At 38.6% G+C, this 109465-nt stretch overlaps 4 protein-coding genes across 9 annotated transcripts; 1 reads left to right on the forward strand and 3 right to left on the reverse strand.

Moving 5' to 3' along the window:
• Positions 1-1054: 1054 nt before the first annotated feature.
• On the reverse strand, positions 1055-84522 carry LOC129730880 (uncharacterized). 4 transcript variants are annotated; one of them, XM_055690474.1, is made up of 6 exons: positions 83413-84522; positions 71980-72119; positions 53346-53925; positions 4484-5060; positions 3564-4258; positions 1055-3502 (listed from the first exon to the last, which is right to left on the reverse strand). In XM_055690474.1, exons 3-6 carry the CDS (start codon positions 53634-53636, stop codon positions 1763-1765), a joined length of 3303 nt encoding a protein of 1100 aa, XP_055546449.1. In that variant the 5' UTR covers positions 53637-53925; positions 71980-72119; positions 83413-84522; the 3' UTR covers positions 1055-1762. The 4 variants fall into 4 exon arrangements, with proteins under 4 accessions (XP_055546449.1, XP_055546448.1, XP_055546451.1 ...); XM_055690473.1 differs by lacking the exon at positions 71980-72119; XM_055690476.1 differs by lacking the exons at positions 71980-72119; positions 83413-84522 and adding an exon at positions 18226-18394 and having other exon boundaries at positions 53346-53463.
• A 12095-nt stretch (positions 84523-96617) lies between these two features.
• Positions 96618-102610, reverse strand: LOC129729688 (zinc finger protein 600). 3 transcript variants are annotated; one of them, XM_055688446.1, is made up of 8 exons: positions 102351-102610; positions 99182-99607; positions 98636-99125; positions 98287-98551; positions 98039-98224; positions 97890-97980; positions 97595-97829; positions 96618-97531 (listed from the first exon to the last, which is right to left on the reverse strand). In XM_055688446.1, the coding sequence occupies exons 2-8, from the start codon at positions 99530-99532 to the stop codon at positions 97434-97436; spliced, it is 1716 nt and encodes a 571-aa protein (XP_055544421.1). In that variant the 5' UTR covers positions 99533-99607; positions 102351-102610; the 3' UTR covers positions 96618-97433. The 3 variants fall into 3 exon arrangements, with proteins under 3 accessions (XP_055544421.1, XP_055544419.1, XP_055544420.1); XM_055688444.1 differs by having other exon boundaries at positions 98287-98575; positions 102351-102608; XM_055688445.1 differs by lacking the exon at positions 102351-102610 and adding an exon at positions 100020-100447 and having other exon boundaries at positions 98287-98575.
• Positions 102611-103165: 555 nt separating this feature from the next.
• LOC129729691 (deoxynucleotidyltransferase terminal-interacting protein 2) lies at positions 103166-104665 on the forward strand. Its single transcript, XM_055688449.1, has 4 exons — positions 103166-103467; positions 103520-103782; positions 104218-104382; positions 104441-104665. Exons 1-4 carry the CDS (start codon positions 103287-103289, stop codon positions 104651-104653), a joined length of 822 nt encoding a protein of 273 aa, XP_055544424.1. The 5' UTR covers positions 103166-103286; the 3' UTR covers positions 104654-104665.
• On the reverse strand, positions 104651-105792 carry LOC129729690 (iron-sulfur protein NUBPL). The gene is made up of 3 exons (XM_055688448.1): positions 105617-105792; positions 105256-105557; positions 104651-105199 (listed from the first exon to the last, which is right to left on the reverse strand). Exons 1-3 carry the CDS (start codon positions 105674-105676, stop codon positions 104662-104664), a joined length of 900 nt encoding a protein of 299 aa, XP_055544423.1. The 5' UTR covers positions 105677-105792; the 3' UTR covers positions 104651-104661.
• Positions 105793-109465: the final 3673 nt, after the last annotated feature.

The raw sequence follows: 109465 nt of genomic DNA on the forward strand, positions 1-109465 counted from the left end.
CTCACAGAAAAAAAGATAAAATACCACTTGTTCTAGAGGTAAACTCACCTGTTGTTTAGGCCGCTTGTAGATCAGGCTGATTTCCTTATCTGCGGGAACAACAATTAGCGGTATGCTGGATAATTGTCGGTTTTGATAGCACAGTTACCGTATCAATATCAGTTTCATCAGATTCAGTTCTAAAGTTGACACCGATTCGAAAAATAACTTTCTATGAATTTATACGTATCATGTTAAGTACGGATCAAAAAACAGATCAAACTTTTTTCTACTATGCCGTACTTTTCGTTGATCATTTTTCTGCTGCCGCAAATAATCGGAAACATCAACAGAAACGATCACTTTTTGATAAAATTGAATTACTTCTACCGCATCATAATCCATGTTCGTCGATTTGCACTCGACCACCACACGTCTGCTTACTAGAAATATTTAAAAAACGCGAAAATACTTCTTACAAAATAATTTTCAAGGTGATTACAAAATGTAAACAGTCAAGTTTTATTGCATCATGCAGGCCCATGACGCTCTTATGTTTTTGCATCGGAGTTTGTAAATTTGGTTCCAATTACATATTTCGCCAAACAAATTTTATTTATAAAAGGAAAATTTTAAGTAACCGCGATTATCTTGTGTTGTAGGCATACGTTTACTATAAATGTTTCTCAAAAAAGACCATTTTATTATGCAAATTATAATAAAAACATATTTCATTTTCATTCAGTAATAAAACTGTTTGCCGTCAGGAACCTCGCTCAATCGGCTTGACACACTTGACATTTCTCACCTGACGTTTAAACCTTTTCTAACCCTTAAGTCTAGACATCAACCATTTTTGCATAGACATCCACCTTTTTCGTATACGTATCGCATTCGTATGCGATACGAATGGATTCGTATGGCCTTTGTACGTAAACAAGAATGGCATTTTCGAACTCATTCGAATCCATACATTCGTACGAATGTTGGATACGAACGTAAACAAGAATGAAGGTGGTTAACTTTTCCCGATACGCACAGATAATCAATATTTTTCGGAAAATTGAAAAACGAATTTAGAATAAATATTGATTCTGTATACAATCATTTATTTTTGTGTTTCATAGAATCATATAAACAACTCGATTCCTTTGTACAGAGCTAGAAACTATACACGTTTACATTTCATTTTATATTTGTTGCATCGTTGAATATAATATCGTTATCAATGTTCGTTTTACTAACATAATTATATTTAGGTATTACTATATCTCTTACGAAAAAAAAACTACTAATTACATTTAAATTAGGATGTACTATATACTTCGTTGTTTACAGGCGCTTTCCGTAGTGTTCAATGTTCAGAATAGTGTTTTTCGTTACTATACATAGGTAATCAACAGAGATATAACTAAAAGAATGGAGAAGACTTCATATGCCGCGTTATCATTCGAATTGAATTCTCTTTAACATTAACTCAACCAAAAATGCATGTATTAATTGCAATTTTGGCTCTACAGAAGTTCTGGACTCAACAATATTACATGTTGAAAATCAATCTCGCTTGGAAGGGTAGAGCACTTTTGATATCATCAAGAACTTGTACAAATGTCACAATTTAATAGAATCTACCCACAAAGATCTACAATCCAGAAACCGTGAATTCAAAATACTAAAGCACGAATGATTGCAATTATTGAACTTGCATTACACTCGTCAGAACGTTGAATTGACGTAGCATTTATGTCAAATCCAAAAAAAAAATCCTCCAAGTATTCGTTCCCTAAACAAACGGCCCCGAATAGTAGACCCTCTTTTTCCGCGGCAAAATTATAGGTTTCGAGCAAAGCCCCGAATCGTCTAGGAAGTGTTCGTAGTTCCCGTTCACCGCCTCCGTCACCGATGGTTTACTCTTCTCGATTTTAGGTGTTTCATTCAACGTCATCAGCTCCTTAAAAGATATGCTATTGTACGGGATTTTCCCATTCCGCGGGGTCATCGGGTTCTTCTGGATAATGTCCGGTGGTGGCACAATCGGGGTGATTGTTTTGTACGCCTCGTCCAGATTGTATTCCACGTTCTCCAGATCACTTCCGCTTGCTTCCGAACTGTGTCCATTGGCGGAGCGACTGTCGTTTGGCTGTTTCTCCTCCCCCTGCTCGGGAACAGTCCCGGGATCTGACTCTACGATGATGTCCGGTTGATTTGGTTTCCCATACTCAGCGTCCAAATTGTACCAATCGAATTCCGCCTGGATTGGCAACTTACTGTCTTCGGTTATGATTAAGGAGGCTTGTTTCTTCGAAGGAGAAGTTTTCGGTGAATTGTTTTTCTGTGAATTTGGCGAGTTTGGAGACTTTAAGTTTGATTGAAATGTAGCAGATTTGGTGGGACTTGTTGGAATTAAATTGCCAGATGAATTCAGGTTGGTGCATAGAGATCTAACTGACGGGCTAGATTTGAATGCCAAGGGTCTGGCAGGTCTTGGCAGTGAACCATTTAGTTTGGCGCTTATGTTGAGATTTGTTGAAGAGCCAGAGTTCATTTTGCTAAGAAAACTCAACTTATCTACTGGTTTGAGCTTTGACTGCAACGCAAGAGTTGGAATATTACTGGTACCCCGGAGTCCCACCTCTTTCACAGGAACGTGTTTCTTGGAGGCGTTCCTGATCGCCGGCGATTGCTTATTAATTTCTGCTATGATTTCTGACAATTGCTCTCGGAACTCGCCTTCCTTTTTAGCGGGTGTGCTTTGCTTGGGAGTCCCATTGTGCGATTTTGTTATGTAATTATCTTGACTGATGAACTTGGTCAACGATTCTTTTTTTGGAGGAATTATTTCCGCAACATTCGGAAGCTTCGGAACATCGGCGAAAGATTCCTCCGGATCAGTACTCTTCTTGCTTTCGGTTTCCTCTTGCTCCTCTTCAACAACCGAGTAATCGTCTTCGCAAGATTCTTTATGAATTTCGGCCACTATTTGAACACATTTTACCGAATCTTGGATTTCACTGATGGAACAGTAATCTGGCTCAGATTCGGCTATGTCGCTATTACCGGAGGAACTTTTCGCTTTGATTTGAACCATTCGTTGTTTCGATATCTGTTGCAGCTTAAGAAGGTTTGCCGGTTTGGGTGGTAGAGCGGGTGGAATTTTACGCTTTTCAGCTGCCGCGATTTCCCGCTCCCGATCTTCCGATCCAAGTTTGGACTCCATATCTACGTAATAATTCGAGTATGAATTCTGCTCTGATCCAATCGGTTCGTACTCATTACTATAGATGCTTTGTATTTCATAGGTCGGAGAAGATTTGTCATCCTTCCGATTAGTGGCTGGCGTAGGTTCTGATATAATACGTGGCACTTGAACCATACTGTTTTGGGTGGAAAAGTGTACTCTTTTCGAGCGCACTTGAGAAGGTTCCTTCGGTGGTTCCTGAGCCTTTATGTACAGCTCTTCATCGTTTGCACTGGGCGTTTCTTTGTTCTCTCCAAAGCCGTCCATCGATTGTTGAAGTAGTATCTAAAATTCGAAAAAGTCGCGTGAGCACTTTAGATGGTTATTTTCTTCAGGCAATACTTACTTGGTTAACACACTCCAAAACGGGATTAACAGCCGCATTGCTGTAGGGTTTTCCCAGCACCGAATCCGAATCCTCCATATCGCTGGCACTTGCGTACCAATCGTCACTGGTTTCGATGGTCTGCTTCATTTCCATTCCTTCCGTGTACTTTTGCTGATTGTTGGCATTCTTTGTGCTCTGTTGTTCCTCGTAAAGGATACTCTCTTCGTCAGTCTCGCGGTGAACACCCATTTTCGAAGATCGAACGTCCTCGTCGTTCCTCAAACCACATCTAATTCCATGCATTGAGTCTATCCGGTTCGAGTAGGATGGCTCTACAACGTCGTAATTATTTGCATCCTGTCCCTTGAATTCATCCTTATTTTCCTTATCGCTCTCATAATTCTCATAAATCACAATTTTAGGCACATTCTTATTTGGTTCGATGTTTTCGTAAGTTTCGTTGCCGTTCTCAACCCCGTTCAGACCGCAAACATTGCTGCTGAGTCCCGGCAGTTTGCCGCCGTTAATACTGCTGCTGGTGGTACTCTTGAAGCTGCTCTGTCTCGATGGCCGCTGGTAGCTCTGGTACGACCGCTTGCTGGTGTACTTGCGGCTCCGCCGGGCATCCTTAAACGAATTGGCACGTACGTACAGCGACGAGTCCTGCTCCTCGCTTGACGAGGCATACTCTACGCTGTTCAGCGAGAGTATCTCTGGAAGGAAAAGTGGAACGGTACAAATTAGAGCTTGACGTATCAAGTACTTTTATGCGACTGAAATTTCTCGGCAAAATAAAATAGATGAAAGGATCACTTGAAGTTGAACACGGCATTAAGTTAATTAGTTCTATAATAGCGTTGAAGAAAACTTCAAAAGTACTCATAAAAGAGATTCTTCTATAATAATATTATATTTAATGCATAATATAACACACATACCCGTATTTACACTCTCCCCACCGTCATCCCTGTAGTCGCCAGTTTGTGTCCCACTGCACCGGAATTCCATCCCGTAGTAGCTGCGACGGCATTTCAGGCAATACTGCGCCACCTCGGGCAGGTCAATATCCGGCTCAGCATCTTCGCCCAGCTTTCGCTTCATGCGGTTGATCGCACAGTTCTGCCGATTGATCACGTCGTCCTTTTCATTCAGCTGCTGCCGGATAAGTTTGTGTTCACTTTGGAGCCGCGCTTCGAAATAGATCAACGCTTTCAGTAGCCTTGAAAGCTGGTCATCGCGAAACTTGCGCTCCCATTCCAACTCCTTACTGACTAGTTTCAGGTGGTGCTTAGTGCTAATAACTCCTTCCAGGGTTGAAGCAGACCGTCGCTTCTTACTTCCGCCGTTGCTCGCCGTCGGTTTGCTTCCGGAACTGGCAGGAGCCATTTGCAGTGGCGAAGTTGCTCCTGCGATAACACTCCGATCGTCACCATCGGAGCTGCCTTCCGCGTTGCGGAACTCCGTCGTCGTAGAGCAGCTATCGTCGTTCATGGTATCGTAAGTACCGTTCGTCACCTGTTGGCAAATGGAAAACAAAAGTTGATTACTTTCAAGGTGAACTACATAACAAACCAATATGGAAGATAACAGTTTGTGAACATAGCGAATACTGAAACACTCAAGTTTTATTTATCGGCACGCGATTATATCCGTCTACATGAATGATAACCAGTAAGTATATTGTAGAATATTAATTTACTAGTCACTCATAATTTTTCTGTACTTTTTAACACATTAGTACTCATATTGAGTAAACGTACAACGTTGGCAGTTACCAACTTTGATCATGGTGAGAGCTTTCGCCTAAATTTTACAAGCGAAATTATGTGTTAAAATGCAAATCGGATTGAGTACATAACTGCAAGGATGACACGTTTCATGCAAATTACGAAATTAAATATGCCCAACCACTGCTTAAATTATATTGGTGAAGTCCTTCACATTTTCCCACCTCATCCTGCAAACTAGTTCAATGTATGCATAAATGTACACTCCAAAGCCAATGGAACCAAAAAGGCATTATGTCAGAATCCTATTAACAGCTTCTCGCTGTAATGGAGTTATAATTTATACAGCATATTGTTTTGTGACTGTAATCAACCACACTTGCTCGTAGTACATATTTATTTATAGTTTCCGACTGCTTTATATACTAAATTTATTATTGAAGTGTTCAATAGAAGGACAATAAACGATCAATTAATAACAATTTTATGTACCGGCATCGTTGTTCTGGCGCTAGCCCGTACCACTTGAATTTACTTACCATTACAAAATATCGCGATTCAAACTTTGAAAGTTAAAGTCAAATCGACAACTTGAAAAGGATAAGTCACATGATGTGCACTTCCGTTTCCCTTCGGTATGAGTAAAATTGTCACCCCCAACAAACAATTCTCCAAAATGTCACAAAATAGCACAACAGTCGCATTAAACTGCGATAGAATCCGCTTGCTGTAGTGCAAAGTCTACAGTCCCTGCAACTATAAACTACAGAGGAAAGCACACACTCGATATAGACTCATCATGAACTTCAGGGCCCTACCTACAATACGCACCAGCATACGTCATTACTGTTGTCACTTTCCGCCGCCAGCCAACCACCGCCGGAGCATTGTGAGAACGAGATCAGCTTTTATCACGCGAACTGCACACGCGAATGTTGCGTTCGACTGCAAACACCGGTCGGTCGGTTGGTTAGTATGCACAATTTATAATGCCACGCTGTGAAAGCCATTTTCCTCATTTTACAGCCTTTGTGTTGTTGCGTATCGGGGTGGATGGTGTAGAGATGAGTTTTCGCGAAAGCCGCGCACAGAGTTTCGAAAAACCCACTTTACGAACGCAGTACCGCACACACATATTGGTTAGTATGATTACCACCCGCACTTGAGCAGATGGGTAAACATGTGTTACTACCCGGTCGGATGGTGAATTTCGCTTCCGGATGTGGGTGTTAATTTAAAAGGTTTCAACTGGCTTTTATGGGCTCTGTTGGATGATGTTCACTAATCTGCTTATGCTGTTGTACGCGACGGATTGTACAGTTTCGTCGAGAAAAATAGCAACTGCAGATTGCTAAAACTCCACTGTTCAGAGCACTTTTGGAATTGAATCACAATTCCAAGAATCTAACGAAGAATAGATTAGTAGTCATTTTAGGTGCAATATTTTTGGAACTTCTGACTCATCTGGGATACAGAAAAAAACATTATTTTCTCCACAAATTAAGATTGTTTGAATTTTTAGGTGTGAGTTGGGAAAATAATGAAAGTCATACGTAGATAAGCAACTATCAATAGGATTTAAATTTTAATTTGGACTTTGAAGCTCTATTTAAAACTTTTAACATCAGATTTTCTCAAGGTTAAAAAGCGACAGAGAGAAATAATCTCTTGCATTTATTTAACAGTGAGTTTGACCCAATGAATTGGCCTGCATGAATCACCCCCCAGCCAGTTCAAGTTTAATTATTTTCAATTTATATATCACCGAAACTAATTTCCAATCAAAAACTAACTTCCAAGCTGAAACCAAAATTTTAATTCGCGTTAAAAAAATCAAAATTTGTCAAAAAAATCAAATTTCAATACCAACAATGAAAAACAAATTTAAGATTTGTATTTAGATCGGGATTGGAATTAGGATTGAGACTAGAACTAACATTAGGACAGGGATTGCATTTGGAATTTTAATAAGGTTTTTTTGTGGACAGGAATTAGGATTGAAAGTGGGTTAGGATTGGGATTTGGATGCAGTTTTGATTTGGGAATGGAGTTAGGATTCGGTTTCGGATAGAGTTGAGATTGGAATTGCGATTAGGTTTTGTATTTGAATAAAGACGTTCTATTTGTGTTTAAATTCTGATATATATTCCAGAATTCGAATTTATTTGTATTTTGATTTTGATTTGGTATCATAATTTTGATATATGAATTCAAATTTCGATGTGGATTCGAACTTTGGAATTTTATCTTAATACGGATTTCGAAAATCAGAGTTGAGATTAGAATTTAATTTTTTTCATTAGAATTGGGACTAGGACTAATACTTAAACTGATATTGGGTTTGGGATTAAAAAGAGGATTCGGATTTGGACTGGGACAAGACCGAATTTAGGAGCTGGGGGCCCGGGCAGAAATTTTCGTGGAGCCCTCTTTTTTTGAAAAATGTAGATGTAAGAAAATTTCAAATTTTGAAATGACTCAACGCTTCGCTGGAAGGTGACGAGCAAAACAAAAGGTCTCCATTTGTTTTCACGTCTGGCCTAGGACTAGCCCCCCTCGTGTCAGGCCCGGGGCGTTCGCCTCCTTTGCCCCCCGCCCTAAATTCAGGCCTGGACTGGGATTAAGATTAATGTTGAATAAGAATTGGGATTATGATCAAGATTATGATTCCGATACGGATTCGGATGCGGTTTGAGATTAGAATTGGGATTTGAATTCGGATACGGTATTGAATTGAATTGGAATTACGATTATGATTTGTATTTGTATGAGGGCGTGCTGTTTGTATTTGAGTCCTCCAATATATTTCAAATTTCTTTGTATTTTGATTTGGATTTTAGGTTTGAATTTTGATATTGGAATTCAAATTGTAATTGGGTTCGAATCACAGGGTAGGACTTTGGAATTTCATCCTAATGCGAAGTTTGAAATTCGTCAATAATTTTATTGTGCTTTCAATTCACAATGGGTTATCGATTGAAATTTGATTTACAATAAATCCCAATTTGAGGTAGAAAAAAAACTTTGATGATCTTCAATTAGGTAATTAATTTCAATAAACAATATAAACTGTATTTAAGCTTTGATTCAAATTTGTAGTCAAACTTGAAGATTTGATTATAATCTGAATTTGGGAATGGGGTATGCGATTGTCTCAAATTCAGATATAAGTTTGAATTATAATTTATAAAAATATTCTTAGTAAGAAAAAGCCTTGGGACTGGGGAATTTAAATTCTAATCGAATGTTCTCTGTTTCATAATCTATATTCCATTCGTTTCCAACAAATTCTAAATCCAATACTAACAATTTTAAACATTATTGCGATTAGATTCAGGATTGAACTAGAGTTGGACTTGAATTTGTATTAGGGCTGGGATTATTCTTAATAATATTATTTTTATTTTAATTATAATCCAAAATAAAATCCAAAGCTGTATTTAGGATAATTGCATTTTTTTTTAAACAATGTTATACGTTTATTTTTCCCATCACCATAATTACATGTCTTGTTTTTCGTATTGATCTTGTGTCTAAATAAGGGTCCCGAAGGTGACGACTTCCAATACATTTCATACCCAAGTTAAGATTTAGTCAAATTTTAAAGTTCAAATGCAAATTTATAGCCAAACCTAAATACAGTTTGAATTGTATTTCAAAAATACACATTGTGGAAAAACAATAGGATTCGGATGAAGATTAAGATTGGGGTTGAAATTTGAAATGCGATTGTGCTTTGGGGTCATCCACATACCCCGTGGACAGCTTTGGGGGGGGGGGTATGTGTTATGTCCACGGTCCATATAAAATTTTTAGAATTTATATGAGCAGTTGTCCACGGAGGGGGGGGGAGGTCAAAATCGTTTAAAATCTGTCCACGTGGTATGTGGATGGCCCCTTTTGAGATTGAGATTAAGTTTGGATTTGAGATTGGAACTGGGAATGGGGTTGGTATCGAGATTCAGATTGGGATTGGAATTGAACTTGAGAATGGGCTTGGTATTGGAGATGGGATTGGAATTGGAATTGAAGATGGTATTTGGATTGCTATTGGGATTGGAAAAACGTGGTTCTCGATGTAAACAGCTCGGTATATGAAGTTATTCGGACAATAATCAACAAACGGCAATCTTGATCTATTCTTATTGGCAAATGATCATGATATTTTCCTTTATATAAGAGAGTAAATGACAGTCATTCTCTCCTACTCTAACTTAACACATCATGAGATTGTGTTATACTCGTCTCATTTTCTATCACTTTTAGGATTAAGATTGGGATGGGACTGGAATTGGGATTGGGAATGAAACTTAGATTAAGATTGCTAAGGAATTAGGATTAGAATTGGGATTGAGATTGGAATTGGGATTGTGATTGGGATTGGGAATGGAGTTGGAATTGGGTTTGACAGGGTGTCGAAAACCTGAAAAATCTGGAAAATCAGGGAATGTCAGGGAAAACTGGAAAATATTCAGACAAAACTTTTTACCCAAAACGCGATTATTTTTAAACGACTCTCTAGCGCAAAAACTGATTTTTTTAGCATAAAAGGCTAATTCGGGACCTCTACGTTTCGGTTTCATATCCGATTGAATACTTTTTCCACTGGGATTTTAGAGTTGCTTTGATCTATGTTGCACTTTTTTGTGTGTTATATTTCAGGGAATATCAGAGAATTCAGTTTTTAAAACTTTTCCGCCGCCCTGGATTTGGATTGTGATTAAGAATTTGGATTAAGATTAGGATTAGGATAAGAATTAGGATTGGAATTGGGATTGGGATTGAGATTGGGATTGGGATTGGGATTAGAATAGGGATTGGAATTGGGATTGGGATTGGGATTGGGATTAGGATTAGGATTGGGATTGGGATTGGGATTGGGATTGGGATTGGGATTGGGATTGGGATTGGGATTGGGATTGTGATTGGGATTGGGATTGTGATGGGGATTGGGATTGGGGTGGTGATGGTATTAGGATTGGGGTGGTGATGGTATTAGGATTGGGGTGGTGATGGTATTAGGATTGGAGTGGTGATGGTTCTGGGATTGGGATTGGGATTGGAATTAGAACTGGGATTGGGATTAGGATTGGGATGGGGATAGAGATTGGGATTTGGATTGGTATTAAATTGGGGATGGAATTTGGAGTGAAATTTCTATTGGGATTTGGGGTTACGATAAGTATTAGGATAAGGATTGGAATTGGGATTGGGATTGGGACTGGTATTGGGAATGGAATCGGGAATGGAATTAGTATTAGGATTTAGATTGGGATTGAGATAAGAATTAGGATTATGATGTGGATTGGGATTGGGATTGGGATCGGCATTGGGATTAGGATTGGGATTGAGATGGTCATGGTATTGTAATTATAATTAGGATTGGGATTGGGAATTGGGTTGAGATTAGGATTGAGATTTGGGTTGGGATTGAGATTGGGATTGGGATTGGAATTAGAATTGGGGATGGAATTGGGAGTGAAATTTGTATTGGGATTTGGGGTTGCGATAAGAATTAGGATAAGGATTGAAATTAGGATTGGAATTGGTATTGGGAATAGAACTTGGATTGTGATTAGGATTAGGATTATAATTGAGAATGAAATTAATAATGAGATTAAGATAAGAATTAGGATTATGATGTGGATTAGGATTGGAATTGAGATTGGAATTGGAATTGGAATTGGGATTTCATCATACATCTATTTATTCAACCCGCGCTGTTCAGACTTCGTAGACAACTCAATATTGTTGCAAGATAAGATCACATTCATTTTACACGTGATGCGTTGGATAAGTATCGACATTCACAATATCAACTTGACGTTATTAATATATTCCTGAAATACAGACCACTGACAAACAGGGCTGTCATTCGCACACTCATTGCGCTCAGTGTGTTAATTTTACGGCAAGGCACAACGAGAACGGTACCTACACATTTTGACAACCAACAGGCACAAAGAGAAAAAGCGAAAACGAAATGACTATGGGATATCACCAAGTGAGAAATATTTCAAGAGAGGGAGAACGGAACAACACTTTGTGCTGCTTTTTGTGATACATTGCGTAAGAAAAAAGAGCTTCAGTTTGAGCAGTTTGCGTTGCGTTGCGGGTGGAAAAAATAGCAGAGAAAAGGAACCAAGAAAGGACCATATACAGTTTTGAGAATTCATTTCAACACGATTATCAATGGCGTGGACGTGTTTCTTAGGACATATTACGCACGTCCGGATATGTTTCAGTCCCGGTATTCATATACAATCGCTACATGCATTCACTACTGATACCGTTCATTAGGGTGGTAATGACGCATTAAGAAGTTCGTTCAGTCGAAAAGTGAAACTTTAATCGATCGATATTTTCATTTTTTGTTTTTGGATAACACCAGATCTCGATGTTTCATGCATTTTTAAGACATTTGGCATCAGAATTTTTTAATATTCAAAAATTATGAACTACCTGTGCATTTTTTTCATTGGTCACAAAATAATGCTTTCGTGTTCCCGAAGTCAGATTAAGCTGAAGTTTAGTATGGGATCTTTTTTCAAAGACAAACTATTGAGCCCTACTTCTAAACGAAATTCGAAAAGTTGATTTCTATTGCCACCCTACTGTTCATGTATGAGACATATTGCGGCTATCTCCGGGAAGAAACCATTTTTAGTTTTTAAACAAAACCCATTGAGCAGCACTGCAAATTAGCTCCTAAATTATTTCAGTAGGAGTCAAATGAAGTGCAAAACCAAAAAAAAAAAATAATACTATAATCGTTCGTTCGTCAAATCCGATAATCATTGCCCCAAGCAACACACAAAGTAAGACACAATGTGTGTGGCAAATGCACAAAGTGTACTCAGTTGCAATTTTTCGGTGCGAAAGAAATATAAAAGAGCGAATGGGGAGAAGAGATCACTAACGAAATATCGGGAGTGGCACGCACGGTTTGATGGTTAATGTGTTGTGAACAAATTTGTGTGGTTCTGTCTGCACTGAGGTGAATTCCAGCCCTGCTGACAAACACGTAAAAAATAAAAAGTAAGTTATATGCTGTTTTCCAATGAAAAATATTTGTTGCAACCAAAATTTGTGCAATTTCGAATGAATTAAAGGTCTTCAAGAAAACAACATTAATGCAAACCAAGGTTCTGGCAGCACCTTTTATCAGCTGTTATTTGAGTTTTCTTCATTCGTGCTTTGAACGTAATCTTGTGAATTAAACTAGAACTTCACGAAAACACAAAAATGCTTTTCTTTTGCATTGTATTTAGTGGACAACACTGGTTGACAAAAGCTCAAAAAAGTTGCCTTGAAAAGGTTTTAAAGGTAAATGTTTGTGCCCCTAGTGAATGCAGAAGTGCGTCAAAAGATCGCAGGGTAATTGCTCACCGGGTTCGTCGCTTTTACGATTGCTTGCAGGAAAACTCATTCAAGTCAAAATTAATAGGAAAGATTAAAAAGCTATAATCCTTCAATTTTCCCAGTTTAAACTCTAGGGCAAAACATGTGTTTACGAGTGTAATATTTCTGAAGTTGGAGATAATCGACTAGCTTCACTCAAATTTCTGTAACAAATTGTCAATAATAATATCTCGAGTGATTTTAAGGAAATTCGTCAAGACATAGGCGTGCGGAACTTTAACGAGAGGTTGCTAAGCGTAAACTTAAATTTTTGGATGATGCAGTACAAAACGAAATGTTTGAATCTTTGAGCATGAATGCAGAAAATTTATCGAGTAGGACTAGCAGCTTCAAAAATCGGATATATTATAATCAAAGGAGGCTTAAATATTCCAGACTGTTTTTCATGTCATTTTCTGCATTTTAAAATTATATTACTAGCTTGCTTGAAAATAATTTGACAACTATTTATTGGATTACAATACTTTTCTCACAAAACTAGTTTTTCCCAAAGGTAGCTTCGTCAAATGACTTTCCAGCAATAAAACAACAGGAAGAAGAAAATATAGGACTGACCTTTGTTGCACCTTAAATGACACCTTGTTGCACCTCGCTCGTGAGATAAGGTTAAAGACACTTTAGAGGGAATTCAATGTCCAATTAATATTTAAATGTTGGAAAATGTTCCATTATTGACACTGTTCCATTTTTGGCAGCCGAAAATCGAGGAGCGTATTTTCCAAAACGGAACTTAACTAAATAAACAGAAAGAATAATTTCAAACCTGGAAGAAATTGCGTTATAGCTAAGACACTTACGGTAGTTGTTTGAAGAAAAAACTCGCGAGAAAATCTATGAGTCTATCAATTTCCGAGTTTATCAATGGAACCTTTCTCTTCGCACTCCACTTCTTTGTTGTTGTCACTAGCAATCGTTCCGCATTCTAAGACAAGAGGTATCTTATCACTCAATTCGAACTTTCAGAAAAATGTTACCTTTGTCAAGATAAAAACATTGTGTAAAGTGGATGAAATCGACAGGTTGGAACACAGTTTGTCAACTCAATAGGGGTTCTCTATCTTTTCCAGAGTATATAGCCAGTATCTGTCCGGAAAACAGTGAGCAAAAGCAATATGTAACATCAACGACTGCACGGATGCGGGCCTATTCTATTGAAAACTGATAAGGCCAAGATATACGTTTGTCTAGTTTTTTGCCGACCCCGAAACGGCCGGGAATATTGAAACATAGCAGAGACAGCCATAACCTTGACATCGTTTGACACGATTTGTGCTGCAACCTTTTAATACGCCAGGTAGGTTGCCATTTTGGAGCGCACATATGGGAGAATGTCGAAACCAAACGACATAAACGAATCGCTTACGGTTTGCCAATTTGATTTGATTTGAAACCATATTAACGTTTAAGAACCGTTACAGGGATAAGTATTTCTATTATCTAGTTTGTGAATTCTAAAAGTAAATTAAACCATTTCTTTTAACGTTTTAAATAAGTGAAGTACCCTACAACTTGAATATAGTACTGTTTTGAAATGAAGCAACTTGCATTCCAGCCTACCGAATGGCATTACTCCGAAAGCAACCCTAAAACTTTACTGTTAGTCGATGCTCAATAGCAGCTCCAGTAAATGTAAAATGTCACATCGCAATTCACTGCCAAGAAAACGTGCTTTCCAGTGATGCCCTTTCAATTCCAACTGATTTGGCCGTATAATGCCGTGCCACGTTAGGCTGTCCCTTCAAATCTCCGAACAGATAGGCAACATACCAAACTAACAGTTAGTCACGACATCTGCCTCGACATTTGCCGTTGAAGAAAGCCACACGTATTTAACGGTGCCCTTATTTTGGATCATCATCGCGAGAATCGTGCCGTCGCTGATTCTTTCCCACATTGTCTCGAAACCGACAACCGTCGTCGGATTACTATTTGGAGAAACAACCATGAAACTGCTGGAAACGTTAAAAAGTCACGGTCAGATTAGGTTCGACTTGCGATTTAATCTTCAGGTAAGACCGTACAGATGTTGCTGTCGAGTCCGGGTGGTAGGCATTTTATCTACCCCAGTAAGCACACACAGATGCCAACGACAGCGACAGACTGCTTTGACAATGTAATAGTCAGTGCATTAAGGATTGTACTCGGAATCCGTCAATCTGTCTGCCATCTGTGTAGAGAAGAGGTTGCTTCAACTTTATGGGACCATTTTATTGCCACGTTCTGGCAATTACATTGTGCAATGACAATCTATTTCAGTTAAATGTGGTTTAACGATTTCCGCAAATAAATAGCCTGAAGTCCAAAAATAATCCCAATTTAAAGGATTGCGTAAAACACAACTTGAATCTGAAAGTTTTACGCCTTCACCGCCTTGAAGTGGTTTTACTATGCTCGAAAACCAGTCGATCGACATTCTCAATCCGCGTACTTATATTTTGCGTACATTTTTTTCTCCCATGCGAATGGATTTCTCCCCACACGGCGAAGTGTGTGTGCGTGTGTAAACTACGCCGGACAGTGCCCCATTAGAGACAGCAAATATTACGGTAGCTGGAGTAGCGCTGTCCCGCGTCGGATTCCTCCGCTCCGCACCGATCAACCAACGCAAAGTTAGCTCAGTTCAAATCTTCGCTAGACCGTATACCCTGTATCGACGTGCGTTCAAGTTCAAAGTCAAACAATATCCGCAGCATGTTTGATTTGTTCCTAGACGAACGCACACCCAGACAACATCTGGTCTCGGATTTCCGAGACTAGTGGCCAGCTACGGCACGCCCCCGGGGCTCGAGAAATTCATTACAACCATCGGAACATGCGAGTGTGTACAGACACAGGGAGAAAAAGAGAGTGCGCGAGGCAATTGGCATGTTTTACCAGATTGGTCAGCTTTACGCGCGGCTGCTGTAGTCCGGACTCTTGTCGGATAAATATAGGTGGTAGAGAGAAAAGGCTAATTATTAATCACGCGACCAAACCGCAAAACGCTGCGAAGAGCAAGGAGAGAGCTGCGCCTGACAGACTGGTCTGCGAATTAGCTACTTGACCAGGTTCGCATCCTGCACTGCAGAAACCGCAAAGTCAACCAACATCAAACAGTCATTAAAAGGCATGTACGAGTTAACTATTTTTGGGTGTACATAATATGTGCGTTCAGCTGATTTAATTGAACAAGTGTTGTCTTCAGTTCACCTTCGCGTGGTCAATGATTGCAGAAATGCAGTATTATGATTATGAATGATTAACAAAGGACAGATGTTCGGGGCTTAATGATCTCCTCGAGCTGATCGTTTTGTATTCTTATAATGAGTGAATACGCCCCGAAAGGGTAGGGTTCTTGGCTAAAAAATAAAAAAATTTCAGAATTTCTCACCTTGGATATATATTTTCAAACTTTATCTGTTATCAGAAAAATCATTATTTGAAATTGAATACTTGAAAGTAATTTACGATAGAAGAATACAAGCAAAGTGCATTGAATATATGAGATGTTTATATGCTCACATTAGTAGAAATTCTAGAAAACTTTCGACAAAAATTGTTGCAATCTTCAATTGCTACGATAAGCTGTCTTTATAGCCAATAAGTTGAGAATTAAGTTAGTTATGAGATTATTCAAATTTTCTTGATATTAAGGTTCAAATGTCAGCGAATGTCTAAACAGAATAAATAAAATATGATTCACAGAATTTTTCAAGCTACGCAGCATTAAATTTAAAAAAGTCAAAGACATGTTCGAACAATTAACTTTGTATCTCAATGAAAACCCCAGCGTTTGCGTGTTCAATGAATTATGGCATCCATCTTGATAGGAAAAAAAGTCAAATTCTTCTTTTAGAATATAGATTCGAATGAATAGCACGATTCTACATAACTACGTGATTCAAACATTCAGATGAAAAACAAATGTAAACCGAACTCGAATTTACCGGATTTTATCGGTGCTTATTACGGGAATCACTTCACGGTGAAATATATTTCACTCTCACGCTCACTTCACTTTTTTAGACCTATTCCCGATTCCACCTCAAGTGAGGTGACAAAAATCACCTCCGTGGGGTGAGATTGACAGTGAAGTGAAATGGAGAATAGGACAAGTGAAATGAGATTGTTTCCCAGCTCAAAAATCTTTAAGTCCCAGAAAGTCGTTTTTTTTAGATAACACCAGATCTTGACGTGTTTTGCGTTTCTAAGACATTCGGCATCAAAAAATAATGTTTTTTTGGTATCGAAAATTTCTGAACTAGTTTGCATTTTTTTCATCAGGCAAAAAAATGAAAATTTTACCGCTTTAAGGCACGGATCAAATTCGGATTCGTTTCGTTACTGAAGAATAAATCCAATATTTACCATTAGATTACAAATCAATCATCTTTAAGACTTATGGCATCTTCGTGGAATCATTTCACCGTTCAAAATGGTCGTGAAATAATTCCACGCGAAACGTCGCTTTTTCCGTTCTCACTTCAATGATATGACACTCATAATAACCCAGATTCCACGAAAGATGTCACTTTGCGACGTTTTTCTCACTTACGTGAGTCCCGTAATAGGACTTTATTCACTTCACTCTGATTTCACCGTGAAGTGACTCCCGTAATAAGCACCATCATTAATCGAAAACTGTCTTGTTTTTTTTTTTGTATTTTGAGTTTCAATATAACTCTGTAACCACACATCGCGGTATCCGGTTGTTTTGTCGAAAAGTATACAGCAATTCCATGCCGAAAGGGCTATCGGAATTAACTGTGCTCCGATCACACTCCAAATCGCTTTAGCTGTTCGTTATCGAAAAAATTTAGATCCGACTTTTTATTGGGTCCTTAGGGTGACACTTTCTGTCGTAGAATTGTCTAAAAAAACAACGTTTTCAAAATGTTTAAAAATTTGTAACTCTTAAGTCGATTAGCTGATAACAAATCGTTGACAATTGGAGGAATTGAGGGCTCTTTCAAGAAAAAAATACCAAAACGTACTTTAAACAAAAATAGTAATACGAAAGCCTCCCCAGCTGGTCTCGATGAACGATAACTAACAAGCCAGTCGTCGTAGGTTCGAGTCTTGACTCGGGAGAGACTGTTAGTGTCAGTAGGATCGTAGCCCCGCAATTGTCCTGTACAATTAACGGTTGGCTGCGAAGTCTGTGTATAGTAAACAGAAGGTCAAGTTCCGAATGGGAATGTAGCACCAAGGCTTTGCTTTGCTTAAGTCATGCGAAAATTATTATGCTAACGGTTGTTTGCTGTTTTGAAGGGTTTGAGACCCAGGAGAACCTACCGTTGGATTCCTTAAAAAATTTTAAATGATATATCGAATTTTCACGGGAAATATATTTTATTTTAGAGATAGAGTTCTTTTAATCTTTCATATCCACTACAGCCACCATGCGTCTCCATTAAAAAAAGTTGATATTTTTGCACTGCAGTAGCTTTTTCCAATGGAGACGCATGATGGTTATAGTGTGGTTCAAAATCGGGAAAAGTTACAAATTGTTGAAACTAAAAATTTCTGAAAAAGTTGAGTTTATGGGTTACCCTTAGTGACAAACAATAAAAATTAGGAACCGTATTTTTCCGATAAGGGGCCGTCCACATTCCATGTGGACAACTTAGAGTGGAAGGAGTAGGGTACATAATTGTTTCCCCCTGCACCACGGTAGGAGTGAGGAAGTAATGACAATGTCCACGGGACATGATATTTTTTCTGAAAATAAAAGAAAGAAGATAAAATATTGGCTTGTAATAAAATCCTATAGCTATTGTGGTTTTAGAGTCGTTGTTAGCTATGTTTAGGAAAAAAAATTGACTCTTGTTTTTTAACTAAGGTTGAGCGCATAGGTACTATGAACATGAATTTTCTGCATTCGAGTTTTTTTCAGGTTAATTTAAAATTATTTTTCATTAACTTTGTTTTAACTCCTTAAGACACTTTCAACTAAGCTCAATTTGTAATCAATTTTGTCTTCAGTTTCATCCATCTATAGATCTACAATTAGCCAAATTTGGAATCTATTTCTGCTTCGATTTTTTTTATTAACAAGATCATGTTCTTAATTTTTGTTTTTCTGGATCCTAGGAGCGTTCCCAAGCATTTTGAGTTTGTTTTTTTTAGAGAAATTTTTAACATAGTTTTGAACAATTTTTTTTCTGTTATTTCCTTAATGATGTATTTTTGGAATTTTTTAGCTAATTTATTTTATTCAAATCTATTCTGTCTAATTAAAGCGTCTTCAACCATTATTTCCATTGTTGGCTTTTCTAGCCTTCAGAAACGTTTTCCAACAATTTTGAGCTGATTTTTTTTTCTTTTTTATTTGAATGAAGTGTTTTTATATGGTTCAAGCTAAATCCAATACGAACGGGCAAGATTTTGTTACTTTATAGCAATATTTTATTACCTATTGTGTCTAAAGACCGCGCGTTAGACGAAAAAGGTAAAAAAACTAAAAGCAATAAAATGAAAGACAGCCACACGCTTGTATGTGTTGTTGCAGTGGAATATACAACCAAGAGCCTCACTGCATGTGTAGCGATCATCTGTTTCATTTCAGTGTAGCTTCCCCGTATAAAATTTCTAATAAGAAACATCACTGTTTGGTTCCCCACTCTGTACTTCGAAAAGAAAACATGTAATACCGTGTGACCAGAGTTGCCGAAGATGTGAAAATGGATTTTCTACCTACATGGGCACGAGTTTTGTTTAATCAAACAAGTTCAAATGAGTTTTCATGTAACGAGGAGTGTGTTTTCAAAATGACTTGCGTATTCGCTAACGCAGTTAACAGATTGTGATGTGATTTTGAGAAGTATACGAAAAAGTCTTTGTAATTATCAACGTTGTATGAAGAGGGAAAAGAAGACCTGGCAGCTCTTGTCATATTTTTCCTCTACTCCGAACGTGTATGACAAACAAACTAATACACGCACACCGGGTAATTTGGCAATGAAAAAAACTAGCAACATGTGCAAAATATGCAACAGTATGTGTTGTTTGTAGACTGGAGATGAATTTTATTACTTTTTAAGTAATGAATTCATTATAAAAGGGAACCTATTTTTGTCATTGCTTCAAAAAAAAACGAGTCAAAACTTTGCGCGTGGTTGTACGGTCATACTCGTGATCTCGTAACATATGCAAAACACATGACTGAATATGTTGTTACTTGACTGAAGAAGAATGTTGTTACTTTTCCAGTAACAAATCTAATACAAAAGGCAGAATTTTTAGTTATTGCTTTTAAAGTAACAAAAAAAAGTTTTGCGTGTACATATACTAAATTAAACTTGATATATTTTTTTCTTGAGCTTGGCGTTTTTCGTTGTTTTTTTGTATGTTATGATACTAATTTGAGTACAATTTTCAAACTGTTTTACTGGTGGTAAGAGTTTTCTGCTCATTCGGACAGTTTTCTTTTCGATTTGGAATTTCTGTTGTGGTCTTTCCGCTGTTTTACGTGAATGAAAATTTTTGTGTCCACGTGGAATGTGGACGGCTTCTTAATAAAAGTTATAATGATTTTGAGTATAATCGGAAGAAACAAAATCGGATAAGATTTCTTGCAAAGAATTACTGCATAAATGGATACGATGCCGATGCCATAATGAATACGAAACAAAACGTTTCATATATGTTCCCCAGCGTTGCCACTTTTTTTTTGTTAGGGAATTAGAATTACGTTGTCCATTGATGTGAACTTTTGTAATATATATCCCAGTCAATTGCTATACGTGTCCTCTTGCAAAATACAATGACCACTATTGTTGAGTGATCAGGTACCTGCACCGACACGCTCCCAGTCAGGTGAAATATGGTTTATGAAGCCAATCACCTTCCCAGGATACAAAGACCAAATCTCTTTGGGCTGTAAACAGCCACTGCCAAGAAACCTTGATCTGCGTTTAAATAATGCACCACAACTGCACAGCAGATGTTCCGATGTCTCGCTTTCCATATTACAAAAGCGACAGATATCATCCTGAAACCGGCCTATGTTCTTTAAATGATATCTACTCGGACAGTGCCCCGTTACTAGGCCGACGTATGTACAAAGAGCTCTTTTGTTGAGCTCTAGGAGCTTTTTCGAATGATTCTCGTTTGGTGTGATAAACTTTTAGATTGGGAACACATTTTGACATCAAACCAATTGGTTATCACCTTTTGTTCCTCCCAGCGTTTAAGCTCCATTTTCACTGCACAGTTTGATATACCGCAGAAAGGTTCTGGGCCGATAAACTGTGAGTTAGATCCTTGTTTTGCAAGTTCGTCTGCCTTTTCATTCCCACCAATGCCACAATGTCCTGGAACCCAATACTAATTTACTTAGTTTGTTTGACATAGCTGTCGCAATGTGAGAATACATTCCCAGACAATCTTGGATGTACATTTATAAGCATCAAGTGCATTCAGTGCTGCTTGACTGTCAGAGAAAATACAAATATTTGCATGTATGTATTTCCTAGTCAGACATACATTCGCACATTCAAGAATTGCAAAAATCTCTGCTTGAAACACTGTTGGCCAGTGTCCCATTGCCACTGAAATATTAATTCCAGGGCCAAAGATTCCTGCACCAGTTTTGGTAACTATTTTTGAGCCATCTGTGAAAAATATCGTTGAACCGGGACGGACATCAGGAACTCCGACTTCCCAGTCTGCACGCGACGTTTCGCATACCTTGTAGGGAATATCATGGATATCCTGAGGTGCCATCCAGTCTCTATTCATACTCATCACTGGCCCTCTTTTGAAAATGTCCAGTATTGTCAGGTGACCCACAAGATCACCTGACAAGATAGTTTTTGTTCTTTTTAGCTTCAAGGCACTCTTTTCTGCTTCTAGTTGCACGTATTCGTACAACGGCAGCAGATGAAGAATTGCATCAAGAGCTCTTGACGGGGTGCTTTTCATTGCTCCTGTTATAGCAATGCACGCAAGCCGTTGAACTTTATCTAGCTTTGTTCTAGCGGTGGACTCTTTGGTTTTTGGCCACCACACTAACGCAGCGTAGGTCAGTTTTGGACGTATAATAGATGTGAATATCCACATCACCATTCTCGGTCCCAAGCCCCACTTTCTCCCAACGGTTTTGGAGCACAACCATAATGCACTGACCGCCCTGTTGATTGCATAGTCAAGATGTGCATTCCAGTTTAGCTTGGCATCAAGGATAACTCCTAAGTATTTAACCTGTTCACTGAATGGAATTTCTACTCCTCCAAGCTTGAGAGTTTTTAGATTGAATTTTCTCTTTCTAGTGAAAGGTACGATTACAGCTTTTGTCGGATTAATGCTGAGACCCTCCTTTATACACCAAGACTGGGTATACTCCAGAGCCTCCTGCATTCTTTCCGAAACTATGTTGTCGAACTTTCCTCTTACTAAGATGACTATGTCATCTGCAAAGCCCACAACTTCGAAACCTTTTGCTTCTAAGCTTTTGAGAAGATCGTCCACCACCAAAGACCACATAAGTGGCGTTGCCACTTAGTTTTCAATAAAATCTGGGAAAACGAAAATAAAAAGTCTGGCACTCATTGTCAGGTAAAATTTCCGACAAAATTAAAAGTGAAGACCTTTTTTTTGCTCTCGCCTGGTGTGGGTAGGTAAGGGCCGACCATGGCCTGTCTCGCAATGATGAAATCTGGCAAAAATCTGTCTCAGTTCCAAATATCTGGCAAATTCTGAGGTTTATCTGTTTGTCTGGGGCGCAAATTTATCTGGCATACTGGCAACGTTGATGTTCCCATTGTTGATATTATTCCTCACGTGCGAAAAAACGTTGCACAGCTTTCAGTGTAGCATCGGCCTTACTTTCGTGAATCATAACCACTTGACATCCCGCTCGGATTCGTGCCGAAGGATGTCGGGCAGTAAAAGCTGTTATTAGCGACAGCTTGGAAGAACCAACAGACATAAGAAGATGGAAAATAACAGCCCGTGCTATCGACAGTGGCTGTCGGGCTGTGTGTACCGAACGAATGGGAAGCTGTGCAATACAATGCGAGCCAAATTTAGTATAAAATTTACTGTCACGTAAAGCCAGTCATTTTCAGAAGCCTGTCCTGCTATTATAGACAAAAAAAAAACCCACAGACAGTGCTTTTGGATCGTAAAATATTTTTGAGTTCTAAAATTTGTTTATTTATTTACGATATGTTAGAAACTCGAATAAACAATTTTCCTTTGATTCTGGAAACACGGATATATGATTATTATGCTTGGCCCAAGAAAACTCAACTATCATATCACAGTGCAAAAAAATTGGCTTTTTTTCTGCCTTGGTTTCAATATATAATTTTTTTGTGTATTGTGATGCAAAACCTAATTTCCCCGAGTTTGACCATATTTCAACCGAAGGGGAAACAATGGCGCCATTTTGAATTTTTGAGAAATCGGGAATTTTCGATGTTTTTTCAGCGTCACTGTGTTTTAAAGCCAAATATCAAAATTCTAAGAGTTTGTCCACATATTAGCATCTTCTTACCCATCTTTTAAAAAAACAGATCTTAAATCGGACAAAAAATGAGCTCAAAACGATGATTCTACGAAAACGGTTTTGGCATGGTTTCAGTATATTTCACAAAGCAAAATAATATCGAGTATGTCTGAGCATTAATGGTAATGCGATAATATCTAAGAGTGGTAGTCAAATTATGTCTTATATTGAGTAAAAAAGTCTCATAAATCGATTGGTGGGCGTCTGATCCACGTAAAATATCAATAACATGTCGATTTTGACCCAATTCCCCCACAATACTAAAAAATAGGTTTATCTCGATGTTAGATTAGCGTATTTGAAATCTGTTTAATGTAATATCAAGAGTGTAAGCGATACTCAAAGATACAATAACAATTTTTGTTTACATGATCCTCCTTCTTTTGCGGGGAGGGGGTTTTGAATTTTGATATTTGGCTTTAAAACAAAATTGCGTCGAAAAAACATCGAAAATTTCCGATTTCTCAAAAATTCAAAATTGCGCCATTCCCTAGTAACAATATTGGTTTTATCAAAGTTTTATAGCGCCTAGTACAGCCAAAACAGCGCTATAAACCTTCGATAAATCCAGTTTTGCTACTTGGGTTGTTCCCCTTAAGTTGAAATATGTTCAAACTCGGGTAAATTTGGTTTTGCATCAAACCTAATCAAAAAATCATGCATAGAAGCCAAGGCAAAAAAATTGTTGCACTGTGTATTCATCTGATTTGAGTCTCTTTTTCGTACGTCTTCTTAATGATCAGTATATAAAATATCTGAATTATTTAATACCTTCAGTGCAGTTACTCAAAAAAAACCTAAATTAATCCACCTAGCGGTCAGACCCAGCCTTTCTCATTCAAACTTTTATTTGTAAAAATAGATTTACATGAACGCTTCAAACCAATAAATGTACATTCACTCCTTAGGTTCTAAAATATTGATGTTGTAATCTATACATATAAAAATGCAGTCCAGTCTGTCTGTAGAGCTTTTAAATATAACGTCTTTATTCGTCAGTGGTCTTTTATCGAATGGCTTTTACAATTTTATCTCTATCCGTCAACCTATGTCAACGCCTACCTAAGTTAACTTATATTTACTACACTGTCTGTCTGTCTGTCTGATCCATTTAGACTCGAAAACTACCGCACCGATCGACGTGAAAATTTGTTTGTAGGGGTTTTTGGTGCCGATTAAGGTTCCTATGATTGTTTGAGACACCTCCCTCTTCTGGAAGGGAGGGGTCCCATACAAATAAAACACAAATTTCTGCACTACTCAAGAACAAACCAAGCAAATTAAACCGAATTTGGCATGTGGATGTTATAAGAGGTAACAAATATGTCCATAATAGATGGACGCCCCTCCCTTTTCTGAAAAGGAGGGGTTTCATACAAATGAAACACAAATTTTTGCACATCTCGAGAACTAACCGAGTAAATGGAACCAAATTTAGCATGTGGATGTTTTAAGAGGTAACAAATATGTTCCATGATCGACCTTAGGCAACATTTTAGATTGTAAGATGGTAACTTCCGGTTTCTGGAAATCAGCCAAAAATGGCCGATTTCCACCCAATATAATAATATACGGATCTAGAATGATACACAGGAGCTAAAATCGACCACAGATACCATTTTGAATTCTAAGATGACGACTTCCGGTATTGGGTGTTATTCGATCATTTTCGGCTGTTTCCCAGGAATATGTGCTTCTAGAAGAGGGAGGGGCGTCGAACCATTATAGACATATTTGTTACCTCGAAAAACATTCAACCAGAATGACGCTCAGAGGCCAGAAATTATCTTTAATACCATTTTGAAATCCATAACCAAATACCATCCAATATTAGTATTTCTGGAACCAGAATGATGCAATGAGCTAACAATTGACCTCAGGCACCATTTTGAATTGCTAAAGGGTAACTTCTACGAAACAGTCGAAACTGACCGAATAATACTCTATATGGATATTTCCGTAATCGAGATGATGCATAGAAACCAAACATTGACCCTGGTCACCATTTGAATTTAAAGACGACCACTTTTAGTTTCTGGAAAACAACCAAAACAATAAAATTCCTCCCAATATGGGTATTTTCGGTGTCAGATTGATATATTCAAAATTAAAGCGATGTAGAGAAGTCAAAAGTCAAGGATGTTGTCATTTCGATAAAACCAATCATTTTAAACTATTTGTTATTTGACTTTGATCATATCCTATGGCCGATTCGTCGGGCATTTGCAGACTTTAAACACATCGCAAGGAATCAATGAGTTTGGAACGTTCAAATAGTGCGATACCACATTTAAAATCTGTTGAGATCACATATATCGATCAAAGCAGGTGTAGTTTTAAATAGTCTTTGAATTTCTTTTCTTTCCATAACTTTTGAGCCACATATCAAATTGTTATTTGTAAGTTCGAGAGATGACTCGTTCGTATGACACTAGTTATGTTCACATAAGTTATGTAATCTTTGAGATAATAGACTTTCGTTGTTTTATTAACAATAATACATAACGGTTGCTTTAGTTCGATTATAATCAAATGAAATGGGAACGTATAGGGCACCCAAACTTTGAAACCATGTGTTCAATCATAATTCATCAGTTAACCCTTAACTAGCCCGCTCATCTGATAATGATATTGATCAAATCGGTTGTGTAGTTTCTGAAATAATGAAGTTTCGTTTCGAAGATACAATACGTGATCACATTGCGGTACATTACTGACGAAGTTACAGTTCGATTACAGTCAAATTCAATAGGGTGTTATGAGGCAGCTAGACTTATTAATTGACACTAATTTTGTGAAAATCGGGTCAGCCATCTCTGGGCAAAGTGAGTGAGTTCAAGTAGTCTTCGGAATATGTTCCTATGAAAAGCTGGATTTCACATTTTTAAACATAACAGTCAAAGTAATAGTCCGATCGCAAAACAAATCAATAGGGTCTTATAGGGCAACTAGACCTTCCATATGACACTGATTTTATGAAAATTGGTCCAGCCATCTCTGAGAAACATGAGTGAGATTAAACAGTTCTCAGAACACGTTTCTTTTCATAACTTTTGAACCACAAGTTCAATCTTTATGAAATTCAAAACTTAAAGGTTTTTTAGATAGCCCGTTCTTTTGAGACCAATCTTGTTCAAATCGGTTGTGTAGTTTCTTAGATATTGATGTTTCATGATTTTCACATTTTTAAACATAACCTCTAAACTAAAAATCCGATTACAATAAAATTCAATAGGGTCTTATGGGGAAACAAGACCTTTCATTTGCAATTAATTTCATGAAAATCGGTCCAGCCATCTCTGAGAAAAGTGAGTGAGAATAAAAATCTGCACATACACACACACACACACACACACACATACAGAAAATGCTCAGCTCGTCGAGCTGAGTCGAGTGATATATGCCATTCGGCCCTTTGGAGCACTTTTATACTTTCGGTTTTGCAAGTGATTGCTATACCTTTCTAGGAGAAAGGCAAAAACAGTAAAAATCTATCTTTGGGTAGCTATGAATTCTGAAATATTCAAAAAAAAATTTTTTTTAATTTCTTATCACACAACACAACATCGCTATACATGATTGAAATGTTACATATAAAACGTTTCACTAGATGCGAGAGAAATCTCAAAATGGACCTACGTCTCAATATGGTTTTGAATCAGTTTCCATTTTTCCACGGAAAGGGAATCTTCTGGATGCCTTGTAAATTACATTATATTGCAAAAGTTTCTTAATATTAAGATACCGGTTAAAATCGTAACGCACATTGAAGCTTGTGACAGTGAAAGATTCGTAAAAATGTGATTATTTCAATTTTTGGTAGATGTTCATCTTAACCCCAAACTCGAAAGTTTTTTTTTCCTCAGTGATCAGCACTTTCTAAAATTTTGTATTACTGACTCCTAGACAAATTACAATTTCCGCTTGGTAGTACTCTGTTAACCTAAGATTTAAATTTTTTCTAATTTAAACTCATTTATGTTCATATCTACAAAGAAACAGGAAATATTTAACAGATTTTCAACAAGTTTCAATTTAAATCTCAATACTCCGTAAATGTTCGATGGAAATGTTTGATGATAAGACTCTTAGGATGTATACGGTGAGATGAAGAAATATGATCCAAGTGAAAGTTTTTAGTTTTGATATTCTGTCTAAGAATAATTAATCAAAAAGTTCATAAATTCTATTTTAAGTCTTTTTTATTGAAAATTTTCTCGAACCATTTGCTTCCAAATTTTTTGATAGTATTCGAAAAAACCAAAATTGAACTAAAGATAAGGCGAGATAAATATTTTTTGCTGTGGTATTTTTCGAAGTATATTTTCGCTTTAAAATTGAATAAGGTACGGTTAGGTTAGCAAACTTAGTGTTCAGCAAAAAACACTGGCTCGCAACAGATCGTGGCACTGTTAAGACAAGCTTAAAATCACATAATTCTTATATATTCCACTCAGACGACAACAGAGCAAATGTAACCCTTATAAACATAACCACATTATCTATGGGAAATATTTTTCATATTTAGATTCCAAATATTATTTCATTTACCGTGTTGAAAAGTTTTTCATCATCAAAAATCAGAACATCGCAATTATTGTCATTTGCGTTGGCACGACCTATAATGGATGACATTTTTTCTCGAATTTTTTTATCATAAAACTATCATAAAATTAAAATTCGAGCTTGCTAGATAAGACTCCTGGTACACCTATCTCCATCATTGAACCGCAGGTTCGATTCATGACCTTTACATCGCAGGTCAAGATGTCTTCACACGTTGATCGTGTTATTCACATCCGCTTCTGAAAGCTACACATTACCATAGTTTCACTCCGTTTACCCTGCAAGGCGAATCACTCTCGCCCACCGCTAGGCTGCGCAGGTCTGCAGCGGACAGCTTATCGGTCGCATTCCTTCCCTTCCCGCCTAGTTTCTCGAATGGTATGTCTGCACGCGGTCAGGCTAGGTGTTGAACGCCGTCAACACGTCAGACAACCAGCTGAGCTCCCCCAAATGGTCGGCATCCGCGTAATCACATAACAACCTCCGTATCTTTCATCTCGCTTTCCGTTTCTCGGATCAGCGGGAAAAGCTTCCTCGATCAAACGCACCCGAACGATGTACAGCCACGCAGTGAACCCGATAGCAGGCCAGTAGCTAATCATTGGGATTTCTAATTTGCTGATAAATGCTTCATTTATATAAAAAAACGTTTATATATTTACTCCGCCGCCCTTTATCAAGCCAGACTCAGAGAAAAACAAAAGCAAACAACGATCCAGTGTCGGTTATCCCACAGTTCTATGCATACACTCAAATATTGTACTCATTTCGAAACAGACCAAGGTGGAAACACGATATATAGAAGAAACTTTTGGGTGTAAATTGGCAGAAGCTCTACGAGTTCAGATGAACGAGCGAGTAAAGCTGGCACCGATCTCAACATCCCACAGTTTTATCCGGTGCAATCTGCGATACGAACATTATTCAAATTGGAGTGAGTTAACTTATGCAACGAACTCAACTAAAAGTGCTATTTTACCTCCTCCTTGTTTTTTTTTTGTTTGAAAGAAAACATTTCAAATGTTTTTTTTTTGTTTGATTCATTTCGCTATTCATTGTTAAATAAAACCTTGAACTTCCATTCAAACCAATCTCTTTCACTCTGCCTGAACTTCCCAAATTGTACGTCAAGATTGCAATAAAGATCTCCACTGCTTGATTGCAGGGTTTCTCTTCAATTTGATAGAGATAAACTGGCTGCCACTCGCCCGTAGACCACGAGAATGAAAATAAATAAACATAAAAATACCTCTCGTGATTACTGACTCCGGCCACTCAAAGAAGCACCTTTCTGCAGTGATTACGTCTAACTGCCAGCCGTCGCTGTTATGTCCTGTACCGATTTAGGAAAATTAGTAACCATTAGACTGTTCGTTTAATAGGTGCTACGGATAACTGGTTTCCTATCCGGATGCTAAAGCATAGTGAATTGACCCCGCAGGTTTGTGGTAGGTTTACAATTTGAAGAAGGGTTATGTGCAAACAGATGTTTTTTTGCAACAATTTCTTTTTAGCAAAGTCATATAAAGGGTGATTCAATTAATTAGGTCAAGCGAAAAATTGCATAAATTATGTCTAAGCCTCATCAAGTAAAAATTGCTTGTTTGCAAAACAAGCTGAAATGAGTATCGACCCTTAACGAAGATGTGCAACAACAAGGCAATTATTGCGCTTAAATCTTTCAACCCCAAAACAGCAACTGCAGCCTCAATGCGAGTTCTCATGTATGAGTTTATCTCTGCGTACCGCCTCGTGTGCAGTTTATAATTAGACACCGTCGCCGTCGTCTTACATTGTTGTCTGAAAGCTCAAAGTAGAACAGCGCGTCATCCCAATGGTTTGCCTGTTTACTAGACCCGTAGGGCTTTCATTTTTCACACGGTAAGATCAATACAACACCCGTCACTTGTCGGGTGTCTACTGTCAAGAAGACAATCGCCTCTCGAAATTCGTTCCACCGCATTACAGGCACGCAATGTTTTGCCACATGACACAAGTTTGTGCTCCCCCAACAAACACAGTGCGCCAAACGTAGCCGTGAGAAAACTCATCTACATCAGATAAAGGTGGAAAATTTATCAAGAGCTCAGCTACATTGTTCCATTCGCGGAAATTTCATCTTCATTTATCGTTGCCGCTCTAAGCTCCAATTTCATCACGCCTTAAAAGCGCTGCCGGTCACTCTTTGCCGCCAGTTAATCCGTAGTTTCCACCGCCCAAGATTGCTGCCAGCGTCCGAATGGTCAATACACTTAATTCAAATGTTAGGAACGGATGAAAAAATCATATCACGCTTTCTTATCAACAAAAAAAAATCGTTTGTTGCTCGGGGAAGATTTGCTGATGTAATGCATTTTTTCTGCAAACAACGATGTATAACAGGAGTTCATTGCTACTTGCGAATGATGATATTTAACAAATTCAAGGATTGTTCACTTTATGAAGTAAACAATTGTTTGTTGTTGTATACGCGTCAAAACTTACATATCAAACAACGTTTTTTTTAACACGCTTTTCAAATTAGTTGTTTCGGGAGCAAGCCAACATACAGGTTAATTTTGCACAAATGTATAGTGAACTTTGTTATGAGTTGGCAAATATTGCCTTGTTGTAATCTTTTTGATGATTAAACATACGTTCGGATCAATACGAACTTTCATAACATTGCGCTGTGAAAATGGAGAAATTCGGCGCCAAAGGCCTACCCAAGTAACAATCCAAAGATGATTTAGTTTCATTTATATTTTATAGAAGTTTTATCAAAACATTACTAAAAACATCGAGTTTTATCATAAATTTATTTAAGTACTTGTGTTTTTTATTTATCATCAGTTCCCAAGAGTATTTTAAGAACACTTGAAGAGTCCTCCATAAAACTGCTTCATTAATAACTGTAATTAGCCTGAAGAGCGGTTTTAAAACGCACTCAATACCCTTTTAAAAATACCTATGAGAAACTTCCATAAAATTTTATTAGAGTTTTACGATAGTTTTATGGTACTTATCTTCAGGATGAATCTATCTTGAAAATGTGCCCATAAAATTTTCTTAAACCCATTTCGTCTCATGAAAGATAAAACATTCATGAAAGAAAAGGATCTAAAATAAACAAAAATTTTAGCTCATTCAAGCAACTAACTCATACTAAATCAAGTCAACCTAAGTCATTCTAAATCAAGTCATTTAAGGGTATATTACTTTTGGTGTTAAAAAGAGTAAAAACTCAATACTCACTAACGGACAGGAAATATAATATGGTAGAAATTCCAATACAGGTCGGTCTCGATTACCAAAACATTTTTTATTCCGGATAATCGAGTTTTCCGGATAATCGAATCAAAGAAATATATTGAAATTTGCGATTAACGAACATAAAATAAATAGGTATTTTCTTTTTTTTTAATTTTACTTGTATGATGCAGTGGCGTACCCAGAAATTATTTCTGAGGCGAAAAAGGGTTTGGTATTGAGAAGCAAAAAAAAATAAATTGGACATTGATTACTTTTAGTTGAATCGAACATGTTCCAAACATGCGGGAAATGACGTAAATGGTAACAAATATGCCAGAAGGGGTGGTAAAGGCAAAATTTCGGAATAAAGATTAAAACGAACACCGAAAAAATGAAATTCCGGATAATCGAATCTAAAATTCCGGATAATCGAGTCCGACTTGTACCTGAGAATGTTCATGCAATATTATAAAATACACCGGATGTTTATTCTAAACCATTTATTGTTAAAATCGCTACAAGTAACACTTTTCCAACAACAATAATCACAAAAATGGTGCTTGACTGTTAACAAACAGTTGTCAAACGGGAGAGGGGGCTATCTCAGATAGAATTTGTTTGTCTTGAAAAGTTCAAGCAAGTTTTATTCAAGCCCAAGTATTCTTCTCCGTGAATGCAACAAGTAAATGCCAACTTGTAGAGATATTAAAAAAATCTTATTAGTCTTGCTCAAGAAGTTATAGTTAGAAGCCGTCTTATGAGGGATTAAAATAAAACCAACGACAAATATGGCGAACAGACTGTGATTAACTACGTCAAAATGATAGCCATTTGTAATTAAACGGTAATAGAAGGCCGAGATTCTTAATGCTACTAATAATTCTGGCAGTTCAGTAGTGAATGCTGACCATGCTGAACACAAAGTTTAGTAAAATGTTCTATAGTCCAGGAAACCCGAACTTAACGAAAATTCAGATATATTTTTTATTTTCTAAATAAATTACTGATTTTCCAGTAATATCATGGCGCGTTTAAAATTACAAACTTTTTTGTCATATAACGTATAAACCTAACGTGGAAATTAAAAATTTAAAAATATGAACTTGAAAATACATGTAGATATATCTACCTATTTTATTCAACGACTGCGATGACATTCATTTTGGAGAAAGAGTAGATCGATGGGGTTTGTTTCCTAAATTGATCTCTGTAAATAAAAAATTAATTCTGTTCATAGCGGAATAAGCTAGAAAAAAGAGTTGCGAACCGGATTTATAAAACTCTCGAAATTTGTAGTTTTTTCATGGTTGTGAGCAACTCCTGAATGTCATCATGAGTGCATATCGATAAAAATATAGAGCTTTAAGCAAACTTTAGGAACTATTCTTGAGAACCTTCTCTAGCATGGGCCTCCTTGATCTTATGGGGATTTTTCGGCTGGTTTGTAGCAGTTTGTGAAAATAATAAGATTTATGCACTGTTTCAAAGAACAAGCAATCAAAACTTTTTCAAGTACATCGTAAAACTGATATTGTTACTTGGGTAGTGTGGAATGTATATTTATCATAGAACTAATAAATTTGCTGATGAAGAATGTTTATTCACTTTTCACGATAATAATCATTGCTAAACGTATTGTTCATCGATAGTTTAGTTCAAAAATAACTTACAAAAATGTGTTATACACCAAAATCAATAAATTCAACTAATTTTCTCATTCCCATGTGTGATATCAAAGTTACAAGACCAATTATTTTATTTTGAGCTGGATGAGGCAAAAATTTGATCAGTAGTTGAACATACGTTGTTCAAGCTACTTCAGTGTAGTCTAATCTGCCTTTAGCTAAACAATACTCCTCTCATTGACCTGGAAAACAAACTAGTTTTGAGCTGGGATTTCGGGCTATCAGAAGATTTAAAAAATTAACAAAAACATGAAGCGATTCATAAATAATGTGGCTTCAGAATTTATTGCGAACGTTTTTAAAAATTTGCATAAAGATTTGAGGGGGTAATGTCCACGGTCCATACAATTTTTTTATAATTTTTATGGACAGTTGTCCACGGAGGGGGAGGGGGGGGTCAAAATCGTTAAAAATCTGTCCATGGGTATGTGGATGGCCCCTAAGGCACTATGGAATGAAGTTTCATGTTTTGCCTTGTTTTTCAGAGACAGTTACATAAAAAAAAATCTGCAAAATATTAATATGTAATATGGTTATTGCTGAAAAACAGATTAAACCTCAAAAGCTTTGCAGAACAGTTAGGGATTAAATTCGAAGCAGATGAGCAAATGCTCAATTTGAGCTTAAGAATCGCGTCCAGGGTTTCTGACTAACGTTAACATTCGTTAAGAAAGATTAAGGTAATGGCAAATCAATGTGAGCGGTTTGCATGCAACATACAGTATCCTCAGGCTTGTGTGCAATCAGCTACGATGTGTTTTCAACAAACGTCAACTATTTCGTCTTGAACTATAACCGATCTACCAAGTGGAACTCGCACAAGCTCAAAAATTACACACAAATAACCATGTTTACGTGTAATAATAGAATACTACCAGACACAGCGCAGCGAAATAAAATAAATAAATATAATAAAGTGAACGAATTTTTATAGCATCACTACAGTATTTAATAAACCTTGATCACATTTTCATAGCAGTGAATAGTTTCAAAATTTTTGACGTAAAACTACGTCTCTCAGGAAGTTCGGTTGCATGGGGATGTAAAATTGAAATCTAAAAACGAAAAACGAAAAAGAGAAAAATATTTCTCATTTCAACTGTTTATCACTCAATGGATTTCCTTAGTTCTTGCAACAATCGATAGTAGAATCATCTCCAAATGTAGAAAATTGTAATTTGATTATTCGAACCACCGTAATATTGGAAATGGTCGAGCTTTGTTGAAACGCAGATTCCGACCTCTGACTAACCGTTTATTGCTTGCTTTCCCTAGCACGTACAACAGAATTATACATCTAGTTAGCCGAAAATGCTCTTTCTGGGCTATATAAGAGCCTGTCTCTGCCCAAACACATCATTCTACGAGTAGCTGGCGACTAGGACGGTTCTTACTAATTAGTTGCGGGCAGTAGCAGTAGCGGCACCGGATAGAAGCGGCACTTGAAAAGCTTCTGTATTTTGACTGACTCAATCAAAATCTGTTGGTCATCAAATTCTCAGTGTGAAAACGGCTTTTCACTGTGTTTTCAGAAGAATGCATTATTTCCACTGTCAGAAATAGTACATATCAAATATTAAATTGAACAACATATTGTCCTTTTGAGGGCGAATTGAATACTTAATTGAAGAGGTAATTTATTGATTACGCTTCATTCAAAATGTTGGGACGTCTTTAAAAAGACGGTTGTGAGTTCGACTTTATATACATAGTAAAAAAAAATTACATTACTTCAAATGCACATAAATGGAGCATTGGAAACCACGTAATATTCCGTGTGGTATTATATTCACATGCGAAGTAAATGAATATATTGTGAATTTGCATACATATTTATATTCGAAGCTTTAAGTTTATATCAATTAACGTACAAATTTACATGGTTTAAAACGATTCTGTATTGTGCATTATTAACGGTGTGAAATTGTATATGTTTTTCACTTTATGTGCTATAAACCGTTATGTGCTTTCATTTGTATTAGTTGTAAATTTCATTTTTTGGTACTGTGTATGCTACATAAAGGTGGGAAAAATTGTTCACTACAGTGAGGTGAACTAGTTCTTTTTAACAGCTCACTCGCTCTATTCGTACTACATAACTTCTTTCGATCAGTATAGTTAATTATCAGACACCGCAAGCGATTTTGACAAGTAGGTTTAAATCCTTAGAATAATAAGTCCTAATTGGGACAGCAACTAAATCCTAAAAATTAAAACCACACATTTCTAACAGTGTTGAGAAGTCGCTATTTGTGATTGGCCACACAAACTCATAATTTTTGCTAATATTTATCATAAATACCTAAGCTACTAACAAGCCCCTCTTATAAAAAATAGACACCGCAAGCGAGAGCCATGTGATAGCTCTACACCCAGCTTGCCAAGCGCAAAGCTGCAATAGAACGCCCAGCAACTAACTGCCACCGGCTGTCTGCTCCGTTATGCATAACTCATCTGAGCATAACTCAGCCAACCGCGAGAGTGAGCAAAAAATTAATTTGACACAGTTCACACACAGGCACAGGGGCTGGCTAACGCCGAGTACGCACACGAATGGATGGCAGCCAAAAGTGGAACAAAAAGAGCGGAAGAACCTGTTCACTAATCTTCTGAACCTATACAGATACAGGCAATCCGCTCGCGAGCTGATCAGAAGAGTCAGTTCTTCGAAAGAGCAATGCATTACAACACCACTCAACAACAGCAATAGTTCCGTAGCTTAGTGCGGCATCTTGAAAATTTTCAAGTCTTAAATACAGTCAGATTTTTTATGCGGACATGCGTTCCAAATTTATATGGAACCGCGTGAAAGAGACTAAATTGAGTTCCCAAAACGTTTGAACGTTGACTGAATAATGAAAATTTTCATTCCTGGTAATCGAATCACAAAAAAACTATTAAAATTTGCGAATACCGAACATCAAATAAATATTTCTTTCTTTTTATTTTACTTGTATGGTGCAGTGGCGTAACTAGAAATTATTTCTGAGGCGAAAAGGGGTAAAATCTTGAGAAGCAAAAAAAATTAATAGGGCATTGATTATTTTCACTTGATTCGAACATGTCCAAAACATGCCGAAAGTGACATGAATGGTAAAAAATATGCCAAATGGGATGGTAAAAGCAAAATTTCGGAATAAAAATTATAAACGAACACCAAAAAAAATAAAAATGCCGAATAATCAAGTCAAAAATTCCGGATAATTAAGTCCGACCTGTATTATGAATGTTCAGTATTTTCACCAAAAATTGTGATTTTTTCACAATTCTAACACGTTCGACAGAATATTATACCTAGTAAACCATAAATGCACGATTTGGTTCAAACTCGGCAGCAGCGGATAGCAGCAGTAGTGACAGCGGGTACTAGCAGCAGTAGGGGTAGCAGCGTCAGTGGTACTTCCTTTGATAAAATATACCTTTGTGCGGTAGCGGCAGCATCAGTACATGCACATTAGGGTGGGACAGTAATAAATGTTAGTTCCCATGCACTTTTCGTGTTCCTTATGGGTCCCATAACAACTGTCTAACTTTTCAGATCGATCGGTTGAACGCCCGATTTGCGCCCGATTTTCAAAGTTTCCATACGATTTTATATGGAAAAATCCACTTTTTCAATACTTATTCTCTAGAGGTGTCCAGTTGGCTCTTAAAAATATATCAATACATGATATTTGTAGGAAATTTTCTTAGGAAAAACTCTTTTGAAAACCGTAAGGCGCTACGATGCTTGCAGAAACAGCTGTTCACCCCAAACTGATTGAATGTCTGACGGGCGGCTCACCATTAAAATTTTCCAGCAACACTGCTACAGCATGCTGCTAAGGCAAACTTGCTTAAGTATTAGAAATCATTTCGCGTGGAATTAATTTTCAAAGTGAGATTTTTGCTCATAGTATCTTCGGGGAAACCTCCAAGATAAATTTAAGCGATATCATTTCTTATCACATGGTTGAATTTGCAACAGCAGCATGCTACAGCAGTATTGCTAGTAAAATTCAAAGGTGAGCCGTTCGTCAGATATTCAATCAGTCTGGGGTAAATATCTTTTTTCACAAGCAAAGTAGCGCCTTGAGGTCTTCAGAAGAGTTTTTCAGAGGAAAATTTCCTATAAATATCATGTATTGATATATTTTGAGGAGTCAACTGGAAATTTCTAGAGAATAAGTTTTGAAAAAGTGGATTTTCCCATATAAAATCGTATGGAAACTTTAAAAGTCGAGCGCGAATCGGGCGTTTCACCGATCGATCTGAAAAGTTACACAGTTGTTATGGGACCCATAAGGAACACGAAAAGTGCATGGGAGGGAAAAAATAACACCATCGCTTTTTTTTTTCATATAACCGTGTCCCAGTCTAATGCACATGCATGGGCCGGCACTTCTTTCAGTGAAAAACTCTGCCGTATATTGGTTACACACAAACGTCATTGGGATTCTGGCAATCATAATCTGCCAGCTGTGTCAAGATTTCAGTGTGAAAACAGTCTGCCACTTTGTTATGAGAATGTCTCACTGAGATTCGGTAACATTATTTGAACCAAATATTTACAAGATTTCAAAATATTTTGCTTTCCTCCATGCAATTAAACAGATAATTCGATACCTGCGTTTTGAGCAATTCCCGCTGTCTCAGTATCATATCCGACTTTTAATTGAGCAACAAATTATTATTTTTTGGATAACCAAATGAAGAATTGAGAATTCAACAGTTTTTGGTTTGACATTAGAATTTGTAACCTCCTTTGTAGATCACAATGCACTTGAATTACTTTTCTTTAATTACTTTCGAAATATTAGAAGTATTTACCATTAGGCTCACAAATCAGTAATTTAATTTTTTCATTATATTTTTCTTATAAGTCTATAAATTAAAATGTAAATACTATTTATAAAAATTATCGTTCAAAAATCTATAATTAAATATACGATTGAAGTTGATTTAAAGACATCTCACAAAAAACTCACTCCTAAAACCCCTTCCCAACCACTCCGACAGTAACCGTAAACATTGGACAGCCTGCAACCCGCTACATTTGACGTAACTGTCATCTGTCAGATGAGTCAGCAGTTCTCGTCGGCAAAATTGCTAGCGTATAAATACGCTGGAAAACCCATAGAGGTTCTTCTTTTTGGTAACAGACATCCAACTTAGTAGTCGTATAATATAAAGTGATTTTTTATTAATTATAAAAAGGTGGCGAAAAAGCGCAGAGGAGTTTTAGACTTCGGGCGGCTCGCTCGATAAAGTACAAGACAGAACCAGTGATAGTGCTGCAGAGGAGTTTGGACTTCGGGCGGCTCGCTCGATAAAGTGATTGAAAGGACCAGGGATCGCGCTGAAGCGGAGTGTTGGACTACCCGCGGACAACTGCATGTAGCACGTTCGATTGCCAGCGGCATTGACCCGGAGACCCCACCTTCCCCTGGATGATTGTCGTCGAGAACGCACCCGTGACGCCACCTTCGATATCCAGCCCGGCGGCTGATAACCGTCTGAGGATCTTCCTAACCAACGCCATCTACGAGTAATTGCATCTGCAGCAGAATCGTTAATTCGACCACGAGGTGGCATTAAGAGAAGCCTGCCGGATCCACCCACGCTAGACGAGGTGTAGGGTGATGCACCCCAACTGCAACCATCAGGTACACGGTTTACTTTTCCTTTTTCCTTTTCCCCTTTTTGCAAATCGTAATGTATAAAGATTGTAATAAAATTAGTATTCATTGGATAGAATATTCTTTTGTTTAAGGTGAAACTCCGTGCTCGAATTTTGTTCAAATTTTAGAAGGTAATTTTCTCGAAAATCATTAAGATTACAAGTGTAAAACTTTCATCGGTTGTTTGCACTACCGACGCATGCATAGAGTAGCAATTCGAGCCCTATTTACTAAATGCAAACTGAAATTTTTACGCTCGAAATCGTCAAGTGAAATGAAACCTAACCTGAAAATTGTACAAAATAAAGCCACCGTCCCGTTTCATCTTAGAAGCCCCGTAGCCCTAGAAAGGTAATCTTTTGTCCACGTGCTTTTGTTCCTCCTCGGATTGACCTTCTGTCCGCCCTGAGAGGCCGGAAATACTACAAAAAAGTTACAAATTAAAAGTGAAATGTTATTTTAAACTGAATGCACTCTGACTGTTGAAACGTGTCAGCGCTACATAGTGTTTGTTGAAGATTTTTTTTGACAGCCATTCATTGATACTTTCTAAAAAATCCATTAGAAAAATTAGACAGAAGGGCTTTTGGTTTTTAGTTTAGTAGATTGCTCTTGATCTTTGTTAAAATAGTCTAGCACATACACATCAATGTTGATAAGAATGCTTAAAAGTCCCATGATCTCTGTGGAAGTAAATTTTAGCCCTAAATAATCTTATTAATCATGAAGAATCAGGATTATCTTATAAAGGATTGAATGAATTTGTAAAAATCACACTGTTAAAATTTTCGAAGCTTTGTTCGGCCTTTTGAACCTTATTATACCCATGCTACAGGAGAGGTAAAAAGGAAGAATGAAAGCCAAACCTTTGATTTTCGCATACTAAAACACAATTTAACCCTGACTGATATTCTCTTAGTGCACTGAGTGCTCCACGCTCTTATATAAGTGTTTATGCTTTCGTACTGTTAAAGCCTAGTTATCTTTCTATTGGAAGCCGCTTTGACACGTTAGTAAAATCATTGTTGCTTCATATTTTTTTAGTTAAGGAAGTGTTATTTTCCTATTCCAATTGAAAGAGACAGCAGCTGGAGCGCATCGAGAGTTAAAAAAGTTTAAAGAAGGCTACTTTAAGTAATTGGTTTCGTGACTTAAAAGATGGTAATTTCGGTGCTGACGACTGTTTGTGTGAAAAAAGGCATTGGAGGAACTGTTCGATTCAGTTCCTTGTGATTTGAAGCCAAGGGACGTTGAGCGTCGTATTTTTGCTTGTGAACAACTGCTTTGGCGGCAAAAAACAAGAGTGTTCTCCATCGCATCGTGACGAATGGTTAAAAATAAAATCATTGCGTTAACCCAAAGAAATGAATATTGAATGAATGTAACCAAACGAAACCATCACTGGGCAATGATGTTGATTTTAGTTAATGCGATTAAGCCGCGCGCTGCGAGGTAAACGGCCACAAAAGTAACAGAGCCACGAAAAAGTGATTCTACTGTATGACAACGCTCGGCCTCGTACTGCCAAAGTCGTTGAAACTTACAGAGAAACACTCAAATGGAAGGCTCTACAACACCCACCAAATCCCCCAGATATATTTGGCCGTCCGATTAATACTTGTTTCAATCTAACGGTGTTTTGACCAATTGGTAATTCGGTTTAATGATGGCAATTTTGGTCACGGGTTGCTTTCAAACACGTTTATTTTTAGTCCAGGCCAACGTTTCGAAGATATATTTCCGCGTCCAGGGCAACTACGGTTTTCAGTGCACAGTTCACAATAGAGTGTACCAGAGACTGTGGTAGTCACCTGTTTAGCGTGTGAGAGACCGTAGCATACTGTGTAAGTTCTGAGGCTCATCCGTTGATTCAATTTTGAAAAGTTTGAATAAATAAGTTGCTCTTTGTACATCCACAGTGTAGTTCAGTATATCTTTTTGATAAAAAATATCCACCACCACTTGACGAAAACGAGCTTTTGTTGTTTGTTAGTGTTTGTATATTGAAATAATTCATGTAATTAATTATTGTGAACTGTACACTGTAAACCGTAGTTGTCTTGATAACGAGAAAATATGTCTTCGAAACGTTGGCCTAGACTAAAAATAACGTGTTTGAAAGCAACCCGTGACCAAAATTGCCATCATTAAACCGAATTACTTGTTTCGTTCGATGGCACATCGACTTAATGATCAGTAGTCCTGCTTATAAGAAGACATCGAAAAATGGCTTGACTCGTAAATATCCCCAAGGGATGAAACCTTGTTCGTTAGATAAAATGGAACAAATTTGTAGTTAGCAATACTTTGAGTGATTTATAATAAGCTAGTTTATTTTAAGAAAAATTGCATTTTTCTTTTAAAAAACAGCGAGATCTTAGTTGTGAACCCAAAAGTTGAAAATATTGTTTGTCTTTTAAATTTTTACGATATTTTGATTTCTAAATATTTGGAATAGAATATTAAGATGAATCTCAAATCAATCTTATTACCTAAATAACTAGCGAACTACTGAGCATCACAATGAGGTACTTACGTTCACCAATTCATAGAATTCAGGTCATCCAGCGGAACGTTCGTGATCAGAATCAACGAAATCGCTTCACTCCAAGTGGGTTAATTCGATCCACACACCATTCGACTGCCAACAAGTGATCAATCATGAATGCTGTGTACCGCGGCGAGTTTATTTAGTAAACAATTTGATGCGCTCATAAAACACTACCGTCTCGATTTCAAAAGTCACATTCAGCATATATCCATAAATCTTGCATGTTATTGCACCAGCTCTACCTCAACCAGTAAGAGTGCATTAAAGTGTAACCGCACACTGTTTGCAAATTGAGTGAATTTGAAATTTATGCTGATTGTCACCGCGAGTTGCAAAACTTGCTGGTGCACTACCGTAACCGCAGCACACGGCTGAAATAACGATGCAACATTGAATAAGGATACCGGAAAAAGAATCAGTTGGATCATTAGTTTTCGAGTGGATGCCATTAGAGGGATAAGAGATTGAATTCCGGCAGCAGTCGAAGCCAGATGCCATCATCGTGTCCAACACTATGTAACAATGTTACCATCACCCGGTAGGCATCCACTAAGTAGTATAACAACCGACCTGGCACCATCCACAACATCTCATTAATCAGTAAGTATGCCATAGTCCCTTAAGACCTCAACGCCGTCCCTTCCGCAGTCACTCACAAGCCGTCGCTATTTGCACAAACATGTGCTACAAAGCGCATCGCTGCTGGTAAATTTTCCAACGTTTCTATCATTACATTACTATCAACCTGACAGAAAACCGGCATAAAAGTTGTTTACATAATTTCTCCTCGTTTGTTGGCACCATCAGTAGTGTGGTGCGTCTCTCCGGTTTCAGCTCTAGCGGCCACCCTCAACATGGGGAGATAAACAATGCTCCATCATTAGGCCCAAAAGCACACTCACTAGCAGCTGTCTGTGGCGCGGAATGGTCTCTTGCCCAGATACGTATCCTACATTCGTAGGTGGGTAGGTACTTAGGTAGAGCGTTTCGCAACACGGCGCCCGCGCAAATTACGACCGAGAGAGATAAGACCGAACACTCCGACAACAGCTGGACAGGCCGATTGTCACTCAAATAATGAGCTGGTTTTCTCGTGTTTCTGTATTCTCAGCAACAATGGGAAACTATTTTCATAAATATTTGTAAAGGTACGTAGTCTAAGGCTAATTATAATTTTCATTCACGCATATTTTTTGACTAATAAGGGGAAAAACTTGGATGTTTGAAAGTAATGACCGACATCGGAATGAAAGGTTAAGACCGGTTCCTATGTAGCTATAAATGGGAACGAACTTTAGAGTTCATTTGCCTTATTTGACATGTAGGTAGCGCTGCATTTGTTTGAATTGTTAAGGATTAGAGCGGCAAAAGTTTCTCAACAGAGCACGAATATATTTGAAAAGTGATTTTAACATATTATAAACAGATATTTTCATTTCAAATCTAAACTAAAATAAGCGAAAAAAAAGTTAAACTTCATTAGACCTTATCTAGGCCATCGCAAAAAAAAACAAAAACAAAAATTTTGCAGTGGTATTCAGTGCAGCCCGACTGTGACGCGGTAACGCACACAAGTTACGAAACACTAACAAGAAAAAAAAACGCAAGGTAAACTCGAAACAATAAACTTAATTGCCGGCTTTTTTACTTGCCGTTTGTTTTTAGCATTGTTTTTCCGACTACGTCCGAGCAGTTTATGGCCACCTCAACTCGGAGAAGCAAGAAAGAAAAATTAAAAACAAAGGCAGTTTCATGTTCCACTCACTCACTTACCGAATGAGCCGCTTTTCTAGTTTTCACGCATCGGACGTTTTGAGTGGCCAACGTGGTTCCGCCTCATGGCCGGGAAGCTGATCAAACTGGCTCTCGTGCATTACCGAATCGCCGCGCCGGCATCAGATTGTGTGGTAAGAAGTGTGAAATGCCAGAGAAATAAATCACGAATGGAAACTTGGTGCTAGCATAAATCATATTGAACAATAAAAGAAGCGGAAACATTAAATCGACCCATTGGATTTGCGTTGTAGGCAATTTCTCCGGGTAGTATAATGTAATTCCATGTGTAAGTGCAAAATGTCTATTTCATAATTGAATATCCTCCAAGTTAGTGTTCTGGAAACTGAATTAAAACCACGCCATTCGAGGGGATAAGCGGTTGTAAAACAACAACCAACGAACAATCGAAAACCAAACTCTAAACCGTATTATAAGTCGACTGCCGAAGTTACAATACCTTCATGAAATATTAATAAATACCAGCTGCTCACTCCGCTGTAGTGCGCTAGTTCTAGGTCAAACAGTGATATATTAATAGGTCCACCACACAATGCAAACATACTTCGCGGGTACTCGACGGTAAAGGTCACCCCATAAGTTCAACTTCATTACCCCTGCTCAATAATTCAGCGATGGTATATACTAGGTGGCATTCATAACTAGCTTTGTTGGAAGTGAAAATGTGAAAGGTTGCACCATTTATTAGGTTTAAATATTTCAAAGCACTCGAGCCGAAATAATAAGCCTATTTATATTTATTGAAAATAGTAAACGCTGAGGGCTTACAATAATATTTATCCTCAATCAATCTGGCAGAGGACGCGCAACGTCAGCACTGCACAGCCAGCACCAGTAGTAAACCCGATCTCTCCGCCCGATGCAGGCGAAACAGAAAACCACCGCAACGTAGACGGTTGAATCGGAACAAACTACGATCGTGTGTCACCTTGCACACTAATTGCCGCGTGATTTTAGAGGTAGGTAGCGCTTTTGTTGTTTGGACACAATTTCGATGCCTCACGATCAAATTTTTCACCGCCGCAAAAATGTAACACAATCCGGGCTGCCACAAAGCCTCACTCTGGTGTCTCGCCGAAACTATTTGTTTCAGCAAATTAAAATGATTAACATAATAAAGCAATTAGTGCACGGTACCTGAACGCACGCAGCTGAAGTCACTTTTGGTGGACGGAAAAAACGTGTACCTTTTGTATTCCACTCCTACGGTGCAGCACTATTTTTATTTTTCAACTGCTGCCGACTTTGCGCTCACTAGGAAATGAAGCTCAAATGCTTCAAATACAATCTATTAAGTTCCAGTAACATCATACCAAAAGCAACAAGAAAGAACACGTTTTTGCTTGAAACGGCAACCTCCAGTAATATGTATTTTTACTCTTGCCGGTTTTAATCTACATTTTAATGTCGTTCCACGTAGGGGTTTTCACTTAATTTGAACAAACAATAACGGTATTACGACTCGGCTTCTGCCTACCCACATAAAAACAAGTGCATCTTCCCCCTCCTCCTATCTCCCTCTATCCATTCAATGTGCTTCAGACCGAAACTATTTCAGAAAAAGAATAGTGTTCTAAACGGGTACACACCAGAGAGGATTTCGAACAAACCCGGCGCACTCTACTGGGCACGGTAGGTGAACTCACTATTTGTTTTATTCTATCATGTTCCGAATACTGCACACAGAACAGGTTTTGGTGTTCTATCTATATGTTAAAGGTTTTTACGTGGAACAAGGTTACCAAAGTGAAATTATTATATATAAAAAAGGTATAAATTATATCAGGAATCTCTAAAGAAACAAGAAAGTTGAGTTGATATTCATCATTACACCGGTCAACAAAAGCAAAAAATGCTGCCCCAAAGCTCAAAATAGTTGCTCTAGAAATATTATAGCTTTTCAAACATTCTTTTGAAATTTGGTGCCCCTAGCCAAGGTAGAAATGTGTCAAGTTACGTCAAAATGTTGCATAGTAATTACTCGCCGGGTTCGTCGCTTCAACGCAACGTAACGTTTACAAGAAAACTCATTTAAGTCTCTGAAAAAATGTTAGTGGCCACGGGCACATAAATTCACAGGAATGATTAAAAAGCTATAATCTTTTTTTTTATCAGTTGAAGCTTTAGGGCCACAGCTGTGTTGACTAGTGTTATTCACACAACATTAACATGTTTCTAACGCAGACATCAATTAAATAGATGAAGTAATCTCGAAAATATGATCCTTATTTTAAACGTCAAAGAATATCTTGCCATCGTCAAAGCGTAGATTCTACCCGAAAATTCTATTTTCATGCTTCGTAGTTATGGAGAGATGCTCTCAACTCTATCAACAGTCCTTTTTTAACAACATTCTATATCACCTTTAGTAATCGTATGTCATATAACGGATGTTCCATTTAATTCTATATGATACAGATATGTTTGTGGGTTTCAAGTCCCAACAATAATCACATCGCTTTATTATTAGCATTGCAATCAGATGTGATGTGTCGAACTTCTGCTCTTTCGGTTTTGAGGACTAACATGAAAAAACTAATGCTAGAGAAGCGATCTATGGTCGTGGGAGAAAGGTTGTTATTCCCAATAAATTTCAACTGCAGATGTTCTAGAAAATTACCTCTGCAATCGTCAGATGACGATTCCTATTGTTTTTTTTTTTTTTTTTTTTTTTTAAAGATTGGAAATAGTATCAACTATTTCCAATCACCTCAATCCTACGACGGAACTTGCAAAAAGAACATTATTTGGCGCTTTGACTCACAAGCTTCCTATCCTCCATTCAAGACTGCTTTTCGGGGAACAAACAAAAGATAGTTAAATAGTCGAATATTCAACAGGCTTCCACATTTTCCACTGTAGAAATTTGCGGAACTGCTGTTGAAATATGTAACATTTCACGTTGCGTAATCTTGAGTCACTTGTGGGTACAGTTCACCTCCAAATATTATGCAGTTTTGAGGAAAACAAAACAAACCATAAAAATTTCATTTTGCCTGAAAGAAAATTTTTGTGGATAATATAAAGAAAAAAATTCTGAAGAATCCGCCTCCCGTACACATTGTTGACTACTTACCATGATTGCGGTTTAACGCAGGTATAATATAATCTTTCAACCAAAACTCCGGAATACCAGAACCAATCACCACTAAAAATTGACAGGATTGAAACATAAAGTATGCCAAATCTGCTCAAAGCCAGGACGCATTGACCATTGTAGTGAGTTTCGTTTTTTTTTTTTTTACTTTTTTACTCTCTCAGATGCTCTACTTTTTATACGAAATACAATAAACTTTGATAAACTACAAAGAAACCTCCACCACGAAAACAACGGAAATGAAATCAAATTTATATGACTGAGTAAAAATCAAAAATAGACGTAACTTTTTCTGAGTGATGATATTTCACCGGAAAAAGACGTTTATTTCATTAACATTGCGAAAGCAGCAGTGATTTGTTTCGTGAAAGTTTGATGTGTGTTTGAAGATTTGTTGGGCGACAGTGAATGAAGGAATCAACTAAATAAAAACTGAACACGGACAATCGGACTGGAGTTTAATAATATGTCATGCTTGCTTGACTATCTCGTTTAAAACCAGCGCGTGATACATGGTCGCGAATAGTGGAGATTGTTTTCAACATCAAGGCTATAAAGTGCCAAAAGTTTAGATATGTTATCTGGATGTATACTGGGGGTTAACCGAGCGTTGCACTCACTTATGCTGCAACTTTATCTGCACTTCATTTGGTAATTAGTAGCAGTTAAGAAAATTTTCCGAACCGATTCTGATGGCATGAATAAAAAAACGCGTCAACAATACCGAAAAGATACTTATTATTATCAATAATACAACAAAAAGAGGATAATTTATCGTGAAATATGAATATAAGTCCATAAACAGTGCATGTATCAATATATTTATGGCTTATTGTTAATAAAAGTACGCCAGTACGTTTTTGAACAGACATTCTAGGCATGGATCATTACTGTCACTTTCCATATCCTATATCTATATGAATTAAACTCAGAAAACAACAAATAGATGCAGATAGAGTTTTTCATAAACAGTTGAAAAGGTTTTTTATGAAACACTGCCGCGAGTTTGCTGAATACTGCGATGTTCTATCTGTACGTTGGACACGACGAAATAGAGTTTTTTATGGAACACCCCACCTTAAAATCAGTTTTTTGTCTACTTTGTTTGTGATTGTCAAATTCAATATAGAGATGACGAGGAAATAGGGGAAAATAAAACATATATCAGTTGAAGTCTGCGATAAAAAAAAATAACACTAAGAATAAAAGTGAGATCTAAAATATAGGCTTTTTGCGTAGCTTTCCGTTTTTTTTTATTTTGGCGAGTAGTGGTAGAAATATAACAACTGCTCAAATTGCATGATTTTTGAGCACTAAAAAGTGCCATTGGTATTTCACAGAAGTGACGTCTGCAAGTATGTTTAATTTATCGTCATTGTAGATTGCCATTTGCCGATGACACGGGATGATTCTTACTTTTATACTATTTTTTCTCACACATTGCAAGTAAGCAAATGTTACAACACAGGCTACCACAGGCACGGACAACTAATTATTAGCAGAGACAGTGAACAAGAGAACACGCCAGATCCGGTTAGAATCACGTACATGTCCGGACATATTCAGCAGCGCTAAAGATATGTCTTTATGACGACGCTTCCCACACAGACGAGAAAACCAAAGGTTTTAGGAAGGTGAGAGCTATACGCCGGTTGTTAGTCCGACCGCTATGAAAGACCGCGATATACCTGAAATCGCCGGCTCGGCCTGCCGCTTATTGCTGGTCCAGTAAATCAACCTTTGTTACATTGCTCGGATAGCCAGTGAAGACTAAATACGTGACTACTAAGAGTCATACCATTTGCATTAAAAAAATCACGCACTGATTAAACTATTCATGCAGCATCAATCATAGTAACCCATGAGGCCGCAGGAAAAAATTGGCAGCTCAATCAGTCGAACTCTAACCGTGATGACGAAAACAGTGAAACTACTCCGTTCAGCAGTGTGCTCGTTCAAAGAACGGTAGCCCGCCACGTCGAAAACGGCACTTCGTGGACGCCGAAACGCCCGTTCCGGCAACTACAACATCATGTCACTATTGGACAATAATCAAAGCTTCGAAAGAAAGCCTGTTCCTGACGGCCGACGACCGTGAACAAAACGAAGCTCCAAAGGATGCAGAAGAAGAAGACCGAGGGAAAAGTGGCTACATCGCTGCGTGCGCTTGGCCAGGAGGTCCGTGCAACCGGCCAAACAGTGACAAAATACCTGGCGAACGTGCATGGACTGCGAGACCTATCTCACCCTGGCTGGCAACGACTGGTGGGGCACTTTGTATTTTACTTCCCTGACGAAAGAAGTGAGCTCCAGGGTGAAATTCTTTTCACACACCAAGATCCCCAAAGTAGGTTAGGGAACATATTTTAAGCAGCTTTACAAGCCGCAAGTGCATTAAGACGAAATACTTGAAATCTGTAAGGTGAAATACAAACATGAGTATATCGATTTGTTCTCTATCTTGTTCTCTGTCAGCACTTGTTTTCAGATTCTAAAACCGATTTAGCAAACTTTAACAATAATCAATTAAAGTTCCCTATCGAAGGTAGCTATTCCAATCACCCCGAACCTTTTAAGCAGTTTGCATCTGTTTTTCAGGGGATTTATTTCAGCACCCAAATAGCGCCTGAATAGCTGCAACATTTTTCGTTTGATGTTTTTTCAAAGTTTTTTCCGTGTCGAACGGAATTTTATGTATTCGTAAGACAGCTAGTCAATCAGAGTTTTCGTTTTAACCCTCTAGTTCCCAAAATAATTTGTAAACGGACTTCGGTAAAATCACTTTAAAGCATTATAAACCCTTTTTAAGTATTCATTGAAGCTTTTCGGAACTTCGACTGAAGCCCGCCAAATGGTGGCATTGGGCACTAGAGGGTTAATCATTGAAATTGTAGATATTGTCAAAATTCAGGAGATAGAGGCCCGTTTAATTCGACTGATTAGAATAGTCGCCGCTGCTTAGGCCGTTCCTTACCCTACTCTTTTCTTCTTCAAATGGCGACTTTTTCCTGTAATTTAGCATCAAATCAGCCAACTAATTCGGCAGTCCTATAACCGTTTTGTACTTTTTCAATTAATCGATGTAGATCACACCGTGTGAATCCTAGAAAACGGAGCCCATCACTTTGCTGGTCTATGGGACAGTTTCGACTGTTCCTGGTAGGAGCAAAAGCGGCATCTATCGCACCGACAGAGAAAGCTCAAAACTTCATGCGGTTTTCCGAAATTTTTGGTGGTCTCAGTTATCTCAACCAGCGGTCTGCCAAAAAAAAAAACAAACAATTTACTAAAGGGCATAAAACAAAGAAAACATATAAAAATGCGATCGCACGAGATACCTAAAAGCATAGATCTATTCCTAAAACGTATTCTTTAAACAGGATTAAGAAAAGTTATATACTAGCTAGTCAACACAGAGGGTTTTCATTATTGCACCGCTCTTAGTCATTTAACCCTCTAGTGCCCAATGCCGCCATTTGGCGGGCTTCAGTCGAAGTTCCAAAAAGCTTTAATAAATACTTAAAAAGTGTTTATAATGGTTTATAATGATTCTATCGAAGTCCGTTTAAAAATTCATTTGGGCACTAGAGGGTTAATGATAGAAACTTTATTCTCTCGTTTGACAATCAATTCAAACATAATTTTCATATTTTCACTTATTATTTACTCTATCGTTTGGACTCTTGCGATGTTGACCAGTACAATAAATACTAGAGCTTCTAAGGATTATGTTGGAAAATAGTTCGAACAAGTTTCTACGCGAGAATAGGCAAAAAAACGAAAGATTACAAGTGATGTTCCAAACTGAACCTAAATCAAATTAGTTGTGCAAATCATCAAAATAAATTGGTATTATATTTACAAAATTTGTCGTAATATAAACCCTGAGTGGTGATATTTGGTATGCTATGGCTAAAACAAGAGCTCAAAGAAGTTTCAAAGTTTGCAAAATGTGAATACAAAATAGCTTTTCCTCATTCACACTTATTTTACACGATCATCCAATTTCAAATTACACTTTTCGCAATCCATTTTATTTTATTTTATCTGCGTTCACACTATAAAAATAAACGAATGCATCACAATTCAAGATGAAATAGCGAAGCAGTGAAAATAAACAAACCAAAGCTGATCCATTTTTATCACACAGATATAAGCAGAAAAAGACACAAAAAATCCCACCCTCTAGCGTAACCATTCAATTGCACAGTTCGCCAAAAGCAGTCATCACTGCTTCCTATCATTTCAATAATTTATTATATTTTCGAAAGACTGCTGAAAAAAAAACTACTAAGGCACGCTCACCATTGCGCGATCTTGAACTAGATATCGTTGACCGCTGCGGCCACCATCGAGATCCGTTGTATGAAGGGGCTACAGCTTCTTGTTTTATTTTTTTGCAATCATTGAAGTCTCCGTCTCACTTGAGGTGAGCTTGCTGTGCTACAGAAAGAAGAGGCACGTTTTCGATGGCCTCTGCTTCCGGTCGCCCGACTTTGGCTGCACTTGGAGTTCATTCAGTCATGCCACGAGTTTCGACGAATCATTTTTGCAGTTCTCTATCTTTGGCTAAGTATTTAACCGTACTGCAGCAACTAGGCGAACAAAACTAATTTCATTACGCTGAACCCAGACTGGCAGTCAGCAGCGCCCAAGCACCACTCACAAAATCACGGAGTGGCAATCTTTAGAAGAGTAACACATCGGTCGCAGTCTTGGTTGGCGCACGGGATACTTGGAACCGGTTTAAGTTCAAGTCGCGCGGCGCGCTTTGCAGTCTTTGAGCAGAAATTGAAAGTTCACTTTCATAAGTCAGGTCTATTGAAGTCATTGACGCGTTAATTTTCTATTCGCGCTACGCAGAAATAGACGCACGTTGGCGAGAGAGAGAATTCGATTCTTTACAAGGTGCAAAAATGGAATAATTTTTACGTTAATATCAGTGAATCTTTTTTTTTGGCTAGTGGAGTTCTGAAAGCAAATTATACAGCGTGTATTCAAAAGCGGAAAGTTAGCCACTTGGTTGATGGGGCTGAATTAACGTTTCATTTCGTCGATTGCAACCCATTCTACATATGGTGTCTAATTTTTCAGAGGTGCCTTATGTCTTTTTGTGCCCCGTTCAGGTTGGCCGATTTGGTGCTGGTCTCGAGGGTAACTGAAGGAGAAAGAATGATTTAAATTGCATAGAGAATATGCTAATCGGAATTCGTTATAACAGCAGCTGGTGTATGGCAGTTAGCGTTCTTTTTAGTTTGAACAACTTTCGTGGGGGATATATACTTGAGACCAAAAAGTGATATGGCATTAGCCAATATAAGAATCCTGCTTAATCCAAACGTCAGACAAATGAATGCAACATCACGCGACCAACCAAAAAGTCAGCCACCAATCAAATCGCTCGGTATGCGAAACGTTTATTAGCCATATAATAGCCAGAATTATTTCGAAAAAATATCTGTTTCTTTGAATTGTTCATTTCCCGCTGCAGCTCTTTAGAAGTTGCAAAACCTCCCCGGGTGGAGGCGTCTCGAGTCTCGACTCTCTGGTTACACTACACAAGCTCAAACTATAGATATGTTGCACTAATGAAAACTAATTGGCGCCCGTCGAAACGAAACGCGTTGTGTTGGAGGATGCCCCGATCAAGATGGTACGCGATGCGGAGGCTATCGTTTTGGAAATTAACAGAGGGTGGAAGTGAAAATTGCCACACTCGGGCCCTGGGCAGAGAGGTAAAAAACCGCGAGCTGCAAGCGAAGAGCGTTTACATATTTGAATCTAAATGCGGTGGCGTTCGTTCTCTGACATCTGTGAATAATTGCGCAACTATCCATTTAGGCGGCTGTCTATCATTAGCGTCAAGTCGATTTGTAATTATGGCTTTTTTTTAATATTACATATACCGTTTGGGCGATTTTCAAAGCTTGCACTGTTCTGTACCTATAGATATTGAGATATCATTCACGAGCTTTTTATAAAACATTGATGGCATTGCAAAAGTAAAATTTACGTAAAAACAGCCAATGTAATCGAACAATGAAGAATGAGATTCCCTCAGTGCCATCGATTTGCTCTGGTGCTACACAACGGACATCAACCGCGCTATCGGCACGAAAATCTATGCTTGCAAACAATACATAGAGTGAAGCGCATTGTGTCAGACACTACAAGATATAGATTAATCATATTTCATGGCTAAGACTTGAGCTAGCATTGCAAATAAGATGCGAAAGTCTGACAATCAGTTATTGTTTAAAAAGGTGCATGAAACAGTTTTTTGCTGCAAAAAATATACGACCCTTTCATTGTGCCTTTTTGCGTATTTATTCTCTAGACCCTTACGAGGGCAACACAAAGTTATTCTGTGTGTATAACACGGCAATTGTCATGTAACCTAAAAAATGTATAAATTTTGTTTTGTCTTAAATCTGAATAATATCAAATATGTTAACATTACGAAAAGCGATAGAACTGTCAAAATGACAAAAATGATCAAAATGACAGAAAAATCTTAAATTGGATTATACATTTAAACGATATTCCAACTACCAAATAAATTCACCAGTTTTTCGGTATATACTTATGAACTTTGATTAATTAAGGTAATTGGAAGTAATTAATTAATTATTTAAATTATTATCTCATGTCAAGATAAATCGAATCGAATCTGTGCCAGGCAAAAAATGACGAGTTTAAATTTGCAAATAAGGGAAACTTTTCCTAGTGACATATTTTGTAGTGAAAGAAATCTCATATTACAACAATAAGTGAATGATTTTGACACTGGCCCCAAACAGAACAATCGACAAACAGGGCTTCGACCTTCCCGCTTGTCTACTAATCTTGAGAAAATCTGTTCTATTTCTATTCTTCGAGCATTAAATATAACTCAAGTTGACACCAATATTCGACGCCTGACAACCGGTCACTTTGAACAAGCCGATTTCCGTCACTTCTTGCTCTCTGGGATCTAAGTAAGGCAGCGTCTACATGTCAACTCATGGCCAAATGTTAGAGCTCAAAACAAGAAATAAAAAACAATCGAATTAAAGTACGTGCTGCTACCTTGTACTCGCACCTTGAAATGTCATGTTTTTCTTGCAATTTCCGTCCCATAATGGCTGGTAACCTTAGACTAATGTATCGCGTCTCGTCTCTGCTCGGTTACCGTTGAAAATCTCTTGGTTATCGACACTCTGCGCGGTCAACCGGCAGGCGTACCATAATTTAACGAATTTCTAATTTCACACGCATAGACCTGATCGGTGACTGGCGATTAGGTGCGCTTTTTAAACACTCGCATTTTTGTGATACGCGTCTCGTTTCGCCGGTGACTTATATCCTCACGGTATGTCGTACGAGCAACCAACCGCTGCTGACTCGGCCGTCCGGTCGATTTCGTTTACCCTAAGGCAAGTAATGTGCTGTATGAATGATGGCACTTTTTCATTTTTAACCGGATGGGTGCTGGAATGAGTTGTTTTTTTTTATACCTTCTACCCCAAGCTGTTTTCGCTTAACATAACTATTCATATCAAAAAAAGCGGTAAACAGATGTATAAGAATTCTTACCTTCACGTCAACGTCAGCCGGCGATAAGCTTTTACGATCGCTCGCACTGCTGAGGCTAGAGTTGGAACTGTTCCATTTCATGCTGGCTCCGTTCCCGCCACCGCTAGCGCTACCAACCTCGTTAGCTGGTGGTGGTGGGCTTTGATGTGGAACGCTACTGCCCGAACTGGTCGTCGGCTTCATTGCCACAGAAGAATCCTGCTTGGTGCTAATGCAGTTATTGCTTCGGCCGTAACTGCCATTGACGTAGCTAGCAAACGGCACAGTCTGTACGCTGGACGCACTAAACATGGTTGTTCGTTGTTTCGTAAAGGACTATCGAAACGTAACCGCATTTCGTTTTGTTCGATTAAGCACACTTTATATTCATATCACATAATGTTGCAAAACTTTTGCTTTCGTTGCTTCATCGATTGTATGGTTTTTTTTTTTTTTTTGTAGGCTGCAGTATTGTTCTTCAACTTAGTGCAGCTTACCATGCACACATTGACGCAAAGTTCCACTCACATCACATCACTTTGCACACAGACACGGTAGAACACCCCTTTCTCATAGAGAAACCGGAACAGTGACGTACAATCTGAAAATGAATAGAAAAACAGAGGAAATGAGCATAAATCAATAACCTTTCAGTTTCTTATAAGACATTCTCCGTTTCCTTTCCGTACCCAAGGTAGATGAAAGCTCCAAGACGGGTCGTTTTGTATTATTTTTTTCTTCCAAAGCCAATTATCTGGGCATCGTTAAAATAAATGCGCTCATATTTCAAATGATTGGTTGTATCCACCTAGCAGAAGCGAAAAGAATTTCCCCGCATCACTGAGTTTATTTCGTAGTTCATCAATTCATCAATTTGAAAAATTTGGTCCTGGTGTTATTTTTTTTTACTTTTTGTTTTTTCATTAAAAAAGTCCAGAAAGTAGGTGGCGACTGTGTCGTTTTTAAACTTAGAACACTAAATTTTTTATTTATTTATACTTAGCTACATCCAAACAAAGATTCAGTAAGCATTAAACTCAAAGTTTTTTATTATCTAAATCATCAATCGCATCAATCAGATAAGTTAACCATTAGATGAAAACCTTTTTTTATATGTTTATAATTTGCATTTGTTTTGAACACAAAAATATTAAAGTATCAAAATTTTTAAAATTATAAAAAATATTTCGAGGAAGAATAGAATAGAAAGTATTACGAGGTTTTCAACATTTTTTGCTTCCTCTTGACTCGGAAGAGTAATTATTATCATACAGACCTGTTTAAACTATTCGTGGTGCCGTATCTTATCACTGAACCGTTTAATGATTACGAATTGATAATCGATCTTCTTTCAAAATATATTTTATAGCGCTTTTACTTATGGTTGATAAATATATCATTACATAAACGTACATTTCGCCCAATCTTTCTACATATGTTTGCCTCTTTCTTCCCTCTAACTGCGATGCGTCTTTTTCCCTAGTTAGGGGCGGCTCATGACAGCGTCTAACCCGAAGCGGGTGGCTAAATTAAACAACTTGTTGTCTCGAACGCAATAGCCAAGATGGCAGTTCCATCACCAGACTCGGGAGCATGGCCCTAGTAGGACAACCTATCTAAAAAATTACAATTACAATGAAAACAAATATAACTCGGACTCGATACCTGGAATTACAGGCGCAAAATTTTGTAAGCAGAGACAGATGCTCGAGCAGCTAGATCTGCACTCACTATTCGCTACAGGACATCAAGAACATTATTGTATATGAGCACCCAGGCCAGTAGAGGAGTGATGTATAGACCGACACTAACAGTAAGGCCCCACAGCTTACACACCGACACTAACAGTAACGGCTAACGATGCATCAGTGGAAGGTAATGAAAAAGCCGATACGTTAGCCAGATAGGAATTATGTTCCGATTTCTTAGGCCCAAAACCGTTCTGTGCGGTGTCATCAAGCACCTTGAAAACAAAATTGAAAACTTAGGCACATCGTCAATCGAAACGCTTTATAACACCAAACGTGAAAAAAGCCAGTAGCTGCTTATTTGTAACAAAAAAGAATCAAGAACAATAACAGGTCTGTTTAGGGAACATACATAAATGACGTAGCATTTTTATCATGATTTTCAAACCCCCCTCCCCCTCGTAGCATTTGGTCACAAAACTTTAAACCCTCTCTTGAAAAAAACGTAGCATTCGACAACCCCTTTCCCCCCTCCGGGATTTGAGAAAAACGTACAAAAATGCAAGTGGTAACATATATCCAACAAAAAAAATAACTTGAAAAAAATAACCAGTCTAATTCAATTTATTTAGCACTCATACACTCGTGGCTGCATTTCATATGATGTTAACTTCGCTCTGGATTAATGTCTTTTGCTTCAAAGGGTTTGTATTTTGGTACGAGAAGGAAAGATGTTTATACAACTTCACGTGATCTATGTTTGTAGAATACACAGAAAATGTTCCGGAATTCGCAAAAAAACTAATCCCTGCACTTAAGAGCTCTGAAAAGAAACGAGTATCTTGTAATTTTCACTTCAGCTTTTCACAGCTTTCAGATGATTTCAGAATGCTACAGATAAAAAAATTTCGACAGCCCTTGCTGCAAAACCTTGTGCAATGTTTTAGTGTATTTTTAATAAAAATCGGTCTTTAAAAATAAATGCTAAGTCAATTTCAATCCAACACCTTCCCTCCGCCTGTCACAGCTTGTCACAAAACGATGATATCCCCCCTCCCTTCATGAATGCTACGTCATTTAAGTATGGTCCCTTACCGGACGGGGTGAGTCGTGTGACTAAACGTTACTATAAAACCCTGAGCATCCAATGGAAGGAGAAATGCGGTCATAATGGATGTTCTATTAGTGATCAGAATCACAAGCGTGTTGTGCATGCGTTTACGCGGAATCTCAACCCAATGCTTCAATTAGAGATATGACCAAAAAATGAATCTGTCCAAATATTTTGTTCAGAGAGCCAAGGACTGGGAGAGACCGCATGTGTACAAAGAGCTGAAGGCTACAAATCGTGACGAACCGTAAAATACGGTACACGCCACGGGCCCGGAAACTGTACACGAAGATGCTGACGAAGCCTCATTGTCTCATCCAGGCTTCGAAATGGTCACGGTAGAACCACTTTTCACTGCGATAATCGTCTTCTTCTTTCTCTGACGCTACCAAGGAAGGCTCGCTGTTTGAATACACTCTAAAAAATAGGCACGTAAAATCCACCTGAAAAATCACGCAAGTGACTGACCTTCAGAAAATTCTGCCAGTTTACGTGACATTGGTAACTTTCACCTAAATTTCACGTACGATTCACTGTCAATCAGGCTTCTTCCGTTCTCTTGATTTTTGCTCAAATTTCCTTTTCTACCTGCCAAACCCCTTGGAGAACTAGACTTTCTCTCACACAGAGTGAGTAATTATCCACATTTAGGCGTAGAGTATTTCAGTCGCAGAGTTCCTTTTCACTCTTTATCATCACGTGTTAGGGATAAACATTTATTTGCTCTCTCAGTTTAAGAGGGAGTAGTCTTCGTTAGCTTCTCCTTTACTAGAAGAGAAGTTGGCCAAATATCAAAACATTTAGGTTCACATTGAAGTCTTATCCTAACCGTTTTCGAATTCAATATTATAGGAAGATTCACAACTCACCACGGGTGCGTATTCTGCAGAAAGTTCGATTTTATACTGTTTTTGCCGCCCCCCAGAGCGATGAGAACGGTAACGCAATGCTCAGTTGGTCTCCGAGCAATTTATTTCATTCTTCTTGCGTGCGCGGATGAGCAATTTACAAGAGTTTCCCTGGATTTTGGCTCTGTCAAATTAGGAGCGTTTTTTCGTCAGAGAAACTATTACTCTGCGCTCTCTCTACAGCAGATGGTGTGATGCACATTGAATGTAAGCTCGCAGTTGTTAAGAGGAAAGAAAACTCTTTCTCTTTAAGATGAAGATGAGCAAAACAAAGCCTGCTGTCAATTCACGTAAATCGGTCAAATTATAATGTAAATAGTTTGAGCGCGTTGGTATTTGTGTGTTTTGACTTTGTTAGTGTTAGTGCGACTGTGGTGTGACGTTTCCGACAGCGGAATTTACGTGAGTTTTTAGTATGCAAACAAAGATTAATATGGCGTACAAAGAACTCGTTAGCTGCTTCAGCTAATTCTATATTGGAAAACACGCAGTGTAAGTAGCCAGAATAATATTTAGATTAACAGAAAAAACATATACATTTTCCAAACTTTCAGTTGGTGAATTCTTTCCGGACGATTGGAATCGTCAACGATCATTTTCGAGCGGAACACCTCCTGCCGATTGAACGGTCGACATCTTTCCGGTCGTTCCTATTTTTTTCCTGTCGGAAATTTGATGATTTTAAACAAGTAATTATATTTTAGTATTTGAAAATAAATTATATCTTTTATATGTGCTGTCTAGTTTATTTACTTAAAATTCACGTAGATTCCATCTGAATAACACGTAAAAAGTACGTGAAAATCATGTGGGGCTTATGCGCTCTGTTTATGGTTACACCTAAATATCACGTAAAAAAGTACGTGAAAATCAGGTTATAATCACCTGACCAACACGTAGACGATTGACACTGAAGTTGACACTAACACACTAACACATGAACGGCTTTCGATAAATCGGCAAAAGTTACGAGAAAAGAAGGTGGACGAGAATCAGTCACTTTTCCCGGTAAATTTTACGTGCATTTTTTTCAGAGTGTACATTAATGAACAAAAAACACAAATGAACGAAGTATACAGAAATAGGCCACAATAACATCGCTAAACGATTGACAGTGTGCATCTCTTTGATACGCGAGCTTTGTTTGACTATCTGTTCTTTCTGTGAGCTGAGCGGCGATGGTTTGGTTGTTTTATGTTTACGAGCGAAAGCCGACTGTGACGCACGCTTAGGAAGCGAGATCAAATGAAAATGGTGACCGCTTACAAGCCTGCTCATCATGGATAATGAGACTTACGTCAAGGTGGATTTTCGGCAGCTTCTGGGGCTACTGTTCTTCACTGCCTAGCAGTTTGATGTTCCGGATGAAGTAAGGAAGCTGAAACTGTCAAAGTTTACTAAAAAATACCTGGTTTTGCAAGTGATCTGCTCATGTCGCAATAGGAGTGCGCTATTCGTGACTACCGGGACTGTAAACGGTAAAGATCTACCTCAAGAAATGTCTACAGAAGCGTCTACTTCGCAGCCAACTGTTAAGTGTGCCGGACAATTGCAGGGCTAACGCTACGATCCTCCTGACACACATAGTCTCTCCCGAGGCGAGACTCGAACCTACGACGACTGGTTTGTTAGGCCAGCATCGTTTGATTTATTTTTGTTCTCAAGATTGAAAAGGGTCGGTCAACTAGATAACTTGCTAAAGTGTTTTTTCCCGTGATGCAATTTATATTGGACACCCTTTACATAACAGAGTACATTGCAGTGCTTTTACCGTGTGTTTCATAAGTACCGTAAAACGGGGTAACATTGATCATTTTTTCACTTTTTCGTGGGTATTTATATATTTAACAACTGAAATTACAGGTTTCATATTTTTAAAACCAGTACTGGCATCCATAGAACTTGAGATGTTAGTTTCCAAAGCCCTTCGCAAATCCTGAACATTAAAAACATTTATTTTTCGTCGTTGTTTCAATTTTCCTAATTTGGGGTAACTTTGATCAGTTTCAATTTTGAATAGTTTTGAAACCTTTTTGAACTAAAAATGTTAGATAATGCTTTGATAACATGTTTTTGTGTTCAGAAAACGTATGTTGATCTTATATGCAAGGCCTTTCCAACAACGGAAGTATCAATAGGCCAGCTCTAGCCTCTTACGTTCTATGCTCTAGCCAAGACAACATCCTGGCGTAGGGCAGGATGTTGTTTTGGCTAGAGCATAAAACTGGACTTTCTTAACAAATATAAACTAATTAACATTGAATGTAATAAATTTGACTAAAATTTTTTCTGGTTGATTGAGAAAATTTAATGACGAATTCGGAAAACATGTCAATGAATACGAAATGTTCAATATTCGACTAGTATAAAGTGCTTTTTCTGGCACTTACTGAGAGTAAGAAATATAACGATCGATTTAATTTTGAAGTTTGTTCCTCAAAACTATAAAAAATTTCAACCAATACAATATTGTACCCTCGAATGACACAAGACTAAGATGTTATACTCAATTTTAGCAAAAGTAATCACGGCGCAGTTTTATTTCAACTATTCATGAGAAGGGTAAAACTGATCAATGATACCCCGCTGATCAATGATACACCGTTTTACGGTATATGTCGAACGAGAGGAGCATCTAGGTGGGACACTAAATTGCGTTGTTTGTTTTGCATTTCGCAATGGAAATAAGTAAATCCTGTCGCCCTTGCGCTTGATTGCTCTTCGAATGCTATTGAATTTATCCCAGTAGTATGCTCCGAGGCGTACTTTTGTATATTCTCACTAGAGTGATTAACCACTCTTGTTTCGTTCAGCTGTGATTTCAGCAGCAAGTGTATTAATTATTCTGCGAGCAGCAGAAACACAGCACAAAGCAGAAAATAAGTGTGATGTAAAAAAATTGCTACATGCAACGCTCATGCTGGACAAAAATGAGCGGTGAATTTTCACTCTGCTTGGTCAATTGTAATCAGATATCGGTTTTCCAAAAAAAATCACAATTTTTGGTGTAAATACAGAAAATTCAAACATTGCGTATAGGCCTTTAGATTGATCACTATCATAGTTGAACAAGGTTCAAACATTTTACGACGGGTTACTTCGTTAAATTTTCTGGACAAAAAAATTTCTTTACCTGGTCCCATACAACTTTGGAACGCATCCGTCGCATGAAATAAAACTGTCAGAAAAACTGATAAGCAATTTCAAACACCATAGGACAATTTACATTTTTATTATTATTTTTGGCTTAAACATTGCATTGATTTTCCTAGGAGCAAAAAATGCCATTTGGTGCTATAACTATTTGTTTTTGAATCACGACTTATTTCTGAGAAGGGCTTGTGTAAAAAAGGTATCGATAATTATAAATATTTTTTGAGCTAAAACGGTTTGTTCAATCGATGTAACGTTTTCGGCAAAGTTGTAGCCAATAGTTTTGTCTTTCCGAAAAAATATACACCGCAAAAAAAAATTGACATCTCTATCCCATCTCAACAACTGTGCAAAGTTTCAGCCAGATCCAAAATGGTCTACTAAAATCGCTGACATTGGTCTGATGGCAAAATAAGAAAAGAATCTCGGTTGTCGATTTTTTCACGTCAGGACACGTAACAATAAAATTATCTTGTAATCTTGTAAACGTATCAATTTTATTTATACTTTAAACACCTGGGGAAGAGATAGACCAGCGTAAATATTGTACTCGAAAAAAAAATCAACTCTTTCACTTGTGTATGATTGTTATATCATGAGTAAAAATTGATAAAATTTTTGGGTAAAACTAGTTTAGAATGTAATGTTTCATTCGCAAAATTAGTCACAATTTGTCAAGTGATTATCGATATGGCTTGCAAGCATAAAATACGCAAGGCAACCTCTGGAAAACAAGAAAGTTGACGACCAGAATTTGAAGAAAGAGCGGATGAAAATGTGTAAAAAAGATGGCGCAAGTATTGCAGCGATGGGTAGCGTTAAGTCCATGGTGCGGGCATTTAGCCTACATAAAATGATTTGTTGGTTATCGTTCTACTCTGCTGCACCTTTTTTGAGTACGGTCTTCACACTTCACAGTGAAACACAAAAATGACCTAAAATATATTCCAAAGATTTCGGGGAAGGAAGTTTGGCCGCCGGTAGTCCTGACTTTGATCTACTGGTTTATTTCCTGTATAGCATCATTAAATAGAATATCAATAGAGCAACAGTCACTCCACTTAGTTCCAAAATCTCAGAGATGATGACTTCATTATGGAGCATGCATGAATGACGTGTTTCTTTAGGTTTTTTGAGCATCCCCAACCGACAAATTACGCCATAAAGTCAGAAACCTTTTGAGATGATTGCGTAGCTTTTTAACAACCACCTCCCGTCCCCCCTCAAAAGCTACGTCGTTAATGGATGTTTCCTTAGACCGCACATATTGAACGAATTTGCGGCAGTTTTCAAAAGCCGTCACAAAACAAGCAAGTTTTTTGAGTTAAACCATCTGGGTTCTTTAAGGAAATGCTTTTTAAAAATTATTTTAACAGCATGATGATTAAGTCCAGGAATACCGTACGCACTCTGTAAATGACTGAAAGCAGAAAGAAATGATAATTTTGTAGAGACATTTTCATAAATTAGAAATAATTAAAATCTAAAACACCAAGCTATTTATTGTACATGACAGAAAAGTGCTTTAAAAAGGACATACTGGAATAGGATATGCTGTTGACTACGACAGCCCTGGGGTGACCTATAATTTGTGATTATTTCCCTTGGTATTTCTCGAGACCCAAAATAGTCCGTTTATTCAAAATTTTGAACAGAAAAATGCACGTGCATGAACAGGCATTCTAAAAATGGATCGTCGGATGAATGCTAGTGCTTTCAGCCTCCATTTCCGGGGCTAAAAATGTTTGCCTCATACACAAAAGTCTAGGTAGGTACTTATATTAGTTGAAATTCTATCCAAGCAAACGAAGGCAAATAATCCTTTTTTCATAAGAGCACTGCCGGTTAGTGGGTGAAGATTTTTTATATTAACACACAAAGCTTCATTGACTCTGCTTGTTGATTTTGCCAAACGTAAATACTGTTGAGAGACCAAACCAAACCTTTTTCGGTCTCGTCTCAAACGGGAATAGTTAGTACGAAAATCTCTATTTTAGTGCAGGTCGAACTCGATTATCCGAAGTTTTCAAATATTTCCACTCCGTATAACCGTATCCTTTGGATAATCGATCCATTAATTTATTTTAAGTTTTTTTAAGGTGAGATAAAGCATTTTTCAGAAAATATTAAACGAGATTTGATTTACACCACAACCACACTCTTCATTTTTAACCAAAGAATTCACAGCCATTCCTCGCACGTATAAGAACAGAAAAATTCCCCTCTAATAGGATTATAAACCATAATGCGGATGGGTACGAGCACACTTTCCATGTGCCAATACATTTTTGCTCCATTTTCGGAATCCCAACTTTCACAGACCCGATGTATTTCGACCAACTTCCGGCTAAGTTTACCACCGCTTACATACGAGCTCGCGCGTTCCCGAGCCAAAAAAAAACTCGCTAGGTCATCCGCGGAAGCTTTGAAGTCTGATTTGTTTTGTTTGTGCTGCTCATCTTCGGCTGCAATTTTTACCGCCCGCTCGCCGTCAATTATTACTCATTGTGTGTGCGTGTGTTTGCTTTCCATCCATTAGACTGCGCGCTGCCGGCGATTCTCCGACTACCGAAGTGAGAGCACTACTCGTGTTGAAATTCGTTGCCCTCCCATAATGGACACTCATTGCCAAAGTTTGAGGGCCCCCATTTACCGACCGTCGCGTCGTCACGCCTTTCACGCCCGCCCGGTGTCGGTATGACCCGTGAGTGCACAAATGAGAAAGGTCAAACGGATTGGGTGAAGAAAAAAAATATTCAAACCATTCAATTAACTCGTTCACGATTCCAATTAGCCGTGTGTGCAGCCCTCTACCACGTGATGGGTTCGCTAACTGTAACGAGGAATGCGTACAGTGATGTAATCACGCCTGAGATATCCTTGATCATACGGTAAACTTCACACTGTGTTCCGGTTTAGTGTCAGAGCTTGCATAAACACCGCAGAGAAGAAAGTACCTACAATATTTTGGTTTATTATTTCACTTGTAAAATAGGTTGGAAAGTAAATGCACCCAAATGTAGACTTGACGCTGACGGTGTTCTGTTAGCGAACGCATTATGCAACAAGGCACTACATAAAATTTGTTCGTACTAGAGCTATTAATGCATTTTCAGTCCTTGAATTCGCTGCAATTATGGTAATACGATACGAGGGTGTCGACATCGTTGCCTCGAAAAAATCACATTCAGTTATACAAACATTAAGCAACACCCTGAACCACCTGTTGGGCTACCACTAGCGGCAGGTCGGTACGAGTCAGTGAGAGAGAGACCGAAAGGGAGAAATGAAACCGATCGGGATATGTTTTATGTATTTCATTATTATCACACTTCGTTTCGAAAAATTTCACCTTTCGTGACCGCTCAACGCTGCAGCCAGTCACGTCTAGCCAGCGCATACGTTGCAATTCTCCACAACCGTGCCAGTCTCTTCGACCTTTATTACCACCGGCTGCGATTCATATTAAAAATTTTTATGGTTGCCTCTCAACGTGCCATTTCGCCCGACTTCCCCACAAGATACCTGCTAGTAACGAGTCCGAATTTTCCCGCAGCGCGTAGTCACGTTGATTTATGGCTCATTTTCACAGCCTTTCATCTTAATATACATATAATTGAACCGGATCTAGCGCACCAGTGCACCAGTGCAGACCAAGTCTTGGTGGGGAGCAGAAATTGCAAAATAATAACGATACATATCTGCTCCAAATAGAAAAGTAAAATGTGCGATGTGGGAGTCAATCAAGAGGTCATAAGTTCTAGTGGAAATAAAATTCATAATGTTCGGTTTGGTTATATAGTTTTGAATTTGTTTCTTAACACCAGAACAATACTTACAGTTTTAAAAACGCGCATTACTGTAGGCCGAAAGAATTATTCACGAATTTTAGACAACTAAAGCCAGGAACTAACCACGATTTTTTTTTCTTGAATTTAGTACATACGTCCGCTTATCTCACGGCTTTGCAAAAGTCTAACAACACCCGCACGGAATCTACCGTCCTCCTGCTAGCCACATTGCCCGAGAGTATTGTTAACATTACTGGCGTTGACTGTACTAGCAGTGCCTCTGTATGTATGCATGAATCACGCGACCCAGAGCCTCGCCGTAGCTAAACTGGAACGAACTCAATGCAGATTTGTTTGCCGACCGTCGCCATTCAAGGACTTTCTCAGTCGGGTTCGTTTCAAGACCTCTTTAAACTTTTAGCTGTGGCGCACGAGTTCTGTACCGACGTATCTGTTTAGCAGTAACAGATCCGTCTACTACGAGACAGATTGCGGGGCTGCTGAGAAACGGCAGGCTCGGTGCACAATAGTGTTTTTTTCCCGAGTAAATGAATTCATTACTGATTTTTTTACTCGTACTTAAATAGAACAATGCACCTCGAATAGACCTACTACAATGAGTGGAAAATAAAAGCGTTTACCTAGTGAATGTGATTTGCTTTACAAAGGAGCCAAGGGAATAAGTCAATTATCTATGCTGATATATTAATGGCTTCAGTTCCACCAAAGGTGATTTTTTTTCATAACGCTAACACGATAGAAATCGTACTAAAACAGTTTCGCTGTGCTTGCTTGAGTTTATTGATTCACATTAGTTTTGGGTAGCTAAAGAGCTTCCATACTTTGTTATTCGCAGCTATGCCACTTCCATAAATATCAGAGCCACCAATAACTGAAACATGCAACTGTTCCGAACGTGATGCGGTTTAGTCCACAAATCTAAAAGACCATGAACGATAGGTAAACTGGAGTATCGTATCGGTGAGCCAGGAGCAAATATTTTCCTTTGTTATTATTCTGTAAATTTAATCGAAAAATACCCCTCTACTCTCCTACGTGATATGGTAGAGCTACGATGCACAAAATTATTCGATAAATATTGCAGGCTGCTTGCAATTTATTTATTCGGCGAAAACAGCACGATGTTCGATTATTATCAACACAACCTGCTTCAGTTGGCACCACCCTAGCGGACATACGTTCCGTATTTCCCAGTTTGTGTGCTACTTCCTCTAAGACAATCACCGCCCGGTAAATACGTCGATTTACCAAATAGTGCTGAACGATATAACCCTATATAGGCATGCATCCGTTGCGGAAAACTGAATAGATTTAGATACAGTGAGATCCATTTCGCAACACAACTTAGATAACCCGAAAATAGAGCCGATATGTTTCGATAACGAACAATAGCACTCGGCTAGAAAAATGCACAAGATTTGAAATATTCAAATTGCAAAACACCGGCTCCACACAGCAAGAGCACATTGAGGTGTGCACCTTGGTTATGGCATGAACATCATAGATCCAAGGATAAGTGGACTGTTACTATACATTAGCATTATGAGTTCATGTGGATGGTTGTGGAATTTCATATCATAGATAAATTTGTGTGATAGGGAGATGTATTGGACCAATTATGGCTATTGTTAAGGAGTATCGAAATTCATGACACATTTTCGCTTTTAGCATAGCATGTAGAGGCATGGAAATCATATCCATCAGAAAAACATACCTTATAATATTGATGGTATATTCGTCATGAATTTATTAAAATACACTAAGGTCGCTTTTAAGCGGTTTTTTTACGCGGATTCCGGAATTTACGCGTTTTTTTACGCGGATTCCGGAATTTACGCGGTTTTTTTTTACGCGGAATCCGTAATTAACGCAGGTTTTTTTACGTGAATTCCGGAATTTACGCGGTTTTTCTTTACGCGGATTCCGGAATTTGCGCGGTGTTTTTACGCGGTTTTTTTACGCGGCACGTATCCCCCGCGTAAAAAGCGACTTTGGTGTATACCATTTTTCCTGATTGTGTAATTTGTATCAAAGTTGGACCAATGTTAATCATGATTTGAACCAGAAATGTATTTACTTTTAAAACTTCACTTCTCAACCTTTTTACTTTCGAGACTTTCGAGACGTGCTCTGTTTGCCATAATCGGTGTCAAAATATTGCACCTAGAAAACACATCTACACAAATTATAAAGTTTAAAAAAGAGAATCTCTCAATATTTTAGAAATTTGACTTTAATAGTGGACAGCTACATATTTTTGAAGCAAATTGGGGTATGATTCACCTTATTTCTACAGTTGTCACATACAGAAATATTTTAATGAGTACGCTTTAAATAGATTATGGCAATTTTACTGTCGGGATCGTAGTTCCAGTCAACCAAAAAAAAATTATACCAAGGAAAAAATGCGGGTGTCTATTCGGTATTCGATAAACTTAGCAGTAGTCAGATGTGACTTTGTTTGAATGAAATCCGAATATTTCTACCGTTTCTAGCACGAAAATATATACTCTGCTTTGTGGCGCTACACTTACTCTTTTGATACAGCTGAATTTCCTCTGCAATAGCTATACACAAGGTAAGTCCTTATCTTCTCAATAAGTACAGGTCGGTCCCGAATATATATGATTCGATTAAATACGATTTTGGGACGGTAGCCTTTTTACTTTTAATATAAAATATGACTTATCTGAGAGAAGGGAGGGAAGCTGTCCGACGAAGCGTTAAGACCCATATGGAGAATTTTAAAGATTTATACAAAGGGAGAGGGAGTCTAGAATATTTATTTTCACGCTACGTAATTAAGGGACGGTCCCTAATTATTCATAAAACAAAAAAAAATAAAAACAATAAAAAATAAAAAACAAATACAATAAAAAAACTTAATTGGACGAAAGTTTTTTGACTCGCAGAAAGTCTATTTGAAATAAAAATTTAGAAACAACACCAAACCTCAACGATTCATTTCTAAGACATTCGGCATCCATAAATTTTTTCGATATCGAACATTTTAAGCTTTTATCATTGGTCTTAAACGCGAATCTTTACCCGCTTTGGGATACGTATTTTGGAAGTTCGATTCCAAAAGCTAAGTTAATCTTTCAGACCTTTGCCAGGGACATTTGATACATAAGTTGCCGAACGTTTGGAAAAAAATAACGACAGCCCGGATTAAGTCAATTGCTAGCTTGATTTGATTAGGTGAATTTAAACATAACTTACTGCAACTCAAGACAGAACTCTTCCTTTATGCAGGTTTTTTTCCTATCCTTTCCTAGCTTTTCAATTCTTGGCTTTGTCTCTGTCGCCTATAGTTGCTAATAAAGGAAAACTTTATCGCTGCTCTTTTTTTGTTACATACTTATTTCAGTGGCTGCCGTCATTGTTCCTTCGATGAGAAGGAATATCGAGACTATGACTATTTCGGACTGTGCAACAAAAGGTTGCATCGATTGTCTGTCTCTCTATAGGACTGGGTTTTTCTCCACAACAAACACTATTACTATTTGGGCAGATAGTACTCCCAAGAAAGCTCACCGAGCAAGAGACCGTAGATCTTGGATCACCGGGTCGGCTTGCTGCGGGGTAATCGGAGAGGCTTCGCGCGGGAAAGTTGTGCAAGAAACTATTGGATTCCTAGGAGGTTTCGTTTTCCTTAGATAAAAAAAACTGGGAATTCAATTTCTGGTTTTTTAATTGAGTATCTAAGGGGTGTGCGTGTGGGTGTGTGTGGGGTGGGCGCTAGCGGATCAATTTTCTTTTCACGGTACGTACCGGCTACTTCGATGCGATGCTGCGTTGCTGGTTGCGGGGGAGGGGGAAAACTCGTTGCTGTTCTGCGCTGCTCTGGTATGATGACCAAAGTTGCAATGGCGGATGTGTGGTTTGGTGGGAATGCGGATACTTCGGCGTCTTCCTTCCTTGGCGCGATCGATGGGCCACGGACGATACCGTATTGGCTTCACCGAGAAGGGTCCTCTTTTACGGTTAGGGCCGGTCGCCCGAAGGTTAAGCGGGCTCGTCGCTGCCCGGACCTCCTTTACGTTTAGGCGTAGGCGGATTTCACCACCTAGGCCGACTCGTATGAAGTGAGGAAACGACGATCGAATATAAATTCGATTACAATAGCAATGAAGAAAAGGTCCTGAATGGACAAGATTTATTAGCAAGTGGCAACTAAGGCGGTGGGTGGGCTGCTTTGTACCCAAAATACGCAACCCAACAAGTCTACCTCTGTGTCGTCCAACCGAAGATTTCTTTGGGATTTTGAGTTCCTAGGTGTACCAAAAGAACTGAAGAATAACGAACTGTAAATAATTGATTGGTAGAATCAAGTGATGCTTTTGATGAGTCGAAGTAAAGGCAGCTCTTGTTCCGGTATCATAAGATTTATTATTTCTGTTTTCGAAAGGTAAAGGTATCTTCATGAGAAATGAAACAATTTTTCTCTAAATACATATATCTTCTTTCGACTGCAGTAGATAAAATTCCAAAATTCTAGTAGTCACCAGTTATACCCGTTTCTAAGAATAGAAGGATTTTTGCATAGGGAGTTTTCTCGAGAAGACGAAGCTTTTGAAACCTCTCGCTAAACGAAGTTTAAAAAATTGATTAACATTGGTACTCTACTTTTTATGACATGCGATAGTCAGCAATTCGAATGTTGTTCTCAATTTGACCATTGACGGAACTACGCAACGGTTTACCGCGTTGCACGGTAAGCGGTATCACTAAAGATAGTAGGAAAACACTTCATCTTTTACGTTCCCTGCTGTTCTATCTCTTCTATATTCTCCCGCACTTATATCCCTGCGACAACGCAACTTTCAGGGTTCATTTTTTTTGTGTTCTACAAGTCATTACTAGAAAGTCTTTCTATTCAAGCAAAGGTTTTTGGGCTACAATGCTTTATATAAAATGAAGTTAACGCTAATTTTCTCCACCTACGGAAAATACCCAATTTGCAAATCCTAATAAATTTTAAATTTTAAATTTTAAATTTAAATTTTAAATTTTAAATAAATCAAGAAAAGTCGATTAAATTTAAAAGTTTACTATGTTTTTTTTTCAGAACATTCTGAATACACAACTATAGTATTTATTGTCCCGGCGATTAATTTGCGAAATGGCGTCGAAGCAAGAGAAGCAACGCATCAAAATTTTGCTCGCGCGTCGCAAAAATCCGAATTATTCACACGCAAAATTGTTGAATGTGGCCAAATCAACAGTCACCAACGTAATAAAAGTGTTTGGAGAACGTTTGTCGACTGCCAAGAAGGCAGGATCAGTGGGAAATCGGAATCCGAAGGCTGTTAAACCACGCAAACAGTGGCCATCAGTTTCAAGCGAAATCCCAACCTTTTCTTCCGAGACAACGATCGCGAAAACTTTACGTGAAGATGCTGACGAAGTTTGTTTGCGTGGCACAGGGTGCTGTTTGAACATTGAGCTGTCGAATTTTACAAATAAATCCTGTTCCTGTGGTTTGAAGAACAACTCTTTTATCGCGAAAGGTTCCGTCAACAAGGAAATTTATGTGCAGGAGTGTCTGAAAAGTCGTCTCTAGCTTTTGTGACCTGTAGCTTTTGTGCTGTTATGACCGGATTTGGCATCTTGCCATTACAGAAAAAGGCCATGGAGGGGCATGCCGCGAACAACGTCCAGGTGGAGCCAAAAGACATGATCCCTCCCAAAACACCAGAGCCCCACCATATAGAAAAATATTGGGCTATCGTCAAGCGGAACTTCAAGACGACACGAGGATAGTTTTTAACGAGATGCAGTTCAAGGCTAACTGGCGTTCTGCGGCGAACAAAGTGAGATACAAGGCTGTACAAAACTTGGTGAAAGGTGTCAAGGGAAAGTTCCGGCAATTCGCATGCGCATTCGCATGATTTGATTTTTTGATAAAAAAAGACCAATTAACACACACTTTTGTTTGACCAATTTTTGACCGTAACACCCTTTATTCTGTGGGGGGTTACGAAGTATGGCTTTATTGAACCCAATCCTCGTTACTTTTTACTTTGTTAATTACACTAAGGTCACTTTTTACGCGGTTTTAGGCGTTTTTTTTACGCGGCTTTTTTACGCGGATTCCGGAATTTACGGGGGTTTTTTTACGCGGATTCCGGAATTTACGCGGTTTTTTTACGCGGATTCCGAAATTTACGCGGTATTTTTTTTTGCCCGGATTTTGGTTTCCCCTCAACTGGGAATGCAAAATTAACGATGGTTTTTTTTTACGTGGATTCCGGAATTTACGCATTTTTTTTACGCGGCACGTATCCCCCGCGTAGTCAAAAGATCTTAAATCACACGTCAATAACAATAACATAAGCATATTTTCTAAAACCATGTTTGGATGCGAATTCATGAAGAAATAATTCAACTAATTTTTTTTTTAGTTTTGTAAGTTTTTGTTTGTATTTTGATTTTTTTAATCTTACGTAAGATTTTTTCGAATCCCCCCCTCTCCCTAAACCCTTACATAATTTTTGGATGACCCCGAAAGAGAACGATGAACAAATGAAAAGGACGTATTTTTAGTTAAAAGCATCAATAACTTTAAATAAGTTCGAGAAATTTGCGATATCAGCATAGAAAAATATCTGTCTTAAAAGTCTCAAAAATCATCCGAAGACAATTTTGATGTGAAAATAAAAATAAAAAAGTTTGAGCAGAAAAGGTGTTCTTCAATTTAAATCGGTTATTTTCAAAGAAAGGAAAACACTCCATATCAAAAAGTTGCTTGAAAGTATCAGGGTTGCATCATTATAGGGCAATCTTTATCATTATCAAAATAAGCGTTTTATAAAATTTAACAACTTTGTAGAAGAAAATTTTTCTCTGAATATTGCTATCGAGCTCTACATCTAAATTTCATCCTAAATTCAAATTCTGAACCATTGCGGATTGTTACACTATCATTCCTTCCCTGGTCTACCTTAAGGACGCAACCGGCGCTGTTATCGATCTATACAAAACCAGAGGCTACTGAATTTTTTGTACAAATAGCCTTCGAGATAGTTCTTTGTAGGATAAGAGCTACTACAAGAATAGTTACACGAAAGTATCGGCATAGAAATATATGAATATGCCTGATTCAATAAGTCGATCTGGGTATTATAAAAAAAAATTGTTAATTTTTTACTGATTTGACAGTATTTTATATATAGCTAAAAAGTAGAGTTGTGAACTAAAAAGTAGAGTATGATTTCATATTGTATGATTTAAATTATCAAATTCACGCAACGCGCTAAATTGTTCGTTGAGAAGTTTGCTATAAGCCATCGAGAAACTAAACAACTTCCCAGCGACATGCACCAGCTCGCAGCAGCATAGCGCCACCTTCGCCACCGCCGCCGCCCCCACGAAGGTGGGGTTTGTGTAGTTGAGTCACTGACTGTTTTGTTGTTCTCACACAGGACTGCAACGTGATTCGGGCCTATAGGCGCATAGCATAAAGCGTGTCTGCCTGCCGAGTAAAGGTTTGATGACGCGTTTTTACTAGAGCACAAACTAGTTTTTCCTTTTTCAGCTTCAGCAATTCTGTTCCTTCTCAGTTGCGAGTTGTTGTTGTTTTTTTTTCTTTATTTTGTACAAGCGCAGCCGTTTTGCTTGGTCTTGCAGCAAGGCTGTCATTAGGCGTCAGGGTTTAACGTTTCACACAGGTGTGCATTGAAAGTAAGAGAACAATGCGAAAGTACAAACGGTTTAGTATAAAATGCTGAAAACAGTTTAAAATTCAGTTTGGTGCTACCTTTTTTTATTTTATTCGATGTAAACAGATTCATGTCGTCTAAGGGTACATTTGCAATATTTTAGGAAGAATGGTGATCATTGTCTGTATCAACATAATTTAACTATGTTTGTTCCCAGAGTTTTTTTTTAATTTGTAAAAAACAGACACAAAGGTCCCAAACTGAGTATTTATTTTCCCAACAGCCTAGTGTTGATTTTATGCTCTTATACTATACTCACTGAAGGGTGGTATAGGTGAATAAACCAGTTTTCGGACCTCTCAGCAGGACGGTTCAGAGGAATCGAAACAATCGCAGCCAAAACAACGGTGTTGCGTGATGTGGCTGTCGCACGACATTGATTTGGTAGTCATGGTAGAACTGCAATTACACGGAAAAAGTTCTATTAAACCTCGCTTGAACGCGATCCTATGTATGCTAGATATACAATAAATTGCCATTAATTAGTATAATCTAGTCACTAGCAAACTTACGACTAAACCAGTCGGCGAGTCCATTAATTGCTGAACTGAAAAATAAACATTCCGTACTTTTTAAGAGTATTCATTGCCTATAGACTCACTTGACCTTTTAAATCAATTGATTGTAGAAAATATACAGAATAATTAGGTACCTGTTCGATTCGTCAGTATTTTATCGCTTAAGAAAACTGTTAAATACAAGTTATTGGCAGTAATAACAGCATAGTAAAACTTTAAATTTCTTAGCTAACCTGATATACATTGCATTAGTGCAAAATCACATTATAGGTGGGTGATTTCAAGTTGGCGAAAGTTTGCAATGAGTGATTGACTATCAAGTAAAAAGTTCAAACGTGAGCGGCCTAGTTACTGACATAATTGGTTCACGTTGCAATGCTTCGTCCATCGTACCATCACCATTATTATCTCCTGCATTTTTTTTTTGCATCTAAAACATGAAACATTGCAACATTCCGAATGTAATATTTTTTGGCATAGAACAACCTCTCTGTAACCATTGTCAAACGGAATAACATCGCGAAGTAGGTTCTGCAATTGACCTAAACCCATAACATAAACTTGTGCGGTATAAAATACCCACTCGCTTCACGGTTCAGATTCGCGAATGTGTCATTGCAATCGTTTTTGTTCAAATTTCCGCTCGAGAAAAACCACCACAGCGCATCCCACCAAACCCTCTCGTCAACGTCGTTGCGAGCATTTATCCGCTAGGTAACCACAAAGTGAATACCCTACAGTTAATCTTCCTGAAATCCTAGAGGCACTTAACGAGCACCCTCGTCTCGTCAGTCAGTCAGTCTGTCTGAATCGTCTGCCTGATGCTGAAGAAATGCCAAGTGGTGGCATATTGCGAACATCTTACACTCACACCTCATACGGCTGTCTCGCGTGGCGATGCGCTGTTCGCTGGCGAGATTTGGGTGCACAACACGAATGGAATGTTGTTTAAGGTAAAAGAGGAATGTTTTTGTGTTTGCAGAATAATTTTTCTAGACACTTTCAATGGTACCTCTGGTCAGCAGCAACCTGTTACGGGAAAGGCGGCTTAACGAAGAAGTGCCAGTGTTAAATGTATAGTTATATTTTTAGGGAACTGAAACAGAACCAGCTGCTAGTTGCATTACTGTTTTTTTTTCGCTGAACGGGTGCCATGGCCGGCCGCCACTGACTTGGCGGAATTTACCGGGTGGAACGGAATGCAACTCGTTGTTTTTTGTCCATATGGCATTGTCGTGAGGTCAGTGAAACTCGATACTTTTAGAATGAAAAAAATCAGAACACAGTCATTCTTGCTTGTATTGTTTATCTTGATGTTATCAGTTTCATCAATGGAAGCGTTTTTTAACAAAATGCAAAAATAAGTTCACCGCCCATCGCTAGCTGACTAAGTGGCCGTTCACATTCCACATGGACAGACGAATTGTCATTTTAGAACCCCCGTCCTCCCAGAGGACAATCGTGGTGACCTTCCTACCAGCCCAAAAACAAAACGGTCAGGATTCAACTCGAAATACTCGAAAATCATTGCATTAGAACCATTAAACCAAAGCAGAAATGGAGTACATCAGCTGAAACTGGAAACGGAAGTAACCAAAAACCTGCAGAAATTATTGAAAAGCGGACAACAGTAAGCTAAAAGATAATTTTATATAAATCTCAATAAATTTCATAACACCTATGTAAACAAGAAAAGTCTTAGAAATTGTCTAAAGTTACTGAAGCGCTATTAAAAAAAAATTAAGAGTGGGATTTTCGAGATCTTTTGCTAGGCGAAGCAAATTTTCAAGCCAAAATATATGGTGGAGCTCCTAAATCTAAAAAAAAGAGGAAGTTTTTCGTATTGGTTCGACACAACGAGGGGACTAGTTGGACACCACCGATTCGATTGCAGCTGCTATCGAGATATAACACTCCTCAATTAATTTAAATAAGATTCTCTGCATTCTGTTACATATATTGAGGCACTTGCATTATGTCTTTGTAGCAAAGTAAGGAAACTGCTCCATTATTCATCTCATTAAGCCAATATTCACGAAGAATGCACGGATTAAACACCAAATTTTCACGAAATCATTGAACAAATAAACTAAATATGCTTACGTGCTCTTATGGAATCGTTCAGCATTGTATGTTTGGTAAAATTAGCTAAATTAGCTAACAAGCCAGTCGTCATAGGTTCGAATCTCGGCTCGGGAGAGACTGTTAGTAGGATCGTAGCGCTAGCTCCGCAATTGTCCTGTACACTCAACAGTTGGCTGCGAAGTCTGTGTACAATAAACAGAAGGTCGAGTTCCGATACGGAATGTAGCACCAAGGTTCCGCTTTGCTTTGCTTAGCGAAATTTATCCTGAATTTTGTAAAACAAACCATTTTTCACAACGCTTCCATATCCATCTCAAAACTTGAATCACTGCTCAACTATTCATCTCATGACACCCCTATATTCATCACACTGTTAATCATGAATGAATCACATTATCATGAATGAACGTAGCCGCAGCCCATCGTAGTAGGTTACCTAGATATCCGCTGTAGTTGTTTACGTGCAAAATTGGTAACCTAGGTGCTGTAGATTTATGTCAATTGATTCAGTATGATTTTTTCGTATTAACAGAAACTGATTTGGCATCTTTTGGTTTTCTTCAAAGCAGTGAAAACAGATGAAAATACATACAGTTGAAATTTAGGAATTGTAGAAATTCATCTCGTATATTTCTGCTAATTCAAGCTTGTTTTTGAAAATTTGAGGTGAACATTTCAAAGATTGAAGTATTCTTAGTGTAGTGAGTGACTTTGTTTAGTGATTGAAATAAAAAGTGGTCCGCTAGTGATGACACGACCGCATAAATGACGTAGAACTACGTACACTATTAACATTGCATTGAGTGTTTCATTACCCTAGTAACACAACTGGTTTTATCAAAGTTCCATAGCGCTTTTTCGGCTTCATTGAGCGCTATAAAACTTTGATAAAACCAATATTTTTACTTGGGTAATGAGTTATAATGTCTACTAATGAAGGGTTGTGAATTTCATGAACCGGATTCAGCAGCTAGCAGAACGTGCCGAGTTGAAAACCATACACAGCACACACACACACACAAATCATACCATATCATCATACCACACACACATCATACCATATCATACACACATACACACATCACACCATATCATACACACATCATACCATATCATACACACATAGCAAACAAGCGACCAATCAGAGGACGTTATTTTTATTTCAACAAGGCTTGACAATTTTTTAATAGTGCAATAGTTCGTAGATTCAAACAACAGTTTTCTGCATTTGGGCAGATGCGTGTATAATTTTCCAATCGATTGCTGCAAGAATGAAGGAAATCGGTTGAAAACCAACCGACCTATAAGCATTTGAAGAGGAACAAATTTCGTCCCAGTTTTTCAGTTTGCATCCCTGTGTGGTATGCTAAAGTAAAACGTAGTTCTACGTCAAAAAACTTTGGGTGGCTGCTGAACGAGTTCCGTTGTAGCCGTATTGACCAATGCGCGGATTTTGTTTTCTGAGGTAGGTGATTGAATTAAATGAGTTTTCGAGTGCAGATGCCCGACTATAATATCAAATTTAGTACTTTTAAGTGAGTTTTTGAGGATTATACTTTATGATGAATCTAAAGTGAACTAAGAAGAATCCATTCCATGGATTAGCAGATTGGTTCAAGAAGAAAATATGCGTTTTTTCCTGTTTTCAATTGTGTTTTAATGTTGTACGAGATGAATATATGGGTTGAGATGAATAATGGAGCAGTTTCCCTACCAATACGGTTTCTTGGAAGAGCGATCTACCAACGGACCAATTGTTCTCCTTGACAAGTTCAGAAAAGTTAACTGTTTTTAAATTTCAAGGCGACATACGATTCAGTTAAACGCAACGAGCTATGGCCAGTGTTACCAAATTCTCATCTGTACTGGAAGGGTTAAAATCTTTTTTATCTGTTCTTTTTTTCTGTACCTGTTAAATTTATGTTGCTAAGAAGGATCACTTTTGTTCACAGAAAATTACATGCCCATTTTTATGGAATTTGGAATTTGTTTTCAAGTTATCCGAGAAAGGAAGCGGGACTACAGCAAAACCTTGCATGAAAACACGAGTTGGTCGTTCACATTGAGCTTTTGCGAAATGTTTTGTTTCGTTTTCATGTTATACCAAGGGATGCAGATTAAAAAATCACAAGGGTTGTATGCCAAACCCCGACCGCAAGGTTGACGTAGAACTACAAAAAGTTTTTTGGTACATAACTTGTATTGAAGTCAAATTTATAACTTTTCTATCATTTAAAGGTATAATTAAATTAAGAGAAAACATTAACTCTTCAACTAGGCATTTATCATTTATCCTGAAAAGGATAATTTGCCGTTTATTTCAATATCGGATAAGGTGCTGATCACATATTTGCGTTATCACTGACAGTGCGAATAGGTAAATAGGAATGTGATAGAAAACACAGTAAAGAGCTGTTTTAACACTCAATATTAGACAGCACATGTATTTTGAACGCCAGCTTTCCAGAATGTAAGTGTGTTGTCAAAATAAGGCTACTTTTTATTGGATCCATCTACTACTGACGCTGCCCGCTACCGCCCAAAGGTAGCATTTTACTAAAGGAAGTGCCGCTGTGGCGATGCTGATACCCGCTGCAACTGCTATCCATTGCCACAGCTGCTGCTTCTATTCGCTGCACTGTTGCTACTACTGCTAAGGGCTCATTCACAAATTTGTAAGGGTTTAGGGGGAGAGGGGGGTATCCAAATTTCTTACGAATGCTTACGAAGGGAGAGAGGGGGATTCAAGAGAATCGTACGTAAGATTGAAAAATTAAAAAAAAAAAAACAACTAAAAAAAAAGGTTACAAAACTAAGAAAAATAAAATTAGTTGAGTTATTTATCCCTGCGATCTTACCAGTTGAACCTTGGGTAAGCAGTAAATTCGCCGTAGCTGGGCGATTGCGTGCTTTACTTCATTTCCACTTAATTTTGAATTTTGTTTACTTCAACATAGTAACAACTGTATTAACTTGTTTTGTTTTATCCTCTACGAATACGCTATGTGTAAAAATATGTTTTACCTTCGAAAATATTTTTTTTCCCAAAAAAAAACAATCTTACTTAAGATTCGTGGGGGGGAGAGTGGTAATGCAAAATCCTACTAAGGCTTATTATGGGGGAGGGGGGGTCGAAAATTTCGAAAAAAGTTCTTACATAATTAATGGATGACGCCTAAGTGAGGACTGCTGTTGTCGCTGTCTAGAACTAATATTTGCAGTTTCGGCTAAAGCAAGCTCTTATATAGGTCAAATAGTACATTCTGAATAACCAGGTCTATAATTCTTTCGATCGTGCTTAAGAAAGCTATCATATAACGACCGTTATATGAGAGCTCATGTATTTTGAACGCCTGCTTTCCAGAACGTTGGTGTGTTCTCAAAATGAGGCAACTTTTTTTAGGTAATGCATTTACTACTGCCCGCTTTCGCACAGAGACATCATTTCACTAACGGAAGTGCCGCTGCATCAGCTGGCCCTACTATCTACTATCGATGCTGATACCCGCTGAAACTGCTGCGCTATCCATTGCCATGCCACAGCTGTGTCCGCTATCCGCTGCACTGCTGCTGCTGCTAAGGGAGGATTGCTATTGTCACTGTCTAGAACTAATATGAGCAGTTTCGGCTAAAATAGGCTCTTATATAGACCAAATAGCACATTTCAAATTAGGGGCCATCCACATTCCACGTGAACAGATTTTAAACGATTTTGACCACACCCCCCCACTGCCCATATAAATTCTAAAAAAATTGAATGGATCGTGGACATTGGATATTGTCATCGTCGATAACAACCGCAGAGGCATTTGAGCTTTTAAAAAGGGAAGCAGCAAGAATTAGACTTATTATCAACTCTGCCACAACATATTTAACGGCTGGTAGGTAGCCTGGAAATTCATCGAGTCTTGGTACTGAAATTGTGATAGATGGGGGTACTCTAGTGACGTGTAACAACGGTGTTTGCTGACGAATAGCAGCCACAGACAGCACTTTTTGTGGTCACGTAGAGAGCTGAAATCCCGCAGAATGCCTGTCCGCACGATATTCGCTCTCTGTGTTGATCGATGAAGGAGGCCGACCGGTGAGCACTCGGAACGTAAGATTCTGCAATAAGGCGACTGCCTTCTGCAGCAGTCGCATAAACCCCGAGCAGGCTTGTCTTTTCTCCTCAAAAAAAAAAACTACCGTGTGGGAGATTATCTTTCACTACGAAAACAACAGCTCTACCACTGGTGGGCAAAGCAACATACTTGCTTGAAGAGAAGAGTGAATCGTGTGTATCTGAAGAGCAAAAACTGTACTATTTGACAAAAACACCGCGGTGGAATCTGAAATATCTCTCCAGAGAGACAATAAATTGAGATGAACTTTCTCAACCGAAAGGACATTACCCTCAAAAGCTACACAACAGTGTGTCTCTTTGGCATACATAAAATAAGGAGAGTATCTAGGTTGAAAAATGAATTGCGTTGTTTGCTTTGCATCTCGAAACCAGGTTTCTTCCGTTCTCTTGATTTTTGCTCAAATTTCCTTTTCTACATGCCAAACCCTTTGGAGAACTAGACTTTCTCTCACACAGAGTGAGTAATCCACATTTAGGCGTAGAGTATTTCAGTTGCAGAGGTCCTTCTCACTCTTAATCATCGCGTGTTAGGAGTAAGCATTTGTTTGCTCTCTCAGTTCAAAAGGGAAAAGTTTTCGTTAGCTTCTCCTTTACTAGAAGAGAAATTGGCCAAATATCAAAACATTTAACTTCACATTGAAGCCACATCCTTACCGTTTTCGAATTCAATATTATAGGAGGACTCACAACCCACCATGGGTGCGTATTCTGCAGAAAGTTCGATTTTGTACTGTTTTTGCCGCACCCAGAGCGATGAGAACGGTAACGCAATGCTCAGTTGATCGCCGAGCAATTTTTTTTACTTTTCTTGCGTGCGCGGATGAGCAATTTACAAGAGTTTCACTAGGTTTTTGCTCTGTCAAATTAGGAGCGTTTTTTCGTCAGAGAAATTATCACTCTGCGCTCTCTCTACAGCAGATGGTGTGATACACATTGAATGTAAGCTCACAGTTGTTAAGAGGGGAGAAAACTGTTTTCTCTTTAAGACGAAGATGAGCAAAACAAAGCCTGCTCGAAACTGAAAAAAAAATCCAGCCGCCCGTCATGCATGTTTGCTTTTTGAATGCTATCGACAGAGTCTGACACAGTCATTTTCAATTGACAATTATCAGGTTATAGTGGTGCTGTGACATATCGTTTTCAATTGACAACATTTGTTTCATTTTCGAGCACTCTGTGAGTCAAATGAAAACTACTCGCACTCTTTTGCTTTGATTTTGACAGCTGAAGGGCTCGAAAAGGAAAGAAATCTCGCGTCACTTTTCAAAAAGACCTAAGTAACAATGAGAGACTCTCTCCGCTCTCGCTTTATCTCGATAACTAATATATTTAACTACAGTGTCATTATAAAAGTTTCCAACGATTTCTTGCCAAAAAAACGAAATATTATAATAATTCTTAGCTTACTATGGAAAAAGTATCATGACAAATGTGAAAATAACTTAGTTATTGATCAAAGAGAAAGTAAACAAAGAGAGTCTCTCAATGTTACTTAGGTCTTATTGAAAAGTGACGCGAGAAATGAATTTCAATTGAAAGCGAAGATTAAAAGCGTCACTTCACCTGACGATTCTCAATTGAAAATGACAATGAATGCATATACTGAATGGCTTACATACGTACTTCACGTATGTGGAGGGAAGAGGAAAAAAAATAATCGTGGCTCGATGACGAGCAGAATGAGCGGGCGAGTTGTCTTGGTTAAAGAGCATTTTTCTGCCATATGCGCGCATATCAGACCTAGAATCAGGAGTGTAGGGTTGGATCCATGTTACATCTATTGTCACGAAACACAGCTGAAGTTCTCACCTATTGGGAGTAATGCTAGACTGCCCCTGTTTGCATGGTTGACGTAACAACCAACACCATCATTTTGAGAAAACCGCATTTTTGTTATTTTAACCCAAATAATCATATTGAAAGGCAATTTTAACAAAATGGTCATTCAATTTTATTAAGATTGATGTTAGAATGAAGGCCTCATGGATTATACGTGTAACTTGATCCACAAAAACCATTACGCCAGCTTATGCGAATAAACATGCACTTTGCTCGCAAATTGTTCGCATAGCTTGGCGTAAAAACCCGGCCGCTACCTACTCTGCAACGCAGTCGATTCAGCATTAATAATCGTGAATTGGTCAAACGTCAATTCCCGTCCACCGGTAGTTTCAATGACACACACAAATACACACATACATAAATACACATACATATACGTGCAAACGCATATACATACACAACCAAAGACTCACATATACGCTAAGGTATATGACAAAATTAAACCTTGACGGCATCGAATTGTTTACCTAATGATACGATTTTATCATAAACAATCACATCTTGTATGGAGTGACGCCAGTTTTGCAACCAGCTGGCAGTTACGCCAAAACGTTCTCCCAATGTTTCCCAAAAGTTTCTGAACAAAACAGTGTTTTTTCGTTTGCAGAGTATGTATCTTAGAACAAGGAAATTGAATCAACAAAAAAGTGCATTCTGGTCATGTTGGCTCTTACGTCAACTATGTTAACTATTCTGCGTCGAAAGTTTGAAATGTTGGTCGTTTTGATCAATTGTTATGAAATGCGGTACCCATTGCGCCCACAGCTCCCTTATGTGTAAACATTCATGAATGGTATGACCAATGCATCCCTCTGAAATTGCTATGGTCTTAACTAGCTTCCTCTTTCGCTATCGTTTAGCACGATTGCATGATTTTTTGAATATTTTCCGGCGTAACTGTTTCATCTAGCTTTCCTGAGCGAGGTGCAATGATTGCAGAGGTACGGACACGACGAAATTGAACAAACCAATACTTTACGGTTGAATTAGCTGAAGGAGATGTTCCATAACACTTATCAATCTCCAGTTTGACTTGAACAGCAATGCTTGATCATAACAGGAAGATCAATTTTTTTCATGGTAACCGAAATATTATGACAGAAATAACTTAAGAACGAGTTAATAACCTTTCACGAAATTTTGACTGCATTCTAGCTAAGGCTAGGACAATCGAGCAATCTCAAAGCTTTCTGATTCGCAACACCAGGCCAAAAACTTTTCCACCAGGTCAAAGCTTGTATAGCAAACATCATTTCATTCATCTTGAATCATCTATTTAAATAAAAATATTTTTTTATTACCATATTTTTAAAACTTTTCTTTTGAATCATTGACGCCGGAATTGATTTCTTGTCTTCTATGATAATTAAACTTTTGCCAATTTCTATGCACAAAATCAGCGAACTATTTAAGGTGCTCATTATACCCCCAATATCCCAAAATTAAAAACAGTTATTCCAGTTGATAACTGTAATCGTCATTCATTCGTTCTACCGCATACTGGATGACAACCAAAATAGTTACGCATCCAAATTGTTTTTGTAATAACAACATCGTCAGGAAAAATACGTCCTCACTGGATAGTTATTTTACTGAAAGACGTCCTAAAGTTGAAAAAAAAGAGACTGAAAAGTTGTGTGAACAGACAGGAAACTTTGACCAACAAACTCGAGCACAAAGAAATTACTTTATGTGAATAAGTACACTTGGAAGCACCTGGGTACTTCGGCGAACGACTTGCCAGCTCTTGTCGTACACACTTTCGGCTGTACTGTAAGTAGAGTCTCGTGCCACTTGCCGAGCAGATTAGTGTGGTGCAAATTCATATTCTTTCGTAGCAGCTTCAGCGTCTTGGGCGTATGGAAAATATCAATGTAAAAGTCTTAGCATCTGTTTTTACGCAAGAAATCATTCGTTACCCTGCCCATCATGAACCAGCCTAATGGCAAGCGTAAAACTAAACTAAAGATACGCACATCAACAAGCAGCCAGCCTGCAATGCACTAAGTACCGTGGGGGTACCTATCGAGAATATGTTAAATCATCGTCGTTATACCATGGCCCGGTAACTGACCGTAATAGTAGTTATTAAACGATCTAAGGCCTATCCAGGGTCGAGCCCGCATTTCATGGCACGCGATTATTCGTAAAGGTGAGCCATTTCCATTGGCAATGCGGCGCAAAAGGTGTGATCACTTTTAAAGTCACACAGAACGCTACTGGAGAAAGCTCTGCTCAATCTTCAAATTTATGGTTATCGCCGGTTTTATTCTCCTGTAATAATTCACAGTACAATAAATAGCATGACGAAATATTATGCCGAACGAAAATACTCTGCAGCATGCTTTCTGGATTTTATGAGTCTTTCTAGAAACTCTGCAATGAGATGTATTACTGATATTAGATTTAACTACAACGAGAAATAGTGCATCATTTAGAATGTGTCACAAGCGGCGTTGCCAGGGCGATTGCGTCGATTTCTAGAAAAATCAAAACGAAAATTTGGTAGCCATTTCCTGGGACAAAAGGTTATTTTTTCAAACAAAATTCTTGAAGTACGTAACATTCAAAATGACAAAACTGCGAAGTTTTTGGCAAGATTTGAAGTGATGACCTTTTTGCGAAATAAAGAAAATCTGAAGTGACATTTTCAAAAATCTGTACAATCCAAAAAAAAACTTTCGATTTTTCTAACGCCTATAAATTTCATGCAAAAGGTGCGAAAATAAAAATTCATACACAATCGAAGAAAAATCATTTCAATGAACGCAACAGTGCCTAATAATGATTCTTTTTTATTAAACTAACCAAAGAAAAGATTCTTATTTCAAAGAATTCCAAGCATAAAACAGTTCGAAGTTTGAATGAAAACGGTGTATCACGTTGATATCTTGTCTAAAATGAATTAGTCATGGTTTCTTTCATCTGCTGTTAAAATGATTATGGTGGAGAAAATAATCGTTTAATAATTAGATAAAGGGTAGTAATTTGTGCCTTTTATTATAAAATCCATTAAACAATAGACAAATTTGATAAAAAGTTATTGTCTAAATACACCAAGTAAAAAATACTAATTAAGTTTTCTCTATTATTGAACAAAATTTCATAAAATTTTGCTTACTTTTATCTCGTACGATTCCCGGTTGTTCATCCCTTCGCATACGTGTTATGTTTGCGCAGAAATCGTCGTTTCCAGCGTTGAAGTTACTCTCCGTACATACACGATCAGACAAAAGCATTGATGCCCACGGTGCAGGTTTAACTTGAGGTCTACAACAGTCTTGTTATTTGAATCTCCATCGTCCTCAACAAGGCACGGTACCAGCGAATGAAGCACATTTATTCACTTTTGCGCTGTAGACGGGAACCATCCAACCAAGACCACTAACTGACCCGGCCCGATCATACGCGGCTGTATGTAAGATCACTGCACTGCACTCGTAGGCTGCTGCTGCTGCTGCTGTTGCATTCTCGTTTCCGAGTGAACCATGCACTCTAGACGATCCCGTACGGATTGCATAAAACTAAACCACAAGCAAACTCTACTGCTCGTGCGTATCCAGAAAATTCAAAATGAGTAAATACCGCTTCTGTCCTCATACTTTCGGTTGATTTTAGGCAATTTTGTTCCAACCGTCTATTTTTTCATTCACGATCATTTGAAAGTCTCGCAAACAAACACTTTCCGTTAACCTCTAGACGCCAACAAAAAAAAACACTCAACCAGACACTTTCACACTGCGAAAAATAACAGCGATCTTTGTTCTGTTACACGCTGCAGAAATTACACAAGCGATCGCAACTTCCAACTGTTTTCTTGCAAACAACAGTGCACACAAATTGCGTTATCGATTCTCAATCAGTGAGCAATAAAAAAGCAAAAATCAACACCCACGACAATAGACACTTTCCCAATAACCATAGGAGGAGAGCCTCGACGAAGCCCGACACGACGCGGAGACACCTCTTACACGGTTCCGCACAAAACTTCGAATGAAATCGTAAATTCAGTTTCTTCTTTTCCCTGGCCTGCATTCCACAGCAATAGGGCGCTTTCTGTTTGGTTCGCTCGCTCCTACTGCTACATGTACGCGTGTAACCGGACCACAGCAGTGGCAGCTCTGGTGTTTGTACAATCGATCGCCGACTTTACTTACTCAGGTGTTTATATCGTTATTATGCTTGCCAACACGCTCACCTGGAGAGTCCGTATGCATACAGTGTGGCAGCAGAAGCAGCAGCAACACGACGAAAGTTTCGGGCAGGTTCCCGCAAGAAACTTGGAAAGCCTACAACGGCTGTCATTCAAGTTTAACGGTACACGCTCGTAAATAATAACTCATGAACTAAGCAACTCTGACTCAGTTTAGAACGATGTTCGTAGACGTCAAAAAATGAGTAGAAGTCCTTTTTGATTTTGAGTAACTTTGACTCACTTTTTGGGTTCCCTTCATATAACTTCTTTCTGAGTAACGTCGCATATAACGACGTCCATTTTGAAAGATGATTACGATGTGCTTCAGTTTGTGACATATGTTTTTTAATTGTGTGCGCCTCAGAAGGCATTATAACTGTTTACTTTTATTACAAGGTAATTATTGATGAACATGTGGTGTCGTTTTTGGCCGTGGCGGATTTCTAGCCAATCATGAAACTGAACTGTACCCAAAAAATGAGTAATGTCGTACTCAAATTTTGAGTAATAATGACTTATTTTGAAGACGCCTAGTGTCACTCAGTTTTGAGTATTTGTGGAGTTACTCAATTTAAGAGTTTTTCCACTTTTTACGAAAATGCGTCAAATGTTACTCATTTTAGAGTTATTATTTACGAGCGTGTAGTGTGTGGTATGCGTCCAGAGATGCCAGATATACAGACAAATCTGTATTATACAGACTTTCTGTGTTGCGATACAGACACGCGTAAGCCTACAGATTTTATACAGACATTTAGTATAATACAGATATTACACAGATATCTGATATTCTACATAATGGTTTTACCAGTATACACAAAAAAACGAACACAAAAACCAAAAGTCACTGTAGCCGTTGCTGGAAAAAGTGAACTAGAAACTGAACACTTTGCTGAACATATTAATCTTGCGTTTTTGAGAGTGAAATCATGACAACGGGAATCGAGTCAGGCTATCGGGGTTTTTATCGGCCCCGTGGGCACTAATCTGCCTGTTTCGCCCCCAGTAACAAACAGCTGATTGTCTCGATCGATTGCCATGCAGGTTATATTGGTGAAAAGACCGTTTGTTCTATTCGGAGCAATATCCAACGTTGAAGAAATGCTTAAAATGTCCCAAACCTTGAAGGTACTATTTTGATAACCGCGAGGCTTCTGCCATCATGTATCAGTTTAGCTACATTACGACGAACGACGATTTTTATCACGGGAAAGACTCTTACTTCTATGTGTTACTTAGATTTAAAAGATAAATTAGCTATCGATTAATCGACCAACTATGATAGACTCGAAAAAGAACAATCAAAACAAGCAATAAAACAAAACAATCTGACAGGTCGACAAATAATTAGGTATCAATGTATCGGTAACTTTTTTTCGCAGCGGTATACAGACTTATACAGACATTTTTATGGATTATACAGACTTGCCAAAAAAAAGTCTGGCATCTCTGTATGCGTCCGAGAGGCGATCGAGCAGTGTTGCATGCAAGTGCTGCATTTGGGTAGCCAGGTCGTTTTTTTTTTCGTCTGCAGTTTACTGCCTTATTTTGTGAAGTAAAAGTGTAATTCCGTGAAGTTTATTTGTTTGACACATAGTTATAAAACAGGGTATGTATGTATCTTCAATTATTTATCAATTAATATTTATGGTATTTTATCAATTTTTGTTAGGCTAAGTCAGCGGTTCTCAACCTGGGGTACCTAGGGGTACGCGAGAGCCTTTAGGGGGTACACGAAAGAAAAATTAGTAATGGCGGACAAAGTAATTTTTTTATAATACTTTATTTGTTGTTCAAACTTGCTCCTAAAACATGACTGTAGCAATCAACAAATCACAGTTCAATTTGAAACCTAAACTAGACTACCACAACGTGATCTACCACTACTCTCTCTCACTCTGCGAGAACATTCCAAGCCAAGGGGTACAATTGATTTGGGAAATATCGCCAAGGGGTACGCGGATAAAAAAAGGTTGAGAACCGCTGGGCTAAGTAAATGCTACGTTTTAAATTGATAGCATCCGTTAGTTGATGGGTTTTCAAAACAATAATTCCAATCAATGGTTACGGACAATCTACTAGCCTCAGTAATGGATTTTCAAAACATTACTAATTTTATAAATCAAAGGTTACGGGTAATCCGCAGAAATTTTTAAATCTGCGTAAAACAACTCCACTCTCATAAGTTTTTAAACATGTTTGCTAAATACTTGTAAAAAGACCAAACAGCACTGGTAATTTTAGCTGCAAATCAAGCTAAAAATCAAACAAAAATTAAAATGCCAGTGGAATCACTGAATATTCAGGTAAAAACATTTTGAAATTCAACTGACACTCTAAATAACGATATGAAAATGAAACCCCAATGAAACCGACTTTTCTGAATAGCCTGCGTATAAAAAACGCCCTAATTGAAATGTCGTGTAAAAAATCACGAATTTTCCTAAATTCACTTGAAAAAAACATGTAAACTCACCTCACTTTACTTTGTTCGTCGACGTACCGTTCACCAATCTAAAGCCGAACGAATTAGAGATGGCCACCCTCCTCTGTCTTGGGCAGCCGCTCTCCAGACACTTCGTACACCAGCAGATCGTGCATCCTCTTCCACCGCGCACATCCACCGAGTGCGAGGCCTGCCACGGAGTCGACGACCTATTCCTGGTTCTCTGCTGAAGTTAGCTTTGGCAGCTCTCTTGTCAAGCATTCTGGCTACATGTTCAGCCCAACTCTGCCCCGCTGTATTACCTTTACTATATCAGTAAGTTTGTAGACCTTGTGCAACTCGTGATTAATGCGTCTGCGTCATACTCACTCTTCCAATTTACCGCCAAGCAAAACTTTACGCTTATATCCGTAAAGGGCCACCGGAATGACCAGCGTCATATGCAGCGTTAGTTTTGTGCAAGTTTGCAAACTACAGGACTCGAATATTCAATCCAACCTCCAGGTATATTTCCGAATATTCAGTCCAATGCATGGGCGTAGCCAGAATTTCGATTAGGGAGGGGGGCAAGTTCTTTAAAATTTTAGAAGTAAAAAACGGTATTTTGAAAAATAGAAATGAATACACTGAGGTCGCTTTTACGCGGCTTTTCACGCAGTTTCTGGAATTTATGCGGTTTTTGTACGCGGATTCCGTAGTTTATGCACGGATTATGGTTTCTTTTCACTCGGAATGCAGAATTTACAAGGTTCTTTTTACGCGGCACGTATCCCCCGCGTAAAAAGCGACTTTAGTGTGTGTTTAGTGATTGTTAAAGAAGCGTAGCTAGGGGGGTGGGGTGCGGTTGGTGCGGTCCGCACCAGGCCCACCACTCAAGGGGGCCCCAAAATCTTGCGAACACCGAACCGGTCTAACTGCCCATCTGAACTTAACCTCATGCTGGGTGCTTCGGTCGATGATTCGGCACGCGAAGAATGAAGAATACCACCACAGAGCGGATATCTCTTCGTTGGTGTTTTTCCAAAGTTACATAGAGCGCACGGTGTAGCCCCGAATCATTTTGCTTACTTTTTTGCTTCGTGGCATTTCCGTCTTCTTGTACTCTGCTTCTCTTTGCTATGTATATTACACGTTACAGCTAGTGCAGAGGGTGAGCGCTGACGACGTATGCGGGTGAGTGGGTGACTATATATTTGTGTGTTTTTTTTAACTTAAATGTCATGAATTCAATGAAATGAAATTTAATGTAATGAAGCAGCAAAATAATGTTCTGTTTAATAGTTTCAAAGTTGCAATTACTTGGATTTGTTTGTTTCGTTTAAAGAAAGCATGCGTTTCGGTAAATATTTCCTGTAATATGAGGTTTGAATTGCTTTATATTTTTGAGTCTTCAGCCAGAAAATACAGTGGAATATAATCAAGACACTATTTTGATACTTTCCGTCGTTTCAGGAAGCATACACATCAATCTTTATTAAAAAACGAGTTTATATTAAAAAATATATAAAATTCTTAATTAAACTTGGTACGCACAGCATCTCAAGCAGAGCTTGATTGTATCTCTAGCTCCATAACCCACACGCACTCGGGCTAGGTGATTTGGTCTTCAGCTTGGTGCGCAACAAATTAAGAAAAGCATCACACAGCAAATATCTCTTCACAGATCAAAACAAATCGAAAAAGAAAAAAACGCTCAACGTGCCTACAGGTGACTACGAACACAAGATTATCGCATTGCATTCGTAGCTATTCTAGCTCTTGCGCCGAGCTGGTGCTTGCTACAAATGTCACATAAGACGATAATACGCTCGTGGTGCTTGGTGTCTATAATTTGGCGGTGTCACCGAGCGGCTCGGAGCGGTGCTTTTACCAAGTCTGGAAAACGCTGTCTATCTGTGTTGCTGTATGGCTAACGAAAACATGGAACAGAGCGAGGGAAATAATCTGCGTTCACGCGAGACTTTATGCACCCGAAAACAGTTGGCTCTAAGTTGAAGTTGTTCAAGTTTCTCTAAGTTAAAGTTATTCAAGAACTATGTGAGGTCAACGATGAGTCATTTTCATTGAGGGCCCACATTTTTGTTACCGCACCAGGCCCATCAAACCATAACTACGCCACTGGATTGTTACATCAAGGCAACCAGTCAAAAGTTGTCCTTGACATCAGAGTGGAAAATTTGAATATTCTTAGTCCAACCTCGAATATAAATAGATGTTCTGTAGTAAAAACTCTTTAGTTAATTTAAACCGTTGGACATATCATTTTGGCGACGAGGATCTCAAGAATCCACGAACATGGCAGAAAATAGAGTTGATCAGTAGCCGCAACCGGGAATTCAAGATATGATTCTCAAGTTAGCCCAAATTTTTCAGCAGATGGCGGCCCAGCAGCAGCGGCCCTTAGTATCTAACCCCAGAGCAGATTTTGGAGTCCCTCTCATCGAACATCACCGAGTTTGTTTTCGACTGAGAAAACGAAATTACGTTCGAAAGCTGGTTTAACCGCCACCAGGATCCTTCGAGAACGATGCAGGCCGGCTGAATGATGCGCCAAAGGTACGTCTACTTCTCCGGAAGCTGCACACCCATTCGCACAGCCGCTATCTCAACTATATCCTGTGAAAGCTTCCCAAGGACGTGAAGTTTGAAGGCACAGTCAAGATTCTCAATAAAATCTTCGGGCATCAACCGTCAACGTTCCGAAAGCGGTTCATGTGTCTTCACGATTGTTGTTAACCATCTGCCGATGAACACTCAGCAAGCAGAGAGCACTCAACCGCTGTTCAACCATTGTTGACCTCAGCCAGGTTTTCACCCGGCGTAATGTACTGAACGAGCTTTCGGCTAGCAGGTTTATAAGATCCAGCTCTTCCAAGTTCTTAAGCCTGTATCAGACTAACCGTTGTAGCAGTTGACCGCTACCGTTCCGTTCTTTTTCGACCAATCAGAGCACAGCGGTCGACCGTCGCTTGTTGTTGTTGCAAAAAATAAAATCTTTTCTATTTTTGCCGCCGACCGTTCCCAACGGTTGCCGGCTGCTGTCATTGACATGGCGAAGGCAAACGAATCTCTTCACACCTACACAAGATCACATACAGAGACTTGACAAATGAAAATGTGTGCTTCTCTTTTTGGCACACACGACAGCCAGTCAAAACATTTATAGCACCGGTAACGTGCCCTGTCTAAAATGAAACCATCGCCAATCAATTTATTGACCAATTTTACATAAGAAATGCTATATTGAAGGTATCCAGCCCAGCGGCTTTTAATTAGTGGAAATTTGGATTCATTTTTGCCAGTGTGCGTTGGTCGAAAATTGACATCGCCAACCAGCGTTGCCGGTGCTATCAATGTTTTGACTGGCTGTCGTGTGTGCCAAAAAGAGAAGCACACATTTTCATTTGTCAAGTCTCTGTATGTGATCTTGTGTAGGTGTGAAGAGATTCGTTTGCCTTCGCCATGTCAACGACAGCAGTCGCCAACCGTCGGGAACGGTTGGCGGCAAAAATAGAAATAATTCTATTTTTTACAACAACAACAAGCGACGGTCGACCGCTGTGCTCTGATTGGTCGAAAAGGAACGGAACGGTAACGGTCAACCGCTACAACGGTTAGTCTGATACAGGCCTTACGGTCTGCCCTCATGCTGCTGCAATGTTGATACAAAAGTTCCATCTCTCCAACAAAATTGCCAACTTCGTAAGAAATTTCGAAACTTTCGTTTCGGGATGCAGCAAGGACAACGCGTAGGCAGGTACACTATCTTTACCGAACTGTGTTTCCAGTGAGGTTACAAGAGAATCAAGATAAGGAATTGTCATAGCTCGGTTCCAATACTTCAATACTAGTTGACGCAGGCGGATTTGCCCGGTACTTTTGGTGGATCAACTGAAAAACCTGTGCAATTCCACGCAACATAGGGCAAGCATTTCTATCAACTATTTTTGATCTGGCTCATACTATACACAGATGTTTCTTTGGGCTAAAGATGTCGTTTTGTGCTATTAGAGTTATTGAAAACAAAATTCTGCACCAATGTCAACAACTATGGGGGGGCAACGCCCCCCCCCCCCTGCCCCCCTCTGACTACGCCTATGGTCCAATGAGCGGATAAAAGAATTCTTTCTTTTAACCTGTGTGTTCGCATCTCCTCTGACGACTTTTACGTCGTGTTTTGGGCACTCGTCATAGGTTCGTTGTAATTTGTCGGTGCGTAGGTGTAGATTAAACTGTAGTTGAAGAATTTGCTCTTAATCCTCAATACGTATAAACGGTCATCTACGGGCCTTAACCGGATGCGTCTAGTTTTCTGATTACTCAGCACTACGAAAACAACGCCCCGTTCACTGCTTTGCCGTCACTGTAGTAGATGTTGTATTTGAAAGAGGTGTGTGCAGGGCCGAATTTAGGATTGTGGGGGCCTGTAGGCCAAATACCTTGTGGTGACCTTCTCTTCAGATGTCAAAATTTTAATGAAGGTATATGTCATACAAAAAAGTAAATGAAGGAAAGCTATAGAAAGACTAAGTTAATTTTATTAAAGTTTTAATTTTTTGTTTTTGTTTCTTCAATGTCACTTTTTTTTGAATTTTCAATTTTTTGTATTTTGTATTTGTGGCGCCCCCAAAGTGTGAGGGTACGGGGGCCATGGCCCCTGGACCCCCTACTTAATCCGGCTATGGGTGTGTGCAATAGAGTCTATTGCACAGATTTTTTTCTCCGGAATTCGGCCATCGAACTATCGTTGTTCGTGGTTAGAAAAGGTTTCGGTACGCTATCCTACCAGAGTCGCGATACCTACACATGATGTGGCTGCTATCTTTGGTGTAATTGGCGGGAAACAACATTTCAATGATTCAGCCACCCGCTCCGGGTCAGACGCTGTTGTACGCCGCTCCTATCATGAGGACACAGGCTCGTAAGAGGGGTCCCTTCCCAATCATCATATAGACCGTTCCGATAATTATAAATACACTTACGATCAACCGCCATTTCAAATAACGTGCAGTATTCAACCAAACGTTGGCTGCGTCCTGTTGTTTACATCCAAAAGAAACAGATGCTGTCATTTTTTCTAACATTTAGTGCGAAATTTCGAAAATGCGTGGCCTTTCTCCCGAGCAAAGAAAGCGAATTGTGCACAAATGGGGCACCGTGAGTGGTCTTTCTATAAGAAAATTAGCCAGAGCAAAAGGTATAAGTGTTGGAGCAGTTCAAACCGCATTGCGGAAGTATTGTGAAGAGTGCACATTGACTGATGCCCCAAGACGTGGTAGAAAACCCGGGCCTGTTGATCCCACAATGGACAAAAAGGTTAAGGAATACTACAAGCGGCATCCTTCAGTATCAGTGAGAGATGTGGCGAGAAAGCTTGGAACCTCGGCGAGTAACGTTATGCGTGCCAAGGGAAGAATGGATCTGCAGACCCGTCGGAAGCAGAAGCAGCCAAAACGAAATCCAAAACAAGCTGAATCTGTGAAACTGAGAGCTCGGAAGCTTTATGACAATCTTCTGACCAAAAAAATGGGGTGTGTTATCATGGATGACGAAATCTACATAAAACTGGACTATAAGACTCTGCCAGGACCGCAATTTTATACATAACCGAAGGGAAAGGATGTCCCTGGACCAGTGAAAGCCATTTACACCGAAAAATTCGGCAAGAAGGTAATGGTTTGGCAGGCCGTTTGTGAATGTGGGAAAATATCTCGTCCATTCATTACGAATGACACAATGAATGGTAAAATTTTCGTGAAAGAGTGTTTGCAGAAAAGGTTGTTACCCATGATTAAGCAGCATAACAATCCTCCAATCTTTTGGCCCGATCTTGCTTCGAAAAATAATCCCAACTTGATTGAAACTGGAAAGAAAACACTTATTATCTATATTTCAGAATAAAATGACTCGAAAAATCCTGTATTTTTTGTTTTATTCAAGAAAGAAGATGTATTTATAATTTTCGGAACAGTCTATACGACCAAAGTTTTCAACGGGGGTGGGTCACCCGAACTCCACAAAGGTTATTCGTATTCTAGTCGGCATTTCGTGGAGGTTGGGATAGGAGTTGCCGGACAGAAGCGAATGATCATTAGGGTCTCAAGTTACACGTGTCCATACACACTTATTTCCGTCTTAATTGTTTGGTAATTTTTATTACGGCCACGTTCAGTAAACTTGAAACTTTTCCGATCATTAAAAAAATACCGAACGCGCGTCAAGCAAATGAATTACTGAACAGATTACTGAGGGCTGTTAAAAACTCAGTAAAAAGTTTGCTGAGTTCGGTAAAAGAAACTAAATGTGTACACATGTCTATACAGCCTTTATTCCGTTATTTTCGTAGCAAAAGTTCAAGTAGTTATGGACTTTTCCATGAAAAATATATCTTAAAGTACAGCAACTCAAGAATATTTTCCCGTATTTTAGAGTTTTGACCAATAGGAAGGAAATTAGCGCGGATTGCAGCGCACCTTGTCGCAGCCCAATAAGTTCAATTTAAAATTTTATGTGCGATTATCTCATAGTTTCGAGCCAGCACTATATTTTTCAATAGTACAATAGTTAGCATCAAAACATCACAATTTTTCTCATATTGTAAATGTTTCAAAGTTTTGCAAGAAAAATTTTTTGATAATTTGGTGTGCAGTAATTTCCGGAACCGTCCATCAACAGTCATTGAAGAGAGTCAATTTTTGAATGAAATGTTACTAAAGAATGGTTGATAGAATAGGAAAATAGAAAAAGAATAGGGGAGATCGGGTCACCAACCCCCGGTGGAAACTATGGTCGTAGGCTGACTGGGAAGGGGGATCGTACGCGGCTGTTCCCCCATGTTAGGGGCGGCGTACAACAGCGTCTGACCTGGAGCAGGCGGCTGAATTACGAAACGCAATGCCTCGCTAGCTATATCTAATACGGCAACCCCGTCGCGAGATTAGGTATCGCAGCCCTAGTAAGGCAACATACCGGGGGTAAAATTCTATGAACAATCCAGATATAAATACGAAACGGAATGATCGGCATGGACCTAGGCGTACGAAAAAGGACAACGATTATTGGAAACTCGGTACTTGGAATGAAAGGATTCTACTCGAACCGGCACGTGCAGGTATCCTGGCTAGAGAGCTGCAAAAGGTGAATGCCGAGGTTGCTGTCATACAGGAGGTGAGGTGACCGAAAACGGGAGAACGCTAATTCCGGGTAGTAGATCCTATTGCGGGAACTTCATTCAAGTACCACACTTACTACAGTGGCGGCGTGAAAGCAGAAAGGGGAGTCGGTTTCGTGCTCATAGGGAAACAGATGAAGCGTGTCATTAGATGGAGGCCGATCAGTGACCGTATATGCGTGTTGAGAATTAAGGGCAAATTTTTCAACCACAGCCTGATAAATGTATACGCACCGACCATCGATAAACCCGATGGAGAGAGGGAGGAGCTCTATGAGCTCCTGGAAAAAACGTATAATGAGTGCCCAGGACACGACATCAAAATCGTCATCGGGATTTGGAAAATCTATACTGAGCGTCTTAGCAGAGTGATTTGAGAAAAAAAAATTATCGATTTTCGTTAGACTCTGCTAGAAACTTTTTGGCCCCGTGATTGGTAGCGAAAGCCTCCACTCTACTACGAACGACAACGGCCTGAGGCTTGTCAATTTCGCTGCAGCCAAAGGAATGGCAATCTGTAGCACTTATTTTGCACGCCGGAATATACGTAAGCACACCTGGAGGTACCCAAACGGAGAGGCCTGCTCTCAGATCAGATGTTCTGATTGATGGTCGGCACTTTTCATTCGTTACAGACGTGAGGTCGTTTAGAGGACCAAACGTTGACTCGGATCATTATCTCGTGGTATCCAAGATTCGCGCCCGGTTGTTCAACATATTAAAATCCAGGACGACAAGGAGAATACTGTTGAACATCCAGCGACTATCAACTGGAGAAGTGGCTACAGAGTACCTGCGGAAGTTTGATGAACAAATCGAGGATCAAGTTGGAGGTAGCTTGAATGAACAGTGAAGGCATATCCACAGTATAATCAGCACCACAGCGGGAGAAGTGATGGGTACATCTGCGACAACTTCGTCCAATGAATGGTTTGACGCTGAGTGCCAGCGAGCGACGGATAAAAATACCGCGCCAGAGTTCACATGTTAGCTACGGCTGTGACTCTTCAGAGCGTAGGAAGATACCGGAAAAAAACGACAGCATTGGGAGCGGATTCTTGCGGAGGCGGAAGGTTGCTTCTCCAGGGGCGATGCGAGAAGCTTCTACAAGAAGATAAATGGAATCAGGAACCGAAACGCGTCAGTCCCTGTCATGTGCAACGATAGGGAGGGGAACCTGATTACCGATAGAACAGAGGTGGCCAGGCGTTTGAAGGAACACTTGAGTGTGCTGTTGAATGGTGAAGAAAACAGCATAGTCGAAAGGAGCAGGATGGTGATTGAGGATGATGGCAAAGCTGTTGACCCACCATCCATGAACGAGGTTAAGAAAGCAGTGAAAGAGCTGAAGAACTGCAAGGCAGCTGGTCGGGAGCGAACAGCTGTTTCGTGCTTTACGCCGAATCATGCTGAGAGTGTGGTCCGATGAAGAATTGCCCTCGGACTGGTTGGAGGGTCTCATATGTCCGATCTACAAGAAAGTTGTAATTTACCGGGGCATATCCCTTCTCAACACCGTTTATAAGATTCTCTCCAGTATTCTGTTCCATAGACTGAGGCCTTTGTCGGAGACCTTTGCTGGCGATTACCAATGAGGTTTTCAGGGGGGACGCTCCATTACGGACTAAATGTTAAATTTCGAGAGTTCAACCTGCAGACGCACCATCTGTTCATTGACTTTAGGACAGCGTACGACACTGTTAGCAGAAATTATTTATGGCGAATTATGCTCGAACATGGTTTCCAACAAATCTAATAAGGCTGATACGTGCCACCCTTGAAGGCTCTACATCATGCGTCAGGATAGCCGATGAGATATCGGACTCCTTTGTGACGTTAGATGATTTGAAGCAGGGAGACGGACTGTCAAATTTATTGTTCAACATCGCATTGGAAGGTGCTATACGGAGGGCTGGCGTGCAAAGAAGCGGCACCATCACTACGAAGTCTTACATGCTTCTAGGTTTTACGAACGATATTGACATCATTGGTATTAACTGTAGAGCAGTGGAAGAGGCCTTCGGGCCTCTCAGGAGGGAAGCTGCGAAAATAGGGCTCATGATTAGCTCTGCCAAAACGAAATACATGGTGGCTGGTAGAAAACGTGGTAGTCCGATGGATGTTGGTGCTGAGGTGGTGTTAGATGGGGAAACTTTTGAAGTAGTCGACGAATTTATTTACCTGGTTAAATTAATGACATGTGACAACGAGGTTATTCGTGAGATAAAAAGGCGGATAGCAGCTGCGAACAGGGTCTTCTACGGATTAGAGGCGATTGGAGAAGACTAGCCCAAGATCGAGTGTTATGAGACGTACTCTGGATTCGGAAGTGGATCGTTGACGACTTGTTGCCATAAAAGGAAGTAAAGTAAGTAGTTAAGCAAACGAGAAGGTAAAAACACACGTTCCGACATGCATCGGTTGACGGAGCATAGTTTTCTCAAAATGGATTAATATATTTTAGCATCGTAAAAAAAAAAACAAAAGTATAAACACTATCACATAAAGACGAAGTTTAATTTTTCGCTGCAATATTTATTGTAAAAACTTATTGCCACTTACACATTTGTTTTGATCAACAAGATGAACAGACGCTATTTTATTTACAGACAGAAATCGTATAGGATTGTTTTTTTTTTTATTCAGTTTATTTTTTCATAACTAATTTGTACGCTAACGAATTATTATTAACTTACGAAATAGGCCAAGAATGCCGCCTAGAATTATGTAAAGCAAAAACAAAAGTGACGAATTAAGGACAAAAAAAGTATTGTGACACCTTTACTATTGAAATTATTCATAAAACGTGGTTTAATATACAGTTTTTCTTATATTATTTCATATTGACGTCTTTTATATTATAAATCTTTTCTTTTCTTAAGATTGGTTCTAATCTTTATACATAGCTTTACAGCGTTAGATGAAATGTGCTCACAATAACCGCCGAACGTCAGTTGCTCTATCTCTAGAAGATCTGTAATAAAACTACATTGATATTTTCTCAAAAATCCCCGTAAGTTTTCTCTTTTATTTCTTTAAAAGTCATTTATCACTATTATCGAAGGTGAATATTAAAATGAACAATTACAAAAAATGGTAGCAATATGGCTTCGAAACAATGTAACTACTTTTCGAATATGAACTACACAATCGAGTTCACTGATGCTGAGGGAACAGAATAAAATTAATCTAGAATCTGACTAAATCTGTCCAATGATTAGTACCATAAAACAAACCGACTTGAATCGGTTGACGGAGCAAAGCTGCGTCTGCAGCTTGTGCTTATAGGAAAAAAAACAAGTACATACATACTAAATTTCGATGGCAGTTTTACATCGTGCCGATTACTACCTCTCCGGACCTTTCGTCCATTTCGATTATTTCCTCCTTGTGAACTATCTGGTTCTGGTGGAGTGGCGCTGTTTGGCCTGCAAAAAAAAGAGAATTTTTCGTCAGGCTTCATAGAACATCACTTAATTTCTTTAGCTTACCATATTTCTCATGAATGCCGCGATGTCGCTTCAGGGCGAACCGATCGGCAAATGCTGCTGAACATATGTCACATTTGAACGGTTTCAATCCAGAGTGAACCTTCTCGTGATTCTTCAGATGAGCAGCCTGGCTGAAAGCTGACTGACAGCGGTTGCACTTGTACGGTTTCTCGCCAGTGTGAATGCGCCGGTGATTCCAGAGGGTGGCGTGTCGCGCGAATCCTTTATCGCATACCTGTCGTTAAAATGTTAGAGATTTAGCTCATAATACTCCAGGAACAACGGAAAAACCTACCTCGCAAACGTACGGTTTCTCTCCACTGTGTGTTCTCTCGTGATTCTTCAAGTGCGGTGATTGTGAAAATTGCATACCACAGGTTCCGCATCTGTAAGTAATTCCGATGGTATAGGAAGGTGGAGATTGCATGGTAGCGGGCTACTTACTTGTACGGCTTTTCGCCAGTGTGTATCCTCGTATGGTTTTTCAAGTAAACTGCTTTTGCAAATGCTATTCCACATATGCCACATTTGTAGTTCTTTTCGCCGGAGTGTAACTTTTTGTGGGACCACAAGCTGGAGTACCGGGAGAACCTTCCGCCGCAGGTATTACACGTGAACGGTTTTTCTTGTCTGCAATGTAAAATTATAAATTAGACCATCGCTTTTATTTAACGATTGACTAATACACCCACGTTTGATGCTGATGGACCGTATTCGGTGCTTGCTGCAAATGCTTTTTCTGACCTCCAACTATGATTACACCCGAACCGTTGCACTTGTTACACTTGGTAACCGTGGCCATATTTCGTTTTTTCACCGGGTGGGCCTGCACGGGCGCCGGTGGTGCGTTGTGTTCCGTCTTGATGGTGGTGATCTGGGCCGGCATCAACGACTCCATCGAAGAACTACTGCTGGAGGTGTTGGGAATTTCGCCGATTTCGAACTTTATATCGCCATCTGGAGCCACAAAAATTTGCGTCGCTGGTGGGAAATTGAATTACTGGTTGGCATATAAAAGAATGGAATAGCGAAAAAACTTACGTCTAGTCACGTTGTGGGCATTATCATTGCTGATACAAGTCTCACAGCGGATCAATTTGGGTCCTTTGCGCTTCGGATTGTTCTGAATTGGACCCCCGCATGTAATGCATTTCTGGACCTTTTCCTGTTTCATATGTGTAACGTGAACAACTTGTTGATGCTGTTGCTGTTGTTGATGTTGGTGTTGTTGCTGCTGCTGCTGTTGTTGTTGCTGCTGCTGCTGTTGCTCTAGCTGCTGCTGAACTGCTTGTTGCGGTGCCGGATCCAGTGCTTCGGTGGCAACAATTTGAATTTGGCCCAAGTTTTGGCCGGTTTCCGAAATAATGTTTTGCGCTTGTACTAGATTCTGAGGTTGGGTGACCACAGTGATGGCATCCGAAGTTGACTCTCCATCCTGATTGTGCGTGCGTTTGTGATGGTTCAACAAAGTTAAATGGTTGAACATCAGACCACACACGTCACATTTGAAGCTGATGTTGGAAATTGTGTTCTGGAATATGGTCAGGTTAGAACTATCTTTATTTCTGTTAGAAATACAATACTTACTGCGATAGGTTTATTGACGACCAGTTGCCGGCCATCGACGGTAATCCCTGTGACCCCATTCGGTATCTGCATTTGATTGACAAGAGCGCAATTTGCATAGCTAAACGGTTGCAAATACTGTACGGTCTTGGTGTCATCGGCCAGCTGAGCAAGATTAACGGTACTCAAAGCCTGCGACGTCGGGGTTAGTTTCTGGATCATGTTGACATTGGCGTAAAAAGTTGAAAACTCTGGCGTCTGCTGGTTCGTCTTTTGGCCGTCTATTTTCACCTGTTTATTCACATCAGCCGTTGTCGTTTGGTACTGTATCCCGACCGGTGTACCGGCCTGGATGTTGTTTGTAGTGAACATGATAGGTCCGGTGAATGCTCCCGTGGTCTCAATTTTTAAGCCTTTTTAATTAACTGGTCAGCCGAAGAGAATAAGCTGGTAATAAAAATAAACAAATTTCAATAACAGTCACCCAACTAAATTCACAATCTATCTCAAAAACAAAGCGTTAGAAAGCCCCACTACTGTTGCCCCGCTATGCCTTAGAAATGACCAACCAACATTCGTTTAGAGGGTATAACTTGTTTCAATAGTGCATACAGTTTAACGACACAAGCAACCGTTTCACCTTGTGGCGGCGCACCTTGTTGCCACTTCATATTCGTTACACAGCTCAAATCGAGGGCGCGAAACTTATCCTTTCGCGGTCCGATCTGGTCACAGTAACGCAAACGGCAAATAGCGTACTATGAAAAGTTTATGAATGGAAGACAGTAATAAAAATAAAATAGAGGGAATAACCGTCACCCGCCAACCCATTTCCCAACACACATTCCATCTCACTTACGACTAGGAGAAAGAGAAAGGATGCAGATGCGACACGAAAAGGAAACTCTCTATGAAGATTGCGACATCTCAGCTTGCTGCTTTCCCTTCCTCGCACCCAACTGGTGCATACACTAATCCGCTTATGCTTTCAACACCCGCCGACGGAGCAAAAAGATATGATACTATGGCCGAGTTAAAGTAGCGAATAAAATACTACAGGGATTGGCTGCTCACTCTCGATAGATAAAAAAATGAAAGAAAAAATAGCGAGAGAAAAAGATGAGAATATTAAACGGTGGTGATGCTCTCTTTTCTAAAAATACATTCCGGTGTGTTAGTACGAGCACATAAACGTACTTCAGAAATGGAACACACAAGAAAGGGATAACACCAATCCATATGCAATTTTCGTTATCCAGGTGAGAAAAAGTCCATGTAGTGTACGAACTTGAACAAATGTGTCAAAAGGCGTATGCGGAAAAGTTATTTCAATTGAAATTTTTTTAATTTTTAAAAATTTAGTTGAAGCTAATTAATAATGTTCAAAGCGCGGTATGCAGTTAAAAGAAATATCTCAATCCCGTAGAAAATTCAGGCAATAAAATTTCTTCGTATGAACGGTACGCAGCTGAAAAGATATCAGAAACCGAAAGTGACAATAAATTTTTCTTGGTGTGAATACTGCTGTGAAGCAAAATGTCACTTTTTGGAACAGAATAATGAGCAGTGGTATTATTCAGGTGCAGAATGAATCAGATATTAATTGATAACTCATCTGATCGTCTCTAAGTCCCAAGATTTATTGATTTACGAAAAAATGAGGAGCAACCAAGTAGAACCGAGCTTACTGACGACAGAAAACCTTACCGTGAAGCATTCTCAACTGTCAAAATTCCGTTTGATATAAAGGGCAAAATTTCTTGACCCCCTTTTTCACAACTGCATGCCAAGCTTAACACAAATAGGTATACAACATGTAGGAAATTTCATTAAAAATATTCACAGAAATTTTTTAATGCATTTTATCTTTTCAAGTAACTGAGGTAATGGACTTCTTTATCGCTTTTGATGTACGAATGTTTCGTTCATTTAATTTATTGAAAAGAGAAGCGTTCTTGAAATTTTGCTCATTGTTTCAAGGAACCTGAAATTTTTCTTGTTTTTTTAGTGTACAATGTATTAAAATGCAATAACGAATATAAAACATATTGTAAATACCGAAAAATGTTCCACAAAAGAGGAAATTCGCCTGTTGAGAGAAATATGTTAATTTAAGTTGGATTTTGTTGATAGTTAAACCCTTTTCTAATATTGCTCTAAAAATACATAACCGCAAGCAAAGACGTGAATTGGGTTGTTTAGCTATTAACGAATTTCCGATTTTTATATATCATCTGGAAGAATGTAATTTTCTAAGCAAAACCTGGTTTTTTAAAACTTTATATCATCCTTATGTTTTTAAATGAAGAATAAAAAATCGCTCTAAATCGCTACAATGACAGTTGGTACATGGGCGAACTGTCATTGTAGCGATTTCGAGCAGTTTTGAATCGTGATTTAAAAAGCGAAGGACGATAGAAACTTTTTTTAAATCACGTTTTACTTAGAAAATGCAGATCTTTCAGATGATATAAAAAACTGATATTGCTAAACAACCCAATTGTTTTAATTTTCATATTTTCTCAGAAATATTAAAAATCACGTTTCAAATAAATGCAAGTTTCTTAAAAACCTCAGAGTTGCACTTCTACTTGAATTTCGAGGTTTATTCGTTTTTACCACAATCTTTCAGAATGTATTAAGTTTTACAATTAACGATCCAGTGAAAATAAAAACGAAAATCAATTTTCCAACGTTAGGATTAGGCGATACTCCACCGATAGTATCGATATTCTATCATCTTTTTTTATTATTCCAAATTTTCTCTTCCGATACCAAAAACGTTTTCCGAGTGAGCAGAAAGAAAAACAACTCTAAGAAATAAAAAATATAAATGCAATTGTTGTCAAAATACATACAAATTTTTCTGAGTGTATAACATAAAACTAGTAGTACGATAGTCCCTTTGGAAGCGTTTGTTAGCTAAGACGCACATACACACCGAAGTGCCAATAGGTTATCGAAATTTTTCGAGAAAAAATGCATTCCAGGAATCCAATTGTTCGACTTTTCTTCAACAGGTATAATGGAAATTCAGCACATTGACTGAAGAATACAGAAATACACTCAAATTTCTCGATGAAGTGATGTTTTGTATCACACAGAAAAAAAGTAACGCAGCAGGCAGGCAACCGCAGAAGGCCCCCAATTTGAGACGCGTAAGACAGCTCCACTAAAATTGAATTTTCACCTGGAAAACCAGCACGGAACGGACCCAAACAGGTCGCAAACGATTCCCAAAGATAGTGGCCACAAACGGTGCCTGCTTTAGACGGTCGCCAACCTCGTAAAATCCGACTTTTCTTCGATTCACTTTTGTACCACGCACTGAGAAATAGCACTTCACAATCTTTTGTCTCGCTTTAATGGCGATCAAAACGTAGCTGAGATGGAAGAAAAAAATCCTCGTTTGCCAACCATCAGCTTTTCGCTTCTCTGGCCATCGCAGGCCGATTATGCGAGAGCAGGCAGACCAGAAAATATCGTACACACGCACACTACTGCAGCAGCAGCAAGGCGCTCTCTACTTCTCTCGCTTTCGTACTTGCTGTGATGGCGAAATCGCGTTTGATTACTCACACTTGAGCCGTTGAATAGAAGATACGCGCTAGTGTTGGTAATGAGAATGATAGCAAAAATATAAATATGGCAGTTTCGCTTTCATTCGCTTGCTCTCGTTTGATTCGTTCTGCCTTCTTTATCGACACCCAGTCATGTCTCAAGCAGCGTTGCCAGGTATCCAGATTCAGCTGGATTATCCAGATTTTTGAACATGTATACAGGTAAACAGCTTTGATGTCCAATTATCCAGATTTTTCATGGATGATCCAGATTTTATCCAGATTTTATTTTCACTGTTCCGCAAAGAGGTCATCACTTCAATTTTTGCGCGAAATTTTGCAATTTTTTTACCTCAAATTTTGCGTACCTTTAATTATCCTTTCACTCCACGAAATGACTGCCAGATGTTTATTTTGCCTTTTCCAGATTTTTTAAAAAATGACCTGGCAACGCTGGTCTCAAGTGTCATCTGCGGTATCGTCGTCGTCGCCATCGTAGTTGGAAGGTAAACAAAAAACGCATGTTTGGTTAACAAATACCCAGCTCAACACACCGGAAAATTCCGATGGATCTTTTCACCATCGATACTGTTGGTGCAAGTGGGAGTGCGACCGAACGTCCTAAAAGGCAGTTATTACCTTCTTATGGAAAGGTTTCCAAATTAGTCCAAGTTCCTTCGTCTTCTAAAACGCCTGTAAAGCAGAGTGTTTTGGAAGAATCAAATGACAGTGATGAAGACTATGGAGGTAAGTGCTAGCACCCACAATTCAGTACAATTTTATCACCTTCTATTTGCAGGACTTCCTCCGCCAAGCAAAAACATTTCCCAAATTCTTCAACATGATAAACCAGTCACCAATAAGCGTATCAAATCGAAGAAAATCTTCGAAGACTTTGGCTCAACGGAACTAGAACAGGATAAGTTTTCCGGGCTGAAAAAATTGGCAGAAACCGACGTGAATGAACAGTTGAAATCAGCCGTTATAACAGCAGCAACAGAGAAGCAGGAAAGTCTGGCGCTACTTTCGATGAGTGATCGGCAGATTAAAGAATTAAACAGAGTAAGTTTGAATAACTATCGCTTAGAATACAACATCCTTCACTATGATGATATATTCGACTACTGAAATCGACCACCAACCGCATTCAACTTGTCCTGACGACTCCACCCGTCTCTTCCTCCCGTAGTAATCTTAATGGTCAACATAGAGATTTCGTTTTCCATTGTAAGGCCTGCGGGACAGCGAATTGTAATCTGTTTTTAAAGAACAAATGCATTGAAATAAGACATGCTCGCAAGGTCGTGATTGTAAAGTTTTAATCTCGTCCATTTTTCTTATTTCACAAATTTTCATAAAAAAAGGAATTTTAAGTCAGGTGCAGAACAAGTTGGCGGTTAGGTCATGTGATGTCTCTTTAGTAATCTGATTCACGCCTGAATTTACATATTATTATCAACTACGGTGCAGACGAAATAATTCAACCCTTTTTTTCAGAAAGAGCGTGCCAAAACGAAAGGAGATAAATGGTTTAATTTACCTGCCCAGGAAATGACCGAAGAAGTAAAGAACCAACTGGAACTCATTCGAATGCGTTCGGTTCTGGACCCGAAACATTTCTACAAACGTAGTGAAATGAAAACATTGCCCAAATATTTCCAGGTATACTAACAGAGAACTTTCATTTTGAATTATGTAAATAAAATTATTCGGTTTGTAGATTGGAAAAGTCATGGAATCCCCACTGGATTATTACAACGAACGAGGCACAAAAAAGAGCAAAGCTAAGACTCTCGTCGACGAACTGCTAGAGGATGCTCAGTTCCAGAAGTACAACAAGAAAAAGTATGCCGAAGCTCTGGAAAAGCGAAAAAAGAAAGCATACCACAAAGTGGCCATGAAAATGAAAAAGCTGAAGAAAAAGAAAAAATAACTTACACACTAACCTGCCGGTTGTTTATTTTCTAAAAAATATATAACTTTTTCTGCCAAATTCCGGTAGGCATCGGCAAACTTCGAGGATGGGTATTTGAGAAAGTGTGGCGTTCCAGAATCTCCGTTTTGCATTACTTCTTTTTCCATTGGAATACTTTCAAGCACTTCCAGGCCAAGTTCGCTGGCAAACTGTGCAGTGCAATTCCTCGCTAGGTTGATACGGTTGTCGCATTTGTCACAAACAACGTGACTCATGTTCTCTACCAACCCGATCAGTGGTACCTTCAGAGTCTTGTACATTTCAGCACCCTTTTTAGTGACTTGTAGCGCAGCAAGCTGCGGACTACTCACTAACAAAACGCCCGATATCGGAACATTTTGACTCAGCGAGAGATGTACATCACCTGTCCCGGGAGGTGTATCTACCACTAGTATATCTAGCGGTCCCCAAACGGCTCCTTTCAGTAGCCGCTGTATGGCAGACATTACTAGTGGACCTCGCCATACAACTGGACCGGTGCTTACCAGCAAACCCATGGATAAACTGAAACATTCTGTTACGTAAATTCTCATTTCATGATTTGTACCTAGTCATAATACCACTTCACCCCGTAGTTCACCAGTGGAAGCATCAGGTTTTGGTCGTTAATTAGGGGTTGTTCCGTTAGATTCATCATCAGCGGGACCGACGGTCCAAATATGTCCCCATCTAGAATACCAACCGTTTTGCCATTGCCGGCTAGAGCTACCGCTAAATTAACTGCCGTTGTGGTTTTGCCTACTCCTCCTTTGCCGGAGGACACCACCACGATGTCGCGAACACCGTCCAGCGGTAGTCGTTTCGGGAGGCTTCGTGCCATAAGCTCTGCTTGCCGCGAATCGGGTTGCGGTGAAAAGACATTCTACGAACGTTTCGATGGTACATTTATTGAAAATGCAAAAAACGGGTCAATTTACTTACTCTACTCGTAGTCAACCCTCGAGATAGAATTGAAACTATTGCTGGTTTTAAAACAACCATCGAAGATTTGATGTAACAGCAGGTTTCAAATTTAATTAAATGTATTCAAAATACTGATTTACTTTGAACCATTTTGGGAACCATTCGCTTTTCAGTAATGAACTCAAAACAATTTGTGACAGTTCAATTCATTTTCGTAAGTAGCAGTAGGGCTGTGAGATTTGAAAAATGTGGACAACTATCACGCTCATAAATAATAACTCATGAACTGAGTAACACTGACTCAATTTAGAATGATGTTCGTAGTAGCAATACTCAGAGGGAGAGATATGCGAAGAGAGTGTTGTGAGCCAAACGAACATGTCAAAATTTGAGCCAAACGAACAAGAAAGGTGACACATTGAAAGGTATTGCAATAAGGTTCAATGAAGAATATATTTATTTTTACACGTTTTTCATGTTCTATTGCTAAAACATCATTTGAGAATGCTCCAAAGTTGCGTCATCACAGTGATTTTTAACTGGTGGTTCACAAACCCTTTGTTTGGTCTACAGAATAATGATGAAAGTATATAAAATTAAACATAAACATAAAATTTAACACCTTCACGGTTTTTGTGATGCACTTTATTATTCTCCAGGATTTCCACCGTCACTATCAGTTATACGAGCCGAATCAAAAAGTTAGTCAACATTGCGCTTTGAGAAGAGATCTGGCACCTCTGATATGGAAGCCTAGTTGCCAAATCAGCGTTTTTTTAATCGCTTATCTCTCCCTCTGAGGATCTCTAGTTCGTAGAAGTCAAAAAATGAGTACAAGTCCTTTTCGGTTTTGAGTAACTTTCACTCTCTTTTTGGGTTCCCTTCATATAACTTCTTCCTGAGTAACGTCACATACTTAAACATACGTAACACTGGCGATTTTTTTTGGTACTCTTTGCCCCACATCACCCGGTACCAACACCAGTTTGAACTGCTCGACGAAAATGAACGGAATGAATTTTCTTCATCGCGGCTCTACTCGAGCCCATAACAAAATCCCTTAAGAAACTGTCAAAAAGTTGTTTACAAAATCAATGCTGCATTTTTCGAGTGAGAAAGAGACTAAAGGTATTATAATTGTTAATTTTTATCACCAGGTATAATTATTGATGATTATTAAGTGCCGTTCACTGGTTATAGTGGATTATGTCTAGTAATGAAACTGAGCTGTACCCAAAAAATGAGTAATATCGTACGCAAATTTTGAGTAATAATCACTCATTTTTAAAGACGCCTAGTGTTACTCAGTTTTGAGTTTCTGAGTTGTTCCACTTTTTACGAAAATGTGTCAAATGTTACTCATTTTAGAGTTATTATTCACGAGCGATAAGGTTGAGAGAAATTTCAATTCGTCGTGCACTGAATTTATTTTTGCTCGATGTTAGTGGGCCGGAACCTGAAAAATTTTTCCACCCTAATTTTCGTCCGTCTAGTTCCGCCACTGTTGTACCAATCTTCGACGCCAGGAGAGACGACGCCTCCAGGACTAACTCGCGACCCACTGACAAGCGGATCGGCGCCACCGTCTTCACTTCCTCAAGCGGTGGAATGCATGATCTCAAAATCTCCCGGTGTCGGTGTCTCCCTACACTGTAAAAAATCGACAAGTTACTGTGAAGTTTTGTTCTAATAGATGAAACATTTCATATATACGTGGAGTACATTTGCGTTTCAGTTCACAGTACAAACAACTAAAGTTCGTACAAAATGCTCAATCAGAATGTCAAAGCATCATGGAGAAAAATATGCAACTCACTTTTTGAGTAGTTACCCAGCAAACAATTTTGTTGATTTACAGCTTAATAAGCTATTATCCAGTGGATTTTGGGTGAATTATAGCTTAATCAACCGTTATTCAACAAAATGCTTTCAATTTTACATTGAATGTTTAAGCTTCTAATAGCATGCTAATAATAAACTGCCTATGTGTAGTTGTCCCAGCCTCTATAAAGTTTCCTATAAACATGGGACAACTCTGCGTAGAACGGTAGTAAACTTCTTGAAGAACTTCAAAGTAGATAAAAGGTTCGTTTGAGTTGAATTAACGTGCCAAAACCCAACTCAAATGATTAAATCACCACGTGTCACAAATTCGTAAGAAATCAGACTTATTATTAAAAAATATGGTAAAAAAATATTATTGATACACTGGCAGTAGAAAATCAATTGATAAATAATATTGGCACAAAGGAACAATTACAATCGATAAATGATCTAAATCCATCTATCCAAACAACAAAATAAATATTCTATGAACAGAAAGAGATCGCGAAACTGAATATGAAGAAATTATAGAATCCCCATCACATGCAAAACAATGTATAGAGTTCTTCAAGCGAAAACACACGGACACTACGACACGCCCCGCTTTACACTGTATATTGAAATTTGTGAGAGTGTGAATCAAACTCAAACTGAATAATTCTCAAACTGATAATTCTCACAGGTGACAAAAAATTCTTACAGCTAACAAAGAAAAATCAAATACATCGCACTAATACAAACTCGCCTGGAGAACTCTCTCTCTCTAACTTTATTCCAAGGAAACAATGACAAGTTTATTTCTTGTAACGTCTTGAAGGATAAAATTAATACTAAGGTAATCATAAGTTAAATAAATGAGCAATTTTGATTTTCAATTTCATGAAAATATTAAACAACACATATCTGACACGCAAAGCGAAATCATCGAAAGAGATAATAGAAAAATACAAGACAAAAGAAAAGAATAACAACCTACCATGACGTAATTAGGAAGCTTCATGCTATTTGTTTCATGTATTTCATGACGAAACAAGATAAAATTTCAACAAAAAAGCAAATAAGAACGATCAGTATTCATGCGGTCTACTAGCGTATATGTGGCATTTATATGTAAAATGTTTTAATACAAGCAAAAAATGGTAACGATGACATTACATTTAAATTTTAATTCCGCATGACATGAAAAACATAAGACACTTTGAAAATTAGGCTACACAAATAAAAGGTAATGAAAGAGTTAACATTGAACAACAGTTATTAAATACGCATTCAATTAATTTTAAAAGGAAAAAGGCAGAATTAATAGCATAAGATCCAAAAAATCAAGGAATTTGTTCATCGCATAATACAATACGAAAAATAGCTTCAGAAGCCAGAAAGGATTTGAAATCTGGCATAGACCCTTGGCAGGCTCTTATGTTAATGTCTTTAGAAAAAGGAACATTCATTGAATAGATCGATTTCAAACTATTCACTATGGTTTTAATTACGAAAAAAAGATCAATATTATTCTGGAAGCCAGTCAGCGTGAAGGTTCTTTCCCTTTCCAAAATGGCTAAAACATTCAAAATCGTTTGGAAAACAAATTAATTAAAAATAATTTTCATGCGCTGAGGTAAAAATACTGGCATTTTGACCATAACTTCAAATTTTAGGGTGTTTGGAAAATTTCCGGTATGAGCGGAAGTTGCACTCGACTAACTTACAACCTTCACTATGTCGCTTCGAAAGTTCTTGCATTTTCATTTTCATTTGTAGCACCGTACTATCCTCTCTGCAGTTAGACGCTTTGCTATCAGAATACTTTTCAATGAAAAAAAAAGTTGTTCGAAAGCCCGCGATGGATAATTTTCCGAAGGGTCTCAAATGAAAGGTGAAAAGCTATGTTTTCAAATGGTGAAGATTTTGGCGATGCCCATTTTTTTAGAATAAAGTTGTTCTTTTTACACGCCGTGTCTTTGTATTGGCATTTTAATGCAACAAGTGGAACTTGGTGGGATCCAAGATTAATGGTGCAGGTCACCCATGTTTTGTACATGTATT

This window comes from Wyeomyia smithii, chromosome 3 (genome assembly GCF_029784165.1).
Source record: "Wyeomyia smithii strain HCP4-BCI-WySm-NY-G18 chromosome 3, ASM2978416v1, whole genome shotgun sequence".
Classification (NCBI taxonomy): domain Eukaryota; kingdom Metazoa; phylum Arthropoda; class Insecta; order Diptera; family Culicidae; genus Wyeomyia; species Wyeomyia smithii.

Bases quoted from the DNA above. Each gene is read 5' to 3' on its own strand.
- LOC129730880 (XM_055690473.1), bottom strand. From the start codon at position 53,636: ATGTTTAGTGCGTCCAGCGTACAGACTGTGCCGTTTGCTAGCTACGTC. The intron at 5,061-53,345 runs GTAAGAATTCTT...ATTTGCCAACAG, and splicing joins CGGCTGACGTTGACGTGAAG to GTGACGAACGGTACTTACGA. The intron at 4,259-4,483 runs GTATGTGTGTTA...TTTTCCTTCCAG, and splicing joins TGGGGAGAGTGTAAATACGG to AGATACTCTCGCTGAACAGC.
- LOC129729688 (XM_055688444.1), bottom strand. From the start codon at position 99,532: ATGTTCACTACAAACAACATCCAGGCCGGTACACCGGTCGGGATACAG. The intron at 99,126-99,181 runs GTAAGTATTGTA...ACCATATTCCAG, and splicing joins TCGTCAATAAACCTATCGCA to AACACAATTTCCAACATCAG. The intron at 97,830-97,889 runs GTAGGTTTTTCC...TTTTAACGACAG, and splicing joins AGAAACCGTACGTTTGCGAG to GTATGCGATAAAGGATTCGC.
- LOC129729691 (XM_055688449.1), top strand. From the start codon at position 103,287: ATGGATCTTTTCACCATCGATACTGTTGGTGCAAGTGGGAGTGCGACC. The intron at 103,468-103,519 runs GTAAGTGCTAGC...TTCTATTTGCAG, and splicing joins CAGTGATGAAGACTATGGAG to GACTTCCTCCGCCAAGCAAA. The intron at 103,783-104,217 runs GTAAGTTTGAAT...CCTTTTTTTCAG, and splicing joins AGATTAAAGAATTAAACAGA to AAAGAGCGTGCCAAAACGAA.
- LOC129729690 (XM_055688448.1), bottom strand. From the start codon at position 105,676: ATGGTTGTTTTAAAACCAGCAATAGTTTCAATTCTATCTCGAGGGTTG. The intron at 105,558-105,616 runs GTAAGTAAATTG...AAACGTTCGTAG, and splicing joins GAGGGTTGACTACGAGTAGA to AATGTCTTTTCACCGCAACC. The intron at 105,200-105,255 runs GTATTATGACTA...AGAATGTTTCAG, and splicing joins GTGAACTACGGGGTGAAGTG to TTTATCCATGGGTTTGCTGG.